The sequence below is a fragment of the Anabrus simplex genome, chromosome 1 (genome assembly GCF_040414725.1).
Source record: "Anabrus simplex isolate iqAnaSimp1 chromosome 1, ASM4041472v1, whole genome shotgun sequence".
NCBI lineage: Eukaryota > Metazoa > Arthropoda > Insecta > Orthoptera > Tettigoniidae > Anabrus > Anabrus simplex.
In genome coordinates, this window is record NC_090265.1 from 1,456,471,675 (window position 1) to 1,456,615,853 (window position 144,179).

A 144,179-nucleotide genomic window follows, 5' to 3' on the forward strand; every position below is an offset into this window, starting at 1 on the left:
GTTCCTATTGAGGTCACTCACACCTCTGTCAAACACTGACCTCAAAATTGGGTCTCCCATTTCATCAGAATCAACAGCCTCTTCATGTTCCAGAACCAAATTATCTACATCTTTACCTTCATACAACTGTTGGATATGCTCCTTCTTTCTGCTTTGTCTTCTTTCCCTAGAAGTGGCTTTCCATCTGAGCTCTTAATATTCATACACCTAGATTTCCTTTCTCCAAAGGTTTCCTTGATTTTCCTGTATGCAGCACCCACCTTTCCCAGGACCATACAGCCTTCAACATCCTTGCACTTCTCCTTCAGCCATTCTTCCTTAGCTACCTTGCACTTTCTATCCACTTCATCCTTTAATCGCCTGTATTCTTTTCTGCCCTCTTCATTTCTAGCATTCTTGTATTTTCGTCGTTCATCAATCAGGTCCAGTATCTCCTGAGTTATCCACTGATTCTTAGTTGGTCTTTTCTTCCTTCCTAACATATCTTCAGCAGCCCTTCTGACTTCATTTTTCATGACTCTCCACTCTTCCTCTATAGTGTTTCCTTCAGCCTTTTCACTTAGTCCTTGTGCAACATGTTCCTTGAAACAACCCCTCATACTCTTTTCTTTCAACATGTCTAGATCTCATCTTTTGCATTCTTTCCTTTCTTCAATTTCTTCAACATCAGATGCCATTTCATGACCAACAAGTTGTGGTCAGAGTCCACGTCTTCTCCTGGGAAAGTTTTGCAATCCAACACCTGGTTTCTGAATCTCTGCTTAATCATAATGAAGTCTATTTGATACCTTCCAGTGTCTCCAGGTCTCGTCCACGTATATAGCCGTTTGGTGTTTGATCCCGCTGCCATATTTTCTTATTCATTATTAAACGAACTCCTGCATTTACCCTGTTTGTTTTTGTGTTGATAATTCGGTAGTCGCCTGACCAAAAATCCTGTTCTTCCTGCCAACGTATTTCACTTATACCAACTACATCTAACTTTAGCCTATCCATCTCCATTTTCAGATTCTCTAACGTACCACAGCGATTCAAACTTCTAACATTCCACGCTCCGACTCGCAGAATGTCAGTATCCATCTTCCTAATTTTCGCCCCCTCTCGTGTAGTCCCCACCCGGAGATCCGAATGGGGGACTTGTTTACCTCCGGAATATTTTACCCGGGAGGAAGCCATCATCAGTACATCATTCATACAGAGAGAGCTGCATGTGCTCGGGAATTAGTTACGGCTGCAGTTTCCCGTTGCTTTCAGCCGTGTAGCCGTATCAACACAGCTAAGCCATGTTGAGTATTATTACAAGGCCGTATCAGTCAAACATCTAGACTGCCGCCCTTGCAACTACCGAAAGGCTGCTACCCCCCGTTCGATGAACCATTCGTTAGTCTGGTCTCTCAACAGATACCCATCCGATATGGTTGCAACTGCGGCTCGGCTATCTGCGTCATTGGGACACGCAAGTCTCCCCACCGCGGCAAGGTCACATGGTTCGCAGAGGAGGAAGGTACTCACGAGGAATTAATCATTTAATAAATAAAAAGGATCACCTGCACTCATTATATGTGTTAACACGTGTTAGGAATAAATATTTTCATTAGTCATCTGTTATCAGTCTAATCAGACTGTGATTTAGGATATAGAGGTCTCATCTATTCGAAGTTAATGTCTTTACGTACAGATTAACGGAAGACGTTAATCGATGAAGTGTATTATTTTTAACAATTTGTTTTACGTCTCACTAACACAGATAAGTCCAATGGCTGGGAAGAGAGAGCAAACGGCTAGGCGTGGGAAGGAAGCAGCCCTAGCATTTGCCTAGTGTGAAAGAGTGAAACCACCGAAAACCATCTTCAGGGCTATCGACAGTGAGGTATCTCCAGAATGCAAGGTCACAGATGCAGGCCCCTAAGCGAATGACCATCTCGCTTGGTAAAAGTAAATCGTTGAATTAAAATATAATGTGGTGTCTTACGTATGTATATATATATGTATAACTATAATGTTGACCCAATTTTCTTTATTCGCTACGGTATTCTACATTGTATACGGATATCGACGTAAATATTGTGCGTGCAGTAAATGGGATTGTTTTACAATTGCATGTCTCTTAGCCTTATCCGAGAAATAGCATGGGGAGGTCCCCATACGTTGTTTCCAATGTAAATAGAGGGTTGCGGAGTTGTGATGATAACGGCAGGCTCACTTGCCTACTGCTATTCACAATCGAGTTGGCAAGTTTACATTATAATTGCAGGCCCCATTGCCTACTGCGTGGTCACAGTCGATTTGGGGAGTTTTAGTTACAACGGCAGACCCATTTCCTACTTTCAGACAGATTACAGTTGAAGAGTTTTTATTATAATAGCAGGCAACTTCCCTACCACCTGTCAAAATTGAGTTGTGCAGTTATCATTATAATGACAGGCCCTTTTTACTGCTGCCAGCCAGCTTACTGCCAGTCACACAGAATGAGTGAGTTTCCATGAAAATAGCAGGCCACTATGCCTAATGCTAGTCAAATTTTAGATTGGAACATTTGTTTATAATGGCGGGCACCCTGACCTAGAGCCAAATACAATAGGGTAGGGGACTTTCGAACAAAACTGCATGAATCCCTTGCCTTCTGCAAGACAAATGGAGAAGTGAATTATTCATTAAAATGGTAGGCCCTCCTTACTTATGCCAGTTATACAGGAGTTGGAGAAGGACGCCATTCTTACTGCCAGCAGTCAAAGTCGGTGTAGGGAGTACTGATTACAATAGCAGACACACCCTTTCTCAATCGCTACAAATCGACCTCAATGAATATATATAGATGGACATACGAAAGTATATGCATGTTTACAATATTGCAGACCTTCATTTACAGATTAACTGCTGCTAAACGGTAAGTCATATTGACAAAGGATTGTACCGTAACGCGCAGTATTTAGCGATCTAAATGGCTGGTCCTTTGATATTTTCTCGTATCTCATTTATTCATGGGTCAGATTGAGTCAGAAACGTTGAATAGGTTGAAATGTGAGCAAGATTATCTTACATTGCATTACTTTTCGGATAATTATGTGACATAGCATTTGGCTCACATTTGGGTGCTGGGTGGGCCAATGTTCGTGTAGAGTTTGATCATACTATCTTTCCTGTAAGTGAGTGAAAGTACGAATTACATAGGTAAAGATTCCAAATTCACTTAAAATCGAGAAATAGAGACGAATATAACGTATAAGCGATACAGATACAACAAAAAGTAATAAGACCAAGGTTGAAGATCACTCCTAATTCAACGAAGATTGTGCCATCCGTTATGTGATAGGACTTCCCGTTTATCCCACGAAATACCTCGAAACGAAGGTCTGCACCATCATTAAATTTGCTTCCATATTTCGATATTCTTCGGGGATAAAAAGTAAAAAAAATTAAAGATCTGTGAAGTTTTTCGTTCGCTACAGCCTGAAACGTATAATTTTGTCAAATTTCAAATTTCTTTCTTGTCTGGCAGATTATGCTGCAATCTGGATTTTGGGTGAGGGGGTAAAAAATATGACTTTCAGCAAATTAAACCAAAAATATGCAGACGATCATTATTACCCCTCAAACGGATATCTGTAGGAAAATTTCACCAAAATAGTCAATGTACATGCACACACAGTCGTTACGATTTTATTTATATAGATAGATAAGGAATCTGCTCCACGTACAACACATTTTGGCTACGTCCGCTGGACTTAACCTGCAAAACCAACCGTTTATGATATCTCACATTAATCCTCCTGTCGAAAAATTCACATGAGAACAAAATATTTAGAAATGGATTTCTATTAAGGATTGTAGATTTCGATTAATTTCGGATGTGCATATTTTGAGGAAGTACAAAATCATGGTTCCAGTTTCGGATAAACCCCCAGTAAATTTAGGTATTCGGAAATATTATTGGCCCTAAAACCTACACAAGGACAGGTGGATTCTAAATATCAAGTTTGGAAGAAATATATTCAGTAGTTTTCAAGTTATAAAAACTCATACAATCAAACCGACAAAGAGACACCAAAGTTAAGAAATATGCAGATGATCATTATTACAACTGAAACGAATAACTGTACGGAAATTCCGCCAAAATAGCCAATGTGTAGACAGACGGTCGTTGCGATTATATTTAAATAGATAACAGATAAGCATGGGCACGCTTGAAAGTGCAAACCTTCATTTCGAGATTTACTGCTCCTAAACGGTGCATCATACCAACAAACGGTTTGCACCCTCAGACGTCCCTTTTATCGCTCTACATGTTTGGTGTTAAAACATTTTCTCGTATCTCACATATTTATGGTTTCGATTGAATTACGATATTTGAATGGGGTGAAATTTGGGTACATCTTCATCATTTTACATTATTTTTCACTTATGTGGAAGCTAGAATCACGAAATTGGGTTCGCATATAGTCATTGGTCGTGTCAATGTGCGTGCAAAATTAGATGACTCTGCCTTTCCTATAAGTGTGTCAAATTAAGTAATACACGGGTAAAAAGCACAAAATTTACGAACCATCGAAATATACAGCTAAATCTACCCTATAAGGGAGAGAGAGAGAGAGATACGACAAAATATCACAGGACCAAAGTTGTAGATCACTCGAAATTGAACGCAGATCGTGCTATCCGTTTTGTGATAGGACTTACCGTTTAGCCGCGAAATACCTCGAAACGAAAGTCTGCACCGTCATGAAATTGCCTATATTTCGATATTATTCGGCATAAAAAGTGAAATATTTAAAGATCTCGGAAGTTTTGCTAAAACGTATAAATTTGCTTAATTTCAATTTCTCAGCTCGTGTGGCAGATTGTGAGGCAATCTTTATTTTGGACGAAGGGGGGGGGGGGAGGTAAAATTTAGGACTTCCAGGAAACTATAGCTAAAAATATGCACGTGGTCTTTATTTCCCCTTAAACGGAAGCTGTACAAACATTTTGCCAAAATAGTCAATGCACAGACACACGGTCGTTACGATATGATTTATCTAGATAAGGAATCTGTTCCACGTATAACACCTTTTGGGCTATGTCCACTAGACTTAGCCTGAAAACCGACCTTTCATGTTATCTCCCTTATTAATCCTCCCGTTGAAAAATGCACATGAGAAAAAGAAATTAGAATTGGATTTCCAAACAGTTTGATCGATTTCCAGTCAGGTTGGTCTTGTACTTTATATATTGTGGGAGAGTAAAAGTCACCATTTCGGTCCCCTAAAAAACCCCAGTCCATTCCTGGAATTTGAAATGGTATAAACCTTAAAACCTACCCTTGGAGGGGTGGATGCTAAATATAAAGTTTGGTTCAAATATCTCAGTAGTTTTCAAGTTGTAAGAAATACGCGTTACGCGCACCCGCTCTTGCGTTAAGTCCGGTGGGACTTGTACCGAAAAACGGTCCGTTAATGATATCTCAGTTATTAATCCTGGTATCGAAATGATGCACATGAGGAAAAAAGGTTTAGAAATTAATTTCCATTAAGGCAGGTAGATTTTGCATTAAGTTGGGTTGTGTATATTTTGAGGGAGTGCAAAATCACGGTTTCGGTTTCGTATAAACCCCCAATTAAATCAAGGATTTAGAAAGAATATTTGCCCTCAAACCTACCCAAGGACAGGTGGATTCTAAATATGAAGTTTGGTGGAAATATATCTCGTAGTTTTCAAGTTATAGAAAGACAGACAAACAGACCAACAGACAAACAAACAAACAAACAAACAAACTAACAGGCACCAGGGAAACCTACCCTTGAACATATGGATGCTATATATAAAGTTTGGTTCAAATACCTTCAGTAGTTTTCAAGTTGTAAGAAAAACGCTTTACACGCATCCGCTCTTGCATTAAGTCCGCTGGGATTTGTACCGAAAAACGGTCCGTTAATGATATCTCCCTTATGAAATCCTGTTATTGAAATGATGCACATGGGAAAAAAGGTTTAGAAATTAATTTTCATTAAGGCAGGCAGATTTCCATTTAGGTTGTGTATACTTTGATGGAGTGCAAATCACGGTTTCGGTTTCGTAAAAATCCCCACTCAGTTCATGGGTATAGAACCGATATTTGCGCTAAAACCTACCCTAGGACAGGTGGATTCTAAATACGAAGTTTGGTGGAAATGTATCCAGTAGTTTTCAAGTTATAGAAGGACAGACAAACAGACAAACAAACAGACAAACTGACACCAAAGCTAAAAATGATGCAGATGGTCATTATTACACCTGAAACGGATAACTGTACGGAAATTACGCCAAAATAATCAATGTACAGACACAAGGTCGTTACGATGTTATTTATATAGAAGATTACTAACTCTTGAAAAGGCTACAACGTGTTGTAAACAAAGCAAAATAAAGTAATGTCATCTCCGTACAGGGCATGAAGGCCCTTGGAGGGGTGGAAGGTAAAAGCTTCCACTATCCGTAACCTCGGCACTTGATGGAGTAGAGAGGTTAGCTCTAGGCCCGGCCGACTTTGCCCACAGGAATTACCCTAGTACTCATTTTTGGTGTAAGCTGAGTGAACTTCAGGGCCATGTGTACCTCCGGAAGTGGAAATCTCGTTTCTTAAATTTGACGACTTCCTGACGGGGATTCGAACCCACGTCCTTCGAGGCGAACCAAGCCCACCTTTACCGCCTCGGCCCGGCAGCCCCTACAACGTGTTGTCCATAAATACAGTATTAGGAAATAACAATTCAGTTTTTTGTACCTTCTCTGGGACTTATTAACAGTAACTGCAAAAGGTAATCGTCCTCTATTAACACTAATCACAAGGAAAAATGTGAAGTTCCCCGACACATGAGGAAATGAACTTTTCGATGAAAGAAAGGTTAGAACAACAAAGGGCGTGAAAATGAAAGGTCTCGAATGCTCTAATACCATCGGGTTCGGAAAAGAAGAAGAGTTGGTCAAGGGAAACGGGTTAGGATAAATGAAAGTGAGGAGCCAGGCACACGTAAATGGAAGCACTTTCAGGACCCACCTAAGAGCCCCTTAGTCACCAATTAATGCTCGCACGTTAAGATTCCATTGGGCCCCTATTAGTCGCCTCTTACGGCAGGCAGGATATACTGTGGGTGTTATTCTACCGTCCCCAACCACGGGCGGGGTTGGGGTGAGGCTGATTCGTGGTATGACAACAGCATTTCGAGAGTCAAATAACCGAACAGTGACAGTGTATTCATGAAGGTGAGTAAGGACTATTCTTGCTCCATTGATTATGCCCTGTTCAGTTTTATTTTAGCAATTGGCTTTACGTCACACCGACACAGAAAAGTCTTATGGCGATGAAGGATAGGAAGAGCTTAGGAGTGGGAAGGAAGCGGCCGTGCTCTTAATTAAGGTATAGCCCTAGCATTTGCCTGGAGTTAAAATGGGAAACCACGGAAAACGATCTTCAGGGCTGCCGACAGTGTGGTTCGAACCCACTATATCTCGGATGCCAGCTCACAGCCACGCGCCCCTAGCCCTCTTTAGTATTTACATTTCTGATCAACATGACAATGGTGTATTTCTTCAAAACCAACTTGTGTTGGAAATCCTGATGGGATGAAATAGACAGTGTGTTTAGTATCAACTGGGTATCCTGTATCAGAAGTCGGTAAAAAATTCCTATCCACTCATACCTTATGCATCGTTGTAGGTTTTAAAGTACTTGAGAAAAGGGCAAGTTGACAACAGAAATAATGTAAACTAAACTTATGCTAATAAGTGGATTACGTCCAGGAGTACAAAATACTGGTGTAATTATATCAAATATTAGTACAATTTATTGATCATCTTAATTCAGCTCATGGGCTGATGACCTCGATGTTAGGCCCCTTTAAACAACAAGCAAGCAATTCTGCTTATTTTATCAAACTTGCTTGCAACAATCACTCTACGAGCACAATGTACAATAAATATAATTATACACACTTTACACTAATAACCTATTGGTAGGAGTGATGATTTTTCACAAGTGCGATGAAGTGAAAAATGCTCTTAAAGGCTTGTACTCCTGTATTTTCCATTTTTCACGACTTGAAAACTACTTTTTAACATGTTTTGAAAAGGCGATAAAGTGTGAAATTGACTCAAAATGCGAAACACATACAACAATGCTATATAAATTCGAAATCCACGATTTATTAAATGTCTTTTTTCTTTCTTTTTTTCTTTCTTTCTTTCTTTCTTCTGGGAACTTCAACTGAGGAGTTTGTACGCCATTGGAATATTTATGAAGGCTTGACCACCGTTCTGCAGAAATTAAAGGAGGAAACAGACGAACGTCCGATAAAAATATTCCACTTTTTAATTCTTTCATAGGGAAATCAAGTTTCTGTGGATATTTGTTTTGTCATGGAAGGAGAATGGTGTGATATAGGGATTGTGAAAGCTCTTATTTAGCCCAATCATAAACACAGAACATATCTGCCAAATATGCCAGGTGGCATTCCTTTAAGTGAATCTGTGGAAGAGCACCGTCTGCACTTCTGAACGGAGTTCAAGGAGGCGACTAAAAATTATCCTCGAAAGCCATTACACCTCCGTATGGAACAGCAATCTGTCTTGGTCACAACCCATCTCTTACATAAAATAAAACACATAATCTCGATTTTATAATGTTTCACATCTTCATTTAGTACTATCTTCAAATTCACGTTCGGTTTTCTTGAGGTTAGGTCCTCACGATGAAAACTACAATGCAAAAATTCGCTTCAAGGTCAACTTCTTCATTTTTTGCAAAGACTTCAACATGTTTGCCCGCCATCGCGTGTGAACTATCTGAGTAATTACCGATACATTTTTTTACAGTCTATTTCACTCATCCTCAAAAAACAAATCCAGGTTTTCTAATATATCATTAGAAACAATTTGGTCAAGTAATGTTTCATAAAACAACAAATCCTCCCTCACTGAGACAATCTGGAGCTATGTTTGTAACATCAGTGCCCTCATCCATCTGAATGGATTAATACCGTCCAGTTTTATTTTATTTAACTCTTCTTTGATATTGCTTGCAGACAATTCTTGACAATTTCCTTTGGAAAAACTCAATCGGATTATGCTTTAAATCACCATGCTTAGTTTTGAAATGTCTATAACGTAAAAGGTGCGAAATCGAAAAAAATTATTTTGTTTAAGACATCAAAAGCCAGAGACATGTCAGTGCAAAAATATGAATAATAAATGAGAAGAGAAGCAACATGGAGCAAAGTGGATGATGCAAGATAACGTAAAAGGTGCGAAATCGAAAAAAATTAATTTGTTTAAGACATCAAAAGCTAGAGACATGTCAGTGCAAAAGAATGAATAATAAATGAGAAGAAAAGCAACACAGAGCAAAGCGGATGATGCAAGATAACGTAAAAGGTGCGAAATCGAAAAAAAAATATTTTGTTTAAGACGTCAAAAGCCAGAGACATGTCACTGCAAAAAAATGAATAATAAATGAGAATGGAGCAAAGCGGATGATGCAAGATAACTTTGAAAGAGTACAATATCTCATATAGTCGTTGTCAGCCGAGTTGTAAGTTTTCTTGGAAGTAAAGAAACTCCAGAGGGATAGAATTCCGGCCATTCGGCGTCTCCGAAAACATTCCAAAGTGGTTAGTTAAGTTTACAATGACGCTAAGATATGAAGTAGGTATACTTCGGAATAAAACAGTCAAGGGCTCAAGATAGACCACCGGTATTTTGGAGTAGAAAGGATAAAACCGGTAAAACATCTTAAGACTCAATATCAGAACAAAACCTGCAGTCATTAAAATTGCAATGCAGCCAAGAGCGATTTAGTGCAAGCAAGATATAAACGCATATGCAATTTTTATATGAAGGACAACCGAAACTTGTAATGAAATCATGAAATGTTGTCGTAGCAACACGAAAGGGAATTTCTCAGTCACTCTTAGAAGACAGGTAAATTCTCTCTCCATTTTAGTTTGTCAATATTTCGTTGTGCACCTATTTATTTATTAACATGAATATATTATTTTAGAGTTTCAAGCATTAATCTATATTTTCAAAAAAAAAAATATGCACATTGCGAGGAATACAAACGAACAGCATATGAATGAACAGCTCGCGTTGTGATGGAGAACGAAGGAACATTAGGCCTACGTTTTCTTGCATACCTCTAGAGATGCTCAAATTGTGGAGTGTTCTCAGTTCTATTTAAGCATTATACTACGTAAAGAGTTGCAGTGGGCTTACGAAATAATCAACATAAATTTTATTCTATATATTATGAAAGCGAGTTCAACAACGGCATCAGCTATTTCGTAAATGTCTTTCCTAGTTGTACAGAGAGAACAAATTGCTAATAGTAATGATGCTCACAAATGTCGCTCTTAGCGGCGTCTTTCATCAAGATAACGGAAGTTAGAGCGTGCCAGGCAGACGTCGCGTAGAAAGTAATGTACAGGGAAGTTGGAAAGCTATGAAGATGATATCTAAATTGGTTCAATGGACTGCTATGCCCATAACACTGTTGCTCTACTGTTAAGATAAACTCTGCAAAATGTTCTGTTGAAAGAGAAAGTATGCAGCTGAATAGAAAAAACTAAGACAAAAATCACAAAAGAATAGTGTCGCTGACTATTATGTTCGTTTTACTTAGGATTCACGCTGATTTGACAAAGAAACATTTCTGGCAAAATAACTACGAATGCTCGGTCTCGCTAGAAGCACTATAATTAAGTGTATTTGCATGTTGATCATGAAGAAGACTGTCCATTGTCCTGCGAGATGGATGTCTATGAAATGAATTTTCATTATTTCTCTTTTCCAATATTGTAACTTTTAAGAAGCTAAGGACACTTACTCCTATTTCTTGACCTTCAACTACACATTAATCAATACATTTACTTATTTAGGATGTTCCGACCTGTCAGTGGAGCTATTTAATTTTTTATTTATTCATTTATTTATTTATTTCTTTATTTATTTATTTATTTATTTATTTATTTATTTAATTATTTATTTATTTACTAGCAGAAGTACCCGTTTTTCGTACGGGTTATCAGAAACTGGCTTTAGTTACTCATACTATCGGTGTGACTGAATTCATTAGATATTTATATCACTGGTGTATTTATTTAAGTACGTAGAAATTATTTGTCATGTTTGGAATTATAGTGTGTCATCTTCTTCTTTTCTTCATGGGGGCCTCTAAACAATAGTTCCTAATTAGCGTGGACCTCTAAGATCTTTTGCTACCATGTTTTTCCTTCATTCCCACCTAGATATACCTAGTGTAAGTATAGTGTAAGTATACTTCCCCTAGATAGAACGACAAATATATATATTGTTGATTGTATTTGTTTGATCCGACATTTCGTAACTATTACAAATGGTCAAGGAAATATGCGATGCATAAAAGAAACTACTATAATTATCGAGAATTATAATTTCCAGGGCTTGTCACTCATGTCGCACATCATATAATGAATCTGAGTATAAATGTTCAGAATTTTTTTCAAGTCATGGGCGAACTATCTTGAGAATTGTGTACAGTATATAGGTTGTATATATAGGTTGATCGTAGAAGTGGACCAAAATATCGGCACTAATAATATAACTGATCCTCTATTCCAAGATTTGATAGAAAATAGTTTAAACTATAGGTAACAGACCCCGAAAAATACTGAAACCTAAGCCAGTACGTAAAAACGGAGCCCCGTCAGCAACTGCTGGTCGCTGTACTACGGAGATCTCCGGGGCTATTATTTTTATGCTTCATTCCCTTTCCATCCCCGCCAAAAGGAGTGCTATGAGCGTCTTACACAACAGTATTTTTTTTTTCAGATTGTACGTCATATGTGTATCAATTTTGGTTGGCAGCCATGCCCAAATGTACATGCATAATCTAGCTGCTGTAGAATCCTGGAGCTGACGTTGCCATGGTTACGGCCGTTCGTTTTTTTTATCCCATTCCTAGAGCAGGGTTAGTGTGGTTCCAATATGTCCGTAACGGTTGGTTTTAGGACCTTAAAACATGGTTTTTGGGCCCTAAGGATTGACCGAGTTTAGTTCTTTGCGTCAAGGGGTTTAGAATGAGCTTTGTCTCGTCCTTGTACGACAAATTCGATTTCGCCTATATTAGCCCCTCGAATTGCTTTGAAAAAAATACAGCCCATGTTACTTACTGGCAATATAGCTTTCTATATGTGAAGTAATTTTTAAGTAGTTTTTGAGTCTATCCGTTACAAATATATAAATTTTTCCTCTTCATAATATTAGTATAGTAGCTTACATCCCTACACATACGGTTGCCGTCAGGAATGGCATCCAGCCGTAAAACAGGGTCAAATCCACATGAGCGACACAGTTCGCACCCGCAACCCCACAGGTGTGGGTAAAGCGATAGAAGAAGAAGATACTCATTTTAAAAATTCACCCGTTTTTTTAATTCTTTTCACCCCCTTAAGTGGATTTTCCAAAAAGAGTGTGTTCATTTTAAAGGAGATTCCAAGTACCAATTTTAAAGTCTGTAACATATTCATTTTTTGAGATATATGTATCCTCATATAAATAATTCAACTCCTTCCTCACTTCTTTTCAACACCCCCTCCCCCTCCTTAAGCGGATTTTCTGAAAACTAATATTTGTGTTATTTCAGTTTTAAAGGGGATTCCAAATATCAATTTTCATGTCTGTAACATGTTAGGTTTTTGTGATTTATGTAGATAATCTCGCTGCTGTAGAATCCTGAAGCTGACGTTGCCATGGTTACGGCAGTTCATTACTTTATCCGATTCCCAGAGGAGGGGTAGTGTGGTGCCAATATCTCCGTAACGGTTGGTTTTAGGGCCTTAAAACATGGTTTACGGGCCCGTAGGTCTTACCGAGTTTTGTTCTTTGCGTCAAGGGTATTAAATTGATCTTTGTCTCGTCCTTATACCACAAATTCGATATTTTGTCTAAATTAGCCTATTATTTTTATATCTCCCCCCCCCGTGACCCCCGCCTCGTATTGTTTTCAAAATAAAATAGCTTTCTATAGGTGAAGTAATTTTTAAAATCGGTTCAGTAGTTTTTGATTCTATTCGTTACAACAAACATACAATATTTTCCTCTTTATAATATGAGAATAGATTAATTAATTAATTAATTAATTAATTAATTAATTAATTAATTAATTTATTTATTTATTTATTTATTTATTTATTTATTTATTTATTTACTCAAGATCACCAACAGCATAACGTCGAATTACAATGATCCGAGCTATGTATAATAGATATTAGTCTAAAATGGAAGATATATACATATTTACAAAGGATGCATATCGTCGCTGGAAAGGTAAAACGTTGTATTCCACAAAGCTCTTCCTATCAATTATTCTCCTTAAGACTGGTCACGCCTCCCAGCCACGTATGGATATGCAGTCCATCAGAAAATTTTTTGTTTTGTTCATTTTCCTATGCTCTTGTGTAAAGGAAAATGAACCTTACAGTACCGTACTGTAGGAATGTACGTTTGCATTACGTATTTACGCACTCCTAGTGTACAATGCATGTAAGGTTCATTTTCGTTTAATCGTCGACATAGGTAAACGAACACAACGGATATTGTTCCGATGGACTGCGTATCCATATGTGGCTGCGAGGCGTGACCAGTCTTAAGGAGAATAATTGATAGGAAGACCTTTGTGGAATACAACCTTTTACCTTTCCAGCGACGATATATACACACAAAATATCGATGGCTTTCTTTTAAAACCTCGTAAGTCCAAATGTTCTTCCTACCCATTATATTCCTTAAGACTGGTCACGCCTCCCGGTCATATATTTGTATGCAGTCCACCAGAATAATTTTCGCTGTGTACATTTTCCTTTGCTGATATCTAAAGAAAAATGGACCTTACCGTACCGTGTTGTAGGGATGTTGATTGCATGGCAAATTTACACACTCCCACAGTATAATTATTTAATGTTCATTTTCCTTTACAAATCGGCAGAGGAAATGACCATAACGAAAATTATTCTTTTGGACTGCATATAAATATGAGACTGGGAGGCGTGTCCAGTCTTAAGGAATATAATGGATAGGAAGAGTATTCGGACTTACGAGGTTTTTAAAGAAAGCCATCGATATGTACAATCCTCTATAATGCATATTTACATAAACAACGACATTAACAAATGAATCTGTATTTACAGTAATCACAAGAGGAGAAACAGGAAAGAAGAAGAAAGAAAATTAAGTTATATGAGAAAGTGGCTGATGTACCCGTGCTTCGCTAGGGGATTCTCAGGAAGTCTCTCTTTGTAGTTTTCCTAACTGAAGTCAACTTAGGCCATTTCAAAAACGTCAGTAGGAATGTAGCGAATAAAAGCAATGTTATCATATAAAATACTCGAACAAATGAAAAATCGCACATTTCCTCACTTTTAACGAAGAGTACTACGATGCCGATCGAACAGTCCAAAGTTCTAGCGCTGGAATGACCGGGCCGCAGACAGCCAAGAACACTCCTCTGCCATTATTCCGTTAAATATGCATACTGCTCATTCTAATCAGTGCCTCAGAGTAGGGATTGAATAGCTCGAATGCTATGATGAACCAGTTTGTTACGTACCAGTAGTATCAAAAAAATTTATGAACCAGAGAGAAGGCGTGCTAAAGAAGAAAGCTATCTAACTCCCCAGCTACTTCCCGCCAATATTCAGGCAGGCTGTTATACTCGGTACGACTGGGAGAATCACCCGTGCGGTCAGGGGCGCGGAGGTGTTAATTTACATCCCGAAGGTAGTGGGTTCGAACCCCAATGTCGACAGCCCTGAAGACAGTTTGCCGTGGTCTCCTATTTTCACACCAAGCAAATTTTGGGGCTGTACCGTAATTAAAGTCAGGGCCGCTTCCTTCCTACTCCTAGCCCTTTCCTATCCCATCGTCGCCATAAAATCTATCTGCGTCGGTGCGACGTAGAGCAAATTAAGAAAATACTAGGTATACAGCAGTAATCCTATCTATCGGAGATGAGTGGCAACAGCGGCACAAAGCATATCATAACAAACAGGTCAACGTATTGTTATTGTTGATCAATGTTACGAGCTTTCTGTATTGTAGGCTTTCACATTCGATTTTCTTTCGACTCTGTGATATTAGGGCAACTTACAAAATTATAGCGTAGACTGTAGTTTCTTTTTCCCCGACTTTATATACCGTATTTCATTAAATTCTTTTCGCCCATTTTCTCGTGACTCGGCGCTGATATGGACTTGGCAGCAAAAATACAAATTCATGAATATCTCTGTTATCGTAGCCGGTACTGTAAAAATGTATCAGACATAAATGATCGGAAATTTAATACTGTATAACGTTAGTTATGTTGTATTTGTCGATAGAACCACTAATATCACAAATATTTGAGAACTACATTTTAGGCCTTCCCCTAAACTACCATTTATCTCACCGTGAGTAAGATTATTTATGGCCTGGAATATAGCAACTTACTCCCCGACTTTACATACCGATTTTCATTAAGATAGGACCAGTAATAATATAAATATTTAAGAATTAAGTTTCAGACCTTCCTCTAAACTACCAATTTTACTCAGCGTGAATAAGATTATTTATAGCCTAGATTGAACCGACTTATTTCCAAACTTTACATACCGATTCTCATTAAGATACTACCACTAATAACATTAATATTTGAGAATTACATTTTAGGCCTTCCTCTAAACTACCCTTATTTCACCGTAAATAAGATTATTTATGGCCTAGATTGTAGCGAATTTTTCCAGAAGTGTACATACCGTTTTCATTACATTTTCTTCAGTCATTTTCTCGTGATTCTTGTACAGAGAGACTGACTGATAGACAGACAGACAGAAATTACGGAAAATAAAAAAAATGCACTTCCTTGTTACTATGGACACGACCGATACAGAAAAGCCACCCTTTTTACATTCAGAGCACAGAGCTCAATAGCTGCAATCGCTTAAGTGCGGCCAGTATCCAGTAATTGGGAGATAGTGGTCTCGAACCCCACTGTCGGCAGCCCTGAAGATTGTTTTCCTTGGTTTCCCATATTCACACCAGGCAAATGCTGGGGCTGTAACTTAATTAAGGCCACGGCCGCTTTCTTCCTATCCCATCGTCACCATAAGACATTTCTTTGTCGGTGTGACGTAAAGCAAATAGCATAAATAAATAAATAAATAAATAAATAAATAAATAAATAAATAAATAAATAAATAAATAAATAAATAAATAAATAAATAAATAAATAAATAAATAAATAAATAAATAAATTCTGAGCAATGTTCAGTCAAAACTCTTATCTTATATATGGAAAGAAAGGAACGAAATTATACGAAGGTGTCTAGGTTCTTGTTTATAAGTAACATTGCTGGAAGTAGTACAGAAAAAGCATTTGGGTGAGAGAAAGTCGGAGGTAAGGAATGTGGGATAGGGTTTTCATTCTAGTACTGCGAGATGGTACTTGGACGGGGAATCAATAAACTAATTCTGAAGACCTAAATAAACTTTCCTCCGAGCAGAAAGAGTTTTGAATTTTAGTTTCCCAAGCACTTGTTTAGTGCTTAAGTTGCGAGAGGCCCTCCCAATAACACAGGAAAAAGATTGTACACGGTCAAGGTGGCTGAGATTGTCGTGGAATGGAATTAGTTCATTGGAATTTTACAAAATAAGAAATATGATAATATGAAAATAAATGTGGAATTGAAGGGGACAAATTGGGGCAAATAATTTTTTATAGGCTGAGGAGTTAGGGATTGGAATAATTTACCAATGGACATGTTCGATAAGTTCCAAATAATACTTTGAAATTTTTTGAAGAAAATACCTGGACGACCCCCTAAACAAAGATCAGTGGTGGATGAACATCAAGTGGTAGTAGTGGTGGCGATCAGCGTTTTGATGAAGAACAATTGGGTAACCATTCTTTTAACACTAAGCAAAAGAAAACTGGAAGGGATTCAACCCTACGAAGCTTTCAGCAAAACATGAATTACGAGAGGATTCAGAGTCCCTCATCTAAGAACTCAGTAGCTCTCTTCCATATAAAAGCGACTAATAGCCTTCATCCACTATTTGTAATACCTCAGTTTAAAACAGTAGTGCTCACTGTACACAATTTAATTTTAAATTGGTACATACACAAACATCTCTTAATTCACCAAACATTATTCATAACTACTAAGTATGATCTTAAAACAGCTAAAATGCCCTTGTCTTAGAAATACCCGGAGAAATATTTCCCATTCTTCACCATTAGACTTAACGTCAGAAAAAATTACTACCAAAGTTTAAAAGTCTGATATCGATGGCTTTCTTTAAAAACCTCGTAAGTCCGAATACTCTTCCTATCCATTATACTCCTTAAGACTGGTCACGCCTCCCAGTCTCATATTTATATGCAGTCCAAAAGAATAACTTTCGTTATGGTCATTTTCCTCTGCCGATTTGTAAAGGAAAATGAACATTAAATACATTATACTGTAGGAGTGTGTAAATTTGCCATGCAATCAACATCCCTACAATACGGTACGGTAAGGTCCATTTTTCTTTAGACATCAGCAAAGGAAAATGAACACAGCGAAAATTATTCTGATGGACCGCATACAAATATATTACCGGGAGGCGTGACCAGTCTTAAGGAATATAATGGGTAGGAAGAACATTTGGACATTCCAGGTTTTAAAAGAAAGCCATCGATATATTGTCAAACTGGAAGATTTATCATTACTTTCTACCCTTATCTGTAAGTGGTTAGCTCTATGTGAGTTAATCCTGGAAATAATAATAATAATAATAATAATAATAATAATAATAATAATAATAATAATAATAATAATAATAATAATAATAATAATAATAATAATAATAATAATAATGTTTGCTTTACATTCCACTTAACATTTTTACGGTTTTCGGGGAAGCCGAGTTGCCGGAATTTAGTCCCGCAGGAGGTTTCTACGTGGCAGAAAATCTATCGACACGAGGCTGGCGAACTTGAGCACCTCCAAATACCACTGGACTGAGGCAGGATCGAACTTGCCAAGTTGGAGTCAGAAGGCCAGCGCCTCAACACTCTGAGCCACTCAGCCTAGTGGACGCAATTATTACAGACTCTAATAAAATAAAAGTATGTTATTATTATTAATATTATTATTATTATTATTATTATTATTATTATTATTATTATTATTATTATTATTATTATTATTGATGTTGTTGTTGTTGTTGTTGTGGTGGTTGATCCTTGGCTGAATATTCAGAGTACCGGTCTTCGATTCAGGTGGGCCCAGATTCGACTCCCGGCCCGGTTGAGGAAAACTGCGAATGGTTAATTCCTGAACACCGGGGTCTGAGTAACTGTGTTCGTCTTCCCTTCATCTACATACAGCACACCACCGTGCCAACCACCATAGAAACTCGCAATCTACTGTATATATGTAAAATAAGGTTTTTGTCTCGGTACATTGCTTCAGAATTTTAAAAGGAACAGTAACAAGGAAATGCACTTTTTTAATTTTCCGTAATTTCTCTCTGCCTGTCTGTCTATATGTATGTACAAGCATCACTAGAAAACGGCTAAAGTTAATGGAAATCGGCGTGCAAAGTCGGAGAATAAGTCGCTACAATCTAGGCCATAAATAATTTTATTCACGCTGAGAGAAATGGTAGTTTAGGGGAAGGCCAAAATTTGATTCTTAAATATTTATGTTATTAGTGGTTCTTTCGATAAATACTACATAACAAAAGTTATATAGTAATAAATTTCAGAGCATTTATGCCTCAAAAAGTTTTACCTTACCGGCTATGATAACAGAGATATTCATGAATTTGGATTTTTGTTGCTTAAATCCCTATCAGCACCGAGTCACGAGAAAATGGGTGAACAGACTTTAATGAAAATCGTTATGAAAAGTCGGGGAGTAAGAAACTACAGATTACGCTATAAATAATTGTATAAAACGCCCTGATATCACAGAGTCGAAAGAACATAAAATTAATCAACTATAAACATTACCTTGACCATTGTTAGCTGTGATGTACTTTGTGTCTTCTGTTGACACTCATCTCGAATAGATAGGATTATTCCGTAACGAGTATTTTTTTTTAAATTTGCTTTATGTCGCACCGACACAGATGGGTTTTATGGCGTCGATGTGATAGGGAAGGGCTTTGAGTGGGAAGGAAGCGGCTGAGGTCTTAATTAAGGTACAGCCCCAGCATTTGCCTTGAGTGAAAATTGGAAACCACGGAAATCCATATTCAGACTCCCGGCAGTAGGTTTTGGACCCACCATGTTCCGGATGCAAGCTCACAGCTCCGCGCCCCTAACCAAACGGCCAACTCGCCCGGTTGTATCGAGTGTAACAGCCTGCCTGAATCTTGGCGGGAAGTAGCTGGGGAGTTAGATTACTTTCTTCCCTAGCATGCCATTCCTCTGGTTCATACATTTTATGATACTACTGGTACGTAACACACTGGTTCATCATAGCACTGAGGCACTGAGTGGAAAGACCAGTGTGCAAACGAAGTGATGGGAGAGGATTGTTCATGGCTCTCTGCGGTCTGGTCATTCCAGCACTGGGACTTTGGACTGTTAGATCGGCACCGTAGTACTGTTCGTTAAAGTGAGAAAACGTGCGGTTTTTCATTTGATCGAGTATTTTATATGATAGCATTGCTTTTAATCACTACAATCATTCTGAGAATCCCGTAGTGAAGCATGGGTTCATCACCGGGTAGTGAATACATCCATTCACAAAGGATCAGGATCACTACCGTCATCCAACTGTAAAACTAAACCAAATTATTTCAAGTACGACCAGAATAAGTTATTATTATTATTATTATTATTATTATTATTATTATTATTATTATTATTATTATTAAATAATTGAAATGACAACAAAATACAATCAGATACTTTTAGAGAGTATTGTAAGAAATAAATGTCATACAAACATATATTCTAGTCGTTTATATTTTCCTTTTTTTGTATACAATATGGTTTACGTCGTACCGACACAAATACGAAAACACGGAAAACCGTCCTCAGAGTTGCCGACAATGGGGTCGAACCCACTATCTCCCGAATGCAAGCTGACAGATATGTGACCCAAACCTAGCATGTCTCTCACCCTGTCTATACGTATTTGTTATATGCTTAGTTCTTTCCCGAGCACATTTTGCATAGCCTATTAACTGGTTTGAAGATAATATAAAGGGTAGTCTAAAAGTGCCGCATCATAGGATTAACAAGTCATATTAAAATACTTGTTCAGTACGATTGTCTCCAATGTCAAAACACAGCTGTAAGCATGATATGAGCTTTCAGTTTATGCCGTGTCAAGAAAACAAGGTGAAAATCTTTACGTTTTGCCGAGAACTTTGCTCAGTGTCTTCAGAAGAAAATCTCGACTGTTCGCGACGAAGACTTCTACAATAATGAGGGTTTGAATTTAAGAATGCTTTACCATTGGAGCTGTAGTGGTACGTTCATTCACCACCAAGTGGCTCGCTGTATGCTGGCACAGCAATAAAATAAAATAAAAAAGTAAAATATAAAAAATAAAATGAAATGCAACGAAATGTACTGAGATAGAATAGAACAGAGCTGCAGAATGGAAAGAACTTTTCTGGAGAAAACTTTTTTTTTGCTAGTTTCTTTACGTCCAGCGACACAGATAGGTCTTGTCGCGACGATGGGACAGGAAAGGCCTAGGTATGGGAAGGAAGCGGCCGTGGCCTTAATTAAAGTACAGCCCCAGCATTTACCTGGTGTGAAAATGGGAAACCACGGAAAAACATCTTCAGAGCTGTCGACATTGGGGTTCGAACCCACTATCTCCCGGATGCGAGCTCACAGCTGCGCGTTCCTAACCGCACGGCCAACTCGCCCGGTAGGGATCTGGAGATAACAGGAGGATGATAATGATGTGAGATGGTGTGGGATTGGGGGGAGGGTGTTCATAACCGGTGTACACACATATGAAAGTATGACACTTAACACAAAACATAGCTTGGAATGAACCATCTGGTGATGACGAACGTACGAATTTGGAAAATACCGAAACGAAATAACAATAGAGAAAGGACAGGGAAGAGAACTTTCTACGTAAATCCTTAAAGGCTTGCAACCACCTATGACTTCATTGATAGCCTGTGTCCCTGTTGAAATTTCCACCCTGGGGATTGCAAAATTCCCTTTACTTGCGGCATGGAATACATTGGCCAAACGTGCCGGTCATTGGTATTCGCATCAAGGACCACGAAAGAAATATCCGTCTCAACCTACCAGACAAGCCAGCAATAACTGAGCACGCCCTACCGTCAGGTCATGATGTCGTGTTCGAAGGTGCTCGGCCTCTTACCCACATCAAAGTCCGACTCTTTGGCTGAATGGTCATCGTACTGGCCTTCGGTTCAGAGGGTCCCGGGTTCGATTCCCGGCCGGGTCGGCGATTTTAACCTTAATTGGTTCATTCCAATGGCTCGGGGCCTGGGTGTGTGTGGCGTATTCAACATTAGAAATCATTCTAGGTAGGGCCATTATCTTCACAGACATGTAGGTCGCCTAATAGGCCGTCTACCAGAAAAAGACCTGCACCAGGTCTCTCCAGAGGCCATACGCCATTTAATTTTTAACCCACACCAAACGGCACGGATAAGCTGGTGTCTTTTGTTGAATTTTATTTTATTTTATTTGTTTCTTCATATTCCTCAGGTTAAAATAACAATTATTGCCGTTAGAGCACGATGCTCAGCAGATATTCTATCACGCAAATTGTTTGCATTCCTGATCTTCACACTGTAAATTTTGGCTTTAAGGTGACCCCATACAGCAAAATCCAAAAGACCTAGAGGTGGTCGGAGTTTTGTAGGTGAAAATAGTCCATACGACACTCCATGTCGTACGATGTCAGCATGTAAAATATCTCTGGTGACACATTTAGTGTTTCACCGATAAGATTAATTAAAACTAAGCCTAAGAGAGATTCGGTTTACTCTGCCGTCTAGTAGGCCTACAGTAAAACGGAACGTCGAAATTGACGAGCAGTGATCCAGGTGGCGCCATATTAAAATGTCCGCACATGGTAGCCGAGGACATAAGACCATTAATACCTGCAACAAGTAATTTTAATTGTTATTCACAATGTAGTTGTTTTTTCCCTATGATGCGGGACTCGTGGACCAAATGGCAACTGAAAGAGCTTTAACTCTCCGAACTATTTAATAGTGTTTATTCTTTTCTAAATCTGTCAGGCTCCTTGGCCGAATAGTCTCCGCAATGGCCTTCGGTTCTGAGGGCCACGGGCTAGAACTTCGGCCGGTCAGGGATTTCATCTTTGTCTAATTGATTCCTTTAGCCCGGGAGCTACTGTAGGTTTCCGTGTTCATTTTAATACACTTCTTCATTTAAATACAAAACTTTACACTGCAAATCACCCATTTGACCATAGAAACACACGATAATGAATCCATCCCTCTGCATGGTAGTGAACGTATGAGAAACCAAAAACAGCAGGGTCTTGTGAATTCATTAATATTATTATTATTATTATTATTATTATTATTATTATTATTATTATTATTATTATTATTATTATTATTATTATTATTATTATTATTATTATTGTTATTATTACGGTGTGGGCTTTACGTCGCAACCACACAGGAATTTCCTGTGGCCGGCAGTGGGATAGGACAGGACTAGGACAGAAAATATAGCAAGTGTGGCATTAATCAAGATATAGTCCCAGCATTTCCCTGTTGTGAAATGCAAAACCACGGAGAACCACCTTAAATGCTACCGACAGTGGTGGTCGAACTCACCATTTCCCTAATTCAAGCTCGCATGCCAGTCACCTGTCACTTAAGTACTTCAGTATTAATGAAAATTCGGTTGTGATATACATGTTATGCAGTGCTAGTTCACAGTATTGTATAGATTATGTTAGACTGTGTTGACTCCGACACATCAGATAGCCTACTGTGTTTGTGCCCCTCAACGCGAATTGAAATTCTGACATTGCGACCTTCAGGGATCTTTCTATCCTCCAGCAACGCACGACTGGTTGAGTGATTTGTTATTGTCTTCCGCCTTAAATTAATTGAACGCTTCATCGGAATGGTGCGCATATCTAACGCCAGTAATGCAAATGCTCCACCATCCTTCAAGGAAATTATTTCTATTGTGCAGTGTCTTATGAGCTATAATTAATTTGAGAATAACGGCTCATCATTATAATAGCACGGAAGATAAAGTGTGTGAAGGAAACAAGAAATGGCCTGGTTTGCATAACGAACGGATGATAGCGCTGCTGGCTATTTTTAGTTCGTTTGCCGTAAGCTGCCTTGAACGACTAGAATTTTGATATGAGGTAGCCATGAAATACAAGTTCACTTGAAGCAAGTGTAATATACTATGAAAAATACAAAATATTTATGCAGTGGTTTTAAAAATGAATACAGTATATCGATGGCTTTCTTTTAAAACCTCGCCCATTATATTCTTTAAGACTGGCCACGCCTCCAGGTCATATATTTGTATGCAGTCCATCAGAATAATTTTCGCTGTGTTCATTTTCCTTTGCTAATGTCTAAAGGAAAATGGACCTTACCGTACCGTATTTTAGGGATGTTGATTGCATGGCAAATTTACACACTCCTACAGTACAATGTATTTAAGGTTAATTTTCCTTTACATATTGGCAGAGGAAAATGACCATAACGAAAATTATTCCTTTGGACTGTATATAAATATGAGACTGGGAGGCGTGACCAGTCTTAAGGAATATAATGGATAGGAAGAGTTTCCGGACTTACGAGGTTTTTGAAAGAAAGCCATCGATATATTATATTCAGTCATTCACGGAAGCAAGTCCTAACGTTCGATTTTCATGTCCCTGTATAGAAATGGGCATAGACGTGAACATTAAAATATATTACGGTATGTACTAGCAGGTTCTGTTGTATGTTTTCATGTCGGTCCAGAAGAATGTATTTGTTTCAAGAAATATATGTTTTCCGAATCACTATGAATGTTAACTTGATGACTTGCAAGCTAGTGTTATGATATGATTCAGAAGGAGCAAGTTTCGGTCGAAATGAGTGTTTTTGCGAATTATTTCCTGCAGTGTGAATGCTGGTTATTGAAATATTCTCTCTTTTGTTGTGAAAGCTCTATCACATTGTTCTGTTTTCTAGCTTTGTACGTTCTTTGTTGTGCTTAATATATGTTGTATGTATTTCAGTGAGATGCATAATTGTTCCACGATTATTATGTATTGCCACTAGTACGTAAGCATTCCTTCAAGTGTCGAAATGTATATCTGATAAGTAAATGGAAATTTTAAATGGACTTCTAATATATCTTACGAATAAAAGTTACACCTTCCAGGTTATACACGGCATTGAATGGTATCAGAACTGGTATTATTGTACTTCCTTACCAACCATAATGAGTGTATTTGTAGATTGGCGTTTTACTTCGACATCTATGTATCTGTGTAATCTCGAAGAAGATACATACAGAGGATCAAAATACTGAAGTGGAAGTATTTATCGAAAACTTAAATTTGTCCTGGTGACTTATTCATAGTGACAGAGAAGGCTTAATTTAAAGGAAATTGCTTCCATTTAAGAACAAATGGTCTATCGGGATTAACACGTGCTAAATCTCTTCATTATGAAGATGAGGCCGTCAGAATTTCTGCATGAACGATATTTTTGTCTAGCTTCAGTACAATTAATCTAGTTCCGTTGCACGGACTAGTTTTATTAACTTCATTAACATCGTCTCACTCCGCGAAGTCAATGCTAATGGAAGTTTTTTGGTCACCTATGAAACCATTAATAACCTGTCAGTTACTTACGTTAAGTTATTCATTTCTTAGGCAAAAAATTGCTTCTTTGGAGAACATTGTACTATCACTTCGACGAAAAAAGAAACCAAGTGAATCACCTACACCGCGGCTGTGAGCTTGCATCCGGGAGATAGGGGGTTCGAATCCCACTGTCGGCAGCCCTAAAGATGGTTTTCCGTGGTTTCCCATTTTCACACCAGGCAAATGCTGAGGCTGTACCTTAATTAAGGCCACGGCCGCTTCCTTCCCACTCCTAGTCCTTTCCTGTCCTGTCGTCGCCATAAAACCTATCTGTGTCGGTGCGACGTAAACCCCCTAGCAAAAAAATATTTTTGAAATCTGGTTTTGTTGAATCTCGGTAATGCCACTTGGCCTAGTTCTCCAATGACGAATTTTAGAATCCATTCACTGAAATTAAATAATTTTGGGGCATGAAGTAGAATATTTTAAGCTTGATTGAACAACAGTTCTTTTGTGACAGTGAGGAATTACGGCCAGACACTTCAGGAAATTTGCACCATCAAGATCACTTTTCTAGCGAAAGGTGATTTTTGTATTTATAATTTGCTCATCTACTGCCAAAAGTGCGTAATCGGGAGCCCTGGTCGTCTCGTCCCATTAGCGGGTCTCTTTCCCTCTGTATCTTCTGATATAAATTATATGTTGGACGTAGAAGTCTGGGAATTTAGAGTCATTACTCTCTCTCTCTCTCTCTCTCTCCTGTGAGTTTTCTTAATTCATCTTCCTCCAAACGTATCGCTGTAGCTTCGTTTGTAACTGTATTTATCATGTTTTCAGCTTTTGCCTCTGTTTACTCTTTTTGTGTTCCTCGTAGTTTCCATACGTTGGATGGTCAATCCATTTAACCTTTTAAATACCAACTTTTATTCACCCTTGCGGTTCCCATCTGGGTTTTCTGGATGTTTTAAGAATGGCTCAAATAGGCTAAGTAGTTGTAAAATATCGTCGTTGCCATGTGATAATATTTTTTGGAGATATACTGACCCGCAGCACATACATTATGAAGAGCGAGAATGCCTTGACCATCTTCACACAATATTGCACCTTAGATGACAGAACCTTACCGGTCAAAGTTCTAAGCTAAAATATTTCACATAGGAGGTTTTGTCCCGGCAGCGAAGATATATTATAAATAATTACAAAGTTACTGAACAATCATTGAAGGAACCGAACAAATGTGCGATCAGTTTCCGCAGATTCATTCACCGCAAACTCGTTCTCACCAACGTCGTAAAAGTCACACATATCACCATTCTCGACAGGATCTAAAATATCATCCTCCATCATACTTCCATTACGCCTGGGTAGAGACATGTAGAAAGTCAAACGACAGCTGTCAATGTTGAATACAAGGCGTAGACTTATTGTAAATTGATTAATCGAATCGACTGTTGTCTTCACATGGCACTTCCCAGGTCCGCGGCAAATTGGTCAGCATGTTAGCCTTTATATAAGCTGTCTCTGGCTCCATTAAATACGCGTCGGGAATTTGAACTTTCATTAATTTATTCCTCTCGCACGAAGGGCTGGTATTTTTGCGCCATCTTCAGTATTACATTTCATCTTATGTAGGTCTTCACCCCACAGACGCTCAGTTCACTCATGACGCAAACTCAAAAAACTGCACCAGACCTCTCCGGAGGCCATACCCCGCTATTATTATTATTATTAGTAGTAGTAGTAGTAGTAGTAGTAGTAGTAGTAGTAGTAGTAGTAGTAGTAGTATTCACACGGCACTGTCAAACGATATCACCTCGCCTTGAACAGCGGAACTACAGCGTCATTTTAAATTCGGGACTGGGAAGGAATGTGGCATTTGAAATCCGAGTTAAATCGTGGTTGGGATTGTGAACAATGTTTTGAGTTCAGAGTTAATTCGGACGTGGGACGAAAAAGGACAAAATTTGTTGATTTAGCACAGAAAATTCATACGACCATTGACTATGGAATATTCTTTTCAAGCGAGACCTGATACCTTCATGGACGTAACGTTAACAAGACTGAATTCTGCTGAAGATGACAAATGTGGAAAAATCGATGGCTTAAACTCCACAATCGATCATGTTAGGCTAACGATCTAAATGGTGATAATCACTGGGAAAGAAGTCGAGAATAATATAATTATAAAATAGTGTACTGACAACAAAGTACTAGCGTTTAAACTATCAAAAGTATCAATGGGGAAGCCATCATTATCAACACATATATGTATAATGAGTGATAAAATTAATATTTTTGATGGTTCCTCTAATTATCTGTAATCGTGGACGTACAGTCGATAAAACTAAGTTCAGAGCTGCAAACTCCAATGAAAACAGAACTCATGTTGTGGCTTAACACTTGTTTCTCTGGAGACAATATTGAGAAACAACTAATGAACTTAATCTATCCATAAACTATCACCAGATTCGAATTCACACATTAAAACCATCCTTATAGGGCGATCTAATGGAAAAGGTGTCTTCTATCCTGCCACATAAGTGCGCAGATTGGTTATTGAATTAACTCGTTGTGATTTGCTAATATCGCTCTCTGTAATGAGGACATATCAAAGCAAGTAGCAGGTCTTGGTTCAGTCTGGTTCGAGTATATTGTGAATGTTGTTACTTGCTCCTAAACGACAACCTCATGGCACTGAATAGTAAGCATTAACGACTGTATTTTGCCAGTCATTTCAAGACTCGAACATTTCAAATAAAACAACAGTAGTACATGGTTCAGTACTATGCCAACAGATGACGTTCATGTTATTACTTGCATACAAAAATACCATCTCATCTCGTTGAATGAGAGACATTTCCTCGAGAAAGATCAAAGCATACGAAATTCCATCTAACCCGAATCACATCTCTACCGTGGGAACAGATACAACGAAGCACCCACGATCAACGTTTGTTTAGATTTCATTCCTCAACCTTAGTGGAAGACATTTTATCTCGTGCTTATCGATGGAGATAGTGCGTTTTCTTTCGTAAGTATGGAAAACATGATTATTTCCCGTCACTAAAGGATAGTATTTTTTTACTGTACAGTGCAAGTATGATGGTCATCATTGCATTGTTCTTGTAACCAAAATCTGTTTCCACTTTCAGTCTATCGAACGTTCTTGTTTACTCAATGTACCTGCGGAAGGCAACAGAAGCCAGGATGTACATAGTTTGAACTCATGTCCACAGACATGACTGTATACGTCATCATTGCGAATATGAGACAGTCACTTAGCTGAATGAAGCGTACTTTTCTTTAAATGGTACAAACCTTGTGTTCGTGACAGGTTCATTCTATTTGTCGTGTTAAATAAAGATAACTTCCTATCACTGGTACCAATTTTAGCTGCTGAAACATTCTCGTATTCTCAATATTGTTGTAAATGTCAGACAGAGTAGGGATTGTATGTAGAGAAATATTCTTGCTTTTATACTCAAATTTGACAGTTTATTGTGCGGTACAGGGCAAATCTGGTAGCTGATATCACACTAAATGTTCCAGTTTAGGAAACTAGTTTGATTGACCATTCTTACGCTGTAGGAATCTCTCCGATGAGGTAATATATTTACAGCTCATATAAGACATGCTCTATTGGTGAAAAATATCTATCTAATTTCCATATCTAATTTTCCATATAAGAGTAGTCACGACGGTATGCATTCCTAATAAAATGAAATATCGATGGCCTAGAATGAATACCTCGTATCTCACAAAGTTCTTCCTATCCATTATTTACCTTACGACTAGTTACGCCTCCCAACCACAGATGAATGTGCAGGCCCTCAGAACAATGTTCGTTGTGTTCTTTCTTCCTCTGCCGGTGTGTGAAGGAAAATGAACCTTACCGTACCGTACTATAGGAAAGTATGTGTGCGTGACGTATTTACTAACTCCTAGAGTATAATTTTTATAAGGTTCATTTTCCTTTACCAGTCAGCATCGGAAAATAAACCCAACGAACATTGTTCCGATGGACTGCATACCCAAATGCGGCTGGAAGGCGTGACCAGTCTTAAGGAAATTAATGGATATGAAGAACTTTGTGAGATACGAGGTATTAAATCTAGGCCATCGATATTCTCTGTTGAAGAATGTACAACGTAACCGGAGAAGACGGCAGAAATGATACAAGGATTTTCTGAAGTTTGAAGAAATCCCGAACTGAGAGTTACTAGGAAGATTGGTCGTTATACTGACAACACTTTGAACAGTGAAGAAAGCACGCGTTCGATAAAAGAGATCGCAGGAGAGAGTGATAATTTCAGTGATGAAAATGGCCTCCTTGGTGGCCTAAGGGTTATCACAACCAGGTGCCTCCCTCGGAGGCTCAGGTTCGATTCCCGGTAAAGTCAAAAATTAAAAACGACAGGAGGGCCGGTATGTGCTTAAAATGGTACATGCAGCTCACCTCCATTGTGGGTGTGCGTGATAATGGCTGTACCACCGCGGGATGACGACATGAGTTAACTCCAAGTGAAGGAAATACAACAAGAAGCTCAGGCAATTTTAATGTGCCAGCATTGCAGCAGAGCTTGAGATTCTAGAATTCGTTTCTTCATTCAACTTAGAACCCATTATCGGTAACCATGGTGCACTTGTAAGAGCTTATTGTACTCGCCAGTGAGGGACTCTTAATGATGAATTATATGCGCACTGTAAAATGGACGTAAAAGTTCAAGAGGAAAATCCCGTGGTTATTTAGTCTGCCAACGTATTTCAGAATATACAGTTTGGCTGAAACTGATATTGTTTATGTTCCTACATGGCACCATTCCAAACTCACGACCAGGCGATTTGGCCGCGCGGTTAGGGGAGTGCAGCTGTGAGCTTCCGTCCGGGAGACAGTGGGTTCGTACCCCACTGTCAGCAGCACTGAAAATGGTTTTTTGTGGTTTCCCATTTACACACCTTAACTAAGGCCACGACGGCTTCCTTCCCACTCCTAGCCGTTTCATATCCCATCGTCACCATAAGACCTTTCTGTGTCAGTGCGACGTTAAGCAGCTTGCAAAAAAACCCAAACTCACGAATTTAGCAGAAACGATCAAATCTCATTTTTGTGCTGCTGCAGTTGTTATGTTCAGTAATACTCAATGAGGAAAATATATTGCCGGGCTGAGTAACTCGGACGGTAGAGCGCCGGTCTTCTGAGTTCAAGTTGACAGGTTCGATCCTGGGTCAGTCCAATGGTACTTGAAAATAATCAAATACTTCTGTCTGTGGGACACAATTCCAGCGCCTTGGCGTCTTAAAACAGTAAAAGTAAATAGTCGGACTTAAAAAGAATTACATGTATGATTATTTAAGAAACTATTGTCATAATAGAAATGCTGAACTGTCTAAACTATTTGAGTTTGCAGTGATACTGCAGCCAAGACCATTAGTAATCATTCCCACATAGTGATATTGGAAATTTACCAGTTCTCGGCTGGCTTCCAAGTCTCTTTGACTGCTTCATTAAATCATTATGCAGTTCCAAGATCGAGCAAAAGGAATAACAGTAATTCATTACGGAAACACATGATTTCGTGGACTCTTGTTGAATGCAACTATAAATTAAAATATAAGTTTAATAATTGAAAGAGCGAGACACATTGATCTTGAATAACAGGAAATACATATACATTTCCTGGTAATAAATTGTTAACAATGGGTTCAGAATTTACATCATAGCAAATATATACTAATATGTATAGAGAGACTGTAAGTTGAAATTGTAAATAATGGATTCAGAATTTACAACATAGCAAATCTATACTAATGTATACATAGAGAGTGTGAGTTGCTTGTAAGTAACAAAAGTACTCTATCAATTTAAAATTAATTTTACCCTTTGGAATGTAATATCATTCGGATGATGTTAGTCTATGTATCATCACGGAGTATCAAAGGATTCCCACGAGAAACGTGACTGAAGGAAAAATGTCAGCTATATTAAATGTGATTGCTTGTCAGTCTGTTTTTAAAATAACGTAAAATCAAATTGACTGATGGAATCCAAATATGGCAAGTTTATAGTTGGTACCTTTGCTACCGGGCGAGTTGGCCGAGCGGTTAGGGGCGCGCGGCTGTGAGTTTGCATCCGGGAGATAGTGGGTTCGAATCCCACTGTCGGCAGCCCTGAAGATTGTTTTCCGTGGTTTCCCATTTTCACACCAGGAAAATGCTGGGGCTGTACCTGAATAAGGCCGCGGCCGCTTCCTACTAACTCGTAGGCCTGTCCTATCCCATCGTCGCAACAAGACCTATCTTTGTCGGTGCGACGTAAAGCCATTAGCAAAAGAAAATAAGATACCTTTCCTTAACATATAGCCACACTTTCGCTTTATAAAAAGAGTATTTTAATTATTATTACAATCAACGAATACTCCTTTCCCAGTTGAAGATCACCCGTAAATTCGCGAGAAGCGTATTTTATACAGTCCTTTTTTCAAGTATGTCAAAAGCTTTTCAGTCTATCTGTTACATTATCTAAGTCGACCCTGGAAAGAATGGCTTCCTTAACGAAATTCATTCATTTATATAAAAACGCAAACGTGCATGTGTTCAAGGAGTTATGACTTTCCAAGTAAAATATAAGTGTCACTCTTTATTATCGCTTTAGGGGCTCTTTTTGGTCTAAGAAAATTAACAAAGCCGAGGAATATTAAACTATTAATTATGCCTTCAATCAATTAATACTCATTCACCAGTTGGGGTCACCCGTAACTTGGCGCACTGGAACAGTCTTCATTAATTCATTCATAACTGAAAATGTTCATCATGTCAAACAACTATGACTCTTTCCAGACAAAACCTGAATGACACTCTTAGTTAACATTCCAGAAATTCACTTGGCCTAAGTGCGTTAAGAGGTCCAATAATAGGTGGAACGTAAAAGAATGTTAAGAACGTCATAAACATATTTTGAACAGTTCGTCGAACAGATTATTGTATTCTAGAAAATATTCAGGTAAAGGATGGGATCATGGAGAGAATAAACAGTATACATGTAAGATTATTCGATCATAAGTCAAGAAGATATGGTGACATGGAGAAAATGATTGTACAAGTGGCACTCAAACCCATTATAAATGTTCCGTCAATTGTCTTGATTGATTGGAAACTCTACTTGGCAATTAAATCATCGGGGCATCAGGGTTGGCACAACTATGGAGAAACTGCATCTATTCGCGAAAATCTTATGACCCACCACCATACTCACAGGTACTGGAGAATTATACGTTTTAATGCAATATGTATTCAAATTTTAAACGTAGCTTATTAAAATTTAATTATCACTAATGTAAGTGATGAGTTTATCTTAGTAGGTGATACATCACACTCCACGAATAATTCGTGTTGGTTTGTGGTGACCTCTTTGATTGCATGCACGTTGATGAAGCCCATGTACTGCAAATCGTGTGCATAAGTATATCAGGGCGTAATTCAACACAAGCCATTCGTCGTTTTTTTAGAGTCTGCAAATTTCCAGCGCTGTTTTCAGAGATAGTAGTTTCTATGAATTCCGATCCTACAAACACTATTTTCAGGATATTGTACGGAAATTCTATATTCTAATCTCTTTCTCCTAACACAGTGGCGATGGCCCACGTATTACAGAGATTGTGCGTAGCCATGAAGTACTGAGGTAGTCTGCTTTCATCAAGTGGCACACGTGGTCAGATGATGCGGAGAGTGTAAAGTAAGAATTGGATTTACTCAAAGCTTAAGAATCGAGTAACGATATTAACAGAAAAAGTCTGAAAATAGTAAATACTGTACTAACATTATTCCTTTTTATTACTACCAAAAATCTATAATAATAATAATAATAATAATAATAATAATAATAATAATAATAATAATAATAATAATAATAATATTGAACATCCACTACAATATGGATCCCTAATTTACAAAAGTATATTAAGGCTGTAGTTTATAATCACAAAATAGTTCAAAACAAAAGATTAAGAATTCTATTTGTTAAAGATAATAATAAATCTACATAAAAATAATATTACTATTAATTTAGGCCTACTTTTCAGGCCTTAATTTTGTTCATCATCTTAGATTTATTCCGTGCAGCGTCAACATGCACAACCGTAGTTCTGCTTTCATACACTGACCTCTTGAGTGCTCTGTTTTGTTTTTTGTTTTTTTCAGTTCTTTCATTCTAATAAATGAACGAGTTCTCAAAAAAACACGTAACAGCAAAGTCGTCGACTTCACTATATTTAGGTCTGATGATATCTATCAGTTCCTTCATCACTCTTGGGCATTTCCTCAGACCACTAACGTGGAACCTTTGAAGATCTTTTTTTAGTTCGCAGAGTCAGAGTTACTAATATTAACGAATTTTACAGTTTTTCTCCGTAGATGAAGCTAGTGGTCATTCCTTTTTCGTAACTCGGTATACAATATACCCCGCCAACATTTCCAATAAGCCCTTATTTTCGTTATGTAAGCAATCTTCGAGACTGTGCTGCTCAGTAAACTGATCTATTAATGAGTCAACTATAGAATTAGTCTTCATATCCTGAATCAAATATTTCAATGGCTTTCTTTAAAAACCTCGTAAGTCCGAATTCTCTTCCTATCCATTATATTCCTTAAGACTGGTCACGCCTCCCAGTCTCATATTTATATGCAGTCCAAAAGAATAATTTTCGTTATGGTCATTTTCTTCTGCCGATTTGTAAAGGAAAATGAACCTTAAATACATTATACTCTAGGAGTGTGTAAATTTGCCATGCAATCAACATCCCTACAACACGGTACGGTAAGGTCCATTTTCCTTTAGATATCCGCAAAGGAAAATGAACACAGCGAAAATTATTCTGATGGACTGCATACAAATATATGACCGGGAGGCGTGACCAGGCTTAAGGAATATAATGGGTAGGAAGAACATTTGGACATACGAGGTTTGAAAAGAAAGCCATCGATTTCCAATTTTCGACTGATTCCATGGTGTCATTAATAACAGCAAAGTCTGCTAGGTCCAGTACATCTACAGTTAATGTTTCACACTCTTCCCTGTTGCAGTTTGCAGTTTTAATTATGTTATACGTACTTTTGCTCAGTAATAGGGACTTTATTCTCTGGATAACCGACCTAAGCCCATGATAATAGAAAAATATGACTGTAAAACATCTCGATTACATTTAAATGCTACTAAATATTGATGTTCTTGCGATTTCAGGTTTCGAAATTATCCCTGCAAACTCCGGATAAAAACCATACAGCCTATTTGAAAAGGCAGTAAGTCGGTCGTTCCAGTAACTCTTGCTGATGAAAACAGGTCGAGCATTTTATTCTGGATACCATCCTGTTCCTCTAAACTTGTTCCTTAAGCGCTTTAGTACTTTTTTGTTGGATGATGAGGTATTCTGTTATTAAAAACACCAAATTCAAAATTCAAAATTGGACGTATATGCGCCGGAAATTTTCTGTCCTCTGAGTTTGAAAGAGATTTACAATCTGAACTGTTAGGCCGGTCCCTAAGAGCTTGTTGAAAAAAGGAACAGTTCCTTCCCCAAAGACGTGTTCTGCATCAATAGACAATTCAGAGAGAAATACGCGCGCCGAAAGGCGGGATTGTAAAAAAATTCTAGAATAGCTAATAAGCAAATCTGTACAAAAATCAAGTGAGCTTGATGACCTTTCTAAGGAAGGACAAATTAACGAACAGTTACGCCAAAAGAAGACAACTTGCCCTTGAAGTGTGAACTAGCTGGAGTAATGAAATGTCGTATGGCTTTTATTGCCGGGATATCCCAGGACGGGTTCGGCTCGCCAGGTGCAGGTCTTTCTATTTGACACCCGTAGGCGACCTGAGCGTCGTGATGAGGATGAAATGATGATGAAGACAGCACATACATCCAGCCCCCGTGCTATTGGAATTAACCAATTAAGGTTAAAATCCCCGACACGGCCGGGAATCGAACCCGGGACCCTCTGAACTGAAGGCCAGTACGCTGACCGTTCAGCCAACGAGTCGGAAACTAGCTGGAGTGATGGTCAAAAATGAAGAATTAAAAGAAAGAATAAAATTATTTACTGAAGATATAAAAAGGGTCCAAACAAAATAACGAAATTGGAGGCAATCTTGATGAACTGTGGGCATGATTTAAAATGTAAAAAGAAATGTTTACGAAAGGGAAAGTGTACAAACTGGTCACCTAGAGATATAGCCAAAGCTATTACAATTCGGTGTATCTACTAAACAGCTTTGTCGTATGTTAGGGAATGAAATCCTAGTGAAACAACAATAGCACGGCGGTTCTCACAAGTTTCAACTCCACCTGTGGTTTTTGATATCAGTTTTAACATTATAAAGGGTGAAGCAAACATTATGAATGATAACTTTAAAAGAGATATAGTGATGAGCTTCGACGAGATGAAAGTTAAATCGTATATGTGCTATGATAGTGTCGAACATGTATTTAGAGGGCCTCATGTAAATGTACATGTTATCATAGTAAGAAGTCTAACTGATAAATGGAAATAGCCTGTTAACTATCAGTTCGACCAGACCGTCCCTACTGATTTTTTTATGAAACGGTAATACTTGTTGAGGAAACGGGATTTCGCCTAAGGGCTTTTGTGAGTGATGTGGGTGGTGTCAACCGATAGTTAAGCATCGACCCAGGAATAAGTCCAGAAAAGTCTTCCATAAAAAAATCCTTGTACTGAAAAATGTGTGATTTGGGCATTTTGTGACATTCCTCACACCATTAACTTAATAGGAAACCATGTGTTAGGTCAAGGATACAAGCTTGCATCTGGAAAAAAAAAAGCGTGAGTAAGGCTATTGAAAATTAGCGGGCAGAGAGGGTAACCCCGAAGCACATCTTTCGTCTGCAGGATTTCGCCCGATTGCATGAGTCGATCAGATGTGATTAGTTTATACACGATTCGTATGTTCTGCATTAGCTTCACAGTCATGCGTTTTCATGCCCAAAACTGTGTGCAGCGTATTAACAAGGATTATTTTTGGACACAATCAAAGGCCTCGTTATAATCGATAAAAGCAGCATAGTCATGGCCTTTCGTTTTCAAGAAGGCGTCTGTGATGAATTCAAGTACCCGCTTTGCAGCTTGTTCCGTTGGCTTTCCTGGAAGAAAACCCAATTGCTCTTTCAGTATTACTGCCACATGGTGTTCACGGATTCTGTTTAGAATTACGTTTGTGAGCACTTTGAACGGTCTACACTCCAAGGATATGCGAATCTAGGAAATTTAGTGGACCTTACCCTTTGTAGAGACCACTGATATTCGAGTGCCTACACTCATATCGTATGGTTGCTGTCTCTAGATATATTTTGTACAGATCGTTCCACAAGCCGACTATGCACAGTGACATGTGTTTGAGCAACTCGTTTGGGATATTGTCTGATCCAGCCGCTTTTCTATGAACTGCGTAGTAGACTTCTTCCTCCATTTTTGGAAAAGTTGTTCGGGTTTCTTCACTCATTCGCTGATACCGTCTTTTCTTTTACAGCAGTGTAGAGAAGTGCGTTTCCCAGATAATCAGGCTGATGGGCAGAGGTATTTTTGGTCTTCTCGCCTCAATTTCTGTGTGCGGTTTCCTTTTTCGGCTGCTACTATGGTGATGACGATTATTATTATTATTAAATTTTTATGAATTTGTTTCCATAAATTTCAAATAGTCTAACTTCTTTGATTTTGATTTGTATTTTGCTATTTCGTGTGCGTATTCAGTCAGGTAATCCTGCCTTTACGTTTCTCTTGATATGTGCAATTTTCCGAGCACTGGTTTCCTTGCTTTACAGGGGTTGATAGTCTGCTGCACTCGGTCGACCTTCTCTCACCAAACTAACGGCTGAGTCCATGTTTCCCTATCCTTCATGGAAGCGTTTGACCTCCTCTTAGAGTCCAGGGATGCACAATTTTCCTGACATTTTCTTTCTGTTTCGAATTTCGTAGGAAAGAGCTGGGGAGGAGTATTTCAGGATTGTTTTATGAAGTAATCCCACTTCAGTTAGGCGATAGAATACGACATCTATAAAGCTCTGTCGTTGAAGGATAATGTAGCTGAGAAGCTATTCCGAATTCACAAAGTTGCCACCTTCCCCTTCTACGACCTCCATCGTGGCTTGGGTTTTCCGGTCTGTTTTCTCCAGGCGGCATTTGAAATCCCCGGCAATTATGATGGGTATATCCAGGTCTGTGCATTTAACATTCGAATGCCAGGAGTTGTGGTTTTCTTTAAACGCCCAAACGGGTCAATTTGAATCCAATATAGAAAATGCTGTACTTTGCAATTTAATATTGAATTATTGTATTATTTCCACTACAACTGGCCAGTCAGCATATAAGTGACGCAATTGCATGGATTAATAGGAATAACAGTGAATTACTATAATGAAATTATTCGAATAAAGGAAATTCCCTTATTAATTTACATTATTTTGCACACTATATAATTACGTTAACAACATCTCTTCTATTTTTACTTCCACTACTTTTGCTGCAACCTGATGGGGTCAAGGGTGCAAAATGCATAGCAGATGTGGTTTTGCCCATATTTTACGTGAGGGACATTGTCACTATACAGTAGAGTGTTTCTGTGGAGTTGGTAGTTCATATATAAAGAGAAGTGTATTGAGGCAAACACGTACCTGAGTTGAATAAAGCAGACGTGGCTAAAATTCCCGACCTATTCGGAAAGTGAACACGGAAATCTCTGATCCGAATGCTTCTAAGCTGACATTCAGACGTAGAGACGAACGTAATAATCATGAATAAGCAAGAAATAAGAATAATATAAGCTACAGAACGTCTTAGTCTCATTAAGTGTACTTATTTATTTATTGCCCCTTTGGGCATTACAGGTAAATTGCTTGATATTTAACTTACTTATTATACTGCAGTTTTATAGGAGGCATGTACCTCAAAAATAAATCAAACTCGTGGAAGTTGACAACCTAAAATTTAAAAGTTTCTCCCGTCGTATTGATAACATGCAAATAAATAGGTTAATAAATAACTCGCCATCTTACGACCCATTAAAAATAAGCAACATGGAAGCTCAGAAAAAATGAAGTGCATAACAAAGTGGACAAAGTAATGGACGTCATCACGAAAAGGAGGCTGACTTTCTTCGACCATGTGTTCCGTATGTGTGACAGCAGGCTGACCAAACAGATCCTAACTCAAGCTTGGAATCTCAAAGGTAAACCCAGATGGCAGCAAACAGTGGTTGATGATTTGAGGCTGAGCGGGATGTCCTAGATAGACACATCTTTAAACAAAAAATCCAGGATGGAAAAATACCTGAAGATGAAGTCAAACCAGCGAAACGGCTTCCCTGGTCAGAGGACAGAAAAAATGCTCAAATTAAGAGAAGGGCAAGGGTACGTAAACCTTTCTGGAAACCCAAAAAAAAACGTGGCCCGATGAGGCCGTAACTATGTTAAATAACACGCCATCATTATAGACTATTTTATCCTTAAACTGTCGCGCTATAAGCCCGCGTAAATTACCTAAGGGGCTCCATAATCCTATATTTGCAACTTCTTCAGTGGCCTCACTTACTTATTTACTTCTGTGATTATTAAAAAGCTTAGTCTAGCCACCGTCACCTTGACTTCCTTGTACTTCACCTGCCTTATTACTCGAGTCTATTATTCTCTTAGCATACCTATCGCCTCCATTTGGCTCATATGACCCCACCATCGAAGCCAGATTATGCACACAGTTGTATCAATAGGGTCTGTTTTCAACTTGTATATTATTCTGAACGTTAAAATGCTCTCTCTTTCAACTGTCCGAAAAGAAATGACTCCAAGTAATAAAAACTAGAATATGCATATCGATGGTTTTCCTTAAAAACCTCGTAAGTCCGAATACTCTTCCTATCCATCATATTCCTTAAGACTGGTCACTCCTCCGAGTCTCATAGTTATATGCAGTCCAAAAGAATAATTTTCGTTATGGTCATTTTCCTCTGCCAATCTGTAAAGGAAAATGAACCTTAAATACATTGTACTGTAGGAGTGTGTAAATTTGCCATGCAATCAACATCCCTACAATACGGTACGGTAAGGTCCATTTTCCTTTAGACTTTAGCAAAGGAAAATGAACACAGCGAAAATTATTTTGATGGACCGCATACAAATATATGACCGGGAGGCATGACCAGTCTTAAGGAATATAATGGGTAGGAAGAACATTTGGACATACGAGGATTTAAAAGAAAGCCATCGATATTATCTACATTGACTGCTTAATATAATCGATTTGGATGAAGCTCTCCCTGGAGAACTTGAAAATGAGCGAAGAAAAGAGCAAGGTAATCGTATTGTTCGAAACATCTTCTATAAGCGATGTATATGAAGAGTAGATTTACTGGTGTTTTATGTCCACCCTCACCCCCCTTGGGTCCTTCTCTTTCCAGCTCTGAAGCTCTCTTTTCTAAGAAACATGTATACTTTGCTAATTTCTCACGGTCGTGGTACTGAAAACATAATCATTTAAAGTGGAACGGACATGCATTATTTCCACTGATGTTCCATATATTAATTGAACTCATAAACAGAACAAACAGGCCACGACAATCACACTGGGCAGAGATACCATATGTTGACCGCATTGAGCATTCAGTAACCACTAATTAATCTGGATCATGAGATTAGACACAAGCCCAACGCTGAATCTGGGACACCAATAGAAATTGCTCCTGCCCATTGTTAACCCTACTCAGCTAGCTGTTCTAACAATTCAAAATTATGACCGAGTTTCTCCTCTTGATAACTGTATTACGCCGGAATGATCTCCTGAACGTATAAATATCTATTGCATCTCAGTGTAATTATGAAGTTATACCAAAAATATTGCTGACCGCCATATTGCTGACTGACTGTGTAGAAGCGAGCTAACGCAATCATTCAGCCACAAACGTGAGGCCCCGGTTTCGAATTCTGGTGACTTCAGGGGATGAGGGGAGTCTGAAACTGTGCGTGGGGTCCCCATCGTCCCCACAAAACGAAGAAAGAAGACATTTTAACAAATGGCAATGATACATAGGCTATCATCTTAAACTATAGAATGGTAATGTTATCCACAGCTTCCTGCCCATCGTAAGAGAAGGCTTTATTTGGTGAATCTTACGATGCTCTCAACTTGAGAGGTGAATTTGGCGACCAGGTGTGTCCTTGCTTTCATTTTTTCAGTCAGGCTATTCCGTTTAACTTTTCCCCACTGACTTCCTCGTTCTCTTCCGAGCCTCACAGTTGTATTCATTTGGGTGCTATGACGAGTTTTGTTAGTGTTTTGTCACTGTTGGTGTAGTTAACAAAAACACGCCAGTTTAATAAAGAAGTGGTAAGGATTTATTTTATTGTTCGTGACGTTGCCAACATTTTTTGGTAACGCTGACATGATCCCCTGACTATACGGTAAAGATATTAATAACATTCGATTCTTGTTGTGAGGAATTTGATTGTGTGTGGTCATTTATGTGAAGTACGCACTTAGACGAAAATAAATGTAAATATTATTATTATTATTATTATTATTATTATTATTATTATTATTATTATTATTATTATTATTATTATTATTAAATATAGTTACGGTACGAAATGGAGGAATTTACGAAAGGTGGATGATCATAGAGAATTCTGTTGGGAATGTCAAGGAAATGAAGGCTTACTTCCGATAGTTTGAAGGAAATCTTTAGATGACTTGAAGTATTGGTGACACAGATGTGGAGATGGGATAAAAATGTAATGTAGATGCTAACAGATAATATAAAAGAAGGTATATGATAAGAACGTGAGAGTTAAATAATATTGTTATCATTTGAGAATATGAGACTTAATGTAGATAAAATCTTGTTTTCAAATGTAGAATCATGCAGTGACTCTGTTGTGATCGTGCTACGGCAGTGTCGCCAACTCATGTCTTTTTACATGTAGGACTATACTGCGGTCATGTGATCAGTGTCCATTGCCTGTGTTCACCAAGTTCGAGACATGGATCCGACTGTAGAGCACGGATTTTTCTTTTTCGGCGTTGATCGATGGGTTGAACTCTCTGCATCATCAGACTCGTATGTGCTTTCACTTTCCCCCTATTCTTCGTCCAAATTTATGAAAGTTCCTATACATTAATATTATTGTTACAACATTGGAGATTAATAATTGCAATGAAGCAAATTTGGGATGTAGGTAATAGAAGATTTTGAGCTGACTTTCAAAGAAAATTGATGATGTTTCTCTCTCTAGTAGAGAGCATCTTATTCGATGCAGCAGAGATACGGGGAAGGGCAGAGCAACCAAAGCTGGAAAGGACACAAGTGCTTTACTTAAAATGGATCTTGTAACTGTACAGTTGCACTCCAAATTATACCATACTTGAACAATAAAAAAGGAATGACATAAGAATAGTCACCAGAATGAGGGCAGAAAGAAAAAGACACGGCAAAAATCTTCGAACACAATACTAAAGGAATGCTTGGAAGACTATCCAAATGGGAGACAAGACAACGAGAATTTTACAGCCGAAGAAGTCAGAAGGAGGTGGAAAAAGACGAAGACGTACGCGAAAGCTTCCGCATGAGGGACAAAGACGTACAGTAAGTCGGATTTAACAAGATTGAGAGAGCTCAGTACTGCCAAATATTTAAGAATATTATAACAACGGATCTTCCGCAATATCTACGCAGAAGAGGACGCCAGCAAGACCAAATTAGCATTGCCAGGTTCAGGTACGGAACGAGTCTCTGGCCAACAGGTACTGGGCTAAGGAAGATATAAAGAAATGCAGAATTAGCTGAGAAATTGAAGAAGTAATGAGAAATCTGTTATACGAGTGTACATGGACAAAGAAGAAAGAAGAAGGATTAATCCGTCAAGAGGACTTATTGAAAAAGGGACGGGGTGGAGAGATGTGGATGATGGAGATCAAGGGAAATGAAAAGCACTGCATGAATTATTTCAATTTTTATATATATTTATATTATAAGCATTGTGTATTAATTAAACACTGTGAGTGCCGGATTTTATTCATTTTAATTACCCTGTTAACATTTTTTATATATTTCTATGCCAAAAGGCAGGAAATAAAAATACTACTGCTACACTACAATAACTGCTTGCCATCTGGCTGATCGGGAGTCGCCGTGAGAAACCAGAACTTTAATGAGAGCTATTTATTTATTTATTATTATTATTTTTTTTTTTGCTAGGGGCTTTACGTCACACCGACACAGATAGGTCTTATGGCGACGATGGGATAGGAAAGGCCTAGGAGTTGGAAGGAAGCGGCCGTGGCCTTAATTAAGGTACAGCCCCAGCATTTGCCTGGTGTGAAAATGGGAAACCACGGAAAACCATCTTCAGGGCTGCCGATAGTGGGATTCGAACCTACTAGCTCCCGGATGCTATTTATTTATTTATTTACTCGCATTTATTCCTTCATTTGCGTTCTTTCTTCCTTTATTTCTTTCTTTCTTTGTGTCCTTCTTTCTTTCTCCCTTTGAAAGTATTTACTCACCACAGTTAATTTTACCATCAGTTTCGCTGCTAGCAATTAGACCTATTGTTTATCGCCTATATTGAGAGAGTGAAATCTGATGTCGGCACATAACCAACATCTTAACGACTCGATACAACAAACGAGTCACCATCAACAGCGTCATATTTCCTCACTCCTTACGAACACTGAGGAGGGGTTTGTAAATGAATCCATACATTTGGTACACTGTCTAGTGATTACAAATTGTAGACGACTCCTCTCCTACCTTGGCGGTTAGCATTCAGATGGTGAACTTTTCCTTCAACGGGACTCTAACCGTCTAACCATAGTGCCAGACCGTAAAGACTTGACACCTTAATTATCATGGCCACCAGATGGGCGAAGTTTGATCACAGCATGTGGAAAAGTGCACGTAACCTAATATTTGGTATCCTCGTAAGGTACAACAAAGTAAAATGATTTTATTTGGCATTTTGTTTAGGTCTCAGCTCACGTTTGTGTAGCAATTATCAAAATCACGTCGTTTTCTGGAATCGTCATGAAAGAGAAATTGCACTTCATTTTGCTTATCATGGTTACATTCAGAATTCCTAATAACTCCTGAAGGAAGTTAAAAATGAAGTCTTACATATTTTATTTTATTTGTCTTTTATAGAGAGTTACAGTCGTCCCTAATCTCAAATCATTAATTTTTCACGCAGTGTAAAGGGAACATGCATCTGTACACAAAATATTCAGCTCATTCAAAATACGCCAAACCGTAGCTTACTTAAATTACCTAAAATTACTATTTGAAATTAAGCCTCCGTGGCTCAGGTGGCAACCCGCCGGCCTCTCACGGCTGGATACCATGGTTCAAATCCCGGTCACTCTACGTGAGATTAGTCCTGGACAAAGCGGAGGCAGGACATGTTTTTCTCCGGGTACTCCAATTTTCCCTGTCATCTTTAATTCCAGAAACACTCTCCAATATCATTTCATTAATCATTCATTAATCATTGCCCCGGATGAGTGCGACAGGCTTCAGCAGCCAGCACATATCCTATCCTCGCCGCTAGATGGGGGCTTCATTCATTCCATTCCTGACCCGGTTGAATGACTGGAAACAGGCTGTGGAATTTCATTTACCATTTAAAATTATGTAAACAGCTAATCATGAAGAAATATTCGTTAACACATCATTAATTGCAAACGATATTGAAATGTGTGATTACATTCAGTTTTATATATTTATTAGTAAATATTATGAATGAGAGGCCAAAATTAAATAACTCGGTGGTAGAATGATGAGGAAGGTTAAAAGGTGGTGTTTCCGTTTTATCAGAGTGACTGGACAATTGAAATCAACAATCACTACCCCCAGGCCCCATGCAATCACATTAGCAATTATTGGCGAGTAGTACCTCAATGCAATTGGCCTGATCATTGCTTATGTATGACTGGCCACTCCTCAACTGATTGAAATGGAACAGCTTTTAATGAGGGATCGATTATAGAAGCCTTGCTTTCCCTTGATCCTCTCTGATGCTGATATCATATTAGGTGCTTGCTTTCCTGAAAACAGTAATTACGCTAAAATTCCATTTATTCCTTAGGGATATGGAAAGTATTATGAAGTCCACTGGTCATACCGTGGAGTGAGAAGCCTGATTCGCTTACAGGATGGCGTATCGATTCATTTCGGAGTTCGACGACCTCTCTGTAATGAATGTATTAATATGGTTCTGTCACAACAGATAAGCCCGTAGTAATTGAATTTATAATTCCTTACTCAATGTTGCAACCTAATTCGCTTAACGTTAAATTCCCTTATTTCCTTCATATCAAAACGAGCGTAAAATAACGTGTCGTATTTGAGACGAGGTCATTTGTTGACTACACTCTGTTACGGTAAATAAAATATCGACATATCATAACATTTTAAAGCGGAAATAATTGTCTTATGATTGCAAGATCTCCATTATAAATACGGAATCATTTCGATGACTGCGCACTGACTGAAGTCTTGTTGGTGGACTTTAACACTGCTTAAAATACTGTATATATCTTTATCTCGGCCTTCCTTGCTACCATTTTCTAAATGTTTTCCCGCATATTTCTTGCAAGCAAATCGAACATAGTGCTCCTCTATTGCTGGAATGACATTTTCATCCATATAAAACAATTTTTTTGAACAAAAATACCCCCACATGGTGAGCAATTTTGTAATATTAAAGGTTTACGTAGGAATATCTGAAAATTAATAGTTGAGATACTCACGGAAACAATGAGAATAATGGACATTGCAACTATATTTCTTCAGAATGAATTAAAAATATACACTATATACGGTGTATAGTTGTTCAAAATAGAAGAATGAGCTCGTGGCATTCTACGTTCCTTGCAATTAATTGTTTTTGAGATATAATTTTAATTCTGAGAAAGTCCGGCCCCACGGTGTAGGGGTCAACGCGTCCTCCATCACTTGGCGGCCTCGGGTTCGATTACCGACTTGGTCATGGGTTTTTAATTGTAAATGATTAATATAACTGGCCTGGAGACTGGATGTTTATGTCGTCCTTAACGTTCCTTTCCTCACGCTCAACACTCTACACTTCCTCCATTCCAATTACATGCAGGTTCATATCGCATGGTGCAAGTAGGGGGAATAGATCTCTATACGTCGACGCCCCTAACTAATAGTATTTTATTTAAAGAAAAACTCCTGAGGAAAGTGTATCTGTGGGGAACTTATTCATGCCACGTGCTATTTTTAGTGACTACTCATATTCTTCTTATTACTGTTCTTGGATCTTTTCCGATTACTTGGAGTCAGCACTTAGTACGAATTTAGCCCAGATGCCTTTTATGACGCCTATCCTTTGGTGAGAGTTGTATATTCACAACTGAGTGTTTCTGTTGTGGTTTGCAGTGTTATGCGTTGTATGTAAATGAATATCTGCATTACGATAAACACAGACACTCGTCCCTCAGGATAAATGCAGTAACCAGACTGGTTTAAGTCCGTGGCCGAGAAGGGAATTGAACCCAGGGTCCTCTGAACCGTGGTCCATCATTTTGACTATTCAGCTTAGAAGCCGGCCATTCACGATTGATAATTGATTAACAATAAGGCACTGAAGAGTAAATATAACTAATTAAACATAAGACAAATAAATAAACTAGTAAAATAACTAAATAAACAGTATTACAATACTACATTTATAACGGTTTTTAATTGCTGAATGTCTTTTTCAGGGAACTAGCTGTGCCCACCCTTCTTGATGCGTTCATCAGAGTGAAAGTAGAGTTCGAACGAGAATATTAGTGTTATGTTGCATACTGTAGAGGCCTAATACAACATGGTATTAATGTAAAATAAGAGATTATACACACAAAGGATACGTAACAATTCCGTAGCTGACATACTGAATTTTCAGCGCTTACCTCTGAGGTTAGTTCTACAGTATATTTGAGATGCTTGGAGCCAGTCATTTAATCTAACACTTCTTTGTAAACCACATTCGCCGTTCTGTTACCGTGAGCTCAAAGGAAGAGTGATTTATTGCCACCAACACGGGAGCATGCAATGTACAATTGGCCGTATGAGAAGCAGATTTAACTGAGATCATGTCCTGCAACTTTCAGTGTCTGATCCTGTGACTAGTTCATTTTCATCGCAATGCACGACTAGCGGGTAACTACAAACTATTGAAATGGAATGGGTAGTTGGTATGAATCAGCAGAATTATTGATAAGAACATGGACTCTCCATTTCCGTAGCCAGTGAGTATAAATGTCTCGATCACATGCCTGTGCAATGCCGTTAGCTTTAGCCTAGTGCCATTGAAGAGTTTCCGAGTGGATAGATTCTTGAGAAGCATAATGGGTGCTTCTATTTTCAGAGTTATAAAATGCGCCGGCAGTCTAGAGGCTGTGACAGGATTGAGCAATTCTGCAGGATAGTACACAGCGTCATAGTGAATAACTACTCAGTTCACCGAAGTATACACCAGATCCGGCGTTTGAAGTCTTTTCATGATGGTCCCATGAAGGCTTCGTCTTTGGTTGGACTTAGTATAGTTCGCATACTGTGCCATTCAGCCGATTTCAGGTTTCTTTCTTGAATACTGGGAAATGCTTTCTTCATGACGTCCTTGATACTCGGAAGTGATGTACACTTTTAATCTAATACATTAATTATTCATATTTTTCCTCCCATCATTCCATTGCCAATTGATAGGGGTACCTCGGAAAATCGTTCGCTGCAAGGATTGCCACCAAGATGAATTCTTAGATTCCAAGTGAGCGTGCATTTATGAATGATTTCTTCAGAGAAGCATTAGCTTCATCTGTTCAGATTAATTTAGCGACTACAGGCAAAGGCCAAGAGGAGGACTGTCACTCCACCAAAAGTAAATTGCAAACTGTGAGTATCTCGGAGCGCCCTGTCGATTGCCTCTATGAATTGCTTGAGTGCCTTTGAGCACTAATCCCATGTAACCAGTACATAGTCCCGGAAAACCCTTCGCTGTATTTTGGTTCCCGATATATTGCTCATGGGTCCCTCAGCGTTGTCCAGATCAATGGGAACTATAACACATGGCATAATATTCTGCCCTACCTTCCGGCAGAAGAGTTGCGGTAGTTTCGGAGGATGCAATAACGGCACTTATCTTGCCACCTCCTCTAATTTAGAAAGTAATAAGCTGATCAGGAACGTCTTGGCCATACCACCAGGGCCATCAGAGAAAAGTAGTTTGCTACTGTTTGCTCCGATACAATGTAAATCTCTCGGTGAATTGAGCAGTCATTTTTGGCTCGTTATGCGGAACGGTATTCGCCATGTTATTTCTGCTAAAGTTCTTTCCTCCAAGCTATTCTAAATTAAATCCTCCACGTTATCAGTAATAATAATATTATTAATAATAATAATAATAATAATAATAATAATAATAATAATGTTATTTTCTTTACGTCCCACTAACTACTTTTACGGTTTTCGGAGACGCCGAAGTGCCGGAGTTTGGTCCCGCAGGAGTTCTTTTATGTGCCAGTAAATCTACCGACACGAGGCTGTCGTATTTGAGCACCTTCAAATACCACCGGACTGAGCCAGGATCGAACCTGCCTAGCACGTTAACAGTAGCAGGAAGACTGTAACAAAAGAACTGCCAGCCTCCAATGATCGAGGATATTCATACCCTGCATATATGTTATGCATTTCCATAGTGTCTCTGGTAGGTGGTGATTGTCTTAGAAAGTCCTCCCCACATGAATCTCCCGTTCTTATCCAACAGATGTAACAGATCAGCTGGAGAACAACATACGAGAACCGACCGTACCTTTAGTCAGCTGCGAGAAAGAGATGCTTCTCTCGTAATGAAGTCACAGTGAGGTTCATCTTCCTGAATATCCAGAGCTTTGCTGGCAATTTGGCGTGTAGAAATGTTTGAGAAATTAACAGAAATAAGGCTGTTTCTCAAGAAATCAATTCGTTGCAGAAATACAGTGAGCTCACCAATCGAACCAGGGACCGAATCTTATGATCTTCAGCCAGGTCCGTCTTGAACTTCGTCTCAATAATCGTGTTGATTTACACAAATAGTGGGCCATTAATGGATTTAATTCTATTGGCCCAATAACCATAGATGTAATTTAATGATGGCAATAATAATAATCGTAATAATAATAATAATAATAATAATAATAATAATAATAATAATAATAATAATAATAATAATCATGAATCATATCGATGGCTTTCTTTTAAAACCTCGTATGTCCAAATGTTCTTCCTACCCGTTATATTCCTTAAGACTGGTCACGCCTCCCGGTCATATATTTGAATGCAGTCCATCAGAAATTGTTTGCTGTGTTCATTTTCCTTTGCTAATGTCTAAAGAAAAATGCACCTTAGAGTACCGTACTGTAGGGATGTTGATTGCATGTCAAATTTACAGACTCCTACAGTATAATGTATTTAAGGTTCATTTTCCTTTACAAATTGGCAGAGGAAAATGACCATAACGAAATTTATTCTTTTGGACTGCATATAAATATTAGACTGGGAGGCAGGACCAGTCTTAAGGAATATAATGGATAGGAAGAATATTCGGACTTACGAGGTTTTTAAAGAAAGCCATCGATATGCGGGTATCAGCTTCCAAATATACGGTTACCTTAAAACTGAGTATAATATCAAATACTCCAGATGGCTAAAGACAACACAGCACCTAATAATCATGGAATCAAACTTTAACCTTCACCCTAAAAAATATTTCAGATAAAATATTGCAATTAAAACTGCAACAGTTATATTCTTAATTTATGAATTATCTTTCAAAACGATGTATCTGCAAAGTATAGCTTAAGTACGTTGGCGGAGGGAAGTAAACTCTGAGGAAAACCGTCATTAAGGTTTTGGGTTTTTCGCGATTGACAGCCGTAACTATTTACGAGTTTCGGTTAGACTGCATGTAATTAATTAGCTGTGATAGAAGTTCGCGTATTAACTCTTTCAACAATTTGTCGAGGCCACCTTAACTCCATGCAGTATTATAGCCCAACTGATGATCACCAAACACTGCTCCATACTTGAGTTGGTTCTAATAGCCAGCCTCTACGCGATTCATCATTGCTAGTACTTTAAATTCAATGCTTCAATTTCGCATGTGTCTTGCTTTTCCATTTAGAAAAGTAGTATTAACCAAAAGGTTTAATATATTATAAATGAGTAGCTCCAAGATCTTGTAACAGACATTTAAGGAAGCAAATGGTCTATTACATTCTAAACGACCAGCAGGTTTTCCAGGATTGAGAATTGTAATAGTTTTAGCCTGTTGGTTATCAGGAACCTATCTGAATGTGAAGTGTCCACATAGAGCAAGCAAATCCATTCCATCGCGTTCTTCCCAACATGTATTATATTTGTGGAGTATATCATCCAAATCTGGAGCCTTCAAATATTTGTGCCGTTTTTTCAGCTATTGAAACCTCAACTTATGAGAAAGGATTGGAAAAAAGTAGAAGCTGAGGTGCTTTCAGTTTTCAACTCATACAATAAATTTTCTACCATCCTTTTACACCTTTAATCTGGTGAACTTTTCGAAACTGGCTGTCATCCTGCTTAGGTTTAACACCTAATTTTGTGTGGAAGTTTTTCTTTTTCAGAGGATTCCCACATTGTTAGATTGCTTAAAATGACAAGGATGCTCTTTCTGCCCATTTCTCTGTTCTGGCGGTATCTAATTGACTGGGCAGGCTTTATATTACACACGTATGATATTTTCCTGTAAATCACAGCACAATTCCTCACGGGCATTATTCCAGTCTGGGATATGTGTTTCCTAGCATTTCCAAAGAAATAATCTTTAGAAGTGTTTGGTAGTTTTTTGCACATAATGTAAACCATCTCAAATTTCTGTGCGAGTCTTAAGTGAAGGTATTCCAGTAAACACGTCAGAAGTTAAAGGAAAGAAGACGGAAAGATTAAATGATACACTGCCGGAAAATAAAATCCCAACACAAAGAAAACAGTAGCTTAGAAGAATGCAATTGTCTAGGTACCATATTTATTTGATTAAAGTTTCCATGTCACAAGTTGAAGTATGCACGGGAAATCATATGATTTGGTGGCGTAATAATAACCGCCGTAGTCACCACGATTTTTAATGCAAGCATGCAAACGTGCACGCGTTATGTCGCTTAGGTGCCGTGTGTCATTTTGTGGGATGAAATTCTACGCCCGTTGCTTTTTTTCACTCAAATCAGCAGCAACGATTAATGCTGGTATGGATGAGGCTGGATTTGTCGCCCCATAATGGCTCATATATGCTCAATAGGATGGTGACCAGCAGTTCAAGGCAACTGGTCGACACTTTGCAGAGCACCTTGGGTGACAGCAGCGGTATGAGGACGAGCGTCATACTGTTAGAAAATATCCCCTTGAATACTGCGAATGAATGGCAGCACAATCGGATCAATCACCAGTCTTACATACAAATCCGACGAAAGTGCTTCTGCTGTCAAACGAAATCGCTCCCTAGACCAAAATTCCTGGTGTAAATTCAGGATGTCGACGCCGCAGACAATTTGATACCAAGTCCTCACTTGGCCCCCTCCTTACAAAACTACGGCCATCACTGAAACCAAGACAGAAAAGCTTCTCATGTGGGAACACAACAGATCTCTACTCCACCGTCTAATGATCTCTAGCTTGACAATACCTAAGTTGCAGATTGCGGTGATTCGTAGATAGTAGCATGAACGCTACAGGACGTCTGGCTCGGAGCTGTCCCTCAAGTTACATTTCGCTGTGTCTTTTCGGTGCCAACTAACGGCTGCTGCAGATCCACCACAGCCATGCCACTATTAATGCGGTCTTCACTCTCTGTAGAGGCCCGTGTGTGGCCTGACCCTGGTCTCCTTGAGACAGTGCCTTCTCGTGACCATTGTTGACAACACTGTTGCACTATGGATATTGCCCTTCCAAGAACATCCACATTCCCGTAGCACTATTACATGGACTTTTTCAAAATCAGTAAGCTGCTGACACTGCCGTTTCGTCTCCTTAAAGGCCTGTGTGACTCACATCTACCTCAAAACGTTCACACGGTAAGACGACTAACGCTCACAAAGTGTATTTGAAATAAACTTACTTTGAAAGGTAATAGTGACGCTATTAACTCCACTCTTCGTTGACTAGTGCGTAAATTAGAATAGATGTCATCGTTCAGATGTGCAAATATACCTCCCGAATTTCGTTTTTCTAGTACAACTCCTCTGCCTGCTGTCATTTGTTGACGGAAGCAGTACTCCTCTGCCTGCTGTCATTTCCTGATGGATGCAGTACTTTTGCATTCATCTCTTGGCACAGGCCAGAGTAAAGTGTAGCTTCCACCGAAGTTCCAGTCTCATCCATGGCTGTGACAATATGGAAGCTGCATTTAGAATTCACTTCCACATCAGAAAGAAGACGTCAGCAGCTATCAAATGTCTGTTGGTGAGTAATGACATTGGGAGCATGGCCAGTGGGTTTGAGTGTTATGAAAGGTGTTGCTCATAGGGTCAGTCGTGCTGCAGTAGCACTTTCTGGCCCAGTGGGAAAAGCAATGAAAAACTACCTCACTCTTCATCTTGCCTAGTACGTCTCATTTTGGTGCTGCCACTGACTTTATGCAGTTTCCTTATAACCGCATAACACTTGGTGGTGCTATTTGAGGATTCAACCAGCCTCTGGATTGATAACCTAACAGACAGTTGAACTCATCCTTGGTATAGGGATATCATGTTCCGCTAGTGTAGTTCTCAGGATTGCAACTTCCATGAAGTGTGGGAAATCATTCAGAACTTATGAAAAACGGGAAGGATATTCCCACGATGGCCTAAAAAACATTGCCGTTGCTGGAGATAGGCAGGTGGATGTACAGTGCGTCTTCCTCTTGTCCAATCTATTCAAGTCATATTGTACCGATTCATTGAGGATTATAGTTCACATTATTTCACTTAATTTCAAGTGATTTTTTAGGTTGGCCATTGGTTTCGTCGATTTATCTAAGTTCTGTTGTGTTTAACTGTAATGAATGAGGAAGTGACGATACCACAATAAGGAACCACAGCTGAGGATAGGTCCACTTTCAAAAATAAGACATTTAAACTTTTTTATATATTTAGACCCATCGGATCAGCATTTAGAATTCACTTCCACATCAAAAGCTATCAAATGTCTGTATGAAATCAAAAACTGCTCTAAACTTGCCCTCAAAACAGCCATGAGATGTACCCAAGCCAAGATAAAACTAGTGCTTGTGTACAGCAAAGAAATAATCTGGGAACATTATATTGTACTGGATCTGACATCTCTTGTATGTATAAAAGCAAATATCTTGAAAAAGGCCCTAGGAATGTCGTACAGCTCACCTTCGAGATTTGTTTAGGAACGGTCATATACACACACCAAGAAATGGAACTTCTCAGACATATAAAGGAAGAGAAATCAGAAATACCCTCGGAATTTCACTCAGAGGAAGCATGGTAAACCGCAACTAAGCCAAACAATACCCTATGCAGCATCTTAGCTAAAGCTAAAGCCAGCTTCGATGAGGTGGTGGCGGTGGTGATGATTGTTTTAAGGGGAAGTAAAACTAGGCAACCATCCTATATATAACACTAATCAGAGAGAAAAATTGAAGGGATCTGACACTTCGAAAACTGAAAGTATCGGCCAAAGGAAGATAAGGGCCACGAAGTGCGTTATAATGAAAGTTTCCCTAGGGAGTTGACAAGAGGAGGTCGGATAGGAGAGATAAAAGTGAGAAGCCTTGCACAAGTAAGTGGAAGCAATACCAGAACTGAGATCGAGGCCCCATGGTCACCAATACACTCTCCCAAGTTGACAGTCATTGGGGATCGGGAAATATAATTCATGATCCCGGTGACATGGCCAGTTACAACAATTTCACCATCAGAATGTTGGCCGACGGGTATGAAAGTTTGTGGCATGCAATTTCTCACCACTAGATTGAGTGCTTAAAGCCTGAATTCAATTCTCAACCTCTCCGCAGTGCTCGTATGGAGTGAGGGCATAAGACGCTGTTGATGAGGATTCTTCCGGTGGACGAATGGGAAGACAAGAATGTTATTTCCTAGACACCACCCAAACGGCCTCTACGTCTCCTGCTATATACACATCAGCATCGTCGTCTGTGCTTGCATTTTCATTAGCAGTTCAATGTTATTGGTAGATGGCATATTGACTTCACTGATGGATGTAAATTTCCCTGTTGCCGGTGAGAGTGTGTGGGTAGCTGCAGTATTTCTTATTATCACAATGGCATGAGGATAATTTACTGCGCAGCGGTACATTAAAAATAGTGATTTTTTCGCTTTGTTTGACTCGTTGAGGGAATGGTCAGCGTAGTGGCTTTTTGGTTCGTAGGGCCTGGATTCCATTTTTCAGTGAGTAGAGGATTCTAACTGGGACTGGTTAGTTCCTCTGGCTCAGTGGCTGGGTGTTTCTGTTCGTCTAAATGCACATTTCCATTTACATACTAGTGTATGCATGCATTGAAGACCATGACTGAAACGTGACATGTGGAATACATTTATCGAGATAGATTTTGAGTTAGGAAAGGCATCCAGCCGTAAGTATGGGCTCAATTTTCATTCATCTAGTGCCGATCCCATGTAACTGAGAAGACCATAAAGAGTAAGAGATGATATCACTAAATGTATCGACTGCGTTATCTCAGAAAACCAGAGCTCTACACTCGGAGCAACTCGGCATGACCTAAGTTGCTCAAAACATTGTACTACTTCATGTGCAACCTCTCCTAGATGAATATTTAAGATCCATATTCCAGCAAGGCAGCGCATGGACACTTTATATTTCCTAAGAGTGTTTACGTAATGCTTCAGCTCTTCCTTAGTCTGTTTGCCCACCATATTTTGTCATCCATAGAATATTTTTACGACCATGTGTAACACCAATTTCCTCCAAATAGATATGTTCTTAATGTGAAGTATGATTTTAACAAACATAGGCAACTTTTCAGATGATAACTTACGACGTCTTTATGATTCCATGCCTGATCGTACGAATGCATGTATCCAGGAACTTGGTAGTTCAACAAGGTAGTACTAAATTTTCTGCACCATTGCTAGGCAAAATATTGTCTGGAATTAATCGAATGTCAATAATGTCTTCTGTTATTGTGACATCACTAAAATTTCAATTTCTATAAAAACAGTAGGTCCATCTCGGTGCCCAATTTGTATGTCAAGGAGTTGGTATTTTCCATAACTTCATCCATATTATTTCTGTATGTTCGTCCATGTAAGCACTGAGTGTAATTTTACGCTCGGTATATTGACCAGAAGCATTGTACAGTCTAGTGATTCTATGACATGAAACAGGCATATTGTAAACTTATGTACTGACAAAAGTGATGTATTCATGAAGAGATCCCGAACTGTGTACTTATTAAGAAAAAGGATTCTGGGTGCATGACAACGCTACGTATGCATTACAATGTTTCTAAAGCAGTCCTAGGAATGGATAGTGGTGATATATATCGACAGCCACAAAATCAGATTCACACCGATATATCTCCCTTCCATACAGTTTGGTGCATTGTAATTAACATTAAATTTAATCTCCTTTTCCTCAAAACATTAATGTAGAAAGCGTTAGATACAAATTTCACTACTCTTTTCTAGAACTATATCCCGTATCCGATTAACATCAGAGATGGTAGTGGTGTGATATTTGCACTGCTGTTTATAATCATCTATTTTCGTATGGAGAACCGTATCATGTCTCATTGACTACATTGCATGTGAGTAGATTATTTAAATAACTGCGTCCACATTGTTCCTGTATGTTCGTCCATGCATGCACTATGTATAAGTTTAAGCTTTGTATATTGACCAGAGGCATTGTACAATCTCTACGTGCTACAGGGAAAATTGTAACCTTCTTCGGATATGATTGTGTAAGGTAGCAAATGAACTATGGCAGTTATTCTTAGCGCCAGTATGAGTGCCCGCTTTACAGAACACGCCATTAACATTTCGTTCTCAGCGACCTACAGTACAGTATGTCCAGTGGCTCTGTGTCTACAAAACAGCAGAGTGTCATGAAAGTAAGATAGATGATACTCAGTTACTCTTAATCAGAAGGTGTACGTTAAATAAGGCCACGGCTGGCTTCCTTACGGACCTAGCCCTATCACATTTCATCGTCACCGAAAACCTCTTTGAGTTAGCTCGACGACAAACCGATATCCAAGGAAACTGTAATAAATTCTGGCATCAAATGCGTTGTGTATTCAACCCAATAAAGATATTACGTCAGGAAACGTCACTTAAGTTTGAAGGAGGCCACATTATTGGTATGTGAGAGTGTAGTACATAGTTTTAGGAAACTGCCTCGTTAGGGATGTGAAATATTTCTCTTGTACCAAGAGCTATATCAGTATATTTGCCAAATTTGCAGAGATTACTCTGCACGACTTATACTGACAATTTTTAAACGAGAGTCGAAATATTGTAATGATATGAGTGAGAGACTGTTAAGTTCATCAGTTACATTTGTGCGGAACCAATGGATAGAAGCTTGCTACCCGATGTTCGTCATCATTTACGTCTTTATCACCTTTACCGAAGGCTAAGCTTGACAAGATCGCCTGGCTTTAATTGCCCATCGAATGGTTTGTAGGAAAGAAGGAATGACAGAAACTAAATCCAGCTTCTGCCCATATGAACATAATGAGTGCATCTTTGTGTTGCGATGATTTTGATAGGTGACGTCATTAAGTCGTATTGATAAAGACATACCACATCAAACCAAGGCATTTTAATGGAATATGTTCTTAGTTATGGAAGAAAATCGACTGTGGTAGATATTATTACTGTCATGATCGGTGACGCCAACGGTCGTAGCCGTGTTGAAACACCGGATCCCGTGAGATCTTCGAAGTTAAACAACATTAGACGTGGTCAGGAGTTGGATGGGTTGCCACGCGCTGTTGGTTGGTGGGTAAGGGAATGGAGGAGCGGAAAGGAACTGGCCGCCCTACCGCACGTAAACTCCGGCTCAGGAACACCTCTGCGGAGGTACGGACCTGCCTTCGGTCAGAATAACCCTTACCTTACCTTACGAGTGACCGTTACGAAAATGTATATTTTTTTAAAATTTCAATTAGACTTGCACACTAGTAGGCCAATATTCCGCTATATTTCCGTCAGGTAATGTCAGCCTGCATGCAATACTGCGTACACATGCCCTCTATAGAGATAACAATACTCGAATTCTACCGTGATGCACTAAAGTGTGAGCCACAGGTAAAGTCTGGAACATGATCAAATTACAACCATACGCTAGGAGGAATTTATGATTGATAAACTCATATCATCATATTGCTTGACGAGGTGCAATTCTTTTCAGGCTCATTTGTAATGGACGTGATCTACGTGGGTGTTTTTCCAGCCTTTTTTTTAAATTTCTGACAGTACCGCAAATCGAACCCCGTCCTCCGAGTACATCAGCTAGTAGCACTAACCGTTAAGATTCGGAAGCGGTCGTAGGAAGTGATCATTTATAGGAGAATTACGTACTGATGTTTTAGGATGATGTTGCATTACACCGTAAAAAGCTTTTATAAACAATGTATAGACGTTTAATTCTGAAGGGCAATATACAGTTCAGACACTAGATGTATTTGTTGAAATGTGACGATAAACTTATGATTTGAAAACTACTGAGGCAATCCAACACTTACGACGATCCCAATCATTTTCTAGCATTCGACAGTTGAAACTCAGCAATGAAATGCATGTCAAAAGAAGTAAATCGGTCGCACTTTTCAATGGGAGAAATCATACTGTGTACTAAATTGTCTATTTTTCTCGTGCTAATCGACGAACCAAACAAAATCCCGCAGGTTGACACGACAGCTTACACAACACGGCATTCAAATGTTTGTGCCGTGGTCCCGTAACCATGGCAACATATTGACATAGGAAGGCGGGGAACAAGAGGTGAACTGAAGCTGCTTCGTGTGTACTCGAATATTGACATGATCGTTAATGTTGCCAGCCTGCTTGCATGACCAACCTTTTCTTACAATATGTATCTGACGGTTTAATCTACAAGCCTAACGATGTTTCTTAATATGTACCTCTGTCTTAAAACAGTAATATCAAATTATCGATTTTAGGTCAATGGCACATTATTTATTTATTTATGTATTCGTGTCAGAGTGTTGAAAAAACTTGTTTTATAAATAAGATATTGTATACAAACAAAGAAGTACATCTTATGTCACAAACATATCGTCCCTGTTCTGCCAAAACGGCGAATGTTACAATGCTCTTCCTATCCATTATTTCCCTTAAGAATGGTCACACCTTCCAGCCATATATTGATATGCGGTCCATCAGAACAATTTCCCTTGAGTTCATTTTCCTATGCGCGTGTGTAAAGGAAAATGCACCTTAAATACATCACACCCTAGGAGTGGGTAAATGCCATGCAAACATACATTCCTTCAGTATGGTACACTCAAGTTCATTTTCCTTTACACACCCGCATAGTGAACCAATGAACTTTGTGCCCTAAGAGCATTATGCATAAATTAACAATTAAACTAAAAGTTGGATTCTTGATAGCATGGATTTGACACGTGACGAGGGGGTGATTACCTTCGGTCCCACGCTCTGGGATACGTGACTTCAGCCACACGTGTCGACGGCGGAAGAATCTCAAGTCATTTTTGTGAACTATTTCAAAGCGCGTGTACATGGCGTGACCCAAGCCAAGTCAAAAAATATAGTGCCTATCAAAGGGGGTCAATCATCTCACAAATCGAACCCGTATAAATTTTAAATGTCCATGAACACTACCGCCAGAAATGTAGCAAGCAAGTAGTCACTTTCAAAACTCTTGAAATTACAGTTTAGTTAAGTCAGAAAATTTACAGAAATTTTCTTGGCGGCAAAGGGAGATATCCGAAGAGAGGGGGTAACTGCTATAAATATGAAGGGACGCCATGACGAAGTCTCCTTCTCAGGCATTTTTGATACAAAGCGGATGAAAAATTGTTGAGCTGCTCTGCGAAATCAAACAATAAAAGTAGACTGAGTTCAACTGCAGATTTTAGCCATTGTGGCTAGGTCTTGACTCCATGAGGAGATAGTTTTATTGAGTGAAATAATTGTACCAGATAGGACGGTCAAAGTACTGAATAAATTCTAATGTGATTAAGTAATTCGGGTGCGGAAATAATTATAGTCCATCGTGTGCGCTCAGCAAACAAGTGAAGGGTATTTTCTTTTTTATGCTTTATTCCAGGAAACCTGAAGAAATATGAAAATGATCTGTAAAGCCATGAATGTAAAAATGGCTAAATAAAATGCCAGGGTCGCGGGTGAGCCCTATGACGAACAATGGTGTGACTACATAAGGTAATGTGACTTTCCATCTTACTACCTATTATATCTTCTTTCATGATCTCTAAAAGTGTATTTGAATGGGGATATACGACGCAGTGGTCACTCCTACTAAGTTTTGTAAATGTAAGAATACGACTAAAAGAGTCTTTTGTTTTATTTTCCACTTGGATTAATTTTTGAAGTCTTGCTAGTGCCGTATAATGTTGTAAAAAGTTATTGAATAGGGTTTCGAAGTGATATCACGTCCAATGTAGATCGTCATCCGTGTGAGTGTACTGCCTATATTTTGTGATGTCAAATTAAGATGTTCATTAGACGTAAATTTTTCCTGTCTGCAATTTGACGTTAATAATGTAGGAATCCATGGTTACTCATTTTCAATCGAGTGGAAGCGCGCTGTCGGGTGAGAATCTAGGGTGATGAATTTGGTCACGGAGAGAAACGTTTTTCTAGGCCCATTTTAAACTGTGTCTGACTGACAATAAAAAGATCTAGTAGAATGTTTCAGTCATTTTGTTCGTAAAAATCAAGCTATTAAATACGATATCATTTATGCGAAGTTATTCATGATTAATGCATTGTGCGATATTAGACGTCGAGATTTCTAGTAAGGATTTTATTCCAGTTCTTTGTCGATGATAATTGTGGAGCTGGGAAACAGAGGTTAGTTTTGTTGATATGAGATTTGTGAATCAGGTTGGACCTGTCATTGAAGCCGGGACATGGAAGCCCGAGGAATGTTTTATATGAGTTGAGATGAGATGTGCGAATCAGGTTAGAGTACTGTCATTGAAGCCGGGACATGGAAGCCCGAGGAATATTTTATAATGTTGGGAATGGAAAGAAATACATAGAAATCCATAGCGGTATCAATTTGCGACGCGTATAATTAGTGTGGGCATCTTGAAGCATAATCTGTGCATTTTGTTGGTTAGAATATCGTATTTGTTTAATTATGTCGGCAGAGTTTAAAAAGAGAGCATTTTAAGAAGCCAGTCAACTGGAACAAACCAGGTGTTTCATGTTACTGCCAAGCGAACTTGGGGACGAGAGGCCTCAGCTGTGAGGGTTACACCATATAATAACGGGACAGGCGTGGAATTGAGATTGTATTCTCAATGCCGGGGAGAACGTTAAAATGCTGGATTTAGTTGAAATTCATAGCCGGTAATAATCTGAGTATTGTGAAATACTGTAAAATTTGTTTAATTGGGGACGTAATGAACATTTGAAATCACGAACTTTGAGTATAAGGAACAGAGTAACCAAATTCAGGGTTGTCCAAAATATAGAGCGATGGTTGTGATGATTGGTTTGTCTGTGAGGGGTGTGCAAAATTTATAAATGGTATGACGAGATATCACATCGTAATTATATGGCGAGTTGTTTGGTTTGTACGTAGATTATTAGGATATCCAAGTGTTAATAACGGTTAGGACTAGATTAGATTTTAAAGTGTGAGATCATGAGACAAGATATATAACTGGACATGAATTACGTAACAATTCTTTTCCAGCCAGATAAATATCACAAGATTGAATTTACATCACAGCTGCGTAGGAATTTGTAAAGAAACCAGAGTCCGCGGAGATAAAATTTACTGTTCTTTAACATTTCGTTAAATCATTTAAATGTATTTTATTATTAAATTCAGTGAAACCGCATTTTGAAATAACTTTAATCAAGCGAATAACTTGGAGATGCATTCTGGAAGTTTTAGTTTGTTTTCTGGGGAATATTTAAATGTAAAGTAACGATTAAGGAGACATATCCGAAGGAAATGGATTTTACTGCCACAAAGTTTGTGAGCATTGCTATTGTTGTAATTATTGAACTTTGATTGATTGAGCAGTGAATGTGCTGGGGATAGTAAAGTGGAAACTTTGGTCATCAACCGATGTAACTTAATTGTGTTTATCGCGTACTTTCAAGGAGGTATAGCACGATAGTATTTGCACGACCCAGGGCAGTGAGAACAGGGAAGTACCCAATAGAATGTCGTAGCAACACGTGGAAGATTAATAGGGCCCACCGAGGTCAGGTGGATTAAGAACAAACAAATTACAACTAAGTAAAATAAGTTACTACTGACTAAAATAAAACAACGATTTGAAGGAAATACTGGATTTAATTGGAAAAGAAATGTTTAAGTCTTTCATTAAAATAATTCTTTTGAAAAAATTAAAGATAAAATGCGGCGAGATCTCGTTTTTTTAAAAAAAATATAAAAGGTAAAGAAAACCCTTAAACAGACCTTGGGATCCCAGAACTACAGCTAATAAATTACGGTAAATTAATGCAACAAAGGGTAAAACTTGTCTGCAGCTCGAGAGGAGAAAACGGTTCCTTAAGGGACAATCACTGTTTATAAAAGTGTAAACTCCAAGCAATATCTCCTCAGAATAAGTTCCATCAAGGGCAAACAGAGAAATTGAATTAATTCACAAATTAAGAATTAGCAAGAACGAAACGTGAAAGGAAATAAACATTAAACTCTAAACACGGATCACGTGGTTGACTCAGCAGTCTTCACAATCGTCTCAATCAATCAACAACATCCCCTTGACAACCCCAAATAATAATCACGACAGACAACGAGAGTCAGCTGTTAGCTCGTAACAGAGAGCTCCCATCACAGTAATGTTTACAAGAGTCGTCATAGGAACCGGGTCACATGACCCCAGGCAATGGCTGCCCATTAACAACTAAGGAAGTCAAATGAACCGTTTTCTTCTCACTAACTAACCTTTTTCCAGAATGAACTGATAACATACACAAAAATCGAAAACAATAAGAATTAACCCACCCATAATATAATGCTTGATAAATACTATTTAGATGCCACAGTCAATGAGTAACATCAGTTTTTAGCAGTTACATCTCATTTGAATTTTAAGATGAAAAGTACAACATAACTCGTTTTGAATTGATTAATAGGCGTAAACATAGCCAACATTTTACATTAAAGAAAACCCCAATAACTTAAATTATATCGTTATTACGAAGTGTAACATCATGTCGAAACATATTCAAATGTAAATCCATGGTTATATAAAGATCATGCACAATATAATTTAGAATTTTCCCGCTTCGAAGGACCAAAACAATTCGACTTTCAGTTAGCATGCATTTCTTGAGATGAATCCAGGCCCCAGATCAAGACTTTAGGGTTATCAATACTCACAGTCTCGCCGAACATATAATAAAGAAAACAAAAGGAAATGCAGACATTTTGGCTCTCGCCGGTTGGCGAGGGATTTATCCAGTGTCGAACACCATCACTCCAGCTTTCTCTTTACTAGTTTTCAATATCCTTTTTCACCAGCAGCGATGAGATCGAGTCCTTTTTAGTCAACAACCTTCAACAAAGACCACGATAATCAAAACAAAGACCGGTCGGTGTACATAGATATCCACGGAGGTCGTAGATCATGAGAACAAGTTGAGTACGGAGAATGCCGCTAGATGGCAGACCGATGCAGATAGCGGGCCTCACTCCAGGATACAGCTCCCGTGAATCACGAAGATCCCAAGAGATAGCAGGCACATGCAAAATCTAAGGTGATGTTCCATTACAATCAACGGGGCATGACGTTGTTGGGAAGTTGATTTTGATAGATGAGTCAATTCCCAGGTACTCAGATACCTTTAAACTCTTCAAATACCGTCAGATGTTTAGCCTTCAGCCTAGAAACTTGGATGGTCAGGGGGTCATCAACCTCAGTGACTTAGATTAGGGCCATATGCCATTGTAGCATCATTTCCTTGCGGTCATCATCCACAATGACTTTAAAGTACTTAGGAGATTAGATGTCAGTCCATGACATAGACGCAGGTCACATCGATTCAATTAAGGGTCCATGCCGTAGAACCACTGTGTGGCACACACCGATTGGACGGCCTTAATTATACCCAGAGTCCAGAGTTCGTTACGAGGGCTGGACCATAACGAATCACTATGATGGTACATGTGGTCTCACATGGAAGCCGAATTGAAGGATTTCCAGACTTTCCTTTCTTAAATGATTAATGATTGAGACAATGGTTTCTAGTAAGTATGCCCATCAGGCAGTTACGTTAAAGTCTCACACCAGTGTTCTGACCTTTATGTAAAAATGATTGTGGTGTCCAGTGGACACAATTGACTTCTATGATACCGTTGACATATCAGATTGCTTCAGAATTTTCCTGAATAAATAGGAATCTTTTAAACATATCTTTCATTCCAGTAGATAGATTAGAATTACTGAACCCTACCTTTACCTCAGCAATTGACGAAGAACCCGATACGACCCAAGAGACAGATCTCATGAACTTTGCTGATGGGTAAGAAAGGTAGGTATCCTTCAATATGGACCAAAGGGTTCATTAAGAAAATAAACTCAACGGAAATTGTTCTGATGGACCGCATATCAATATGTGGCTGGAAGGCGTGACCAGTCTTAAGGGAAATAATGGATAGGAAGAGCATTGTAACATTCACCGTTCTGGCAGAACAGGGACGATATCAATGGCATTCTTTAAAAACTTCGTAAGTCCGAATACTCTTCCTATCCATTATATTCCTTAAGACTGGGCACGCCTCCCAGTCTCATATTTATATGCAGTCCAAAAGAATAATTTTCGTCATGGTCATTTTCCTCTGCCAATTTGTAAAGGAAAATGAACATTAAATACATTATACTGTAGGAGTGTGTAAATTTGCCATGCAATCAACATCCCTACAATACGGTACGGTAAGGTCCATTTTCCTTTAGACATTAGCAAAGGAAAATGAACTCAGCGAAAATTATTCTGATGGACCGCATACAAATATATGACCGGGAGGCGTGACCAGTCTTAAGGAATATAATGGGTAGGAAGAACATTTGGACATACGAGGTCTTAAAAGAAAGCCATCGATATTTCAGGCAAGTCTGCCCAGAAATGGGCAACGACAATTACCTCTTCAGTGGCTTAAGTCAAGTGTTGAAGTGTATAACGAACAGGGCAGGACTGACAGTCATAAAGGTGTGGTAGTTTGTATGTTGCTCCCCGCAATATCAGAAGTCTGACTGATATTTCAAATAACCCCATTTTATATTACCCTTGGATTTACCTATTCTACTCCTCAATCGATTCAGTGCCTTCCATTCCAAATGATGAGCAGGGGGTGGAGATTCATAAGGCACCGTCCAGTCAGAAAGATGCTCCGTTCTTGCTCGCCACATATCATCACGTTCTGTTCTTGTTGGTTTATCCAGAGCCTTGGAGACATTGAGGAAACTTTTCCTGGATTTCAGTCTTCTGGGTGGAGGTCGATGCCCAAATAACGGGTGGGTGTTTGTGAGATCCACCTTCGACCTCTCTTGCCTTGCAAACCCTTCTCGCCGAATGTCTGGAGGAGCAATACCATCCAAGCAGTAAAGTTTGTCCAAGGGAGTTGGTTTCAGACACCCAGTAAGTATTCTGCATGTTTCATTAAGGGCTGTATCCACTCACTTCGTATGAGCTGATCTGAACCAGACAGAACCTGCATGCACAGCCGCAGAGAAATTGAGAGCAACAGCTGAGGTTCTTAACACACTTGGATGGGCTCCCCATTTGCTTGAGCCAAGTTTCCGGAGGATGTTATTTCCGACTAAGACTTTTTGCCCAGATATAAGAGAGCGTTTCTTGTATGTTAGGTCCGATCTAAGGTGACACTCAGGTACCATGATGTAAAAAATGCTCCAGTTGCTTACCCTCCCACGTTACTCCTAGCTATCTAGTAGCTTCTCGATTTCGAAGATGAAATGCACAAACCTGGGTCTTAGCAGGGTTTTGAACTAGCCGGTTCTTCTGTAAATACACTGAAAGTGCATTCGAGAGCTGCAATTCAGTGGTTTGAAAGTCGTCGCACTGGACCGCACATGATAAAACGTCCCTTCAATTCTGTACATTATATTAGGTTTGTGTACAACCGTGCAACTTAACATTGCTCCTATTGGTGATACTTTAACATTTTTCTCCTAGCACTAAGCGATGTATACTTATTTTGTAATATTGGGTTCCGTTCGGCTTTGCAATGAACACATTTGCAATTACTTTTCACCATTAACTAGGAGTTGAACGTTTTTTTTTTAATTAGTGAAACATTAAACAACATTGGCAACATTAAATGGCGCTGAGAGCTAGACGCGTGTAAGTAAGCTCCGCAACTCACCTGCCTAAATCGCAAGACAGCTAGCAAGTCGTAATCGCGAGTGAGTGTAATTCGAAAGTTTAGGATACCATCTCATCGTGTGTGCAACTATGACCCTCAAAGAACTGAAGGAAAGAATTACAGGCTTCGAAAAGCAAATGGCTCAATTCCAAGCCCGCCTGGAGGAAGCCATGTCTGCTCCCACTGGCAGTGATACCAACCCCAGCGATGTTCTGACTGTGCTTCAAGCGGACTTCCGAACTTTTAGAAATTCCATCTATGCTGAACTCTCTGTTCTGAAAGACAATGTCGAAGATATCGAGAAACGACTGGAAATTCAGGAGGCTCGGAGTGACGAAGCGGAACAGTACAGTAGGCGTAATTGTCTCCTTCTGCATGGAGTGAGTGAAACGCCTAATGAGGACATCTATGGAAAGGTCATTGAAACTCTCCGTGATAACCTGAAAATCGAACTGTCCATGGACTCCATCGATCGCTGTCATCGACTGGGACGCCAACGTAGATCGACTGCGGACGTAGTGACCGAGGGTAATCGACCTATCATAATAAAATTCCTCCGCTACCACCAGCGGGATCAAGTTTGGCGCGCTAAGCGACAGCTAAAAGGCTCCAAACTACTTATAACTGAATCCCTCACTAGGCTGAGAAAGGACATCTTGAATAAGGCACGAGACACTTTTGGACTGCGTAACACATACAGCCAAGACGGAAGGATAATCATTCACGTATCCGGCAAGAAATTCCAAGTGAACTCACTCGCGGAATTACAATCACTAATCAGGCAATATGGTGAAAGCGACATATGAACAATGTGCATCCTGTGTAGTTTATTTATTTTTAATTTAGTGCATAATTGTGAATGTGTGTGTGTGTGTTTGTGTGAATCAGCTGGCCACTGTATGTACGAGGAAATTAAGGTAAGCCGCATGTTTCACATTCCGTTAGCATGCTTGAGCTGAGAAGGGCTATTAAAAGTCCCCCTCCTTGCTCCCTCCCTCACCCCCCAGCGTTCCTCTGTAGGACAGTCCCCCAACACTCTCCCTCCACAGCCCTTTCACCGGAACATACGTCTGGAAGGACACGACCTGCCACTGACCGTTCCTCAACACTTTCTACTTCCTATTCTACCCATACCATTTTAGAGAAGGAGCTGATGTCATTTAATCGCGCCCTGTTGTGTGCGTATGTCAACAGCCAATCCATCGTTGCTCACCTCGACGAACTGAAGATGATATTTGAAGACAGTCCAATTCATATCGCTGCTATAAGCGAGAGTTGGCTCCGTAGTTCGATTCCCGCAAGCATGGTTGACATATCGGGCTATGATATTCACAGGCATGATCGGACGAACAGACGGGGTGGTGGGGTCGCCCTATATTGTAAATCAATGCTCAAGAGTAAAGTTGTTCACACGTCTACTCCTGCTGTAAAAACGGCTCCTGAATATATGTTCGTAGAGGTGCTTGTCAATTCTGTAAAAGTACTTGTAGGAGTAGTATATAGGCCTCCTGACGCAGTGCGAGACTTCCATGACTTAGAAGACAGCTTACTGAGACTGCTACCATCATACGAGCACGTGATACTTTTTGGGGACTTTAACATCAATTTATTAACTCTGAACAACGACGCCTCACGACTACAAAATATTTTTAAATCGTGTGACATGACTATATTACCCCTTAAACCCACCCACCATGTCCATACCTCCACTATTTCCGCTGATACATTCATAGACCTAGTAATAACAAATAACCCTCAAAAAATCCTTCACCACGGTCAAGTATCTGTTCCTGACATATCTAAACATGACCTCATATACTTAGCATACTCTCTTCGCGTGCCGAAGTACCGACCGAAATATGTAACGTTTAGAGACTTTAAAAGGATGAATTTAATACAACTGAGACAAGATGCACAACTCTGCCCCTGGAATGACATAATGATGAAGAGTGACATTGACGAGAAAGTGGAAATATTTAATTCACATTTACATGAATTGTACAACAAACATGCACCAAAGCGTTCTGTGAGAGTAACACGTCCACCCTGCCCTTGGCTGACTGCTGATGTTAAGACTATGATGAAAGAACGAGACGCACTACACCGACGCTATAAGCAGACTCAACTAGCTGACGTACATGAGCAGTACCGTGTTCTTCGAAACCGAATTAAGCTTGTAATTCGTAACAAGAAATTTAATTATTTCCAGCATTTAAACAAAAGCATTAACACTGGTTCCACATGGCGACAACTTCGGTCACTGGGTATTGGCAAACCACTTGCGAAGCATACTGATCCCGAGGTGTCCCTTGATGAGCTAAATACATATTTCTCCACGGAACGTCTAACTCCTGACACAACGACAGAACAAAACACCATTGACAATATATTAAGGCAACAATCCCCAGTCCGTCCTGCATTCGAATTTGATATCGTTACAGAACATGAAGTAAGAAGGGAAGTTAATTCAATAAAATCTCACGCAACAGGAGATGATGAAATTCCCATTTCATTTGTGACTTACATAATCGACATAATACTGCCCATTTTTACGCATTTACTTAATACCTGTCTTACTTCAGGCAAAATCCCAATTAAATGGAAAGATGCACTCATTGTGCCTGTCCCAAAAATTTCTCCTGCAAGCAATGCATCTGACTACCGACCTGTCTGCATCCTCACAGCACTTTCTAAGGTTCTGGAGAAGATAATGCATAAACAAATTGTTAAATACTTGGAAAAATATTCTGTACTTGATCTCTTACAGTCTGGTTTTAAGAAAGGACACAGTACTGCAACTACACTAATCAAAATCACGGATGACATTAGACGGGCTATGGACGAACGAAAACTGACTATACTTATCCTTCTAGACTTTAGCAGTGCGTTTGACACTGTAAATATAGACATACTGTTAGCTAAGTTACAAAAACTTCACTTGGCTCATTCTGCTATTCAGCTCTTGGGCTCATACCTCAAAAATAGACGACAGCAAGTTGTATCAAACATGAAGACTACAGAATGGAGGACTAAGCTATCTGGCGTTCCCCAAGGGTCTATTCTTGGACCTCTTTTATTCTTAATCTATATTAATGACATTTCTTCTCATCTGAACGAATGCAACTATCATCATTATGCCGACGATCTTCAGATATACTCACACTTTAAGGTCCCTGACATTGACAAAGCAATCCACCATATGAACTCGACTTTAAATTCAATTAGCTCGTATGCTAAAGATAACTGCCTATTAATTAACCCGAAGAAAACGCAAGCAATCTTAATAGGACAATCTAGACTTTTAAATACGCTAAACATCATACAGCAGCCTAACCTCATGCTCTGTGGTGAAGCTATACCTTTTCAGAAGTCTGTAAAAAACCTAGGCATTGTCATGAATGACACATTAAACTGGAATGACCATATAACAAGTGTCTGCAGAAAAGTATATGCATCTCTTCACCTCCTAAAATGAAACAATCCATTCTTCCACACAAAATGAAAATAAAACTTATTCAAACCCTCATTTTTCCAATAATTCATTACTGTGATGTCGTATTAACCGATGCAACTGCAGAACAAACTATGAAACTTCAAAGGGCAATGAACTCTTACATACGATTTATATTTTCTTTGAACTTTAGGACACATATTTCCCCTTATTATGAGAAGCTATCCTGGCTGAAAATTGATCAACTAAGGAATTTACATACTGCGACACTAATTTTCCGACTTCTGAACGAATCTACACCTGAATACCTATCCTCACATTTTAACTTCCTCTCATCTTTCCATGAACATAATACCAGATCGACTTCTACCCTTATGATACCTGTTAATCATTCATCTGTATACAGCCACTCTTTCCAAGTGTCTGGGGCAAGGCTATGGAACACACTCCCTGTCAGTATACGTAATAGCACTTCAACAGTCTCATTTAAACGGTCTTGTCGAGATTTCCTCTTAAATACGTGACCAGCTTGTATGAATGTTAGTGTGTATGAGTGCAATTATGATTTAGAACTATTGTTAGGTGATGTAGATGTAGATAGGCTAGATAATATTAATCATTAAAAATAACAATTATAATCTATTATAATATTACTCCATAAATTTAAGTAGCTCCTAGGTTCTGCTAATGTTATTTTACTAAAGTATGTGATTATGTACTGTACGTAGTGGTTAAGTGTAAGAGAGGGCCGTGAGCCCTAACTTCGCCACATACAAAGGCATAAAATAAATAAATAAATAAATAAATAAATAAAAATATCACTGCAACCTAATTATAATTTTTAATGAATATGTAAACACGAATAATGGCAAAAATAACTATTATAAAAGCATGTATCAAACAATAATTTATCTTACCATGAACTTAAAATCTTCCTTCATTTTCTGTGCCCATAAACTTTAGGTAAGGAATATTCTATACTAATGCCAAAGATCGCGTCTTGTCTTGAATGTTACCACGGATCTATTGTGAAATTGTGTCAAATATTTTATTCCTATAGCCGAGTAAAGCCACTAGGATAGTACCTTTGACGTTAGGAAATCAATGACAAACTACCTCACTTCTCATCATGCCTTGTACGCCTCACTACGGCATTACTATTGCTTTCTGAGGTTGCCGTACAACCGCAAAAATTGGGTGGTGCTTTTTGAGGATCCAGGATATAATGTTAGAATTAACAGACAGACAAACATGCATACATACAGAGAGTCAGACAAGTAGCATAACGTACTGAATAAGCTAGTTAGTTTCATCGTAAATTCCATGAATCATACTCCCGATGAGCCTCCATTATTGCTACATGCATTTAGGAACAGTTTATTTTGATAACATTTGGTGATTTCTATATATAACCAGTTAAGTTGGTAGCAGTGATGTATCGTACGATCTCCCACATTTTCCTTTTAGTGGCACATTTTAGGATGTGCATAGGATTTAATAATGAAACGCAAGTAAGCCACTTTCAGGTTTATCTGCTCTCTGATCTGATACTTGTTTACCGTCGCACTAACACATCAAAGGACTTCGACGACGGACGGATGGGAAAGGGATAGGACTGGGAAGATAGCGGCCGTGGCCTTAATCAAGGTAGAGTCCCAGAATTTGCCTAGTGTGAACATGGGAAATCACAAAAACCTTCTTCAGGGCTACCGACGTTGGGATTCGAATCCACTACCTCCCGAATGCAAGCTCACCATCAAGGTAGAGTTCCAGAATTTGCCAAGTGTGAACATGGGAAATCAAAAAACCTTCTTCAGGGCTACCGACGTTGGGATTCGAATCCACTACCTCCCGAATGCAAGCTCACAGCTGCGTGACCCCAACCGCACGGCAAACTAATTCGCTTACAAAACTCTAGCATGACTAAATTAATTTAGCATCACTAGTTCTTGTAATTATGATCTGCTTTTAAAGTGTCCGAACTCAATTGGACGGAATAAACATGCTCACTAAAAGCTAGCCTTCAGTTTCTTCAACAATGCTTTACTTGAAACTCTAATAATAATAATAATAATGTTATTTGTTTTACGTCTCACTAACTACTATTTTACGGTTTTCGGAGACGCCGAGGTGCCGGAATTTACTCCCGCAGGAGTTCTATTACGTGCCAGTAAATCTACCGACACGAGGATGACGTATTTGGGCACCTTCAAATACCACCGGACTGAGCCAGGATCGAACCTGACAAGTTGGGGTCAGAAGGCCAGCGCCTTAACCGTCTGAGCCACTCAGCCCTCAGCTCTTATATCTATATATATAAAATAAGAGTTTTGTCTGTACATTGCACAGAATTTAAAAAGGATGGCATTTCTATATCGGTCGTGTCCATAGTACCGGGGAAATGCACTTTTTAATTTTCCGTAATTTCTATCTGTCTGTATGTATGCATGTACACGCATCACGAGAAAACGGCTATAGAGAATTTAATGAAAATCGGTATGTAAAGTTGTAATTCGCTACAATCTAGGCCATAAATAATCTTATTCACGCTGAGAGAAATGGTAGTTTAGAGGAAGGCCTAAAATTTAATTCCCAAATATTTATGTTATTAGTGATCCTATCTTAATAAAAATCGGTATGCGAAGTCTGGAAATAAGTCGCTACAACCTAGGCTATAAATAAGCTTGTTCACGCTGAGTGGAATAGTAGTTTAGGGGAAGGCCTAAAATGTAATTCTCAAATATTTGTTATTAGTGGTCCTATCGACAAATACTACGTTACTAAAGTTGTACAGTATTAAATTTCCGATCATTTATGTCATACATTTTTACCGTACAGGTATGGTAACAGAGATATTGATGAATTTGGATTTTTGTTGCTAAGTCCATATCAGCGCCAAGCTACGAGAAAATGGGTAGACAGAATTTAATGAAAATCGTTTTGTAAAGTCGGAGAATAAGGAACTACAGTCTCCGCTATAAATGATTTCGTAAGACGCCCTAATATCACAGAGTCGAAAGAAAACTAAATGTGAAGGTCTACAATACAGAAAGCTCATAACATTGAACAATAACATTACTGTGGCCATTGTTTGTTTTGATGTGCTTTGTGTCTTCTGTTGCCAGACATGTCCGATAGATGAATTTACTGCTGTATACCGAATATTTTTTCAAATTTGCTTTACGTCGCACCGACACAGGTAGGTATTATGGCGACATTGGGATAGGATAGGGCTAGGAGTGGAAAGGAAGCGACCCTAACGTTAATTACATTAGAAAATAAGCATTTGCCTGGTGTGAACATGGGAGACCACGGAAAAACATCTTCAGGGCTGTCGACAGTGGCTTTCGAACCCACTACCTCCCGAATGCAAACTTACAGCTGCGCGCCCCTAACCGCATGGCCAACTCGCCCGGTCGTACCGAGTATAATAACCTGCCTGAATATTGGCGGGAAGTACCGTACCTGGGGGGTTAGATAACTTTCTTCTTAAGCATACCATTCCTCCGGTTCATACATTTCCTGATACTACTGGTGCGTAACAAACTGGTTCATCATAGCATTCGAGCTGTTCATCCCTACCCTGAGGCACTGATTGAAATGAGCAGTGTGTATATTTAATGGAACTATGGCAAAGGAGTGTTCACGGCTGTCTGCGGCCTAGGCATTCTAGCTCTGAAACTTTGGACTGTTAGATAGGCATTGTAGTACTATTCGTTAAAAGTGAGAAAATGTGCGATTTTTCATTTGAGCATTTTATATGATAACATTGCTTTTGATCCCTACATTCCTACTGGCGTTCTTGTAATGGCCTAAGTTAACAGTAATTAGGAAAACCACAAAGGCAGTCTTTCTATTGTGGTTTTCCTAACTGAAGTCAATATAGGTCATTACATAAACGTCAGCAGAAATGTAGCCGTGAACACTTCTCTGCCATTATTCCGTTAATTATGCACACTTCTAAATCCGAACAGTGCCTCAGAGTAGGGACTCAATAGCTCGAATTCTATGATGAACCAGTGTGTTACGTACCAGTAGAATCGAAAAATTTATGAAACAGAGGAATGGCATGCTAAAGAAGAACGTTACCTAACTCCCCCAGCTACTTCCCGCCATTATTCAGGCAGATTTACACTCGTACGACTCGGCGAGTTGGCCGTGTGGTTAGGGGTGCGCAGCTGTGAGCTTGCATCCGGGAGATAGTGGATTCGAACCCCACTGTCGGCAGCCTTGAAGATGCTATTCCGTGAATTCCCATTTTCACACCAGGCAAATGCTGGGGCTATACCTTAATTAAGGCCAAGGCCGCTTCCTTCACACTCATAGCCCTTTCCCATCCCATCATGGCCATAAGACCGAACTGTGTCGGTGCGACGTAGGGCAAATTTAAAAAAAACATACTCGGTACGCATCGGTAATCCTATCTATCGGAGATGAGATGAGTGGCAACAGAAGAAAAGCACTTAACAAGCAATGGTCAATGTAATGTTATTGTTGATCAATTTTGTGAGCTTTCTATATTGTAGGCCTCCACATTTAGTTTTCTTTCGTCTCTGTGATCTTGTACAGGGCGTCGTTTAAAATTATTTATAGCGTAGACTGTAGTTCCTTATTCTCCGACTTAACATACCGATTTTCATTAAACCTTGTCCACCCATTTTCTCGTGTGTCGGCGCTGATACAGACTTAGTAGCAAAAATTCAAATTCATGAATATCTCTGGTCATCGCCGGTTTAGTATCAATGCATAAGACATAAATGATCGGAAATATAGTACTATATAACTTTAGTCATGTAAAGTTATATAGTACTACGTACCATAGTACCGTACGACCACTAATAACATAATGATTTAGGAATTAAATTTCAGGCCTACCCCTAAACTACCATTTCATTCAGCGTGAATAAAATTATTTATGCCCTACACTGTAGTGACTTATTACCCAACTTTGCATACCGATTTTTATTAAAATAGGACCAGTAATGACATAAATATTTGAGAATTAAATTTTGGGCCTTCCCCTAAACTACCATTTCAGTCAGCGTGAATAAAATCATTTATGGCCTAGATTGTAGCGACCTATTAACCGACTTTGTATACCGATTTTCATTAAATTCTCTTCAGCCAGACAGACAGATAGACAGAAATTAAGAAAAGGTAAAAAGTGCATTTCCTTGTTACTGTGGACACGAATGACAGAAATACCATCCTTTTTAAATTCTGAGCAATGTGCAGACAAAACTCTTATTTTATATGTATAGATGTCATAGTATGTATGTATGTATGTATGTATGTATGTATGTATGTATGTATGTATGTATTACATCTCCTCCTAAACCACTGGAGCGATTTCCACGAAACTTGGTACACTTACGACTTAGTATCAGGAGACAAACCGCGTGGGGGTAAGATAACCAAAGTACTTTTAGGGGTGGGTGGGAGCGAGGGGGGCAACATAAGAATATACGAAAATAGTTTCGAATCCATAGTTTTCGGGTTCGCTGAGATGAATAGTGATACCCAGGAATTTTTTAAAGTCCTAATACTACAGCCTTTTTGGCGGGGGCCAGGCGGGGGGTAATATATATCAGAATAATAGCAAATAGTTTCGAATCCATCCTTTTCCGGGTCGCTGAGATGAATATTGACACTCCGGACATCTTTGGACAAACCGAGTGGTGTAAGACACCCCGTGTACCCATAGGGGCGGGAGGGGGGCGGCGAGGGTGTGAATTATAACATATTCGAAAATAGTGTCGAATACATACTTTTCATGGTCGCTCAGATGAATAGTGACACTCCGGATTTTTCAAAATCCACGTTCTGCCCCCTTTGGTGTGGGGAGCGAGGAGGGAGCGATATATCAAAATAACTAAAAATGGTGTCGAATCCATTCTTTACGGGGTCGCTGAGATGAATAGTGACACTCCGGATTTCTTCTGACAAACCACGTGGGGGTAATACACCCCACGTATCCACTGAGGTGGGGGGGTGAGGGGGTGACATACAAAATATTCGAAAATAGTGTCGAATCAATACTTTTCATGGTCGCTGACATGAATAGTGACTCTGTGGAATTTTAAGAAAGTCCAATTTCCCCCCCGTTTGCGGCGGAGGGGGGGGGGCGGGGGTGGGGGTGTGTGATATATCAAAATGACCTAAAATAATATCGAATCCATCCTTTTGGGGTCACTGAGATGAGTAGTGACACTCCGGATTTATTTTGACAAACCGCGTGCGGGTAAGAAACCCCACCTACCCATTGGGATGAGGCGGGGGCGAGGGGTGACATATAAAATATTCGAAAATAGTGTCGAGTCCATACTTTGCATGGTCACTGACATGAATTGTGACAATCTGAACATTTTTGTAGTCCAAGTTCAGCCCCCTTTTGGGTGGGGGTGGGAGGAGTGATATATAAAATTAATTAGAAATAGTGTCGAATTCATAGTTTTTGGGGTCGCCAAGGTGAATAGTGGCACTCCGGATTTTTAGTATCAGGAGAAAAACCGCGTTGGTGTAAGGCACCACGGGAACCGTTAGGGGTGGAGGGCGAGTGTGGCGAGGGGGGTGAGATATAAATATTATCCAAAATAGTGTCGAATCCGCACTTTTCGGGGTCGCTGAGATGAATAGTGACACTACAGAATTGTTTAATGTCCAAGTTTATCCCCCTTCGGGGTGAGGGTCGATGGGAGAGTGATATATGAAAATAATTGAAAACTGTGTCGAATCCATAGTTTTCAGGGTGGCTGAGATTAATAGCAAAACTCCGGTTTTTTATAAGTCCAATTTCAGCTCCCTTAGCGGTAGGCGCGGGGAGGAGTGGTATATAAAAATAGTCGAAAATAGTGTCGAATCCACAGTTTTCGTGATCGCTGAGATGAATAGTGCCCTCCGGATTTTTAGTGCAATGAGACAAACCACGTGGGGGTTAGACACCCCAGATACCCTTAGGGGTAGGGGCGAGAGAGGTGAGATATAAAATTCATCGAAAGTAGTGTTGAATCCATACTTTTCGGTGTGACTGAGGTGAATAGTGACACTTCGGATTTCTCAAGAATCCAAGATCAGCTCCCTTTGGGCTGAGGGCAAGGGCTGAGGGATACATAAATTCATCGAAAAAAGTGTCTATTTTTTTTTTTTTGCTATTTGATTTACGTCGCACTGACAAAGATACGTCTTATGGCGACGATGGGATAGGAAAGGCCTAGGAATTGGAAGGGAGCGGCCGTGGCCTTAAGGTACAGCCCCGGCATTTGCCTGGTGTGAAAATGGGAACAACGGAAAACCATCTTCAGGGCTGCCGACAGTGGGGCTCGAACCCACTATCTCCCGATTACTGGATACTGGCCGCACTTAAGCGACTGCAGCTATCGAGCTCGGTGAAAATAGTGTCGAATGGACAGTTTTCGGGGTCGCTCAGATAATTAGCGGCACTCCGGACTTTTTTCAGTCCAAATTCACGCCCCTTTATGGTGGGGTTGAGGGGGTTAGAGATATATCGATGGCTTTCTTTTAAAACCTCGTATGTCCAAATGTTCTTCCTACCCATTATATCCTTTAAGACTGGTCACGCCTCCAGGTCATATATTTGTACGCAGTCCATCAGAATAATTTTCGCTGTGTTCATTTTCCTTTGCTAATATCTAAAGGAAAATGGACCTTACCGTGCCGTATTTTAGGGATGTTGATTGCAAGGCAAATTTACACACTCCTACAGTATAATGCATTTAAGGTTCATTTTCCTTTACACATTGGCAGGTGCTGATAAAACCAGACGAGCTCTATAGGGAAACTGAAGTAATAGATGGTATTAGTGATCATGAAGCTGTTTTTGTGGTAGTTAAAAATAAATGTGATAGAAAGGAAGGTCTTAAAAGTAGGACTGTTAGGCAGTACCATATGGCTGATAAAGCAGGTATGAGGCAGTTTCTAAAAAGTAACTATGATCGGTGGAAAACGGTAAATAAAAATGTAAACAGACTCTGGGATGGGTTTAAAGAAATTGTTGAGGAATGCGAAAACAGGTTTGTACCTTTAAGAGTGGTAAGGAATGGTAAAGACCCACCTTATTATAATAGAGATATAAAGATACTAAGAAGGAGGTGCAGACTGGAAAGAAATAGAGTCAGAAATGGCTGTCGAAGTAAGGAGAAATTGAAGGAACTTACTAGAAAATTGAATCTAGCAAAGAAGGCAGCTAAGGATAACATGATGGCAAGCATAATTGGCAGTCATACAAATTTTAGTGAAAAATGGAAGGGTATGTATAGGTATTTTAAGGCGGAAACAGGTTCCAAGAAGTACATTCCAGGAATAATTCATGAACAAGGGGAGTGTGTATGTGAGGATCTTCAAAAGGCAGAAGTATTCAGTCAGCAGTATGTAAAGATTGCTGGTTACAAGGATAATGTCGAGATAGAGGAAGAGACTAAGGCCAAAGAAGTAATAAAATTTACATATGATAACAATGACATTCACAATAAGATACAAAAGTTGAAAACTAGAAAAGCGGCTGGAATTGATCAGATTTCTGGGGATATACTAAAGACAATGGGTTGGGATATAGTACCATACCTGAAGTACTTATTTGATTATTGTTTGGCCGAAGAAGCTATACCAGATGAATGGAGAGTTGCTATAGTAGCCCCTGTGTATAAAGGAATGGGTGATAGACATAAAGCTGAAAATTACAGGCCAGTAAGTTTGACATGCATTGTATGTAAGCTTTGGGAAGGCATTCTTTCTGATTATACACTGACTGACAGAACAAATGCAACACCAAGAAGGAGTGGTCAGAACTTTATGCCAATTGCAGGGTAGACTGACGTCACTGAGGTATGCTCATGATGTGAAGTGCGCCGCTGTGCTGCGCACGTAGCGAACGATAAATGGGACACGGCGTTGGCGAATGGCCCACTTCGTACCGTGATTTCTCAGCCGACAGTCATTATAGAACGTGTTGTCGTGTGCCACAGGACACGTGTATAGCTAAGAATGCCAGGCCGCCGTCAACGGAGGCATTTCCAGCAGACAGACGACTTTACGAGGGGTATGGTGATCGGGCTGAGAAGGGCAGGTTGGCCGCTTCGTCAAATCGCAGCCGATACCCATAGGGATGTGTCCACGGTGCAGCGCCTGTGGTGAAGATGGTTGGCGCAGGGACATGTGGCACGTGCGAGGGGTCCAGGTGCAGCCAGAGTGACGTCAGCACGCGAGGATCGGCGCATCCGCCGCCAAGCGGTGGCAGCCCCGCACGCCACGTCAACCGCCATTCTTCAGCATGTGCAAGACACCCTGGCTGTTCCAATATCGACCAGAACAATTTCCCGTCGATTGCTTGAAGGAGGCCTGCACTCCCGGCGTCCGCTCAGAAGACTACCATTGACTCCACAGCATAGACGTGCACGCCTGGCATGGTGCCGGGCTAGAGCGACTTGGATGAGGGAATGGCGGAACGTCGTGTTCTCCGATGAGTCACGCTTCTGTTCTGTCAGTGATAGTCACCGCAGACGAGTGTGGCGTCGGCGTGGAGGAAGGTCAAATCCGGCAGTAACTGTGGAGCTTCCTACCGCTAGACAACGCGGCATCATGGTTTGGGGCGCTATTGCGTATGATTCCACGTCACCTGTAGTGCGTATTCAAGGCACGTTAAATGCCCACCGCTACGTGCAGCATGTGCTGCGGCCGGTGGCACTCCCGTACCTTCAGGGGCTGCCCAATGCTCTGTTTCAGCAGGATAATGCCCGCCCACACACTGCTCGCATCTTCCAACAGGCTCCACGGGGTGTACAGATGCTTCCGTGGCCAGCGTACTCTCCGGATCTCTCACCAATCGAACACGTGTGGGATCTCATTGGACGCCGTTTGCAAACTCTGCCCCAGCCCCGTACGGACGACCAACTGTGGCAAATGGTTGACAGAGAATGGAGAACCATCCCTCAGGACACCATCCGCACTCTTATTGACTCTGTACCTCGACGTGTTTCTGCGTGCATCGCCGCTTGCGGTGGTCCTACATCATACTGAGTCGATGCCGTGCGAATTGTGTAACCTGCATATCGGTTTGAAATAAACATCAATTATTCGTCCGTGCCGTCTCTGTTTTTTCCCCAACTTTCATCCCTTTCGAACCACTCCTTCTTGGTGTTGCATTTGCTCTGTCAGTCAGTGTATTAGACATGTTTATGAAATTAATAACTGGTTCGATAGAAGGCAATTCGGTTTTAGGAAAGGTTATTCCACTGAAGCTCAACTTGTAGGATTCCAGCAAGATATAGCAGATATCTTGGATTCTGGAGGTCAAATGGACTGTATCGCGATTGAACTGTCTAAAGCATTTGATAGGGTGGATCATGGGAGACTACTGGCAAAAATGAGTGCAATTGGACTAGGCAAAAGAGTGACTGAATGGGTTGCTATATTTCTAGAAAATAGATCTCAGAGAGTTAGAGTAGGTGAAGCTTTGTCTGACCCTGTAATAGTTGAGAGGGGAGTTCCTCAGGGCATTGTTATCGGACCTTTATGTTTTCTTAAATATATAAATGATATGAGTAAAGGAGTGGAATCTGAGGTAAGTTTTTTTGCGGATGATGTTATTCTCTATAGAGTGATAAATAAGTTACAAGATTGTGAGCAACTGCAACGTGACCTCGAAAATATTGTGAGATGGACAGCAGGCAATGGTATGTTAATAAACGGGGCTAAAAGTCAGGTAGTGAGTTTCAGAAATAGGAAATTTCCTCTCAGTTTTAATTACTGCATTGATGGGGTGAAAGTTCCTTTTGGGGATCATTGTAAGTATCTAGGTGTTAATATAAGGAAAGATCTTCACTGGAGTAATCACATAAGTGGGATTGTAAATAAAGGGTACCGATCTCTGCACATGGTTATGAGGGTGTTTAGGGGTTGTAGTAAGGACGTAAAGGAGAGTGCATATAAGTCTCTGGTAAGACCCCAACTAGAGTATGGTTCCAGTGTATGGGACCCTCACCAGGATTACCTGATTCAAGAACTGGAAAAAATCCAAAGAAAAGCAGCTCGATTTGTTCTGGGTGATTTCCGACAAAAGAGTAGCGTTACAAAAATGTTGCAATATTTGGGTTGGGAAGAATTGAGAGAAAGAAGAAGAGCTGCTCGACTAAGTCGTATATTCCGAGCTGTCAGCGGGGAGATGGCGTGGAATGACATTAGCAGACGAATAGGTTTGAATGGCGTCTATAAAAGTAGGAAAGATCACAATATGAAGATAAAGTTGGAATTCAAGAGGACAAACTGGGGCAAGTATTCATTTATAGGAAGGGGAGTTAGGTATTGGAATAACTTACCAAGGGAGATGTTCAATAAATTTCCAATTTCTTTGAAATCATTTCGGAAAAGGCTAGGAAAGCAACAGATAGGGAATCTGCCACCTGGACGACTGCCCTAAATGCAGATCAGTATTGATTGATTGAGAGGAAAATGACCATAACGAAAATTATTCTTTTGGACTGTATATAAATATGAGACTGGGAGGCGTGACCAGTCTTAAGGAATATAATGGATAGGAAGAGTTTTCGGACTTACGAGGTTTTTAAAGAAAGCCATCGATATGAATTAATCGAAAATAGTATCTAATCCATAGTTTTCGGAGTCACTGAGGTGAATAGTGACACTCCGAATTTGTTAAGTCCAAGTTCAGCTCCCTTCGAGGTGGGTAAGAGGGGAGAATAACATATAAAATTAAATCGAAAATAGCTTTGAATCGGTAGTTTTCGTGGGCACGGAGATAATTAGTCTCACTCCGAGTATTTTATATTTTCAAGTTCAGTCCCCAAAGGGGGACGGGCACGGGGGAAGTGATAAATAAAAATAATCGAAAATAGTGTCGAATCCATAATTTCGGGGTAGCTGAGATTAATAATGAAACTACGGATTTTTTATAAGTCCTATTTCATCCAGCTTTGGCATAGGGGGTGAAGGGGTAAAACAAAAATTGTCAAAAATGACCGAAATAATGGATGTACGGTTGCCTATGTATGTTACAGCGTACCTTTCAACCAAAATTGATACAAGTATGACTTACTATCTGGAGAAACTACTATTTACGATAAGACACCCCTGAAACCTTTAGAGGAGATGTGATTTATATACATAACTAAAAGCGAACAATAATACTTTTCCGGACTACTCGAGCGATTCAAGCAAAACCTGGTACACTTAAATGAATTACTATCAGGAGATAAACTGCGTGGGGTTATGACAAATTAGCACCCCTAGGGGTAGGTGTTGAAAAGGGTGATATAAAAATAATCGAAAATAGGGTAACATCAAAATTGTTTTCGGGGTCGCTGAAATGAATAGTGAGACTCCGGTTGTCGTTTAAGTCCAAGTTGATCCCCAATTGGCAGGCGGGTTGGAATAAGTGAAGAAAAGAAAATATCCAAATGACCGAGATTAAGGATGTTTGTGTGTACGTTCCAGTATACTGTAAACGTCAGCTGAACTTGGTACACATGTTACCTACTATCTAGAAAAAAATACTGTGGGGGGAAAGACACCCCTAGAAGTCTTAGACACGGGGACGAAATATAACAAAATTAGTGTTGAACCCATACTTTTCTGGACTACGGGAGCGATTTCAAACAGACGTAGTCACTTATTACTTGCTATCAGGAGACAAAGTGCGTGGAGGTATGACAACGCTAACACACCTACAAGTGGGTGAGATGTAGAAATAATCGAAAATATTGTCGAATCCAATCCTTTCGGGGTCACTGAGATGAATAGTAACGCTCCGAATTTTTTAGAAATCCAAGTTCTGCCTCCTTTCGCATAGCGGTGAGAAGAAGTGAAAAACAAACTTTCCAAATTGACCGAGATAATGGACGTATATTTGTATATTCCAGCATAACTCAAAAGCAAATTTGGACGTACTGTCTGGAAAAAAATACCTTTAGAAAACCCTAGCCACTAAAGTAGAGGTGAAATGTAAACATTAAGCGAAAACGACCGATATCTGTGCCTAATCCATAGTTTTCAGGATCGATGAGATGAACTGTGACACTCTGGATGCCGTTTAAGTTCATTCCTAATCGGCAGGCAGGTTAGAACTGGTAAAGAAAAGAAAACGTCCAAAGGGACAGGGTTTAAAGACGTATGTGTGTATGTTCTAGCATACCTCTCAACCAAACTTGGCATACACATGACTTACTATATAGAAAATATTACTGTGGGGGAACAGATACACCTAGCACCCTTAGGGGCGAGAGTGAATTATAAAAAAACACAGAAAGGCGGGTGAAATATAATAAAATAATAGGTAACGACAAATATTCATGTACAGTCCACATCTTCTGAGGTCGCTGAGGTGAATAATGACACTCCGGTTGCCGTTGTTCAGCCCCTGCCCGCATGGATATTAGAAGGGGTGGAAAGAAAAATGTACAAAACGATCGAAAATACGGATGTATGTGTTTTTCATCCAGCATGGCCCTCATATAAAATTGGTACACGTATGACTTACTATCTGAAAGATTACTGTTGTGGTAAAACAACCCTAGCACTTCTAGGGGAGATGGTGAAATATAAAAATAAACTAATATTAATTGATATTAATGTCGAATACATTCTTTAAGAGGTCACAGAGTTGATCTGTGATACCCTGGATGGTTAAGTCATACTTCAGCCGCAATCAGTATGGAGGTTGAGAGGGGGTGAAAATGAATGTAAATATAACGGATATTGTGGATTTACTGTATGTGGGTATGTTCCAGAATTGCTCTCAACAAAACGTGATACCCATGTGACTTACCATATTAGAAAACATACTATGGGTATGAAAAATCACAGCCTCCGCTGGGGGTGGGGAATGATAGGGGCTGACGTTCAAAAATGATGGAAAATAACCGATATTAATGTTGAAATCCATTGTTTATGTGTCTCTTATACGAACTGTGACGCTCTTGATACCGATTAATTCCACGTTCAGTCTCCATTGAGATAGGAGCTGAGAAGTGCTTAGAAGTATATAGTATAAAATGACCGAGATTAGTGTTGAATCCACTGCTTTTGGGGTCACTAGGCTGATTGTGACAGTTTCAATGACAGTCGAAATCGTGTACATCATTATGTATGGTGCGACGGGTAAATACATATAATTACAACTATATTTTTTTGGAAAGAATCAAATACTCCCCAGTCAATTCTAGCTTCCATAAGGACAAGGTTTTACTCCAAAATTAAATAATCTACAACTTGAAATCAGATAAAATAAATCTAAAACTATATAATAGGTAGTAAAATCTACTTCTCAAGAAGAATTCAATAAGCATTTTACTTCACACTTGACTGACTGGTAGTACAAATACTGAAGGTAAACGTTCAAAAACTATCCGGGCAACGCCGGGTACTACAGCTAGTTAACAATAAATTTCAACAGATATCCTGACTTGTACAGTAACAACACTCCTTGATATCACCCCTGTTAATGTCTAGCTCAGTGGTTAAGTGTTCAGTGTGCTGGCCTTTGCTCACTGTGGTCCCGGGTTCTATTCGCAACAGGGTCGAGAATTTGAACTATAATTGGTCAATTCCGCTGGCACGCAGGCAGGGTGAATGTATTGTCTTCATTTTGTCCCCATCACGACACGCAGTTCTTCTACGGGCGTTAAATCCAAAGACCTGCATCTGACGAGCCCAAGTAGTCCTCGGACACTCCCGGCAATAAGTCCGGTTCCATGGCTAAATTGTCAGCGTGTTGGCCTTTGGTCACAGGGGTCCCGGGTTCAATTCCCGGCAGGGTCGGGAATTTCAACCATAATTGGTTAATTTCGCTGGCACGGGGTCTGGGTGTATGTGTTATCTTCATCATCATTCCATCCTCATAACGACGCCCAGGTCGCCTACGGGCGTCAAGTCAAAAGACCTGCATCTGGCGAGCCGAACTTGTGCTCGGACACACCCGGCACTAAACGCCATACGCCATTTCATTTTTTCCCGTCACCAAAAGCCAAACGCCATTTCATTTTACCCCTGCCGACAAAAGTTGCAAGAGAAGATATTTTTGAGAGTCCTCTATCTCAGTTTCATCGCCTCACCATCCAAATGGCTGCAGCCTGATACGTACAAGTAAATGTGCGATTGAATCGATTTGGCTGAGTTTTCCTGTATAATAGTTCGTATAGAAAAATATCAACTTTGAATCATGGACTTTTTCTAACTGTTCATGTGTAATACCCGTAGGACACTTTATATTGATACCTAAATCCTCTAGCCTAGTGAATTCTCCTCACTGATTACACCATTATTTATTAAACCTAATGATACTTCATCGCTTCACTTTTGAAATATTCTCGTTAAATATATAATTTACGTCATACTTTGGTATACAATTACTTCATTCTCTCAAACGTTCTACAAGAAGTCAGTGAGACCATTCTTCCTATGTTCCGTTTCTTACGTTCCATACTCGGAGAGAATAGCTCTCCCGGGTTAAATTCTGGTGACAGGAAAGGCCCACCTATTGCCATTTCTTGATTAATACAGTACTTTTGCATCTGTCTCTTGGCACAGACCAGAGCACAATGTAGCTTCTAGTGATGTCCTCAGACTCACCCATGACTGTGACTATATGAAAGCTGCTCAGTAATGAGACTCGGAGCATGACTATTCTGTCGGGATGTTATGAAGTGTACAACTCGTTGTGATGCATTAGCACTTCCATGCCCAGTGAGGAAGGCGATATCAAACTATTTCACTGCTCATCTTGCCCAGTGCGCCTTATTTTGACGTTTGATTTTTGCGGTTTCTTATGACCTCATTACCTCCAGGGATGCTGCTGGTGGATGCAACCAGCCTCCAGACTGATGACCTAACAGACAACCTACCACTATCACATCAACGATGATAGGTTCCTTTACGTTCTACGCTTCTGTCGTGACTGGGTGAACTGATCGCTTGAACAATGGCGACAAGCTGTGCTTAATGAAGAATCCAGGTTTGTCCAGATACGAAATACCGTTGATACCGAATTAGGCGGTGTTCTGGGCAACAAAATATACAAGATTAATTGTCGATCTTTACATTGCCATAAAGGTTGCTGGCATTGTGTGAGGTGTCATAACTTATGATTCCCGATTCTCTCTGGGTCCATAGAACATTCACGACGCAGCGGTACTTCCATTCTGCAACATGGGCTTCTTCCCTGGGAGCAGCTCCACAACAAACACGGAAGGCTCTCGTCTGTCTTTACGATATTGATACGCTTCTTTGTCCAAAACAATGCGTAGACCCCTCAATAAACAAGTATATTTTGCACCAGATATGTAGGCAACCTTAACCAGTGCCACATGCGAGGGTTATTCAGTTTCAATTAAGCTTTCCATTGCAGTAAGCATTGTGGTGGGTTACACAGTTTGTGCTGTCGGTGGAGTACTACCCTCTGTTGACTCATCGTCTCTCATTACACTACTGCCGTGAGCCAGTATAGTGGCGAGAGGAGAAATTACCCACCGTGCTAAGAGCCACTATGGTGCCTTTCAGTCATTTTCGCTTTTCCCACTGTAAACTACAATACTGGAGCACAATCGAGACTCCCAGTGATACAAATAATAATATTTTTGTTGTTGTCGTTTATGATGTTTAAAGTCACATAACATCTAGGTAATCGATCTTTCTGCGAGTACGACAAGTCAGGTGATGTGGGACTGTCACTTCCTAGGTATTCCTGCCTCCTTGCGGTCATGGTTATAAGCAAGTGGTGTTATATTACTTTAGGAAATTGCCGGTCTGAGTTGGCGGGTCCGATCAGACTCCTTCGGGTGGTATTTTTTAAAGTGTCCAAAAAACGCCAGCCTCGTATCGGTTGATTTATTGGCGCATGAAAGAAATCTGTGGACAGAATTCCAATTCCAGAAATCTTAAAAGTAGCTGATGATGATCAGGTGTCGTCAAGTCGACGTCGACTCTAGCGACTGCATGGATGGACTGCATCCAGATGTTTCGATCGTCAGCTAAATACTTCAAAACGTTCAGTGACATTTAATTATAATTTCGTGAGGCTATTTCTAGCCGAGTGCAGCCCTTGTAAGGCAGACCCTCCGTTGAGGGTGCGCGGCATCTGCCATGGGTAGGTGACTGCGTGTTATTGTGGTAGAGGATAGTGTTATGTGTGGTGTGTGAGTTGCAGGGATGTTGGAGACGACAAACACCCAGCCCCCAGGCCATTGGAATTAACCAATGAAAGTTAAAATCCCCGACCTGGCCGGGAATCGAACCTGGTACCCTCTGAACCGAAGGTCAGTACGCTGCCCATTCAGCCAACGAGTCGGACGTTCAGTGACATGTTCATATTGGATTTGATGGAGTCGATCCATCCCAATGCTGGCCGCGCTCGCCTCCGACATCCCTCCACATTCCCAAGCATAAGAGTATTTTCCAAGGAATCAGAGCATCTCACAATGTACCCAAAAGTATGAATGCCTCAAGATACAGATCTGGTTTGATCTCATGAATGGCCCACGCATGTGTCTTCTTTAGATGCTTCTCATATGGTTTCCTTATTGTCCAGATTTCAAAATCATGTGTAGCTATGGGGAAAACTAATATCTTAACCATTCTGACTTTAGTATGCAAAGACACAACTGAACACCTGAAGATGTTATACATGACGTAAAACCAGTAAAATTATTCTTTTATACCAGAAAAATTTGTGAGACAGCATTTACTGTGTTACGTGGTGTGTGTTCCAAATAGGAAATGAGTCGGCACGTTTATACTTTGGACGAAATGAAAGCCATGTTCCTGAATAGTGATTCTGAGGATGAAATTTCTTGTGATGCAAATAGTAATGTGGAATACAACATGAATGTCACTTACACAGATTCTACGTGGAGTAACCGAAGCATGTACTGCTAAAGGAACGATTTCATAGGAAAGCAATTCGGACATTTATGGGCATGATTTTAAGGAATTAATGGAGAAAACAACGAATTTGTGTTGGCCAACTGATAATTTGTTAAAACATCAAGTGAAATAAATATGGCGGTTGTACTGGGTAGCTTTCCCTTTTTCTTCCATTTATTCCATGAATGAATGAATAATTGTTGAGCACACCTAATAAAAAATATCATCGCAGCGGTCCCTCTGCTCGTTCCTTACGTAGGCATCAAGCGGTTAGTTTCCGAATGAATAGCACGATTTGCTATGGCAGCCGCCTGACTCGTCACCAGAGAAATGGTTCAAACGAATGCAGTATGATTTTCCTCGGTGTTAAGTTGATCAGATGGCTCCATTCCTCAGAGTGAAACCGTATCGCTGCATAGTTACGTCCGTTGAGGCGCTGGCCTTCGATCCTGGCTCAGTCCGGTGGTATTTGAAGGTGCTCAAATACGACAGCCTCGTGTCGGTAGATTTACTGGCACGTAAAGGAACTCCTGCGGGCCAAAATTCAGGCACCTCGGCGTCTCCGTAAACCGTAAAAGTAGTTAGTGGGACGTAAAGCAAATAGCATTATTATTATAATAGTTACGTCCATTACGGATGATAATGCTATGACACCTCATGCAGTTCACCTTTGAATATGGTTATTGAAGTCTGATATTACAATGAGATCTTTATATTATTATTATTATTATTATTATTATTATTATTATTATTATTATTATTATTATTATTCGCTGTGCGTGTATCCAGTTTCGTGGCATCTTCAACGTCGCTTCGTAGTGCACATATCTTTTACGCAAGTAAGGGTATTTTGCTATGAAATATCTCGTAAGTCTAGAGGTTATTGAGACCGTTAAACGCTAGGTTTACAACTTTGCCGGAATCCGAGCTACACAGACCTGACTTATAATTAGAAGCTCTCGCACGGAATAATCGGGACTGGAATCACTGCTGCTATCGTGAGAAAATGATTATACTTATTACTGAGTGTAACCCCTAAACAACTGACTCTTTCGTATCGTAGTTGAAGAAACAAAATCCTTTACGTCACAATGCTCTTCCTGTTCGTTATTTTCCTTAAGACTGGTCGCGCTTCCCAGCCACATATAGATATATAGTCCATCAGAAGAATTATTTCCGTTATGTTCATTTTCCTATGTAGTGTGTAAAAGTAAATAAACATTACCGTACCTGACTGTATGAATGTTTGGTTGCATGGAGTATTTATTTACTCGTACAGTGTAATTGTATTTAAGGTTCATTTTCCTTTAGATTTTCGCATAGGAAAATGAACACAACGAACGTTGTTCTGATGGACAGCATATCGATGGCTTTCTTTAAAAACCTCGTAAGTCCGAATACTCTTCCTATCCATTATATTCCTTAAGACTGGTCACGCCTCCCAGTCTCATATTTATATGCAGTCCAAAAGAATAATATTCGTTATGGTTATTTTCCTCTGCCAATGTGTAAAGGAAAATGAACCTTAAATACATTATACTGTAGGAGTGTGTATATTTGCCATGCAATCAATATCCCTACAATACGGTACTGTAAGGTCAATTTTCCTTTAGACATTTGCAAAGGAAAATGAACACAGCGAAAATTATTCTGATGGACTGCATACAAATATATGACCGGGAGGCGTGACCAGTCTTAAGGAATATAATGGGTAGGAAGAACATTTGAACATACGAGGTTTTAAAAGAAAGCCATCGATATCCATATGTGGCTGGGAGGCGTGACCATTATTAAGTGAAATAATATATATAGAGAGAGGATTGTGACATATGAGGTATTATTTCTTCACCGGCGATATGTAATAAGAATATTAAATGCTAATATGTTTATTTTATCAAGTTTTGATATGGAGGTCCTTTTATTATTAAATACGATTCTTAAAGTATAAGATGTTTATTGTTAAAATGAGTGGTTGGAAAAGAAGTAACTAATTTTATAAATATCGACGATTTAGAAATAAGAATCATCCCAGTGTTCACAAGTCGTGTATTCGATACCAAAATGTATAATTGATAGTTGTGAATATTAGTTGCTTTGGAAGGAAATCTAATATTATACTAGTATTAGCCGACATTTCTCTTTATTTCCATCGGCGGAAGAAGTATTCACGAGTGGAGTATGTCACGCAACTCTTTTGTTCAATATTATAAAATGCATTACTTCTCAAATTCGATTTTTCTCATTAATAAGTCTGTTTTTACTTCCTACTAGCATTTGTACGGACTCTTCGCCCGGGATTTTCAATGGATTACATGTGTCCTTTATGACTTGATGTGAAATTACATGGCTCTATTTACATGTTCTTTTTTTGCTAGTTGCTTTATGTCGCACCGACACAGATATGTCTTATGGCGACGATGGGACAGGAAAGGCCTAGGAATGGGAAGGAAGCGGCCTTGGCGTTAATTAAGGTACAGCCCCAGCATTTTCCTGTTGTTAAAATGGGATACCACGGAAAACCATCTTCAGGGCTGCCGACAGTGGGGTTCGAACCCACTATCTCCCGGATGCGATCTCACAGCTGCGCGCTCCTAACTGCACGGCCAACTCGCCCGGTATTTCCATGTTTAGTACGATATGTTAAACTGATATTTTCCTCCGAAAGCACGCAGCATTAACGTGAAGTACAATAAAGCTGAATAAAGTAGAGGCAGAATTGGGGGTCGGTTTCCGAATTTATTGAACGGAACAGTTCCTGGTCCGAAGTTGTGCTAAATTCTCCATGCTTCTCCGGTTGCATATCATCGTTTGTCTGGCAACTGGAGTAGCATTGTGTCCGGAACCATGGCAAATTTTTTAGCGTGCTGTGCTTTGGTCACAGGGTCCCAGGTTCGTTTCCCGACAGGGTCGAAAATTTTAACCATAATTGGTTAATTCCGCTGACGCGCAGGTCGCCTACGGAGTCGTCTGGTGAGCCGAACCTGTCCTCGGACACTGCCGGCACTAAAAGCCATACGCCATTTCATTCATTTAGTGGCGCTGTGACCGAATAATTAAAAAAACTCATCCTTGAAGATACCTGCCTTATTATCTGCTATTCCGAGGGGAGTAAAACTGCTCTTAAGTTTTCCCCGTTAATCCACCCTGAAATAACACGCACTAAGTGTCCCACGGGACTTTGGTTAAAAATTCACTTTCTTGTAAGCATCTCCGTTATTATTCGTCGTACGATAAATACGTGTAAGGAATAAATGAATGAAGATAACATATTCCTAAACTTTTGATAGACATTATCGAAGATATTTGAGAATAATCTTCCTATAAACACGAACTGCATGTGTTTAACCTTGACGCAAGAGATAGCACTATCCTGCATGAGTAGGTTCCAAATTTGTAGATTCGGACAAATATCTCCATCAGTTTTCCATTTTTGGGAACAAAGACAGACAGATAACAAGGCAGACCGACATCAAAGGGAAAAGTCCATTTAGATGATTAGTATCATGTGCAATTGTAAGGGTATTTTGCTCATATAATGAATGAACAGGCACGTGAGTCTTACGATTGTATGTATATGATGATTACGATAGTGATAATAATAATAATAATAATAATTGTACCGGGCGGTACACCTCTACACCGTTTATTTAAAAGTTGCGCCAGTTGAAACTCCTCTTCTGGAGGAAGGTTGAACTTTATCTATTCTATTAATTCTCTACTTTCTCAGAAGATGTCACCACGTGGAAAATTTTGAGTTTTTGAACTGTGTCACTTTTGATGTGTTTTTGTTTCGCTTTGTTGGAGAAATTTTTATTTCAAGAGTTTGTTCTTTGTTAAATTTCTTTCTGTCATGGTTTAAGTTGGCTGTATACCCCTCTTTTTCCCCTTATTTTGGATCTAGCCAATCCCGAATTTATTTAATTAATTTTGCACCAATAATGTGTTTCTTCTTCCTCTATGTAGGGGTTTCTTTTCCCTAGCCAATAAAAACTTTGAGGGAGGGTGTTTTATTTCCCCTAACGCCTAGAATCTTCCGCGAGAGGATATAAACTGCTGATTTTAGGGTCTCCAGGCCACTTCTGTTCCATCTTTCAGTGTATTAAGTACATAGCAGGAGGCGGGAAGCGCCTCTTTCTTCTTCAGCCGTTCAACACCAGGTAATGGCCTATTAATAACTTCTTTTCTTGCTAGGTCGGCAGTTTAACACTCGCGGCGGGTTCGAAGCATTTCCATCATGTAACCTTTTCCTAAGATGTAATTACTCTTTTCATCTTTTTCTTGTAAAGCTACATATTGGGATAGAGAGTGCTAACCCTCTCGAGCTCCCACTCACATTTGTTTTGAGGTGAACTTATTTTCTCAAACTATTCTTCGTTTATGTAATGTAAAGTGTTCTTCTCTAAGTCACCTCTGTAGTATGGGATTAGCCCTTGCGTTAGCGGCCCAGAGCCAGATTAGGTTTTAAAAACAAAGTGTATTAGGAGTGCAAGATCGCCTCCTCGCAAATTGTTATTTTAGAGGTCATGTAATCAACCTTCTTTTCATGTAATAGACCTCAGTAGGTTGGGTATTTTACCCCTGTGAATACGTCCTTAGAGGACAGCTTGAAGGTAGAGTTTGGTGTGGCCTTTGAGAGGCTTAAATTTTGAGAGCGGATCGCTCTTTTGAAATGGAGTGTCATATGCCTCGTGGAGGCTTTTCTGTGTAATTCGGAGCCAGGGGCTCCTAGGGATGAATGGGGTTTTCTGCCCCTCTGTTAAAACTTGTGTTTGTGGTAAAACTGAGCTGATCGCTGAAGTCAGGGCGTGAAGCCCAAAACCTGTAAATATTGTAACTCCCCTTGTTTTGCTACATTGTACCTGCCATGTCTGTTATTGCTTTGTTTTTGAAAAGGAAATATAAACTTGTTAAATTTTAAATTAATTTTACATGCACTATAATTTCGTAGCTTGAAACCCATTCACACCCGCACCTTCTTTTACGCATAACTACCGCTAAAACACGGTAACAAGTGGTAGCAGAGCGTGGTTGAATGGGTCTCAATTTAGCCCCTTTTGACGGCTAAACATTGCTTTGATTCGAACTCTAACAATTTTCTCAGTTGCTGGAATTTTTTGAGTTTTTCAAAATTGTTCTGTCATCATGCCCGGCCCTCGCGATGTTCTCCTCCTTAACTACTTGCGCAAAGAGGAGTTGATATACGAGTTAACTATCAGAAATGTGCAATCTGGAGGCACGGTTGCAATCGACACCAACAAGCTTAGAGAGTCCCTTGATTTGCCCATTTCCATCCCCAATTTGGGAGAGAAAGAAATTGATGACTCTCTTTCCACGATCGTCGAGAATATTACTGGGCTAGCATCTGTAGTCAGCTTTTTTGATGAAAACGATCCGTCTCCTAATCAAATTAAGCGTGTGCAAGGCAGGCTGTATCACTTTGCAAATAGAGTTAATGATCTGTTGTCTCTAAAGGTGAATGACGTTCAGAGGAAGGACGCTAATACGCTCCTTGAAACTATTTCTGAATTGTCTAATAAGGTCACTCAATTGCTAACCGGCGAAGTTCCTCCCAAAACTGATCAACCCGCCACGGTGAATGTAGGTAACGAGGAAGAGCCTCCTCAGGGAGAAGTCAATAGGATAACCGTTGCTGCTCAAACTATCTCTGCCCCATCGAACAACGAATCTGAACGCCGTGCGTCATTGGGTAACATCCGCTCTGAATTAACTTCTTTGCCATTGAAACCTTTAACGACTATGTCACCTGGGTTCAGTAGCTTGCCTCATCCATTGGCAATGTTGCTTAGAGGTATCTCTAAGTTTTCCGTCAACACCACCAACGATGTAATTTCATTTTTAAGATTTCTAGTGGAATTTCAGGATCATGCTCTTGTTTTTCTCTTTCGCCATGTCAAATTTTGCAAATTATCTATCCGTATGCTATTGGTATTCTCTCTGATAAAATCGTAAGAGCCATTGCCGAGCAATCATCTATTGAGGATTTCCATGCCCATTTGCTAGCTAACTTCATCCCGGCTAGGGCCAGGTCCTCCCTGATTCAGAAGTAATATTACCGTGTACAGCGCTTGGATGAAAACTTGGCTGATTTCATTCAAGATATCAAATTCTACACTAGGGTGTTTGCTCTGCACTTTCCTGAAGATCAGATTGTGCAGGCTATTGTAGAAGGTATTTCGCCATCCTACAGGTCATATTTGTGTTTCGCGGCGTGTCCGCAAACCTTCTCTGAACTTGAAGCATTGGCCGTCTCAGCGGAAGGAGTTAGATACGCCGATTCTTTGCGTGTCGCGAAAGAACCCCCGCCTTCCTTTAGTAACACTCGGCCTCCACCTCGCCGACCAGTCAATCCCCGTAAATGTTATGCTTGCGGGTCGCCTGACCATCTGCGGAATAAGTGTCCTCTGATCAAGTCAAGTGGGACAAGGAATGGAGCAGGGTCATCACAAGGCTGTTTTAAGTGTGGGGCCTTCTCACATATCGCCAAGAATTGCCCAAACTCAAATAGCACCCCCTCCTGCTCAACTTCTGGTGCAAATTCCAGCTATGCCAATAATAAAAAGTGACTAGTGGCGTCGGCTGAGCCGACTAATCCATCTTCCCGAGACTCAGCCCCTAGTAAACAGGTTGTAAATGCAGAGAACGACCAGCCTTCAAATTCATCTTTTGAATGCCCTAAAGAGTGTCTTAGGATTGCGGCGGATACCCCCGCATCTGTTCCTTTTCTTAAGATTGAGTTAAATAACGAGTCTATAACAGCCCTCTTAGGTTCAGGCAGTGTTTGTTCCATTATTTCGGCTGATTGGTATTCTAAATTGAAATCTGTTTGTAAACTCCCTGACTATGACTCATCTCCTGTTAAATATGTTTCGGCTAATTCATCTCCATTAGAAATTCTAGGTTCCTTACATGTCAAAATTCGGGTTTTTAAATTTACATGGAAGATCAAATTGTTTGTGGCTAAGCACTTGTCTTGCCCCATCATATTGGGAGCGGACTTCATTTCTCACACTGGTCTTGTGCTCGATCTCCAGAGTAGGTCGTGCACATTCAAATTTGCGTCCAATTGTAGAATTCCCTTGTTAAAGTGTAATTCTGTATCATGTTCATCTATTTCGCCTACCCAGGATGAGATGTTGTTAGACCTTAGACATCTACCTGAGGAGCAGGCTGATAGTATTCGGAAACTGTGTCAGTCGTTTCCCGAGGTGTTCTCTGATACTCTTGGTGTTACTGACCTTATTGAATACAAAATTGAGGTCACGGATTCGATTCCTGTCCGTTTTCCACCGTATAGGCTATCTCCACCTAAAATGAAGGCTCTGAAAGAAATCATCGATCAGATGTTGAAGGATGGTATTATTAGGCCCTCTAAGTCAGCGTATTCTTCGCCTATTTTTCTAGTCCCGAAACCCCAAGGAGGCTTCAGGCCTGTCATTGATTACAGGGCTCTCAATCGGAAGGTGGTGTTGCAATCTGTGCCCCTTCCCGACCTTCATTCTTGTTTTTCATGGTTTCGTAAGGCCAAGTTCTTCACCATCTTGGACTTAAATCAGGCCTATAATCAAATTCCCCTAGCCGAAGAGTCTAAACATCTTACAGCGTTTGCCACGGACTGGAATTTATATGAATACAACCGCGTGCCTTTCGGGCTCCCTACGGGAGCAGCTGTACTCACTAGGCTGCTAGATAGGGTCTTCTCCGACATCAAATTCGAGTACTTATATCACTACTTAGATGATGTCGTCGTATTTTCCGAAACCTTTGAAGAACATCTAGATCATCTGCGAGAAGTTCTCAATCGCCTTCGTAAGGCTGGGTTAACTGTTAAGTTGTCCAAGGTTGCCTTTGCTAAGCCCTCTATGTCATTCCTAGGGCATATTGTGTCACCTGATGGTGTAGCAGTCGATCATTCTAGAACACAGGCCATCCGTGATTTTAAACCTCCCAAGGACATTAAAGGTATCGCCAGGTTCATTGGCATGGTGAATTTCTTCAGGAAGTTCATTCCTAACTTCGCTAATAGAGCGGCGCCCTTAAACCTTCTTCGTAGGAAAGGCATCAAATTCGAGTGGGGACCGTCTCAACAAGCCGCTTTTGAAGACCTTAAATTAGCTCTCTGTAATGCCCCTGTACTTGCTATGCCTGATTTCTCGAAGAAATTCATCGTCCAAACCGACGCGTCGTCGTCGGCGGTAGCTGCAGTCCTTCTTCAAGAGACTGAACTAGGGAGGCGCCCCATCGCCTATGCATCTAGGACTCTCTCGGCTCAAGAAGCAAAGTACTCCATATATGAGCTCGAAGGGTTGGCAGTCTTATTTGCCTTAGAAAAGTTCCGTCTCTATCTGGAACACGTTAAATTCGACCTGGAGACAGATAATCAAGCCTTAAGCTGGGTCTTAGGTAGGCCGCGTCGTACTGGTCGTATAGCCCGTTGGGCCATCCGTATTTCTGCCTTCCAATTCGATGTACGACATATCAGAGGTACTGAAAATGTTGTTGCTGATGGACTCAGCCGTATGTTTTCTAACGACGTCGAGACCCATGAACCTGTCGACAGTTCATCACCTTCCGAGTCCATACTATCTGAGGTTAATGCCATCCTAACAGATGCTCCCATGCTCTTTAGGGATATCGAGAAATACCAACGTGAAGATCCGACGCTGGGTCCGATAATGGAAACCCTTTCTTCTGGGGAACATGTCGTCCCTTATGTTCTGAGGAATGGTGTTTTATGTTGCCCATCGAGGCATGATAAGATGATGAAAGTTGTCGTGCCAGCGGTTCTTGTGCCTATGATCTTCAAGTATTATCATGAGACCCCATTAGGAGGGCATCTTGGAATCTTTAAAACCCGAGAAAAAATTCGTGAAATGTTCATTTGGAAAGGTATGGACGGTGAAATCCGTGAACTTGTAAAAGCTTGTAAATCTTGTTTGCTTAGTAAACCCACCATGTCCACCAAGGTAGGCCTTTTGTCTTCGCATCAAGCGTCGCGCCCCATGGAACGCCTGTATATCGATTATGTAGGACCCTTCCCCCAGTCAAAGGGTAATGCTAACAAGTTCATCTTTGTGTGCGTAGATGGCTTTACTAGATTTTCTTGGTTATTTCCGACTAAGCTGGCTACCGCTCAGTCCACCATTACTTGCCTACATTCTATTTTTGCTTCTTTTGGTCCGTGCCAATATATTGTATCTGATAATGCTAAGGCGTTCACATCAAATTTATTTCGTAAATTCTGTTTTGAGTTGTCCATCTCTCATGTAACTACTTCTGCTTATTACCCTCAACCATCTCTGGCTGAACGGGTTAACCGTAATCTCAGGTCCGCACTCATTGCCTATCATCATGAAGATCCTTCCAGGTGGGACACGTCCCTGCATTGGTTAGCTTTTGCTTTGAATTCGGCGGTTCATGAATCACACAAATTTACTCCAGCTTCTTTGATGTTTAAGTTCGTTCCCAACACGCCGCTCTCTAACCTCTGGTCTCTGAATGACATTCTGCCCGAGACAATAGATCCGGACAACATTAAAGATCTTTGGAAGAAGGCTAAAGCTAATCTTAAAGTATCTCATGAAAAGGTTAGGGAAAGGTATGATCGTGGACGGAGACCCACCACTTTGAAGGTAGGTGACCAGGTTATGGTCAAAAATTTTGTTCCCGCCGGCAAGCTTGCCCCCAGATTTCATGGGCCTTGTATCATTCTCGATTTTCTTACGCCGGTTACCTTATTGCTAAGTAATCCAGCCACCGAGAGGATATTTAGAGTTCACCTGTCCCAGGTGAAACCGGTGTAATTTCTGTGTTAACTTGCTTCATATTATTTTGAAAGGATATGAAGGTTATATTTTTTTTTGAGTTTCACTTTTAAGGCATTCTGCCCCTTCTGTAATATTTTGGTTTTAGATGTAAGCCTTGTGTAAAACCTGCCCCGACCCGTTAAACTGCCATCCTGTTCTTGCCACGGCCATTACCACGCTCCCGTCTCCTGCTCCACCTTACACTGTGGCTTCATAATAGTAAATGCCATGGATATCTACACGCCGCTGGCCCCTCAACCTCTCCACAAGCCTGTACCCTCAAAGAAAATGATTGTCCAACACAATTCTGCCGCCTAGCTTTAATGTTTCAGCGCCCCCGCAGCCGCGCAGCGCCGTGCAGCGACTGGGGAGGGGGATGGGCCCCCTCCTCTCCAGCGAGGACGACATGTGCACGGCGAGCCGGAGCTCTCCTCCCGGCCAAGGCTGATGTGCGGCGCACGACCTGCTACATGCCCGCAGCCTGGATCTGTTCACCGCGGGCGCGGCGTACTTCAACACCTCTGCTCCCCTCATAGTGCGGGCGAGCGGTATCTCAGGGTACTTGAGGGGTCCGAGCGGCCTCCGTTGGACGCAAGCTGCAACGGCCGGTCTGGCCATCCGACTCAATCTACATCAACTACATGGACAGTCACCATAAGCAATAACTACACTTGGGAATTCAACAACAATATTTGGTGGACATTGCAAAATTTTTCTTCACCTTTAAGTATTAAAAGTTTATCTTCAGAAATTCAAATTCTACAAACATAAAGACTTTCATTCACCTGCAACAACAACATTTTGAAACTGAATTAAGAAATCTTGTAAATGCTTCTGCTATCTATCTTCGTATCAACATCGTTACTTGGACTTTGTTTCAAACTGATTTCATGTGTCACCCCTGTAGGAACTTTTGGGGGGGGAGGTCTGTACCGGGCGGTACACCTCTACACCGTTTATTTAAAAGTTGCGCCAGTTGAAACTCCTCTTCTGGAGGAAGGTTGAACTTTATCTATTCTATTAATTCTCTACTTTCTCAGAAGATGTCACCACGTGGAAAATTTTGAGTTTTTGAACTGTGTCACTTTTGATGTGTTTTTGTTTCGCTTTGTTGGAGAAATTTTTATTTCAAGAGTTTGTTCTTTGTTAAATTTCTTTCTGTCATGGTTTAAGTTGGCTGTATACCCCTCTTTTTCCCCTTATTTTGGATCTAGCCAATCCCGAATTTATTTAATTAATTTTGCACCAATAATGTGTTTCTTCTTCCTCTATGTAGGGGTTTCTTTTCCCTAGCCAATAAAAACTTTGAGGGAGGGTGTTTTATTTCCCCTAACGCCTAGAATCTTCCGCGAGAGGATATAAACTGCTGATTTTAGGGTCTCCAGGCCACTTCTGTTCCATCTTTCAGTGTATTAAGTACATAGCAGGAGGCGGGAAGCGCCTCTTTCTTCTTCAGCCGTTCAACACCAGGTAATGGCCTATTAATAACTTCTTTTCTTGCTAGGTCGGCAGTTTAACACTCGCGGCGGGTTCGAAGCATTTCCATCATGTAACCTTTTCCTAAGATGTAATTACTCTTTTCATCTTTTTCTTGTAAAGCTACATATTGGGATAGAGAGTGCTAACCCTCTCGAGCTCCCACTCACATTTGTTTTGAGGTGAACTTATTTTCTCAAACTATTCTTCGTTTATGTAATGTAAAGTGTTCTTCTCTAAGTCACCTCTGTAGTATGGGATTAGCCCTTGCGTTAGCGGCCCAGAGCCAGATTAGGTTTTAAAAACAAAGTGTATTAGGAGTGCAAGATCGCCTCCTCGCAAATTGTTATTTTAGAGGTCATGTAATCAACCTTCTTTTCATGTAATAGACCTCAGTAGGTTGGGTATTTTACCCCTGTGAATACGTCCTTAGAGGACAGCTTGAAGGTAGAGTTTGGTGTGGCCTTTGAGAGGCTTAAATTTTGAGAGCGGATCGCTCTTTTGAAATGGAGTGTCATATGCCTCGTGGAGGCTTTTCTGTGTAATTCGGAGCCAGGGGCTCCTAGGGATGAATGGGGTTTTCTGCCCCTCTGTTAAAACTTGTGTTTGTGGTAAAACTGAGCTGATCGCTGAAGTCAGGGCGTGAAGCCCAAAACCTGTAAATATTGTAACTCCCCTTGTTTTGCTACATTGTACCTGCCATGTCTGTTATTGCTTTGTTTTTGAAAAGGAAATATAACCTTGTTAAATTTTAAATTAATTTTACATGCACTATAATTTCGTAGCTTGAAACCCATTCACACCCGCACCTTCTTTTACGCATAACTACCGCTAAAACACGGTAACAATAATAATAATAATAATAATAATAATAATAATAATAATAATAATAATAATAAATTATTTAATAATAATATTATATTCTTATTATTGTCCGCCTCTGTGGTGTAGTGGTTAGTGTGATTAGCTGCCACCCCCGGAGGTCCGGGTTCGATTCCCGGCTCTGCCACGAAATTTGAAAAGTGGTACGAGGGCTGGAACGGGGTCCACTCAGCCTCGGGAGGTCAACTGAGTAGAGGTAGGTTCGATTCCCCCCTCAGCCATCCTGGAAGTGGTTTTCCGTGGTTTCCCACTTCTCCTCCAGGCGAATGCCGGGATGGTACCTAACTTAAGGCCACGGCCGCTTCCTTCCCTCTTCCTTGCCTATCCCTTCCAATCTTCCCATCCCTCTACAAGGCCCCTGTTCAGCATAGCAGGTGAGGCCGCCTGGGCGAGGTACTGGTCATTCTCCCCAGTTGTATCCCCGACCAAGGGTCTGAAGCTCCAGGACACTGCCCTTGAGGCGGTAGAGGTGGGATCCCTCGCTGAGTCCGAGGGAAAAGCCGAACCTGGAGGGTAAACAGATGATGATGATTATTATTATTATTATTATTATTATTATTGTTGTTGTTGTTGTTGTTGTAATTTGTGAAACTGCGGTACTCCGTAATTTCTTGATGGCGGAATCGCAATTTCCGCACGGTTTGACAAAATTATAATTATATTAGTGTCTGCGTGTTCCTTATGTAATTCCTCAAGGAACTAATAACGTCTAAGGGTTGGATAAAGGCGGCCCAAGACAATTTGTAGGCGATATACTACTCATCGAATTTATTAGTCTTAGAAATTCGGCGAAATACTGAACCATATTGGTTCTGTCGTTATATTGGATATCGAGGAGGAATTGCTTTTTGGCGTATCCGTCTTGTTCTTCTGCGAATGTGAGTAATTTCAAAACATTAACCGATTGAAAGGAATTCCTCTGGATCATCATCAGGAAACGTTTTGACAATGCTAGACAAATTGTGTCTGAGGCGGAAAAGCTGAATCATACATCATTTTTCCCTATATATTATTTATCAATTCCAGCAGAACTCCACGTCATTGATGGGAGGGCATAGATTTCCACACAATACACTTTAAGGTATACATTTAGAACTTGTCATGCAGATGCCGAAGTGGGGAAACATCGAGCCCATTGAAGATCGCTGTTGATGGACTCCTAACGCCGATCAGAATATTATCATCGCTAACTCATCAATAAGATTTTGAACATCGGTCTTCATATATAGCGAGTGCCACTTCAGAGACCTCGGTACTCCCTGCATGTGACTCTTTTTAAAAAGCCAGAAAGCCCTGTTTTATTACATTCTTTTCTGACAGTTCAGCGCTAATGACCTTATCAGCGTCGGTAATTAGTATTCTAAGCTAGGTAACAGTACAGGAAAACCTACCTGATAGTCAAACGAAGACATAGAGTTCGTCCAAATAGCCTTGGGATCCAATTTAATTTTAGAACACGAAGATATCTAACTTCAGTTGAGGCTGAGCTTAATTTTCTAACAATTGAAGGTGATACTCTATATCAACGCCTCTCAGGGTGCATGCGCTTGGTACATGCACTGTGCCCGGTGCAAAAGACGACTGCGCTTGGTTGACCAGAGTGCAGCCACCCCACTCCTCGATTTGGAGCAATAGCGCTGTCTCTCTCTTTCCCCACGCCTGTCTCGCTCGCTCTCCCTGTCTCCCTCTTCCTCACTTGCTCCGTAGCGTTCCAAATCCGAGCCGAGTTGAGACGAGTTGAGCCGAGCTTAGCCGAGTAGCCCAGAGACGAAGCGTTGGTCCGAGTCGAGCCGAGCGGGAGCGATGCACAGTGCAAGGAGCTCTTGCGCCTCCATTTGCACGCGTGAGATTTTGGGCGTTTGAGAGGCCCTGCTCTATATTCTTTTAAGGGTTTGTGATTTGCATTAGTGATATCTTATCTGCATTTCTGACCTGACCGTCTTTCTTATTTCTGTTGAACTATCTGTATTTCATTTGACGGCGTATGGCTAATTGTTCGTTCCGCCAACGCCAGTCCCCCTGAACCTGCCCTGATATCAGCATCGCCTTCTAACTGTCTTCCTAAATCTGTCCGCATTCAAACCGGCTTCACATTCAGAAGCATTTTCAGACGGCCTGGACGTGGGCCGGTGTTTTTCGGTTTTGAACGATGATATTCCTACGGCAGCTAAATTTTTGTGGCCTTAGTTAAAAGGCACCAACTCTAGAAAGTGTCACAACCTACCCACTGACTCTAAATAAGTACGGTACGTTATGACGCTTAATCAGTGAAATTAGACTGTGAAAAAATGCACGAAATAATTTGTGCATAATATCATTCAAAGAAGTTTCCAGGTTTCGGGATTAGTACTCCCGTATACACGTAGAAATTAATACTTGAGAAAATTTGCAAAAACTGAAGGTAGGATGATATCTGAGGGCAGCCGAATAGGACAAATAGGGCCTATATAAATACTATGTGGATCCATTGGAAAAATGAAATATTCCTTACTAAAATCCGATCATATGAGTCATGGATTTGAAAGCAGGAGCAGAGGAGAAATTCGGTGCTGCATTCGGCTAAGAAGATTACTTCACCGGGCGAGTTGACCGTGCACTTAGAGGAGCGGGATGTGAGCTTGCATCCGGGAGATAGTGGGTTCGAATCCTACTATCGGCAGCCCTGAAGATGGTTTTCCGTGTTTCCGCATGTTCACACCAGGCAAATGCTGGGGCTGTACCTTAATTTAGGCCACGGCCGCTTCCTTCCAACTCCTAGGCCTTTCCTATCCCATCGTCGCCATAAGACCTATCTGTGTCAGTGCGACGTAAAGACACTAGCCAAAAACCAAAGAAGATTAATTATGATGTTATTACTTAAGAGTAAAAAGGCAAGGCAGATCAAAGAAATTAAATCATAAAATGAAAGTTGAGGAGAAATACAGTAACAATAACTATAGCAAATGCCAGAAAACACTTACACTATGAAATAATGGCCTACACTTCGCGGTACTTTTGAAATATCAACAGCCACATTTTGCACTGTTCGAAGACGATTGTAACTTCAAACGGTATTCCGAAAATATCGCGCAGAATGGCAGCTTTACGTCTCTCTCGCTTTTTACCCGACGAACAACCACGAGTTTACAAGAATTATGACGAAAATGGCATTACAGTACTGTCCTGCTGGCGAGCAGACTGTGACGTTGCTATGGCAAGCGGTAGATTCGCTCGTCGATCTGCGACGGAGCCCGTCACTCGCTGCAGAGCATGAAACCAGTAGAAGATAGTAAATTTCTCCGTCATTTGTAGAGTAAGCAAAATTATGTAAACAACAAAAATTGTTTAGAGTGAAGGACGTTTCACGTATGGTCTATATGTTTCACAGAAAATTAATAGTGTGAGGGAAAATGGAGTAAACTGCTCTCCTCTTCCTATAACTCCCAGTATATTCAGTGTTTAAAATATATGCATATTTAAACCTGCTCCTGGATAAGTAAACTCTAACTATGAAGTTTGGTCGAGATCTATCCAGCAATTTCGCCGTGATGATGGAACAAACAAACAGACAAACAAACAAATAGACTCGAAAGCTAAAAACCAATGATATGGACTTGAGTTGATCTAAAACAGATACATATTTGTAAAATTGGCAATATAAACAAAATTACAGACAGCGGACCCCCTACAACTTCATTTATATGGATGCATCTGTGTAGCTGATTACGTTAGTAAGAAGTGTTGTTCGATATAAAAATGTACAACACTGAGAGCTTTACCAAGGAAACTTACAAATAACGTTTTTAAAGATACCATGCAATGTTCTAAGAGTATGATTTGCTACTTTCTCAATACAGTGCAACCACTGTGTACGGAGCAATTTAACGTGCCAAAAGTTAAGATACAAAACAAATGCAATCGCATCAAGGGATGGCGTGCTACACATTTCGGCTGTCCTCCTTAAACTCTTTCAACAAGTTAGTGGCCCACGTTCCCCCGGGGGATGAGGGTGAAATAAACTCCGTCGCTTCTTACAAGCTAAGTTACGAGCTAAGGGAAGTGGGGAGACATGGCCTAGTTTCTGACTTACTTCCAGGTAGGGCCACACGTTCAAGTGGGCAGATGGTGGTATTTTATGAGCACGAGAACACAAAGCGTATCATAGTTGCACATAACGATAAAGGGAAGAAAATCTCCCTGACTTGCTTTATCCCATTAAAGTACTTAATTCGCCGTTGTTAGAGTACCTGTCACATTAACTTTCGTGAAGGAATGTAACTTGGCATTAAACTACATATCTCAAAGTAGAGAACCATTTCTTCTTTTCTAATATGACACATTTTTAACATTAGCTGAAATCTGATTTTATTTTCCCTGGTTTAATAATTTGATGCCAATGACATAACCCTGATCGTCAAGAACAATGACTCAAAATGTGTTAGTGCAACTATGGGATACAACAATTAAACAGCTCCTAAACTATGATTACTGATTCCTGCTTAATTAAAAGTAGTTCATTGTTCCATTAAATCGTTAGCGTGCTCACCTTTGGTCCAAGGGATCCTGGGCTCGATTCACAGACGGACCGGAGATTTTAACCTACATTGGTTAATTCCGATGGCTCGGGGTATAGGTGTGCGTGCCATATTCAGGATTATAATTCATCATAGGTAGGGTCCCATCGTTACAGACGCTCAGGCATCCTATAAGACGTCAGTTCGGCAGACCTGCACCACGCCTGTTCGGAACCCGCGGGCCATTGTTTAAACTAAAGAATGCAAAATTGACGGCAATTCCAATGGCACATATTATTCGTAACAGTGTTATTGCCAGAAGGTATGGAGACATATTTTACTTAAAGAAACTGTATGTGACATTAGAAATTTTTCCTCTATAAAATATGGAAAATGAACCGCTGTTCTGGTATGACATTAAAATTTTGAAAGTAGCAAAGGGACATACAAACACTGTTTAGTACTTACGACGGTGAAACGTACATACAAAAAGTATGTATAAAACTGGAGCAAAGAGAAAGAAGGATGACTGTAATGACACGGCCTTTAATGTAAGGAATAAAAAGGAAACCTGATATCACTATGTCAAGCCAACTACATTCCAAAAACTACCTTGCATTATACGCCAAACTCAAATATGGGTAACTGGTGAATGTAAGTTATACTCAAGTTGTACCGTTATTACAAAATGGTAAATTTAATCAGCAATAAAATATAAAACCAAACCAAACCCCATGGCACTACAGCCCTTGGAGGGCCTTGGCCTACCAAGCGACCGCTGCTCAGCCCGAAGGCCTGCAGATTACGAGGTGTCGTGTGGTCAGCACGACGCTTCCTCTCGGCCGTTATTCTTGGTTTTCTAGACCGGGGCCGCCATCTCACCGTCAGATAGCTCCTCAATTCTAATCACGTAGGCTGAGTGGACCTCGAACCAGCCCTCAGGTCCAGGTAAAAATCCCTGACCTGGCCGGGAATCGAACCCGGGGCCTCCGGGTGAGAGGCAGGCACGCTACCCCTACACCGCGGGGCCGGCCAATAAAATATAAGAGATTGAAAATGAAAATAAACTGAACGGAAGTAAAAAATAAAACTCAAGTATTTGTTTGAAATATTTATGTTCAACCTAACTAGGCAAAAATGAATCACTGCCATGTAATATTTCAAAATGAAGTGCTTGTTTAAAATAATAGCTTTTAACCTACAGTAACTAGGTAAGTAAACAATTGAAACCGTATGATTTCTTCTGAACTAAAATAAAAATTATATTTTATTTTATTTTCTGAAATGAGAAAATGTTCTAAGTGATAATAACTAGAAAACTTGTTTTCACGTAGGCTAGTACTATCAGTAGTCCTTAATTCTTCTATAATTTCGGCTTACAATGGCAATTTGGTCATTCAGATTATACTTAAATTGTTGTAAAAATACAATTACCATAACCGATGTCGGAAATGAAATTAAACCTCGTGAAGATAACAGTGATAGAGTTACTAATTCCGGAAAGTCTAATTTAAACTTTTTTAAAAAAATTACTATGAATCGAGGAATAGTCTCTCGAGCTTCTACCATTAATCCTAAACTTTTCAAATTCGTGCTGGCCACGTGGTGTAGGGATAGCGTGCCTGCCTCTCATCCGGAGGCTCCGGGTTCGATTCCCGGCCAGGTCAGGTTTTTTTTACACGGACCTGAGGGCTGGTTCGAGGTCCACTCAGCCTACGTGATTAGAATTGAGGAGCTATTTGACGGTGGGATAGCGGCCCCGGTCTAGAAAGCCAAGAATAACGGCCGAGAGGATTCGTCGTGCTGACCACACGACACCTTGTAATCTGTAGGCCTTCGGGATGAGCTGCGGTCGCTTGGTAGGCCAAGGCCCTTCAAGGGCTGTAGTGCCATGGGGGTCCAAATTTGTCTGTATACACAAGCGTATGATCCTTTCATAGATCATTTTCTTTTTCCTATCACAACTTTCTTGCTCGTCTGCGGAGATAGCGAAACGAACTGTAAGGTGTGATATTTATCCTACACCGCATGATTCGTAGTCTGTTATGAATAGCGGATGTACCCGTGCTTCACTATATTGTATACAGAATTCTAGATGAAGTATTGTACACGTTTTGAGTAAGTTTGCATTAAATTGCATAGCTCTTAGCGTTAACCCGGAAACACGACAGGAAAGTCGTCTTACATCGTTTCTCATGTGAGGACCGCGTTAGGGATTAGCGAAGTTTCATTGTAATGGTTGGTCCCCTTGCCAACTGCCGGTCACAATCGATTTGGGCAGTTTTCATTGTAATTGCAGACACTCACCCTCCACTTGTCTTTTCAAATCTTCAGAAAGACTGTCTCTTTTGTTTTTCCAGTCTTAGATGATCTTCCAATGGACCGAAGACCACCATGACAGCAGTATTTCCGGAATAAAGCGGTTATTTTGAACACTTGTCCACCTGAGTACAAATTTAAAGGAAAAATTAATAATTTCTTTCTTTCTTTCTTTCTTTCTTTCTTTCTTTCTTTCTTTCTTTCTTAATCCGTTTACCTACCAGGGTTTCTTTCACCTCGGACTCAGGAAGGCATTCTACTTCTACCACCACAAGGGCAGGGTCTGGGAGCTTGACACTTTGGGCCGGGGGATACAACTCCGTGGGTGACAACTAATCACACTAAACACTACACCACAAAGGCGGACATTAATGATTAATATTAATGTTTGTTATTGGAATATATATCTATACATGTATAAAATAATTTGTTCTGACCGATTCATCATCGCCGAGCTAAAACTACTAGACATAAAGGAATTAAATTTTGGAGATATTTTTTTTTTATTACAGTGTAAGTGCTCATTAAGAAATGATTTCTTTACATTCCGTCACGAAGTGGGTGAAAAGGGGAGGGGGTGAATTATTAAAATGAATGTATCTATATCTCAAATACCGAACAGCTTAAAGATGTGAACAAATTTGTATTTGGAACCTCCCTTAAAAGTAAACACGTATTTTTTTTTGTTTTGAAAATCCGTTTAAGTGGGGTAAAAAAAATCGAGAAGGGGCTTGAATCCTTCCTACGAAGATACTTATATCTCAAATGCTGAATACGCTTCAGACGTTAAATTTCGTATGTGGTATCTCTTTTTTAAAAATAAAGAAACATGTACTTTCTTTGGAAAATCTACCTTAGGTGGGAGGAACAGTCACAAAAATGAGTGAATTTGAAAATGAATATATCTACATTATAACTCAGAAACGTTACCTTACAGACGTGTAAATTGGTAATTTAAATCTCCTGTTAAAGTAAAAGAACAAGCTTACTTTGTTTACTTTGTTTAATTTTTAAAATGACCGTATCTGCAGTATATCTCAAAAACTTAACCTGTTACAGACGTGAAAATTGTAATTTTTAATCACTTTTTAAAATAAAAAGACGCGTATTTTTTTTTCGGAAAAACTTCTTGAAGGAGTAAAAGGGCTAAAGGCTGAATAAGTGGTTGAATTCTTTTTATTAGGATACTGATGGTTCATGTTTGTGGGTTACTGTAGTCACGTCCTAGTTCGTGAAATATGGGCAACGGCAGTGGCCTAGTAAGTGGGCCTGAGAGTCGGGATACCAGTTGCTATGGAATGGGAGTTGGCATCTCGGACATATTCTGAAGCGTGGCCCTCCTTGTGCTCAGGCGGCTAGGACTATACAATCCACCGGTGGTCCATAACCCCGTTAGAGGAGAGATCCTCACTTGGACTATGTGCAAGTAGGGTAGCATCCAGCTTCATGAATTTACCGAGCCCAGAACATTTTAAGCAAGCCTCGGACCTATGGGAGTAACGGAGTCCCACTCCCATTTGACAGGCGAGGGACTCTTTGGAAAACAACTTGGCGAACGAAATGGAATTCGATGCGGAGCTATCAATATTAATGGGGCTTATGGAAGAAAGAAAGAAAGTAGAACTGGCTGAGTCAGCTAAGAGGATGAATCTGGATGTGCTAGGTGTAAGTAATATTCGGGTAAGGGGAGATAACGAGGAAGAGATAGGAGATTATAAAGTGTACTTGACGGGTGTTAGAAAGGGAAGGGCAGAGTCTGGGGTAGGGCTCGTTATCAGGAATACCATTGCATGCAACATAGTTTCTGTTAGGCACGTAAACGAGCGAATGATGTGGGTAGATTTGTCAGTTGGAGGAATTAGGACTAGAATTGTGTCTGTGTATTCACCATCTGAGGGTGCAGATGAGGATGAACTTGACAAGTTTTATGAAGCATTGAGTGGCATCGTGGTCAAGGTGAACAGCAAGGATAGAATAGTGCTAATGGGCGATTTCAATGCGAGACTTGCGAATATAACCGAAGGATACGAAAGGGTGATTGGTAAATGTGGGAAAGATATGGAAGCTAATGGGAATGGGAAGCGTTTGCTGGACTTCTGTGCTAGTATGGGTTTAGCTGTTACGAACACATTCTTCAAGCATAAGGCTATTCACCGCTACACGTGGGAGGCTAGGGGCACCAGATCCATAATAGACTATATCTTAACAGACTTCGAATTCAGAAAATCTGTCAGGAATGTACGGGTATTCCGGGGATTTTTCGATGACCCAGACCACTATCTGAACTGTAGTGAACTAAGTATCTCTAGGCCTAGGGTAGAAAAAGTTAAATCTGTCTGCAAACGAATAAGGGTAGAAAATCTCCAGGACGAGGAAATGAGACAGAAGTATATGGAAATGATTAGTGAGAAGTTTCGAACAGTAGACTGTAAGCAGGTTCTGGATATAGAAAGTGAATGGGTGGCATACAGGGATGCTGTAGTAGAAGCAGCTAGGGGATGCCTAGGAACAACTGTGTGTAAAGATGGGAAAAGGCGAACAGCTTGGTGGAATGATGAAGTGAGAGCAGCTTGTAAACGTAAAAAGAAGGCTTATCAGAAATGGCTCCAAACAAGGGCCGAGGCAGACAGGGATTTGTATGTAGATGAAAGAAACAGAGCGAAACAAATAGTTGTTGAATCCAAAAAGAAGTCATGGGAAGATTTTGGTAACAACTGGAAAGGCTAGGTCAAGCAGCAAGGAAACCTTTCTGGACAGTAATAAAGAAACTTAGGAAGGGAGAGGAAAAGGAAACGAACAGTGTTTTGAGTAATTCAGGTGAACTCATAATAGATCCCAGGGAATCACTGGAGAGGTCGAGGGAATATTTTGAACATCTTCTCAATGTAAAAGGAAATCATCCTGGTGGTGCTGTGAACAGACAAGCTCATGGGGAGGAGGAAAATGATGTTGGTGAAATTATGCTTGAGGAAGTGGAAAAAAATGGTAAATAAACTCCACTGTCATAAGGCAGCAGGGAAAGATGAAATTAGACCTGAAATAGTGAAGTATAGTGGGAAGGCAGGGATGAAATGGCTTCATACAGTAGTAAAATTAGCATAGATTGTTGGTGGCACCTTCAGATTTGACAAAAGAAGTAATTGCACCTATCTATAAGCAAGGGAACAGGAAGGATTGCAACAACTATCGAGGTATCTCATTGATTAGTATACCAGGCAAAGTATTCACTGGCATCTTGGAAGGGAGGGTGCGATCAGTCGTAGAGAGGAAGTTGGATGAAAACCAGTGTGGTTTCAGACCACAGAGAGGCTGTCAGTATCAGATTTTCAGTATGCGCTAGGTAATTTAAAAATGCTACGAGAGGAATAGGCAGTTGTGTTTATGTTTCGTAGATCTAGAGAAGGAATATGACAGGGTACCCAGGGAAAAGATGTTCACCATACTGGGGGACTATGGAATTAAAGGTAGATTATTAAAATCAATCAAAGGCATTTATGTTGACAATTGGGCTTCAGTGAGAATTGATGGTAGAATGAGTTCTTGGTTCAGGGTACTTACAGGGGTTAGACAAGGCTGTAATCTTTCACCTTTGCTGTTCGTAGTTTACATGGATCATCTGCTGAAAGGTATAAAATGGCAGGGAGGGATTCAATTAGGTGGAAATGTAGTAAGCAGTCTGGCCTATGCTGACGATTTGGTCCTAATGGCAGATTGTGCCGAAAGCCTGCAGTGTAATATCTTGGAACTTGAAAATATGTGCAATGAGTATGGTATGAAAATTAGCCTCTTGAAGGCTAAATTGATGTCAGTAGGTAGGAAATTCAACAGAATTGAATGTCAGATTGGTGATACAAAGCTAGAAAAGGTCGATAATTTCAAGTATTTAGGTTGTGTGTTCTCCCAGCATGGTAATATAGTAAGTGAGATTGAATTAAGGTATCGTAAAGCTAATGCAGTGAGCTCGCAGTTGCGATCAACAGTATTCTGTAAGAAGGAAGTGAGCTCCCAGACGAAACTATCTTTACATCGGTCTGTTTTCAGACCAACTTTGTTTTACGGGAGCGAAAGCTGGGTGGACTTAGGCTATCTTATTCATAAGTTAGAAGTAACAGGCATGAATGTAGCTAGAATGATTGCTGGTACAAACAGGTGGGAACAATGGCAGAAGGGTACTCGGAATGAGGAGATAAAGGCTAATTTAGGAATGAACTCGATGGATGAAGCTGTACGCATAAACCGGCTTCGGTGTTGGGGTAATGTGAGGCGAATGGAGGAGGATAGGTTACTTAGGAGAATAATGGACTCTGCTATGGAGGGTAAAAGAAGTAGAGGTAGACCAAGACGACGATGGTTAGACTCGGTTTCTAACGATTTAAAGATAAGAAGTATAGAACTAAATGAGGCCATAACACTAGTTGCAAGTCGAGGATTGTGGCGACGTTTAGTAAATTCACAAAGGCTTGCTGACTGAACGCTGAAGGGCATAAGAGTCTATAATGATAATATATGTATGTACTGATATTTCAAAAACTGAAGATTTTACAGACATCCAATATGGTATCTATAACCTCCTTCAAATAATTAAGATAAACGTACTTTTTCAGAAAATAAACTTAGGGGAGGTCTTAAAAGGGGCTGAAAAAGTGACTGAATTTTTGTTGAGGATACTTATGTCTGAAAATATGAAGATGTTGCTATTTCGAACATTGTATTTGGAATCTTATTTAAAAGTAAAGAGCGGTGAATTTTCTTGTTTTCGGAAAATCCACTTAAGGGGGTGTGAAAAGAGGAGAAGTAAGAACTGAATTATTTTTATAAGGATACTGTTATATCAAATACTGAACATGTTACAGACTTGAGAATTGGCACTTGGAATCTCCTTCAAACATAAAGGAACGCTTTTTTTTTTCTGTTTTCCGAAAATCCACTTAAGGGGGGCGATGAAAAAATGAAAAATGAATTGAATTATTTGTATGAGGATACTTATATCTCAAAAACTGAAGATGTTGCGGGAACCAAAGACCTTCTCCACATTCCCCACACTCAGCACTCAATATTTCAACGATCTTTCCTAATCCGCCTCCCAACACTCTTTAACAATATTAGTAGGAGACAAGAGCTTGATATAGCATCAAATAAAAGTGTATTCGAGAGGTGTGTAAATAGTATCTTAAAGTAAGTTGATGTGAAGATATTATACCGCCATCTTGACCCACAACGACTTGGCTATGAACATGGGCATTCTCATGGTTTTCGATGTGGACAGTTATTAGTAGGATGTGTACCTGATCTTGTTATATTTTGTTATGTTTGTTATATTTTATTATGAAAGTTTACGTTTGTTAAATAGTCTGTTGACAGTGCAAGTTAAATTTGCTCAGTGTAGCTGTATCTTGTGCTTCGTGAATAAATAAATAAATAAATAAATGTTGCGGACGTGAAAGTTGGTATTTTGAACCGCCCTTAAAAATAAAGAAACCCATTTTTGTTTACAAAAAATTCACTTAAGTGGGAAGGGGGATGGAAAGAAATAAAAAATGGGTTGAATTATCTTTATGTGTGTACTTATATCCCCAAAACGTGATGAGGTACAGACGTGAAAATTGATATTGGAATCTCCTTTCTAAATAAAGAAACACCTATACTTTTGTGTTCGGAATGTCACTTGAGGGGAGGAGTGGGGCAGTGAAAAGAAGTGAAAAAGGGGACTGAGTACTATTTATGAGGATACTGTATATCTCAAAAGCTGAAGATGTTAGACACATGAAGATTGGTATTTCAAATCTCAATTGAGAATTAAAAAACGTGTCTTTTGATTTTGGAAAAACCACTTCGGTGGTGAAAAAGAGTGAAATAGGGGTTGAATATTTTTATAATGACACGCATCTATATATATAATAACAGCGCACAGTGAAAACTAATTTACAGAAACAAATTAAATTTGGGGGATGCATTGCTATTACAACGTAGACACCCACTATGAAGAGTTTCAAAACATTCGACCTCCAAGGGATAAAGCGAGACTAAAACCCTTAAAACCAAAATATTAATTACTCTGAAACCTTTTTCTGAACAAAACTGAATTAATACTCAATGAAATGAAATGTCGTACGGCTTTTAGTGGCGGGATATCCCAGGACGGGTTCGGCTCCCCAGGTGCAGGTCTTTCTATTTGACGCCCGTAGGCAACCTGCGAGTCGTGATGAGGATGAAATGATGATGAAGACAACACATACACCCAGCCCCCGTGCTACTGGAATTAACCAATTAAGCTTAAAATCCCCGACCCGGCCGGGAATCGAACCCAGGACCCTCTGAACTGAAGGCCAGTACGCTGACCGTTCAGCCAACGAGTCGGACATTACTCAATGAATGCTCCTTTATAAAGTAGATGTTAAAGAATACAACTTTAGAAACAAAATTCAGTCGGGGCTAATATCCGAAGACAAAAATATTCATTTCTCTGAAACCGTTGGACTATGAGGTTGAAATTTAACGCAATGGTTCCTCCTACAAGGCAAAATACAGGGTCGAAGAGGTGTCGGGAGGAGGCGAACATCATGGCTTGGAAACATTAAAGAATGGACTGGAATTCACAGTGTTGAAAGAATTTCCCACTTAGCAAGAGATCGTACTGCATTCGCCACAGTTATCGCCAACGTCAGCGGGACCTGATGTGGTACTGGTCGCCTTTACGCCATAGATATTAAATAAGATAGGGTTTAAAACATTCCAGTTAATCTTTACGGGGTCCAAATGAGTGTTAGATCAGAAAATAAATAAATAATTCCACCAAAATCATTTGACGTACGAACTGAGGGTGTATTTTACAGGCTCTCCAAAATGTAAAACTCTTAATGATAGCTTTCATTTAAAAACGGAAAAGCACGGGTATTTTGCTAGTACGGGACATAATTGGTCTGTGTGTAGATATCATGTAAAACGGTTCTCTAGGGAACAGTACGTTTTCAAGGCATATCGCTAAAATTTATTGTAACAACTTGGAGAATGTTAAGATTTAGAAAGGCTGCGACTGAACGAGAGTTCAAACGATCTCTCTTGTATTATACTAGCGAAGTATCGTAAAGTGCCTACCACGCGGTGTAGGGGTAGCGTGGCTATCTCTTACCCGGTGGCCCCGTATTCAATTCCCGACCAGGTCAGGAATCGTTACCTGGATCTGAGGACTGGTTCGAGGTCCACTCAACCTACATGATAACAATTGAGGAGCCATCTGACGGTGAGATGGTAACGGTGGCGGTTAATAAAGCCAAGAATAACGGCCGAGAGGATTTGTCATGCTGATGACACAACACCTCGTAATCTGCAGGTCTTCGGGATGAGAAACGGTCGCTTGGTAGGCCATGGCCCTTCGTGGCTCTTGAGCCAATGGGGTTTGGTTTGGTTATAGTATCTTGCAGTGAACATGCATGCTATAGTTGGTGATCCAGTGTGTTTCTGTTCTTAGTTTCGTCATTTGTTCCTCGTGAAACATCGACATCAACTTCTTACCTTTTGTCCCTAAATCGAGCAGGGCCCGCTGTTTTGCAAGTCTATCTCCACTTGGTTCTATTAAGGGTGTCATTTGAATCAAGATGAACATAGCGCATGTCTTCCTTGAAGACGATCAACTCAGCGTTCATGGGCCGACCAGGTGGCCTCTTTTCAGATGGTGTGATGCGAAGTGCCGTCTGCACAATAAATGAAACTTCTCTACGCATTATGTGGCTAATAAAAGGCATTACAAATGTAAGATAGAGTCACACGCGGCGCTAGTGTACTGTCATCAAATTGAAACGAGTCAGTCGTATGTGATTTTTACCTGGTTACTCCGAAAAGTAAAGAAAAGGCGAGAGGGTGAGCGGGCGCCGTGAACCACACGCGAATGTGATTAGCAGTTTTAGAATCAACTGGTACATCTTGCGCCATTTTTGGGCTTCTTTTATTCGTTTAAAGTAAGGACATCACGTTCAACAATCGAATGTATGAGCCAATTATTAGAGTTACGCAGAAAATTCATATAAAATTGTTTCGTCACTTTTAAGGTCCCAGGATTAAGTTTCTCCTCTGACTTTCTTTACGTTTTCTTTAGCTACATGGCCCGCTTAAGGGATTTCTTTTTTTTTTTTTGCTAGGAGCTTTACGTCGCACCGACACAGATAGGTCTTATGGCGACGATGGGATAGGAAAGGCCTAGGAGTTGGAAGGAAGCGGCCGTGGCCTTAATTAAGGTACAGCCCCAGCATTTCCCTGGTGTGAAAATGGGAAACCACGGAAAACCATCTTCAGGGCTGCCGATAGTGGGATTCGAACCTACTATCTCCCGGATGCAAGCTCACAGCCGCGCGCCACTACGCGCACGGCCAACTCGTCCGGTAGCTTAAGAGATAGTTGGATAGTAAAACACATAAAAGTATATTCTGTTCCTGGAATACTGTTAACATTATGGTGGGAATGCTTAACACCTTTTTTTGTAGGAAATACAATTTTTTTTTGCTATTTGTTTTACGTCGCACCGACACAGATAGGCCTATGTCTTATGGCGACGATGGGATAGGAAAGGTCTAGGAAATGGAAGGAAGCGGCCGTGGCCTTAATTAAGGTACAGCCCCGGCATTTGCCTGGTGTGAAAATGGGAAACCACGGAAAACCATCTTCAGGGCTGCCGACAGTGGGGCTCGAACCTACTATCTCCCGATTACTGGATACTGGCCGCACTTAAGTGACTGCAGCTATCGAGCTCGGTGAAATAAAATTTTATGTACACTCGCTGACTCCGTTATTTACTAGGATCAACCGTTTAAGCAGGGTATTCACTTTTAAGGGCCCCAGATGTACATTTTCCTATAACATGCTTCACATTTTATTTACTTGCTGGGCCCCTTAAGATATGCTGTAATAGTAAGTAGCCTATATGTTAACCAAAGGTTCCAGTTGCTTGCCAAGTTTGAGCGCTGTGAGTCAAATAATTTTTACGTGAAAGAAACCAAGACAAAATGACCGGTGATAAAGCATGCACCAAAACACAGCAAATATTTTTTCTCGATGACTGTTAGAGATTCGAAGAAAATTCTTGAAACATTTTCCTAAGAAATCAAATTTCTGGTATAGCTGGTGCGCTCTATTGACGAAATTTTAATTCCACCAGTCAAATACTTTTTACGTGATAAAATGCAGAAAAACAAACATACAAACTTTGAGGTTTATTACTACTGCCAACGGTTCAGAGGGTCCCGGGATTTAAATAGAGTCTGATAAATTATTTTGGGTAGGGGACTGAGTATTTGCCCCAACAATCTCCTCTTCATATTTACATAACACACCACAGTATCTACCACCACTGAAACACGTAATAGTGTTTATATCCCTCCACATAGGGTTGGGGTCAGGGAGGACATCCAGCCGTGAAACAGTGTCAAATACACATGTGCAACACAGGTTGCACCCGAGAGAGCACGGGTATGGGAAAAGCTGTGATAGGAGAAAAAAAAAGCCTTCGTATTTGAATGTTGAAGCCAGTTGGATCTTAACAGCCCCACCATCAGCTGTGAAAGAAAGTCCAAGTGACGCTGAAAACGTATCATAGGGAAATAAGAAGTGAGATTTTTTTCCATTGTTTTCCTAATTGAGCCAGAAGATGTAAATACATATCAGTTCTAGAAGCCTACTCTAAAGTATAAACCAACTGATATTATCAGCGAATTAGATGTGTGGTACGCCATTGCCCCGTAGAAAAACTGGGCTACCACCATACAGCACCATACGCTAAGGCGTCGATGGTATAGGACCTTTTCAGTCTATAGTCAAATGACATCTCTTCTAGAAAGCAAAGGAAAATAAAATCCAAAATGATGGGTGACCAAAAGCTAATTCGACCGTGCAAGAATCAACTGCACTTCCTCCGTTCCAAAGAATCAAACCTCCGGCCTCTCAGGGCCACAGTGCATTCGTGGCATAAGATCTAAATACAACACTGAACTAACTTAAAGGCATAAGTTAACGAAGGAAACTAGGATTCATTTCTTCAGCAAATGATAAGCAAACAAATATTAAATCCTATTTGTTATACCTCGATAAACACATAATTAATTGAATGCAACCCTGAATAATACTACGATAATTAAACAAAATGCACAGTGTCTGATGGAGAAAATACAAACTCGGTGATACGACCCCATTCATTGAGAATTTAAAAAAATCTCGATGGCTTTCTTTTAAAACCTCGTATGTCCAAATGTTCTTCCTATCCATTATATTCCCCCCGGTCACATACTTGCATGCAGTCCATCAGAATAATTTTCGCTGTGTTCATTTTCCTTTGCAGATATCTAAATGAAAATGGACCTTACCGTACCGTGTTGTAGGGATGTTGATTGTGTGGCAAATTTACACACTCCTACAGTATAATGTATTTAAGGTTCATTTTCCTTTACAACTCGGCAGAGGAAAATGACCATAACGAAAGTTATTATTTTGGACTGCATATAAATATGAGACTGGGAGGCGTGACCAGTCTTAAGGAATATAATGGATAGGAAGTGTATTCGGACTTACGAGGTTTTTAAAGAAAGCCATCGATCTTTATATCTGATAAAAATTTAACATATTTATCGTGTCTATTCTTTACGATATCGATGGCTTTCTTTAAAAACCTCGTAAGTCCGAATACTCTTCCTGTCCATTATGTTCCTTAAGACTGGTCACTCCTCGCAGTCTCATATTTATATGCAGTCCAAAAAATAATTTTCGTTATGGTCATTTTCCTCTGCCAATTTGTAAAGGAAAATGAACCTTAAATACATTATACTGTAGGAGTGTGTAAATTTGCCATGCAATCAACATCCCTACAATACGGTACGGTAAGGTCCATTTTCCTTTAGACGTCAGCAAAGGAAAGTGAACACAGCGAAAATTATTCTGATGGACCGCATACAAATGTATGACCAGGAGGCGTGACCAGTCTTAAGGAATTGAATGGGTAGGAAGAACATTTGGACATTCGAGGTTTGAAAAGAAAGCCATCGATATGATGATGAATAAACCTTGATCATTTAAACATTATATATTTGAAATGTTTTCAGTACAGTAATATCATTGTAAACACGACGGTTCTCATTTAAGTCTTTCTTCCTTATTAGAAGAAACACACTGTCTACGCTAAAATCGGAGATAACTTCGAGTAGTCGCCTAACTAATTAACTCCATTCCTAATTAATAAATAAAAATAATAACCTAACGTTATTAAACAATATTACAAACAACTATAAAATGAAACTGATGTCGGGTCCGTAATCGAACCCACATCGCACTGAATCCGATGACAAGTCACAGGACAGAACACGTTCTGTCACTCAATATCAAACATGAAATAACCCTCAAAGAACACATTCAACAAAAAATATTATATGCAAACACTACAAACAGAGGTAGTGCCGGGATATCCCAGGAATGGTTCGGCTCGCCAGGTGCAGGTCTTTCTATTTGACTGCCGTAGGCGACCTGCGCGTCGTAATGAGGATGAAATGATGATGAAGACAACACACACACCCAGCCCCCGTGCCGTAGGAATTAACCAATTAAGGTTAAAATTCCCGACCCGGCCTGGAATCGAACCCGGGACCCTCTGAACCGAAGGCCAGTACGCCGACCGCTCAGCCAACGAGTCGGACACAAACAGAGGTATAAGCAATAAACACATGCGACTGGCTGTATTTCGCGGAAAATCCAGGGTCCGCCTTGGACTTCGAACCGGTGGTCTCGTGGATTGTGAAAAAGTAACTTTTGTGTCAAGGTTCAATAAAATGGAAATGGCTTACCATCTAACCAAAGACACCTACAATAAACGATCAGTACACCCTATCCTTCTAGGCCGAACTCGGGCACTACTGTACCGTTAGGCCTATTCGACCGGAGCTGCTATATGTATCAGAATGCCTTGCGATGTATAAGAAAGGCCTGGCAGAACAACTGGAAGTCAAAGAGAGGAAGATGTTAAGAAAGATCCTGGGCCCGGTCAAAGAACAAGGAGAGTACAGAATACGACATAACGGTGAACTGTATCTACACGTGGAGAAGATAACAGACACCATACACAAAAGAAGAATTAATTTCTATGGCCACTTTATATGAATGAGCTCCGGAAGATTGTCCAATCGCATCTGCGCCTACTTTGGAGGAAAGAAAACAAGGGATCTGGTTTATAGAGGTGGAAAAAGAACTACAAGAATTGGGGATCTCACATGAGGACATCTTGAAACGTGACTCTTTGAAGAAGAAACTTAGGGAAGTACAGAGTTTTCAGCCAAAACACAAAATGAAAACCGGCAAGAAGTGGACCAAAGAACGGAGAGATGCTCACCGGAGAAAAATGCGGGATCACTGGGCAAATGTGAAAGATGGTAGGAGAAAGCAATTTAAATAGTGTGATCCATAAAAGATCGAAACGAGAGTAATAATAATAATAATAATAATAATAATAATAATAATAATAATAATAATAATAATAATAATAATAAATTAATAAAATAAATAAATAAATTATTATTATTATTATTATTATTATTATTATTATTATTATTATTATTATTATTATTATACATAATTGACGTTTCATATCCTTGTACATGCTCACCGTCCCATGACCTCACCCTCATGTAATGGAATAAATTATGTATTACCATACAGTTATACCGTACAATCTCAGAATTTGCATGGTGCTGAAGTGGCAAAACCATGGAAAATCACATTCAGAGCTCTCAGTTATTTGAACCGAGCCATTTTCCCAACTCGTCCGTCCCTCTAAACCGTTACGTTAACAGGTGTTGAAAAATCGATCCAAATCACAGGCCTTAACCCGCAATCGCCACCCTGTTCTGAAATGCCGGTTTATTAATACACTACAGAACAACATAGTAATTTTGCAACGGGTTATTACTTTTTCTGTTAAAGTTATGCTCATACCGTAGTTGACTTTAGCTTCACGTGCCTGCTTATTTGCTAACACCTGCCGTAAGCGGCTTAGCCAGCCTCCGGACGGTGTCGGCCTCGCCTCGCTTAGCGCGACAAACTTGCCGAGCTCATGTAACTTCATTTTACTCTGACACAACTTCAGATCAAATTTCTTACAGTCGATACAAGTTAGTTAAAGTACTAAGTGAAATCAAGTGATCAAACTGCAAAGAGCCACCCTGAACTTGGTGGCAAGTTGTCTGAATATGACGCCATCTTTGCATGACAATTACAACTACTGCCTGTAAGGTTCAGTATAGACAGGCACAGGAGAGTTTCTATCAACAGCCATTACGTCTAATAATTTATGTTGTAATCTTACGTATAGGAAAATGTTTTGTCTCAAGCTCTTTGAATTTATTCCTATTTTATGTTTTTAATTTTCGGATAATGAAAGAGGAATAAAAGGCCATGAGTTAAACTGGCAAGTAAACATACGTAACTGTCACTCTGAAATTCTAATTGGCTATGAAAAGTTATCGGCACGTATTTTATTATTTCTGCAATGGAGCAAAATTGGGGGTGGGGGGGTGGAAATCGCTTTTGGGTGAAATTTGTTTACAGTATTTCTCTGAGGTAGTTTTGCTCCACAAACGTGATATAAACCTACATTTACACAATAATGTCAAGTTCCAGTAGAGACAACTCAAGACCTAAGCTGTCCCTTTGATGTTAACCAGACTTCTGATCCGTGAAGAGGCTTCCGCAGCGGTAAATAATTCCCAGGTCTGTTGCTTGTTTCTGAAGTCAGGAGATTCCCTGTGAATGGTTAGATATTCTGATGAACAGAGTTGACCAATTAAAAAAAAAATTGCATTGTAAAAGTATGGAACATATTTCGCAAGTTGTATGTGTTTCGGGATCGTTACCAACTCTTATCTTTCATACGCAGATGGCTGTGAATAGTTATTGACCTCGGTATTATTTGTAGCGAAATATAAAATTATTTAACATAAACTTGATATCTTAATATCCTCCCTGTTTTGCCAAAACGGCGAATGTGACAATGCTCTTCCTATCCATTATTTCCCTTAAGACTGGTCACGCCTCCCAGCCATATATTGATATGCATTCCATCAGAACAATTTGCGTTGAGTTCATTTTCCTATGCGCATGTGCAAAATAAAATGAACCTTAAATACATCACACTCTAGAAGTGGGAAAATGTCATGCAAACATACATTCCTTCAGTATAGTACAGTAAAGTTCATTTTCTTTTACACATCCCCAGAGTAAAATGAACTCAACGAAAATTGTTCTGATGGACCGCATATCAATATATGGCTGGGAGGCGTGACCAGTCTTAAGGGAAATAATTGATAGGAACAGCATTGTCACATTCGCCGTTTTGGTAAAACAGGGACGATATCTTATTACAATGTGTACGTACTAAGTTTTGTATGAGTTCATTCCATTGCTGTTTATTTCGAATAATTTTTACGACGTGAAATTGGATCCAAGAAAACTGTTGGCAATACCGGCTGCAATAGCATTCTCAGTATTCATAATGGCTGCCAGCTGTGAGCAACATGGGGTGATGCTGTGACACTTGAATCATCAGAGAAATACTATGAAGCTAATAAAATTGGGGGGGGGGGGGGGAGGGGTAAATTAAGTTTTAAGTCTAAACAAATTTTCCTGAACGTTTACAATAGCATACGAGATGAGAATCCACTATGGACTGTGGAAGAAGTATGGAAAATAAAACGCCCAGCTGACCGGCGTATCTACGTACAGTGTATACACGACTCGCGCGAAATTTAAAAGAATTCGTACGTTTTCTTGTGGCACTAGATCGTACATGCTGTCCTGTGGTTGTTTATATATGTCGTGAGTGTTTCAACCGACACGTCTTCCCAAAGCTGCTGAAAATGTAGTTTTAATAAAGTTTCTGAATTACGCAAACAAACAATCAAGGCGATGAGGAAAGTGAAACAAAACGTAACTCAACTAAGCTGCATCCCAAATTTATGTGGCAGAAAACGTTTGTTCATTTGGCTGTTCGTCGGTACGCCCATGTGTCCGCTCAGTTCGAGCTATACACTCGCCTTAGTACGGTATGGGTATAGGATCATTAGCGTACTCGAAATAATAATGATAATAACAATAACAATAACAATAACAATAATTTGTACTTTATTTTATATTTTTAACTGTCTTCTACCTGTAGAAATGTTGTCAAGAGGGGATCACGAGTTCGTTTTTACCTTCCGAACGACGAGACTTCAATATTCACATTTCCGAAAACACTGTATTTTGCAATACCACTCACAGGTGAGTTTTCAGCTTGATGAACTGTGAGAAACTGCCACTGACAATTCGTTGCAAGAGAGCGGAATCATATATGTTTGTCATCATACTTTTCGCTATAAGCCCACATGTGCTTCACACAAATTGCATTATGAAATATAAAAAAACCTTGCTTCTCTTACGTAGGTATTCGTCAGTAATCTGTAGGTTCTACGTGATCAATACAGGAATAAACAGGTACGGTACGTATTCAGAAGGCAACGATGTGAGAGGAAGTAATTTCTTTTGTTGCTATACTATTGAAAAATGAAGTATTTGTCAAATAAATGCTCGAAATTAATGATAAGCCGGTTGTGGCGGAGAAGAAGAACCGAGACGGAAGGGTAAACAGGGGAAGTGCTCACACGCGGGAGGATACTTTCTCTCAGCTCTTGAGATGACTTTCCCCATAGCTCTAGTCACGTCGCTTCTCAAATCCCGATAAATATGCACAGTGCAAAAGTGTTTACGAACAAGCAAATCAGCAATCGTTTGAAAATTGTACAGAATATTGTTTGAAAGTTTGTGTGCTATTTAGCGACTTGTGCAATTATTCAGCCGTAATGAAATGATGGTGATAGAAAACATTTTCCAAGTAGTTCATAAATAACTCATAGAATTTCAAGCCCAGACTGATTAATCTTGAAGTAAATGTGTTGGTTTTGATGTTTTGCTATTTTAAAACATATTTTAATATCAAATCATTTCAAATTCTCGACAATAGTATATTTTTACGTAATATGCACTACCAATACCCATATTTACAACAACGTTTAGAATTTTAAGTGCATCTGTAAAATGTAACACTAGTGTTTGATGTATAATTTTACCTGTTATTTGTAAACCATTTAAAGCATTACAATAATTAAAACAGTTTGTTACTTTTAACTTGGAATAATATTCAATTAAATATACATGGGTCTGTGAGACTAGCTTCCAGCACTCGAGTCACAACGTAGAGCGCCAGTGCTGCACGGATAATCAAGGAAATTCTATTAAAGATCTATACAATCTGACATAATATGTCATACCTTATAGATATGATTTCACTCGAATTTCTAATCTCGTTCTTATGGAAAATGGTCGAGTTAATTCCTTCTTGTATTTTTATCCAATAAGCAAGTCGGTAAAATGTAGTCTATTAGTACGCTTAACCTATTCAGTATTTACCTATTGTTTTCGTGAACAATGACTCTCCAAATCACTCTCTGGAATGGACTGAATTACGTGCATTGCTTACGTAAACTAGACGTGTGCATACAGAACCATCAAATTTATTTGAAGCGTTAATGGCGCTATTTTGGGAATTGATTCCTTCACTTGCATGACTAAAACGACCACGCATTCAAATCGGTAAATCATTACACTCATTCTCAAACAGTGTGCTATGCTCCACAAAATAATGGGACTAGCAAGTGTGCGATAAAAGTGATAAGGATATTTTGCTCAGATTGTGAGGAGATATTAAAATTTGTCTACCTTTTTGGTAAAACGGAGAATTGAATTAGTAAATGCAACTATTTACCTATTAAACCAATAACGTGTAATATCCACTTCTGTGGAGTTTAATCTACTTGTACATATATATAATGTGCTACTCTCAAGTATACACCTGATACTAATAATAACAATAATGTTATTGGATTACGTCCCACTAACTACATTTTATATGGTCTTCGTAGACGCCGAGGTGCCCTAATTTATTCCCGCAGGAGTTCTTTTACCTGATAGTAAATCTACCGACACGAGGCTGACGTATTTGAGCACCTTCAAGTACCACCGGACTGAACCTGGATCAAACGTGCCAAGTTGGGGTCAGAAGGCCAGCGCCTCAACCATCTGAGCCACTCAGCCCAGCCCACCACAGCTAATACTGAGAATCCTATCGTCGTTGCCGGGACAAAACCTCCTATGTGATAATATTTTTGGGGATATACTGATCCGCAGCCCATACATTATGAAGAGCGAGAATGACTTAACAATACTCATACAATACTGCACCTTAGATGACAGAACTTTACCCGCCAAAGTTCTAGGTTAAAATATCTCACATAGGAGGTTTTGTCCCGGCAGCGACGTTATACTTATGACATCGTCCCTGTTCTGACAAAACGGCGAATGTTACAATGCTCTTCCTATCCATTATTTCCCTCAAGACTGGTCACGCCTTCCAGCCACATATGGATATGCATTCCATCAGAACAAATTTCGTTGAATTCATTTTCCTATGCGCGTGTGTAAAGGAAAATGAACCTTAAATACAACACACTCTAGGAGTGGGTAAATGCCATGCAGACATACATTTCTTCAGTATGGTACAGTAAAGTTCATTTTCCTTTATACACGCGCATAGGAAACTGAGCTCAACGAAAATTGTTCTTATGGACTGCGTATCAATATATGGCTTAAAGGCGTGACCAGTCTAAAAGGATATAATGCATAGGAAGAGCATTGTAACATTCGCCGTTTTGGCAGAACAGGGACGATATTATTTGTCTCTTCCTGTATGGAATAAAATTCCGGCATTCACTTCTCACTCAGTAAGGAGAAGTGGTAAATAAGTATTTATTTCCTGAATATCCTTGAAACAACAGAAACATGAAATGTTTAAATTGATTGAAATAACTGAATCATACTAATGAAGCATTTAAAAACTACCGCAAAATTAATGCTTAAATGTGTCGTAGACGAAATATACAATGAGTTAGTTTATAATCGGTAGAATAATATTTTCTACCCTACTAAAATGTAAAAGAATGTGACTTGTTAAACTACTCGAAGTCTTGAAAATTATTTCGGAAATTGCAAACATTACCGTACTTTATGGTATAATCATCGCGTTTGCAGAGAAATCTAGTTTTGTGACTTCTGCTTCCAAATCTCATTAGTTCTATTTACTTATCAGATTGTGGATATTTTTAATAACTAGTTAACTCAGTTATTTCTGCAGGAAGATTGTCCTCCTCATTGTTGTCTTCTAATTAATCCTCTAAAGGAGGTGTTGAATTCATGAGTCAATCTTCACTAAATGTCCCTCCGGTTAGCAATGCGAATCGTTGCTTCTACAATTAATCTATATAAATAAAATCGTAACTACCGTGTGTCTGTAATTGAATATTTTGACGAAATTTCCGTACAGTTATCCTTTTCAGGTGTAATAATGGCCATCTGCCTATATTTTAGCTTTTGTGACTGTTTGTCTGTTTATTTGTCTGTTTGTCTGTTAGTTTTTCTGAGTTCTTGTGAGTTAAAAACTACTGGATATATTTCTACCAAACTTGATATTCGTAATCCACTTGCCCTTGGGTAGGTTTTAGGGCCAATATTATTTCTGAATATCTAAATTTACTGGCGGTTTATATGAAATCCAAACCATGATTTTGAACTCCCACAAAATATGCGCACCCAAAATTAATGGAAATCTACCATCCTTAATGGAAATAAATTTCTAAAACTTTGTTCTCATGTGCATCATTTCGATAGGAGGAGTAATAAGGGAGATAACATTAACCAACCTTTTTTTCATCACAAGTCCCAACGGACTTAAATCAGAAGCGGGTGCGTGTAAAGCGTATTTCCTAACACTTGAAAAAGATATTTCAACCAAACTAAATTTAGCATCCACCTGTTCAAAGGTAGGTTTTAAGGTCCGTACTACTTCAAATTCACGTAATGTACTGGGATATCATAACCCTTTAATGCATGATTTTTTATTTTCATGTTTAAAAGTTATTTTTGAACTTTCCATAAGGTTAATAGAACGGGAAAAATATTGAAAAAAATATCAATAATGCTGCATATATGTTACATCATGAATAAACATTCTCTTCGATACGGTTGCCATTCAATTAGTTCCTACATAAAATATACACAAATGGGTAATTAAGATCAAAGATATTCTATAAACAACTTGGAACTCATGTGTAACATGCACTGGTTCATGAAATGACCATCAGAGGCGTGCAAATCAATTTTTGAATCTATGTTGCATATATGCTACATCATGCAACAAAGGGGTGTAGGCTCTCCCATCTCATAACATACGCTACTCTAAGGCCACAGTACAGCCAGCCTATGAGTAACTAAGGTCAAGAGTCTTATATACACATCTTGGAACACATGTGAAATATGCATTGGTTAAGGAAGTGCCCACCAGAGGCGTGCAGAAGAGTTTGTTAATCGATGTTGCATATATGTTACACAATGCAACAAAGGGTTAAGGAACCGAGGCAGTGAATTTACTTTCATACAATATATCGATGGATTTCTTTTAAAACCTCGTATGTCCAAATGTTCTTCCTACCCATTATATTCCTAAAGACTGGTCACGCCTCTCGGTCATATATTTGTATGCGGTCCATCAGAATACTTTTCGCTGTGTTCATTTTCCTTTGCTAATGTCTAAAGGAAAATGGACCTTACCGTACCGTATTGTAGGGATGTTGATTGCATGGCAAATTTACACACTCCTACAGTATAATGTGTTTAAGGTTCATTTTCCTTTACAAACTGGCAGAGGAAAATGACCATAACGAAAATTATTCTTTTGGACTGCATATAAATATGAGACTGGGAGGCGTGACAAGTCTTAAGGAATATAATGGATAGGAAGAGTATTCAGACTTACGAGGTTTTTAAAGAAAGCCATCGATACACAACTTCAGACTGACTGGAAATCGACCAGCCTCGATGGAAATCAATTTCAAAATAAAATAAAAATTCTCAAGTGCATTTTTTCGACAGGATAATTAATAAGGTAGGTTTCATTAACGGTCGGGTTTGCAGGCTAAGTCCAGCGGACACAGCCCAAAAGGTGTTGAAAGTAGAGCAGATTCCTTATCTATATAAATAAAATCGTAACGCCCGTGTGTCTATAAAATGCCTACTTTTGCGAAATGTTCGTGCAGCTACCCGTTTAAGCAATAATGACCATTTGCATATGTTCTCGCTTTAGTTTCCTAAAAGTCCTAATTTTTAACCCCCTCCCCAAAAATAAAGATAACGGCACAATCAGCCAAATGAAGTAGAAAATTATACGTTCTTGCCTATAATCAACGGAAAGCTTCCAAGATCTTTAAATTTTTCACTTTTATCCACGAAAAATATTGAAATAAGGAGGCAATTTTAATGAAAATGCAGACCTTCGTTCGAGGTATTTTGTGACTAAACGGAAAGTCCTATTACAAAATGGATGGCGCAATCTCAATTCAATTTGGAGTTATCTACATCTTTGGTCCTATGACTTTCTGTCGTATCTCTATCCCTTGTATTTTAGATTCTTCCATATTTCTCGATTCTACGTAAGTTTTTCAAATTTTACTCACATAATTGATACTTTGAATCACTACTAAAGAAGAATCATCAATTTCTACTCGGACATTGACCCACCCGGTAGCCATGGGTGCCAAATGCTATGTTTGTAATTGTCACGTAATTATCCGAAAAGTAATGCACTGTGAGACAATCTTACCCAAATATCACCCTATTCAACGTTTCTAAATCAATCTCACCCATGAATATTTGAGATACAAGAAAGTATCGTAGGACTAGCCATTTACACCCCTAATTACAGCGTCTTATGGTACTGGAAACACTTAAGTTGTGTGCGAAATTTTATAGGATGATACTGGATTTAAAATGTTAATCTAGTAGTATCTATATAAATAAAATTGTTTCTGTTTGTCTGTTTGTCTGTCTGTTTGTCTGTTCCACCATCACGTCGAAACGGCTGGATAGATCTCAACCAAACTTCATATTTAGAGTATACTGACCCCGGGGAAGGTTTCGATATGCATATCATTTTAAAATCTTTGAAAAGACGGGGGTTTTATAGGATAAACGGTTTTCCTCCATTTTCTCTTATACTATTATAGGCAAAATATCGAATTTGTCGTATAAGGACGAGACAAAGCTCAATTTAATCCTCTTGACGCAAAGAACAAAACTCGGTAAGCCCTACGGGCCCGAAAACCATGTTTTAAGGCCCTAAAACCAACCGTTACGGAGATATTGGCACCACACTACCCCTGCTCTAGGAATCGGATAAAGAAATGAACTGCCGTAACCATGGCAACGTCAGCTCCAGGATTCTAGAGCAGTGAGATTATGCATGTACGTTTGGGCATAGCTGTCAACCAAAATAGGTACAAATAAGACTTAATATCTGGGAAAAAATATACTGTTGTGTAAGGCACTCATAGGACTCCTTTGGGCGGGGATGGAAAGGGGGTGAAGAACGAGTGTAAAAATCTATATAAATAAAATTGTTTCTGTTTGTCTGTCTGTTTGTCTGTTCCACCATCACGTCGAAACGGCTGGATAGATCTCAACCAAACTTCATATTTAGGGTATACTCATCCCGGAGAAGGTTTTGATATGCATATCATTTTAAAATCCTTGAATAGACAGGGGGTTTATAGGAAAACCAGAATGGTTTTTCCACCATCACGTCGAAACGGCTGGATAGATCTCAACCAAACTTCATATTTAGAGGATACTCATCGCGGGGAAGTTTTCCATATGCATATCATTTTAAAATATTTGAATATATGGGGGGTTTATAGGAAAATCAGAATGGTTTTTCCACCATCACGTCGAAACGGCTGGATGGATCTCAACCAAACATTGTATTTAGAGTATACTAATCCCGGGGAAGGTTTAGATATGCATATCATTTTAAAATCCTTGAATAGACGGGGGGTTTATAGGAAAACCAGAGTGGTTTTCCCACCATCACGTCGAAACGGCTGGATAGATCTCAGCCAAACTTCATATTTAGAGTATACTCATCCCAGGAAAGGTTCCGATATGCATATAATTTTAAAATCTTTGAATAGACGGGGTGTTTATAGGAAAACCACAGTGGTTTTCCTCTATTTTCTCTTATACTATTGATTTTCTGTAAACTTCGTTTACCGTACGTGAAACGTCTCTTCATTATAAACAACTTTCGTTATGTTCATAATTTACCTTACTCTTCACATGACGGAGAAATTTACAATTTTCTGCTGGTATCATGCTCTGCATTTAGTGACCGACAGACCGACAACGAACCTACAGGTTACCATGGCAACGTCTCTGACTGCATGCCAGTAGGGAAGTAACGTATTGCCATTTTCCTCATCATGCTTTTAAATTCGTGGTTGTTCCTTGGGTAGATGGCAAGAGAGGCATCAATCGGCTCATCTGCGGGATATTGGCGGAATATCGTTGGAGGTTATAACCGCCCTCGAATAGATTAAGTAATAACACCATTAGTCATCTTCATATTTGTTTACCTAAGAATCACTGAACCTAAATTTCTCCTCTGTTAGCGCTTTATTATATCCATAACTCACGGCATTTATTTATTTCTCGTTATCCGGCTGTCCTCAGTTATAATCCATTTTCTATTAGTTTCAACATTCTTAACTGTATTATTTTCTTCCTTAATTACGCCGTATGTACGTGAATGCTAGAAACTACTGGATGCATTTCCACCAAGATTCGTATTTAGAATACACCTGTCCTTGATAGGTTTCAGGGCAAATATTGTTTCTAAATCCCTGAACTAACTGGGGGTTTATACGAAACCGAAACAGTGATTTTGCACTTCCAAAAAATATACACAACAAAAGTTTATGGAAGTCTACCTACCTTGGTAGAAATTAATGTCTAAACCTTTTTTTCTCATGTGCATCATTTCGATACGAGGATCAATAAGGGAGATATCATTAAAGGACCGTTTTTCTGTACAAGTCCCATCGGACTTAACTCACGAGCGGGTGCGTGTAAAGCGTATTCCTTACAACTTGAAAACTACTGAAGACATTCGAAACAAAATTTATATTTAGCATCCACCTGTCCAAAGGTAGGTTTTAAACGTAAATAACATTTCATGTTCCGGAATGGACTGGCGGTTTATAAGGAACCGAAATGGTGATTTTACTCTTCCACAATATATACAGAACAAGACCAACCTGACTGGAAATCGACCAAACCCGATGTAATTCCACCTCTAAACCTTTTTTTTCATGTGCATTTTTTCGTCAGGAGGATTAATAAGGGAGATATCATGAATGGTCACTTTTGCAGGTTAAGTCCAGCGGACATAGCCCAAAAGGTGTTTTACATGGAGCAGATTCCTTATCTATATAAATCAAATCGTAACGACTGTGTACCTCTACACTGACTATTTTGGCGAAATTTTCGTACAGCTTTCCGTTTAAGGGGTAATAATAACAATCTCCATAATTTTTGATTTCCTGAAAGTCCTAATTTTTACCCGCCTCGCCCAAAATCCACATTGTGGCATAATCTGCCAGAAGAATAAGAAGATAATTGAAATTTGACAAAATTATACGTTTTAGCCTGTAACGAATGAAAAATCCTATATCATTAAATTTTTCATTTTTTATCCCCGAAGAATATCGAAATATGCAGGCAATTTTAATGATGGTGCAGACCTTCGGAAATTCCTATCACGTAACGGATTGCACAATCTCCGTTCAATTTGGAATGATCTACAACCTTGGTCTTATGACTTTATGCCGTATCTGTATCCCTTTTACGTTTGATTTTTCTCTATTAATCGATGTTAAGTCAATTTGGAATTTTCACATGCATTATTCATACTTTCAATTACTTATATGAAATACAGAATCATCAAACTCTTCACGAAAATTGGCCCACTCAGTAGCCATATGTGAGCCAAATGCTACGTATGTAGCTGTCACATTATTATCCGAAAAGTAATGTAATGTGAGATGATCTTACAAAACCTTTACCCTGTTCCACGTTTCTAAATCTGACCCAAGAATAGATGACATATCATTGGACCAGCCATTTAGGCCACTAAATCCGGCGTGTCTTATGGTATAATCCTTTGTCGATATGACGTACGTTTAGTAGCAGTTAATCTGTAAATGAAGGTCTTCAATATTGTAAACACGCATATACTTTCGTATGTCGATCTATATATATTCACTGATGTCGATTTAGCGATCGAGAAAGGGTCGGTCTGCTATTGTAATCAGTACTCCCCACACCGACTTTGACTGGCAGTAGGAAAGGGTTCCTTCTCCAACTCCTGTGTAACTGTCATTAGTAAGGAAGGCCTACAATTGTAATGAATAGTTCCCTTCTCGATTTGACTTGCAGAAGGTAAGTGAGCATGCAGTTTTGTTTAAAACTCCCCTACCCGATTGTGTTTGGCAGTAGGCAAGGGTGCCCGCCATTATAAAGAAATGTACTCATCTAAAATGTGACTGGCATTAGGCATAGTGGCCTGCTATTTTGATGGAAACTCACCAACTTGGTGTGACTGGCAGTACGCTGGCTGGCAGTAGGAAAAGGGGCCTGTCATTATAATGATAACTGCACAACTCAATTTCGAGTGATAGTAGGGTAATTGCCTGCCATTATAATAAAAACTGTAATCTGTCTGGAGGTAGGAAAGGGGGGCTGCCATTTTAACGAAAACTCCCCAAATCGATTCTGTCCGCATAGTAGGCAATGGGGCCTGCAATTATAATGTAAACTTCCCAACCTGATTGTGAATGCCAGTAGGCAAGTGAGCCTGCCGTTATATCACAAATCCGTAACAAACACTTTACATTGGAAACGTACGGGGACCTCCCCATGCTCTTTCTCGGATAACGCTAAGAGACATGCAATTTTAAAACTATCTTATTTACTGCATGTACACTATTTACTTCGATATTCGAATACAATGTAGAATACCGTAGCGAAGCACGGGTACATTCGCTAGTTTTTGTAATATTTTTTTACCGTGGAAAATCTTGTTGTTCTCCAGATGTTTTTAGTGGGTAGTTATATTTTAAGTTTACTTTATTATCACTTGTAGTGTTAAGCTAGTAGTAAGCTCAATCTGTGCTATTGTAATCCGTAGTGTTAAGTACTGGAAATATTGAAGTTGTGTGTGAATTTGTACAAAATGATGCTGGATTTAGAAAGTTAAACTAGAAATACTTCTTCTAACATTTTCTTTCCATGGAATTGTTTGTTGCACTCGTGTTGTTGTACTTGTTGTTGTTGTTGTTGGGTAAATATATTTTAACCTTCCTTTGTTATAACTTGAAACGTTAACTTAGTAGTAAGCTCAACCTATAGTTTTGTAAGCCACAGTGTTAAGTACTGGAAATCATTAAGTTTTTTATGAAACTGTATATGATGATGCTGGATTTATAGTGTAACATCTGGTATGGGTTTTGGGTCACGGTTTCGAATGAAGACCTCAAAGGCATATTCGGCGGAGAAGGTGGACTTCGGTATGGTGGAGATAGCGGAATAGGCAAACCTGGACTCGGGGATTAATACGAGTACAATTTAAGAAAACCCGTCGACCACCGGCATAAGATGCGGAAGGCAAGAGAAAACCACCGCCTTAAAGACTCCTGTAGTATCCCTAGTCCCACTGGACAAAATCCATGTATGTGGCTGTTTCTGAGGAGAAATTCAGTTCCGGAGTAATACGCCCACATTCGTATCACCAGGTTGGCGCTCTATCAGGAGAACCATGCGATGTGAAGATTGAGCGGAATGGGAAGAAGCAAACATATGAACTGTTGAGGATTGGTACTTGGAATGTCAGAACGATGAATGAGAATGCTAAACTCGAGAATGTGAAGAGGGAAATGGAGAAATACACGAGGATTTTAGGATTATGTGAAGTGCGATAGGAAGGAGATGGAGAGCTTGTATCTGGAGATTACAAGATGATTTATAAGGGAGGAGAACACAGACAAGGGGGTTTAGGGCTATTGTATAGAAAAGTTCTATATAGTGGTATAATTAAAGTGATGCCTGTAAGTGATATGGTACTGTCAACCAAGACACAGAGTGACCCTGTTAATACACTGATCATTCAAGTGTATATGCCTACAAGGGATGCGGACGAGGAAGAGGTAGACCGGATTTCTGAGCAGATAGAGGAGGTGTTTGAGGAGAATGGAAAAGGTCAAATGAGAACTGTGATGATGTGCGATTGGAATAGTGTAGTGGAAAGTGGAAGACCGAGTAATCTGGTCGGAGATTACGGATTAGTGGGAAGAAATGAAAGAGGAGAAAAGCTAATTGATTTATGCAAGAACTTTGACCTTTGGATTGCTAACACCTGGTTTAAGAAGCATAAACGGAGGCTGTATACATGGAAGATTCCTCGTGACACAGCCAGATATCAGACAGACTTTTACTCAATCAAAGTTTCAGAAACGGCATCAAAATGGTTAAATCATTCCCTTGGGCAGATGCAAATACAGACCACAACTTGCTAGTGGCACATATAAGAACACTACTGAAACAAATTGGAAATAAACACCCTGGAAGGAAGTGGGACGTAACAAAACTCAAAAATGAAAATATCGGGTCGAATATATAAGAAGGACTGGAGAAAAGCTGGAAAACTCGAGAATAACTATAGATGTATTACAGGAATGGCTTACCATCAGGACTGCAATAGTAAAAACCTTAGAAGAAGAAGAAGTAGGTAAATTTGGAATGAAAATAAATAAAAAGGAATGGATAGAGAAGGAGGTGTTAGATAAAATGGATGAACGCAGGAAATGGGAAAACGACTCCACAGATGAAGGAAGAATACAATACAGAAAATTAAGCAATATGCTGAGACGGACAACTGATAAGGCCAGGGAGAATGGATGAAAAACCATTCTGAGGAAATAACAAATTTGGAAATGTATCGAACACCAATTAGCTTGATGAGGAGGAATACAAGGAAGAAAAGCAAACAAGGAATAATGAAGAGGCACGGAAAGATGACATGAAATTTAGAAGAAAGTAAGGAGGTGTGGACGGAATATACAAAAGATCTATATGATCATCAAGCTGATCATGGAGCAATGATACTGGAGGATGAGCAGTATTTGACGAAGAATCCAGAGGACCAAGGATATAAAAATGGGAAGTGGAGAAGGCAATCCAGAACCTAAAGGAAAGAAAAGCGATGGGTGTGAACAGATACGATGTGAAGAACTAAAGTCTTTAGGGAATGGAGGAATAGTTAGACTGACCATTCTGGTGAACACAATATACGACACAGGCATTTGGCCAGAAGATCTTCCTAGGACTCTTATGGTTCCCTTTCTAAGAAATGTAATGCTAAACAATGTAAAGAATATACAACAGTTAGTTTAATATGTCATGTTACTAAGACAGTGACCAAGAGAGTGCTGAGAAGAATAGAAAAGAAAATAGATGAGAATATGTGAGATGACCAGTTTGGTTTTAGAAAGGGATGAGGAACCAGAGATGCAATTGGATGCCTAAGGATGATTGCAGAAAGGATGTTAGAAGTGAATAGGGAAATGTACACTTAATTTCTTTTTTATAGGCTTAAGGGTTTTTTATGCTTTCTTTACTTATTTAATGTATTCTATTTAATAAAGTTAATAGAAGAACTAAACTTCTGTCTTATGTTTTCAGAACATATGCTTTCCTAAGCTTAATAACAAATTTACTACATTATCTCAAATGTAAAAGGTTAGTTGATTTAGAATACAATAAAGGAAATCATTTGAATTCCGGACTGGACTTCGACAGGGGGATGGTCTCTCACCAATAGTGTTTAACTGTTCATTGGAGAAAGTCGTGCGAGAATGGTCTAAGAAATGTCACCCAAACATCAAGATTGGCAAAAATATCAAACTTAATTGTCTAGCATTTTCAGATGACCTTGCGATACTGGCAAGTAGTGTGGAAGAGGCTAAACTCCAAATTGAAGAATTCGAACAAATAGCAGCAAAAATTGGATTACAAATCTCCTTTGAAAAGACGCAAATGATGTCATCCTTCAAAGTGAACACATCACCTATCACACTGACTAATAACAAACAAATTAAGGTTGTTAATAAATTTAAATATCTTGGAGAGATTATAACTTGGCACTTAAAAGAGAAAATACCAGTTGAAAATAGAATTTTCAAATTAAAACAAGCACAGCACATTATTTGGACAACCTACAAGAAAAATTCTCTCCCGATAAATGCAAAATGTAAACACTACAACTCCGTTATTAAGCCTGAATTAACCTATGCTAGTGAAACCTTATTCAATTTGAATACGAAATCAACTACAGAAAAATTACAGAAAATAGATAGATTAATCCTTAGAACAATTCTAAACAAAAAACACCAAGTAGATGGACAATAGCGATTACTACCTAATGAAGTGATATACCAGGAGAATGAGTCTATAAGAGATACAATGCAGAAAAGAAGAGTTGCTTTTTTCTGTCACATATCATGACTACCAGAGACTAGGATACTCAAACATTTATTCAGCTACTTTTGGAATAGTAAAACTAAAAATCACTGGTTCGAAGAAGTCCATGAAGATTTAAATGAATTAGGCTTGACAATTCAACAAATTGAAAACAGAGAATAGAAGAGGATCCTGAGAAATAACGACGTGAGACTTAAACTGAAGACCTATACACACAAAAAGTACAACATAACTTACGAAGAACGGGCAGCCAGGTCAGAGAGAATGAAATATTTCTGAGAACAAAAGAAGAAACATGAACCAAATTTGTAATCAATATTCATAAGACTTGACTGTATATAGATTGATTTCAGTGCTCCAATGTGGGCGTAAAATAAATTTAAAAAAGGAAATATAGGAGAGAGAGGACTTGACCAGTTAAAATATATGGATCTTCTACAGGCCGAGCGGCAATTACGTTTCATTGATTGGGAAAAAGCGTTCGACAGAATGAACTGTGCATTCTGATGGGGATTCTGAAAGATATTGGTGTAGACTGGAAAGACAGAAGAGTTGTATACGAATCAGAAGGTGATGGTTAGAGTAGATGGACATGAAACAGAAGAAGTGGGTATGGGAAGAGAAGTGAGACAGGGATGTTGTATGTCACCGGCTCTGTTTAATATATATGCCGAAGTACTGTTACAGAAGACCCTGGAAAAAGCAAGAGGCGTTGTAGTTGGATAACAAATAAAGGCCATAAAATACGCATATGAAGTGGCGGTATTAGCGGAATCAGAAAAAGATCTGCAAGTCATTTTTGAAAATATTGAGTTTGTGGGCAAAGAGTTCGGAATGAAGATAAACATTTGGAAGACTAAGGTGATGAGAATAGGAAAGGAGGAGATTGTTGTTAATATAGCGCTAGAGGGAAAGAAGTTGGAACAATTAAAGTCATTCGGATATTTGATTTGTTGACATGGAATGGAAGCTGTACAGAGGAAATAAGAAGCAGGATATCTATGAGAAAAGAAGCCTCCCGAAAGGTGAGAGGGCTTTTGACATCTAGGACAATCCCTACTGATTTAAGAAAGATGTTCGCAAAGTGTTTTGTGTGGAGTGTAGTGTCGTATGGAGCTGAAACATGGACATTAAGAAAGAAAGAAACAAAGTACTTGAAAAGTTTTGAAATATGGTTGTGGAGAAGAATGGAATAAGTGAAGTGGACGGATAAATTGATAAGAAAAGTAGGAGAGAAGAGACACGTGATGAAAACGGCAAGGAAGAGGAAATATACTGGATGGGTCACACACTACGTAGAAATTGTCTTCAACAGAGGGTGATGGAGGGAAAAAAATGGAAGAAAGGTAAGAGAAAGAAGAAGGTTCGGAATATTAACATATGTCAAGCAAGGGATATGAACAACTGGAGCAAGATGCTCAGGACAGAGAATCATAGAGGCTGTCCAGTTGATACCTCTCTCAAGACAGACTCACAGAAGAAGAATATACTTCCGAATGTCGATCTATACATATTCAATGATATCAATTTGTAGCGATCGAGAAAGGATGAGTCTGCTATTGTAATCAATACTCCCGACATTGACTTTGAGTGGCAGTAGCCATGAGGTCCTTCTCCAACTCTTAAATAAATGGCATTAGTAAGGAGGGCCTACCATCGTCGCCAAAAGACCTATCTGTGTCGGTGCGACGTACAGCCACAAGCAAAAAAAAAAAAAAAAAAAAAAACTCCCCTACCTGATAGCGTTTGGCTGTAGGCAAGGGTGCCCGCCACTATAAACAAAGTACTCATCTGAAATGTGACTGGCATCAGGCATAGAGGCCTACTATTTTAATGGAAACACGTTAACTCGGTGTGACTGACAGTAAGCTGGTTGGAAGTAGGAAAATGGGCATGTCATTATGATAACAGCATAACTCAATTTTTACCGGCATTAGGTAACTTTCCTGCCATTATAATAAAAACTACTCAACTTTAATATGTCTGGAAGTAGGAAAGGGGCCCCGCCATTGTAATGAAAACTCCCCACATCGATTATGACCGGACAGTAGCAATGTAATGTAAACTTCCCAATACGATTGTGAATGGCAGTAGGCAACTGAGCCTGCCGTTATCGTCACAACTTCACAACACACACTTCACATTGGAAACAACGTATGGGGACCTGCCCATGCTGTTTCTCGGGTAAAGCTAAGAGATGAGCAATTTTCAAAAAAATATTATTCACTACATATACAGTAATTTACTTTGATATCCGGATACAGTGCAGGATACCATAGCGAAGCGCGGGTACATTTGCTAATCGAGTATAATTTACGATCTGAATAATCCGTCGAAGGGCGATCTTTTGTGCAAGAGCCTTTAAAAGTGTTCGGAATAACATCCTTTTCGAGAGAGTTGGCTCTTCCACTTGGCCGAAGTATTTCAATGCGTGTTGATTGATTCTAGTGGACAATCGTGCTGAAATCCAGAGAGCATTCAGCATAAAGTCACTAGTGTAATATGCAGTATCCTTCTAAAGCACCATGCCTCAAATGAATCAGTTCTTCGTTGCTCACTCATGTCTACTGCCAACGCCTCAGCGGTATATGCAGTGTATGGGTAAACAAGAGACTCGACATTATATAGGATTTTGGGCTTATGCCGTGTCATGAAAATAAGGTGAAATTCATTACGTTTCTCAGAGAAATTTGCCCTGCGTCTTCAGAGGAAAATCTCGACTGTCCACGGAAAAGGCTTCTCGAACAATGAGGTTTGAATTTAGACGTGATAATAGAAGTGGTAGAGCACGGCCGACTTGATACGTCACTCTAGCTAAGGAGCACAGCGAGGGATCCAGTCGGCCGTGGGTAGAGGTACGTTCATTCGTCACCAGATGCTTCCCCGGACGCAATACTGCGCTAGCGTTCGAAGTGGAAGCTGACGGAACCATCAGAATCAGTCTGAGAGTGTCACATAACATAATAGGTGTACGAACATATGAGAGTATGACATTGACACAAGTGTGGAATGAAACATCTGGCGTTGAGGAACGTACCTATTGTTAGTGCGATAGGTCCTCCTACGTATGCTCTGCCTAAATACCCAAGCAAATTGCTTCAGTCACACATAGGACGTACTGAATCATACGTCAGGGACTCTCGGTATTTTGTCAACTAGTTGTCAATCATAACCCTTCAACCTAATGCACTTTTGGTGAGTTTCGATGTGGAGCCCTTGTTCACTAAAGTGCCGAGTGACTCGGTCGTATCTCTCATTGAATATCTGTTCCTTGAGGACATTACTAACCTATTTTGCCACTGCATGACTTCCAGATATTAGTTGTGGGGTGGGAATTGTTACGAACAGACGAACGGAGTGGATATGGGAAGTCCACTTTTGCCCGTAGTGGGTAATTTCTTTATGAAGCATTTTGAGGAGAAGGCTATTGCTTCGGCGCCCGTCGGCGCCGATGATACATTTGTGGTCTGGACGGAAGGTCCTGAGAAATTTAATCTATTTCTAAACCACCTAAATCAGCAACATCCTTTAATTAAATTCACTATGGAGATCAAGTCGGACGGATGCCTTCATTTCTTCGATGTTCTAGTAAGGAATAAACCGGACGGCTCCTTAGGACATACCGTCCTATCGTAAGCCTACCCACACAAATATCTATCTTCATGCAGATTCCCACCACCATCCAACACAAAAACAAGGCATTCTCACGACACTCACCAAGAGGGTGAGACGAATTTGTGAGCCACCAAATATCCAGGTGTAGATTGACACCACTCGAAGTCAAGTTCAAGGGTAATGGTTACAGCGATTTGCAGATTCAAAGAACCCTGCATCCCAAGAGAAACGACTAAGTAAAGCCCATAGAAGGAAGAAGTGAATGGAACAGCCTACCTGCCTTACATTTACAACACCACAGATCGAATTGCCAATTTACTCCGTAAAAACAAAGTAAAAACCATGTTTGGCACCGTCAGTAAAATTGCTCCCCGTCTGGGTAAAACCAAGGACATGTTGTCCCCAATTTTACATCCTGGGGTATACGAAATTCCCTGTACTTGTGGTAAGGTATACATTGGCCAAACATGCTAGTCCATTGGTACTAGTATCAAGAAACATGAACGAAATGTTCGTCTCAACCAGCCAGAAAAATCTGCAATAGTTGAGCACGCTTTATCGTCGGGTCATGATGTCGTGTTCCAAGATGCTCGAGCTCTTACCAACACTAGACACTACAGGTCCAGGATTATACGGGAAGCTGTGGAAGTACATAGAAATCCCAACAATTTCAACAGGGACACTGGCTCTCAATTAAGAAATACGTGCTTGCCAGCCATTAAGGATTTGCATAGGTAGTTCCCTTCCCTGTCCCTTCACCATTATTATTTCGTTTCGGTGTTTCCCTATTCGTACGTTCTTCATCGCAACAGTTTCATTCCAGGCTTGTGTCCATCTCATATCGATGGCTTTCTTTAAAAACCTCGTAAGTCCGAATACTCTCCCTATCCATTATATTCCTTAAGACTGGTCACGCCTCCCAGTCTCGTATTTATATGCAGTCCAAAAGAATAATTTTCGTTATGGTCACTTTCCTCTGTCGATTTGTAAAGAAAAATGAACCTTTAATACATTATACTGTAGGAGTGTGTAAATTTGCCATGCAATCAACATCCCTACAATACGGTACGGTAAGGTCCATTTTCCTTTAGACATTAGCAAAGGAAAATGAACACTGGGAAAATTATTCTGATGGACTGCATACAAATATATGAACGGGAGGCGTGACCAGTCTTAAGAAATATAATGGGTAGGAAGAACATTTGGACATACGAGGTTTTAAAAGAAAGCCATCGATATGTGCGTACACCTGTTATGTGACACTCTCAGACTGATTTTGATGGTTCCGTCGGCTTCCGCTTCGAACGCTAGCGCTGTACCACGTCCGGGGAACCATCTAGTGACGAATGAACATGCCTCTTCCATTTCCATTATAACGTCTAAATTCAAACCTCACTGTTTGAGAATCCTTTCTCGTGGACAGTCTAGATTTTCTTCTGAAGACGCAGGGCAAAGTTCACTACGAAACGTAAATAGTTTCACCTTATTTTCTTGTCACGGCATAAGCCCAAATGCCTATATCGTGTCTTTAAATACGGGCCGTGAAAGCATCAGTGGCAAGAGAGTGTACGTCTCAATTTTCTTAACCTAGATATACAACGATCTTTCCAGATGTTCGTCTTTCCGCCATGGTTTTTGTTTTGTGATTGTAGTTCATCTTTGGATTTCTTCCTGACATTTGCCGGAGTTCGTTACAATGGAACGCATGTGAATACATTTTTCAGTACGGAACCCAAAATATTCTTCAAGTGCAGAAATTGGTTGAAGGTTATCTTATTATTAGGTTAGTCTTTATTTCAAGCCCAAACACTTCACTCTTCCGTCCTGTCGATTCAGAATGGTCGTAAGTTGAATTTCATTGGGTGCTAAGGTCACTGTTCCATCTTCACATATCAGGTTGTTGATAAGGTTTCCATCCAATATGATGTCTCCAATTCAGTTCTCAAAAACAGTGTGCATAATGAACTCGTTATAGATATTGAACAGCCGGGCTGAGTGGCTCAGACGGATTAGGCGCTGGCCTTTTGACCCAAATGTGGCAGGTTCGATCCTGGCTCAGTCCGGTGGTATTTGAGGGTGCTCAAATACGTCACCCTCGTGTCGGTAGATTTACTGGCACTTAAAAGAACTCCTGTGGGACAAAATTCCGGCACCACGGCGTTTCCAAAAACCGTAAAAAAGTAGTTAGTGAGACATAAAGCAAATAACATTATTATTAGATATTGAATAGTCCTGGAGAGAGTTTACAGCCCTACCTGACACGAGGTGATGTGTAGAACGTTTTGGAAAGTGTTTGGCCCAACCGGACTTTCACAGTATTTCCTTCGTAAATCCATTTTATTAACCAAATCAGGTGCTAAGATGTGCAAGCACTGCTTATGATCATTCAAAGTTTGTGAAATTTGATTTTATCAAAGGCTGATAAGGGACATGCAACGTTGAAATCTCTAGCCTTCTCGTTCTATTGTCCGATGTACAGTATACGATCAAATGTGCATTTCCCAGCCCTAAATCCCGCTTATTCTTTCGAAATTTGTGGAGGAAACTCTCAGTCTCTTGTTGGTGTTCAGTAGTATTTTTCTTACATGGAGTAAGTACAGCAATGGTTCTAAAATTCTCCCAGTTCGTTGGGATACTTGTATTATGCGATGATAGGAATGTGGATTCACCCTATTTCTGGAAATTTTCCAGATTTCCGTATTGTAGCGCGTAGGCGGTTAGCAGGTAAATAAGTACATGATTGGTAGCGTTTACTCTAAGATTTATTAACTAACACAAATGACTCTACAAGTAGACTGGCACACAGTCACTCTAGTTAGCGTTCCCTCTCTGTGTTCTCACCCTTCAGTCACATTAGTTATTCATTCTAACACTATAATAATTTATAATTTCGTATGGCTATTTCTAGCTGAGTGTAGACCCGGTAAGGCAGACCCTCCGATTAGTGTGGGTGGCATCTGCCATGTGTAGGTAACTGCGTGTTATTGTGGTGGAGGACAGTGTTATGTGTGGTGTGTGAGTTGCAGGGATGTTGGGGACAGCATAACCACCCAGCCCCCGGACCATTGGAATTAACTAATGAAGGTTGAAATCCCCGATCCGGCTGGGAATCGAACCTGGGACCCTCTGGTCCGAAGGCCAGTACGCTGACCATTCAGACAACGAGTCGGGCATTCTAACATTCAAGAGCTATAACAATTACAGATCACACGCTTCTGCAACTGCAACATTGACCCAAGGGCAATTCAATCAAGTTCACTGAACAACGATATCAACCGCACTATTCGTATTTTGCGCGTGCTAAATCACGGTCGCACAGGTCTATACGTTATATACTGTTCGTACACACATTGTAGTCCACATTCATTGTCCCTCGCTGTTCAGCTACAATGTCATCCTTCGTCGCTCAGTTGCATTGTTCGATATTCCTCGTCAGTTCACACATGGTATTTCACAGGACTCGCTCCACAGCGCTGTCACTAAACTGAACAGTTTCAATAGCTGGGAGAAGTAGACTCAAACTAAACCATCTTGGACTCGTTCGGCCTGCGTTTCAGATAATCGCGAGAGTAGAAGCCCCTGTAGCTCTGTGTAAATTCATAATTGTCTTAGATGATTGATTTGGTAACACTTTTCGAGCATTTCCCACACTGCCGAAAGGCCGTCAGTGACGTAAAGGGCTATGACAGCAGTGATGTCAGTGAGTTGCCCAATGTGCGCTTAACTCCTCCCTGACTGGTTGCTCGCAGTGGTGAGACATCGGAGCCGTTGGGGCCAGGCTAGCTTGTTCCATCCAAAGTTAAACATTAAAATGGCGGACAACGTCACAACATTAACTAACAAAATGATGTTAAAATATGAGTATTAATACTAGCCAGTTGCGAATTATCGTACCGTTTATAAATAACACAAGGTGACCTTAATCCAAGTAAAGTGTATTTATTCGTCAAGTTTTAGTTCAAATATATTAATTATTTGCACTTCGTCTATTTTAAAGTCATCGTTAACTTTGAATTGGTTCCTAATGGTCAAGAATTTGGCACTGCTATTTTTAGCACCTGGATACCAACTGTGAAATTTGAAGACGTCGTACTACAACAGAACAATGCCCATGATTGATCGAAATGAAAATTCGCAGATTAGAATAAATAAAAAAAATACGTCCAGTATACAGTTCAACTTAGTATTTCGTAACTAAGGTGTATTCTGATCCATAACTTTATTCCTGTGAAAAATATTATTTGGTAAGCTGGAAGATATCAAAAACTACCTTGCAGTTTTCCTTACTTCCAAATCAAATTACTGACATTGACAGAAGTTTCGAAAATTGGCAGAAATATACCGTATAGTATTAGAAACTACATTTATTTGAATAACGGCGGTCTTTCTTGATTTGTGTGTTGTAACTAGTTGATATCCGGCATGCGCTGATACGCATCGACGAATAAAATGTTTTTTTATTTATTCTAGTTTATGTGATTTTTACCAATACTTTCCTTCATTATTTTGTGTTGTTTCTTCATTTACATATTTCTCAGTATATTTAATTGTTTCACTTACAAAACAAAGAAATAATTATAAATATGTTATAGTTTTCAGATTCCTATGTCTGTTAATTTGATCAAACCCTTCCTATTGATATTTGCTTACATACATTACGATATACATGCATGATGCATGATGTTCATTATCCGACTCGTTGGCTGAATGGTCAGCGTACTGACCTTCGGTTCAGAGGGTCCCGGGTTCGATTCCCGGACGGGTCGGGGATTTTAACCTTCAGTGGTTAATTCCATTGGCTCGGGGGCTGGGTGTTTGTGCTGTCCCCAACATCCCTGCTACTCACACACCAAACATAACACTATCCTCTATCCTCCACCACAATAACACGCAGTTACCTACAAATGGCAAATGCCGCCCACCCTCATCGGAGGGTCTGCCTTACAAGGGCTGCACTCGGGTAGAAATAGCCACATGAAATTATATTATTATTATTATTATTATTATTATTATTATTATTATTATTATTATTATTATTATATGGTATTCATTGTAACGCGATTGAATACATGACGGTTTTTGTTTCTCCATTTGGTACGAAAATGAACAGATTCCTCGGCATGCCTACTCCGGAGCAAGCAACATGCAGTTGACCACGTGGTAAGGTAAGGGTGTATTCTGCCCGAAGGCAGGTCTGAACCTCCGCAGAGGTGTGCCTGTACCGGAATTAACGTGCGGTAGGGTGGCCAGTACCTTTTCGCTCCTCCATTCCCTTACCCCACCAACAGCGCGTGGCAACCCATCCAAATCTTGACAACGCCCAATGTTGCTTAATTTCGGAGATCTCACGGGATCCAGTGTTTCAACACGGCAACAGGCGTTTGACCATGTAAAAACATAATTTTTCCAAATTCAGTCCAGGAACGTATAGCAATTGCCCTTGGTCTTTATTGATTTTAATCGAAAAAGCTAGGCACATTTGGAACTGTAGTGTCTTGAAGTCGATTGATAAATCGGTGTGAATCATTGCGATGTGTGGAATCAGAATATGCTCTCCCTTAATTTTGCTGCTGATTATTGTCTCCTCAAAGTTGTTCGGCACTTTTTTACGGCAGTCTTGCTTCGTTGCATAGTTTTGGTTAATCTAAATTCGGAAGGAGTATTATTGGTGAATCAACTTACGAAGTCAATTTGTGCGGTGGCATGCCAGATGGTTCCAATGAATTTAGAAATGATATTGGGTAATTCACCGCTTGATCTTAGTCGACAACTGTGTCGACAGATTTGTAGGTCATTGGTAATGTGCAGTTGAATGAGATCATTGATTTTGTTGACGTCGTCAAGTAAAAAGTATTTTAACTAACCGAAACTAATTTATTACATGAGTGTATCGCTGTAATTATAATGGAATTAACTACTGTTAATAAATCAGAGATTAAATTGCAAAATCGCAATTTAGGAAATATTTCAATACATCTCGTAACTGCCAGTTTTTCGTTTTTGTAGTTGGACAACCCCTGCATTTTGCAGCCTTAAATCCTACTACAATCAATCAATACTGATCTGCATTTAGGGCAGTCGCCCAGGTGGCAGATTCCCTATCTGTTGCTTTCCGAGCCTTTTCCGAAATGATTTCAAAGAAATTGGAAATTTATTGAACATCTCCCTTGGTAAGTTATTCCAATCCCTAACTCCCCTTCCTATAAATGAATATTTGCCCCAGTTTGTCCTCTTGAATTCCAACTTTATCTTCATATTGTGATTTTTCCTACTTTTATAGACGCCATTCAAACCTATTCGTCTACTAATGTCATTCCACGCCATCTCTCCGCTGACAGCTCGGAACATACCACTTAGTCGAGCAGCTCTTCTTCTTTCTCTCAATTCTTCCCAACCCAAACATTGCAACATTTTTGTAACGCTACTCTTTTGTCGGAAATCACCCAGAACAAATCGAGCTGCTTTTCTTTGGATTTTTTCCAGTTCTTGAATCAAGTAATCCTGGTGAGGGTCCCATACACTGGAACCATACTCTAGTTGGGGTCTTACCAGAGACTTATATGCACTCTCCTTTACATCCTTACGACAACCCCTAAACACCCTCATAACCATGTGCAGAGATCGGTACCCTTTACTTACAATCCCATTTATGTGATTACCCCAGTGAAGATCTTTCCTTATATTAACACCTAGATACTTACAATGATCCCCAAAAGGAACTTTCACCCCATCAACGCAGTAATTAAAACTGAGAGGACTTTTCCTATTTGTGAAACTCACAACCTGACTTTTAGCCCCGTTTATCAACATAACATTGCCTGCTGTCCATCTCACAATATTTTCGAGGTCACGTTGCAGTTGCTCACAATCTTGTAACTTATTTATCACTCTATAGAGAATAACATCATCCGCAAAAAGCCTTACCTCCGATTCCACTCCTTTACTCATATCATTTATATATATAAGAAAACATAAAGGTCCGATAACACTGCCCTGAGGAACTCCCCTCTCAAATATTACAGGGTCAGACAAAGCTTCACCTACTCTAACTCTCTGAGATCTATTTTCTAGAAATATAGCAAGCCATTCAGTCACTCTTTTGTCTAGTCCAATTGCACTCATTTTTGCCAGTAGTCTCCCATGATCCACCCTATCAAATGCTTTAGACATGTCAATCGCGATACAGTCCATTTGACCTCCAGAATCCAAGATATCTGC